At 39.7% G+C, this 144,179-nt stretch overlaps 1 protein-coding gene across 4 annotated transcripts; it reads left to right on the top strand.

Annotated features, from left to right (window-relative positions):
• The first annotated feature begins 25,825 nt into the window (after positions 1-25,825).
• Positions 25,826-131,034, top strand: LOC127661435 (DNA damage-binding protein 1). 4 transcript variants are annotated; one of them, XM_052152147.1, is made up of 27 exons: positions 25,826-25,995; positions 27,174-27,322; positions 27,427-27,543; positions 27,648-27,869; positions 27,961-28,075; positions 39,859-39,956; positions 40,043-40,201; positions 40,465-40,548; positions 40,638-40,754; positions 50,886-50,988; positions 52,107-52,182; positions 52,286-52,394; positions 53,568-53,746; positions 59,354-59,517; positions 81,665-81,772; positions 82,120-82,327; positions 83,124-83,219; positions 95,168-95,279; positions 99,833-99,956; positions 103,219-103,383; positions 105,389-105,483; positions 105,567-105,737; positions 105,813-105,922; positions 110,079-110,248; positions 110,341-110,443; positions 110,536-110,659; positions 129,850-131,034. In XM_052152147.1, exons 1-27 carry the CDS (start codon positions 25,935-25,937, stop codon positions 129,931-129,933), a joined length of 3,423 nt encoding a protein of 1,140 aa, XP_052008107.1. In that variant the 5' UTR covers positions 25,826-25,934; the 3' UTR covers positions 129,934-131,034. The 4 variants fall into 4 exon arrangements, with proteins under 4 accessions (XP_052008107.1, XP_052008104.1, XP_052008106.1 ...); XM_052152144.1 differs by lacking the exons at positions 110,536-110,659; positions 129,850-131,034 and having other exon boundaries at positions 110,341-110,516; XM_052152145.1 differs by lacking the exons at positions 25,826-25,995; positions 110,536-110,659; positions 129,850-131,034 and adding an exon at positions 26,063-26,259 and having other exon boundaries at positions 110,341-110,516.
• The last annotated feature ends 13,145 nt before the right edge of the window (positions 131,035-144,179 follow it).

The raw sequence follows: 144,179 nt of genomic DNA, 5'->3' as shown, positions 1-144,179 counted from the left end.
ACGAATCTTTTTTCGAGTCATTTCGTTCATTTCAGCAGAATATAATTAAATGTCATGTTAAATAGCCCAAAACATCAAGTAGTCTACTTACGAAAATGTTGATTCAATTTGAAATAAATAAATAAAAATAAACTATAGGGTAATGCAGCCAAAGCCAATTTATAAGAAACCGAAATGTTAATTTATTAATTGGGTCTTAAGTTTAAGCTATTGCAGTTAGTTCACCTCACCTCCTTTTTCTCCGCCTCTTGTGTCATCGGGTTCGAACTTCAAAACGTTAAAAATACTTAGTTGTCGATGTCGACTCGTCAGTGTCTGTGTGTGGGCCGTGTGGTGTGACACAGCAGCCAATGCACTCACTGACTGCATGCACATGCAGCATACCGGTCCGGATCCGGAAAGATAAATGATTAGTTAAAGTCTCGACTCTCGAGTCTTCGGGTTTGAGTTCGGCCGGGTCCGAGTCTTTCGTTCTTCCTGTCAGTCCCATAGAGACTATGCTGTCAGTACCGGAAAGAGAAATGATTAGTTCGTCTCTTCTCTATACGAACTAATCATTTCTCTTTCCGGTACTGACAGCATAGTCTCTATGGGACTGACAGGAAGAACGAAAGACTCGGACCCGGCCGAACCCGAAGACTCGCGAAAGATGAACTAATCATTTATGACTTCATGTACCTTATGCGATGTTGCGCGCATGCGCGGTCAACACAAAATGAACGAATCACTCTCTGAGACAACTCGGTAGTCCCGAGTCATATTAAAGATTCGTTCAAAATGAACGAATCGTTCATGAACGACACATCACTACTGCCTGCTGCCAGTCCAGTGATTGATTGTACTAAACTTCATAACGTGTCTGTTATGGGTGTATCCATTATTAGTTTTCAGTCACAACTGGCTGACGATTCAGGAATTATCAGAAGAGGTCAGTTTATTGTGCATACAACAAATTACATTGGAGGGTTGTATAATATTATTAATATTAAAGGGTAACTAAACACCTGCTCAGAGTCTGACTCCACCCACTAGAAATATTTGAAAATGCTGGAAAAGTGGGCAGACCCCGGCGGGGATAGAGGGAACGAACCGAGTGCGGGGCTGAGCGGGGGGGGGGGCACCTGAGACTCGTAGTGACGGATTAATTGACAGCTGCTGTCAGACTCTATGTTATTATTATTCCTCACACGGTCGCAAGACGACATGTACATGAATCTGGCGTGGTGAGTTGGAACCTGCTTATGGCGCTTACTCCGTGCCAAAATCATATGGCGCTTACTCCGTGCCAAAATCAAACATTCGACCGACCGACCGACCGATCGAACGTCTATCCGAACGTCTGATCGAACGTCTATCCGAACGTCTTGTACTTTTGAGCGTCTTACCGAGCGGGTTGACCCACGTGACGACCTGACGTGACATCAACGTCTTGAAAATAGCAGTTTCTTAACCATGCAAGTATCCAAGCTAATGTGTAAAGACTATAAATGGACATTAAAGGCAATACATAGAAATATTTTACCCCTAAAACAACACTAAAACATTTCTCCTGAATCCTGTGCATATGAGGCTATGTGTTTTACTTTCAAAGAGCAGAAATACTGTAGGCTAGCCTATATACAGTCATTCAATAGTCTTAATTTGACCAATATAATAATTTTAACTAGTTTTTATTGTTCATTTTATTACCCAATGTACAATGTTCTCACAGTCCATAAAAGAATGCACTCCCAAATTAATAAATGTAGCCTTTCATTTAAAAAGAAGGTTTTCATAAATATATATTATATTTATATATTTGGAAATACAGATAGACCTAGCCTATATAGAATATCCATTTATAGACACACACACACACACACACACGCACACACACATTTATATTTTAAACTGTTGTGACCTGTGAATCTACAGTTTAAAATATTTGCAGAACTTAAAAGAAAAGCTAAGTACAATTTATTGTAATAATATTGTTACTGAAAGTTTTATATAGCATAATTAAAATAATTTACTTTTCCAACAAATGTTACAAGTCCAGTACTGTCATGGTGCTCTTCGGTCACTTTTGACCAAACAATTTTCTGTTTTGAATTTTAAAATTCACAATTATACACAAATGAACTCGTAGGGCTATTACCACACAGCATAATTGAGTCAGAAGACTGAAATAAGAGGTGGAAATGAGATCAGATCCAGATGGATTAAGCTGTGATAAAATATTTGCTGTTTATTTTTTATTTATTGATTTTTTCTGTTATGTGTAACAAAATGCTTTCTCTGTATTCAGGTTTGACTGTAATAATAGCCTAATGCAAATATATATTTTTTATTGACTCTTGTGTGCATGATCTGAAAGCACTGTTTGATTTTGAGTACAGATAAAATGGTTTTGAGTCTTTTTTTTTCTTTTTTTTTTTTTGAAAGAAGAGTCAGATGTTCTCTGAATGTAGTTTGAAAATTTGGTTTTGTGTTTAAGGTTTTAAAAAATTAATGATGTTTCCAAGAAATGTGTTTTAGCAATTCAGGAAACCTGTAGGCTAATATATTAAAAACATTCATTCTATTTTTTATACATAGGCTATCACACAGATAACAAACTAATAAAAAGTTAATCTAATCAAGCATAATCTCAGTCTCATAAAATTACTAAATTATCATAATCTTTCACAAATAGACATCATAAATGTTAAAGTGGAAAGGTTTATTTAAAAAATTTGTATAACAGTTCTAATATTACATATAGACATAGTCAGCTGAATATACTTTACTTTGTAATTAAGGTTCGTTGATTTTCATGTCTGCCACATATAAACAATGAGCCAAAACGAAATTATTGATCATTTTCATAAAATCATATGTAACACGTTCCTACGTGTGCTGACGTGTTGTTAACGCGTTCCTATGGCGACCGGTCGGAAGTGCGAGTAACCGATCGTCATCCCAACGTGTTGTTTACGTGTGAAGACACGTTGTAACACGCTTGTGTTTTTCTTACCTTAGTTTAACTTCTTATGCTTCTATTGTGTCCTCTAACTAGTCCACATTTGATTAGTGCAATGGCTGATGGCTTAGAAAGTTATGTGCGGTGTAGGCTATTATTAAAGTTAAATATAGCAGAGGCTAAATATTATTGACAAATCTGGCATGCTTTAACGGCTATTTCGGAAAAGCACGATATTATACATAATTTTTATATATCTCCCATTAAATCGGAAGGTTTAGGAATAGATCTAATTTCGAATGTGTCTTATTTAATAGAAATACGCTCTACCATATTCAAATGCAGCGAAAACTGCAATCAGTATCCCATCTGCTTTGCCTAAATATAAAAATCATAGACAATGAATCATATAAAGTAGGCTACATAAAATATCCTGACCATTTATATCAGACAAATTGACATATCAAATGCAAAGCCGGCCTACATGTCTACTTTATGATACCCTTAAGAGTGTAATGTAACCCTGACTTAATTTCAGGAGTAATAATAAGAATTGTATATAGTTTAAATCAATTACAACTTATGGTTATATGATTGTTAACTGAAATATAATAAATAACAATAAATAAATGTGGAAGAGGAATAATTTGAATAAGATGTATAATAGAATTGACCAATGAGACTGAGAAATAGAAAAGACTGAGAAACTCCGCCCTGCTGAGTCTTTAAAAAAAAATCCAATGTAGGCTAGTTAGTGAGCGGAATAGGTGCAGATTCAACGAATTAACGCAGCAGGAGACAGACCTCCCCCGCATTGGTCCGCAACTGGAGTAATGGGCGTGCAAGAGGTCTTTACAATTGGTCTGCCTATATTCCACGCAAAGACGGGCCGTAAACTTAAACACCTTTGGCCTAAAGATTAAAAGGAAGAGATAAATTCAACGTAGACAAGTGTACTGTGTATTGATAATCTTATCAGACCATTTCTCTTCGTTAACTGTAAAATTGGCGAGAATAATATAAAAACATTTTTTTTGAAAGTAGCCTAGGCCTATTCTTTCTGCATGGCATTTTTTTCTTCTTATAGTTCAATAATCAAAATTGTTACGTTAGGATGGCTATTTGTGTCATGGTGCTAAAACAAGCCTGCTGAGACGCTCGTGTTGACATGCAAGTTAAATTTATTCTCTTAACTTCTCACTATTTACCATATCACCACAAATAGCGTAATCAAATAACCAATTTACAAATAAGCTATTATTTGAAGGATACAGATTTCTCTTAATATAACAGTTATTCAAAAATATTTTTTGTCTGCTTGCACATGATTGCATAGCAAAATATGTTAGAGCGGAGATATGTTTTACTTGTAATACAACTATGATTTACAATAGCATGTTTTTCTTTTTAGTAAAAGTGCATGTAAAAAATAACATCAATATTTTGCCTGATAAGGACAAATAGATATGGTTGATAATAAAACATTTACCAGAGAATTATAAAAATCGCAGATTAGTAACAACAGTTTGAACATGCGCTGCATGTCTGTCAAGAAAAATAAAATAGATTATATTTCATCTATAAAAAAAGTCGTTTCATTTCAATTGTTTCCAATAAAGAGCTGTAATCTCTATGGATGTGATATAAATGCATTTTTAAGTTACGTTTAAGGGTAAGGGCAGGGATTAGTATTAAAATAATGCTTTTGTATTTATGACATCAAGGCTACTTTATTTGTTCATAGACGGAAGTAATTTAAAATGTTATTTGTGTATTGTAGGCTAGCTAGCCTACTTTTCAGTAGCTATAATAGGCCTACAGAGAATGTCCGTAGACGGGCTTTGGCCTACAGCAAAACTACAGCTCATCCAAGGATATTTTACGGAGCTGTCAACACTGGAAACTCCGACGGCATGCAGTCAGTTGACTGAACACCCAATTTATAAATAAAATGTATGTTATTAATAAATTGTATACTATTATCAATGTACAAGACTACAAGTTTCAGTGCTTGTGTTTCCGCCCGTTTTATTCGTTGCACCCGCTCGGAAAATTGTATTATCTAATTTAGATGAATCAATATTCAGGAATTGGCCAGGTTTTTTTCCCCTCCAACGTGAATAAGAACCGTGAAAAAAATTGCTTATACAGAAACATAAATTAGGATTAAGATAATTATTATATATTATAATGATTATATAGCCTATTATATATATATTAGTCTCTAACATACTATTATTAGCACTCTTTCTAATGTCAAAATATGCAATCTTTCAGAAGTCTTTATAGGTCTACATTAACAAGGATTTGGGACGATTATAATGCCATGCTGCAAACCACTGTAATAATATGTTTACAAGATGAGAACAGGAGAGACAGTGAAAATTCATGTTAGAAACAGTGACCTCTCTCTCTCTGACAGAAGAAATGTATATATCAGAGTTCATCTATCAGAGTAGCCTATCCAAAACCATCAACAGCTTGTTATGTTACAGTAACTCAGCCCACGAGTCAGCGGAGGCAGCAAAGGCAATTTCAGAAGGAAGAAAATGAAATCATGAACAAAGTCTATTGAATAATCTTAACTGCGTCTTTCTCAATGTGTTACCAATGGTAACTTACCATGAAAAGTGAATGGGCAATTAATGACAACAAGGTCCCATATGGCATTGAAACCTTTTAAATTAAAATAATTTTTCTTGTATCTTTTAACTCTTACTTGTAAAACAATATATCAGACAATATATAATTAATCAGTTTGACAGAAAAAAAGCTTACCACTGTATGTATGTACAGTTACAATAGGTGAGTTTGGTGTTTGAAACATTAGAGTCATGAAATACAGAGAAAGTCATGATATACAGGTGGTATCTTTTTCAGTTCATCCCTCAGAAAGACTTAGAATAGGCCTAGCCTACAACACCTTTTTTTCAAAGGCTTATTCAGGGAAGTGCAGCAGAATGCAGGAAATGGTTGAGTATTTTAGGTAAAACATCTGTATTTAGTGCCTTTCATGTCCATTTATAGTCTTTACACAGTAGCTTGGATACTTGCATGGTTAAAAAACGGCTATTTTCAAGACGTTGACGTCACGTCAGGTCGTCACGTGGGTCAACCCGCTCGGTAAGACGCTCAAAAGTACAAGACGTTCGGATAGACGTTCGGATAGACGTTCGATCGGTCGGTCGGTCGGTCGAATGTTTGATTTTGGCACGGAGTAAGCGCCATACCTGCTTACGTCAGCCGTCACCGCTTACGTCACGAAGTACCGCAACAGCCAATAGGAAAATTCAACTGCAGTAGCCACCGTTCAACCTGAAGAGGGCAGCACTCAGACGTTTTTACACCATATACAGGTGAAACTCGAAAAATTAGAATATCGTGCAAAAGTTCATTAATTTCAGTAATTCAACTTAAAAGGTGAAACTAATATATTATATAGACTCATTACAAGCAAAGATATTTCAAGCCTTTATTTGATATCATTTTGATGATTATGGCTTACAGCTTATGAAAACCCCAAATTCAGAATCTCAGAAAATTAGAATATTACATGAAATCAATAAAAAAAAAAAGGATTTTAAATACAGAAATGTCGGCCCTCTGAAAAGTATAATCATGCATATGTACTCAGTACATGGTTTGGGCCCCTTTGCATTAATTACTGCCTCAATGTGGCGTGGCATGGATGCTATCAGCCTGTGGCACTGCTGAGGTGTTATGGAAGACCAAGATGCTTCAATAGCGGCCTTCAGCTCTTCTGCATTGTTTGGTCTCATGTCTCTCATCTTTCTCTTGGCAATGCCCCATAGATTCTCTATGGGGTTCAGATCAAGCGAGTTTGCTGGCCAATCAAGCACAGTAATACCATGGTCATTGAACCAGGTTTTGGTACTTTTGGCAGTGTGGGCAGGTGCCAAGTCCTGCTGGAAAATGAAGTCAGCATCTCCATAAAGCTTGTCTGCTGAAGGAAGCATGAAGTGCTCTAAAATGTCCCGGTAGACGGCTGCATTGACTCTGGACTTAATAAAGCACAGTGGACCAACACCAGCCGATGACATGGCTCCCCAAACCAACACAGACTGTGGAAACTTCACACTGGACTTCAAGCATCTTGGATTGTGTGCCTCTCCATTCTTCCTCCAGACTCTGGGACCTTGGTTTCCAAATGAGATGCAAAATTTGCTCTCATCAGAAAAGAGGACTTTGGACCACTGAGCAACAGACCAGTTCTTTTTTTCTTTAGCCCAGGTAAGACGTTTGACATTTGAAGCCCATGTCCAGGACCCATCTGTGTGTGGTGGCTCTTGATGCAGTAACTCCAGCCTCAGTCCACTCCTTGTGAAGCTCCCCCACACATTTGAATGGCCTTTTCCTGACAATCCTCTCCAGGCTACGGTCATCCCTGCTGCTTGTGCACCTTTTTCTTCCACACTTTTCCCTTCCACTTAACTTTCTATTAATGTGCTTTGATACAGCACTTTGAGAACATCCAACTTCTTTTGCAATTACCTTTTGAGGCTTTCCCTCCTTGTGGAGGGTGTCAATGATGGTTTTCTGCACAACTGTCAGGTCAGCAGTCTTCCCCATGATTGTGAATTCAACTGAACCAGACTGAGAGACCATTTAAAGGCTCAGGAACCCTTTGCAGGTGTTTAGCTGATTAGAGTGTGACACTTTGAGCCTACAATACTGAACCTTTTCACAATATTCTAAAATCTGAGATTCTGAATTTGGGGTTTTCATAAGCTGTAAGCCATAATCATCAAAATTATATCAAATAAAGGCTTGAAATATCTTACTTTGCTTGTAATGAGTCTATATAATATATTAGTTTCACCTTTTAAGTTGAATTACTGAAATTAATGAACTTTTGCACGATATTCTAATTTTTCGAGTTTCACCTGTATTGTAGAATTAAAACACTACACAAATGTCAAAAAAATTACTTGAATCAATGTCCAGTACTAATAAAGCCCCATGCTTACAGATCATTAACTAAAAAAGTTGGTTTAGGGTTTAGTTACCCTTTAATTGCCTGTTATAATAATAATGATAATAATTATTATTATTATTAATAGAACAATTCATTTGGATACTTTTAAGGCATAACAATAATTAAGTTATTATACGCGTAAAAATAAATACAAATAAAATTACAATCACATACATTTTAGATTCAGTTAGCATAGTATCCATTTTCTTACCCATTTGCACACACAACTGTTTGAAAGTTTATGATTTGTCTTTAAGACATATATGGCAGAAGTAGTAAGAGTAGTATGGGTTGTATGGCATTTCGACCTCAGCCATAATGTCGGTTTATATTTTATTATTACATTTTATCTGTAGTTTGTGTCAGTTTTATGTTAAATTATTTTAACTTATTTTTTTTAATAATGGAAGTCATCGTGCAGGACTGTTTGAGAGACAAGTGCTTGTTTAAAACATTTCAATTAGGAATAGGCTAAAATTAAGACACCTGGAATATTTCTTCATAATTTAAAAAGTGAATGCATTGTAGGCTACCTTGGGATGAGGCAAAAATTGCAACATCCACTCAATTATTGAAATCTGATCAATTATTTTAAAGTAATTTCTATATTCTCTAATTGCTATGTGATAATGAGAAAAGGAACTTCTATGAATTTTTGAGCTCAATATCTTTTCCATGTGTGGTGGAGGTGGATAGGTGGCGATACTCGACTGTGTGCCCACTGTAGTGCACTTGTAACGATGCGTGGAAATAAGGGAAAGGCAGAAGGGTGTGCGGATCCAAATGCGGCTTTATTATAATACAAAAAACAAACAAACACTGGAGCAAATAAAAAGTCCACGAGGGGAAAAGTAAACTCAGACACTAACTAACATAACGCTGAACATGAGTAGACAGAACATCCACGAAGGGCTGGAAAACCTGGAGTAAACACGAATGGAGAAGACACATAGGCATAGGCATAGGCATGAACATGAAACGGCAACGATCGACAACAGAGAGAGGAAACGACAGAGTTTAAGTAGACAGACACAGTGATAACAAAATAAGCGACGGGTGCGGACAATAACGCTGTGACAGCAGTGATGAGGAGTGAGGAAGAAGGGAAGTGTAGTTTTAACAGAGACAGTGAAACACAGGCGGACAACAAGGAAGACATGACATGGAGCGTGTTCGGTGAAACAGAAAACATGGGACGGATAACAAGGAAGAGTGACATGGAACGTGACTGGTGAGGGTGAAACAGAAAACAGTGTTTCACCCTCAGTGAAGACAACAGGAGATCGTAACATAGCCCCCCCTCAAAGGACCGGATTCCAGACGGTCCCAACAGACAAGAAACCAGCAAAAGGAGGACAGAGGAGAGAGGGGGCAGACCCAGGGGCAGACAAACAGACCATGGGGAACACAAAGGGTACAGGGACAGACCACAGGGGTACAAGGGGCATTGAGACAGACCACGGGGGTACCAAGGGCAGACAGGGAGACCGGGGAGGCACAACGGGCAATCAGGCAGTCCACGGAGGCACAAGGGACGGACAGGCAGTCCACGGGGGCAAAAAGGGAAATGAGACAGTCCACGGGGGCACAAAGGGCAGACAGGCAGACCAGGGAGGCCGAGAGGGCAGGTAAGCAGTCTCTGGGGGTGTGTGCAGGGAACCGGGTCAGGTGGCCTGGGGGGCATCCACCGGGCAGGGACAGGTTTAGGAGGCCTGGGAGATGGCCGCAGAGCAGGGGCCGGTTCAGGGGGCCTGGGAGGTGGCCACAGGACAGAGGCCAGTTTAGATGGCCCGGGAGCTGGCCACTTGGCAAGGGCCGGTTCAGGGGACCTGGGAGGTGGCCACAGGACAGGGACAGGTCGAGGAGGCGGAGCTGAGAGGGGCTCTGGAGACGAAGCTGTGGGAGGCTCAGGAGGCGGAGCCAAGGGAGGCGGAACTATGGAAAGCTCTGGAGGCTCAGGAGGCGGAGCCGAGGGAGGCAGAACCATGGAAAGCGGAGGCGGAGGCCTGGAAGGCTCTGGAGGTGGAGCCGAGGGAGGCTCAGGAGACGGAGCCGAGGGAGGCCCCGGAGGCCGGGCCGAGGAAGGCTCAGGAGGTGGAGCCGTGGAAGGCTCAGGAGGCGGAGCTGAGGAAGGTGGTGCCATAGGAGGCTTTAGGGGCGGAGACCTGGAAGACTCTGGAGGCGGAGCCGTAGGATGTTCTAGAGGCGGAGCCCTAGAAGGCTCTGGGGTCTCTGGGAGCAGAGCCATAGGAGGCTCTGGAGGCGGAGCCGAAGGGGGCTCGGGAGGCGGAGCCGTAGGATGTTCTAGAGGCGGAGCCCTAGAAGGCTCTGGGGTCTCTGAGAGCAGAGCCGTAGGAGGCTCGGGAGGCGGAGCCGTAGGAGGCCCTGGAGTCTCTGGGAGCAGAGCCGAAGGGGGCTCTGGAGGCGGAGCCGAAGGAGGCTCGGGGAGAAGAGCCGTAGGAGGCTCGGGAGGCGGAGCCGTGGAAGGCTCAGGAGGCGGAGCCGTGGAAGGCTCGGAAGGCTCTGGAAGCGGAGCCGTGGAAGGCTCGGAAGGCTCTGGAGGCGGAGCCGTAGGAGGCTCGGGGGGCGGAGTCCTGGAAGGCTCGAGAGGCAGAGCCCTGGGTGGCTCGAGAGGCTTGAGAGGCGGAGCCCTGGAAGACTCGAGTGACTTGAGGGGCGGAGCCCTGGGAGGCTCGAGAGGAGCCCTGGGAGGCTCGCAAGACTTCAGAGGCGGAGCCCTGGGAGGCTCGAGAGACTTCAGAGGCGGAGCCCTGGAAGGCTCGAGAGACTTCAGAGGCGGAGCCCTGGAAGGCTTGAGAGGCGGAGCCCTGGGAGGCTCGAGAGGCGGAGCCCTGGAAGGCTCGAGAGGCGGAGCCCTGGAAGGCTCGGGAGGCGGAGCCCTGGAAGGCTCGGGAGGCTCGAGAGGCAGAGCCCTGGAAGGCTCGGGAGGCTCGAGAGGCGGAGCCTTGGGAGGCTCGGGAGGCAGAGCCCTGGGAGCCTCAAGAGACTTGAAAGGCGGGGCCCTGGGAGGCTCGAGAGGAGGAGCCCTGGAAGACTCGAGAGGCGGAGCCCTGGCTCTGGAGAGGGTCATGGCTACTGGCGCTGGCTCTTGGACGGTCGAGGCTACTGGCGCTGGCTCTTGGACGGTCGAGGCTACAGGCGCTGGCTCAGGGACGGTCGAGGCTACAGGCGCTGGCTCAGGGACGGTCGAGGCTACAGGTGCTGGCTCAGAGACGGTCGAGGCTACAGGCGCTGGCTCAGGGATGGTCGAGGCTACAGGCGCTGGCTCAGGGATGGTCGAGTCTACAGGCTCAGGCTCGTTGACCGTGGCTGACGTGGGCGCAGGCTCGCTCACCGTGGCTGACGTGGGCGCAGGCTCGCTCACCGTGGCTGACGTGGGCGCAGGCTCGCTCACAGTGACAGGCGTGGGCGCAGGCTTGCTCACCGTGACAGGCGTGGGCCGGGAGACGGAAGCCCGTCTTCTCTTCCTCCTCCGGGCAGACGAAGTGGACCATGCAGGCTCATTGACGTCGACAGGCATGGGGGTTGGCTCGCTGACTGGTGGGGCAGGCGTGATGGGAAGAGCCATGGGCGAGAGGAGTCTGGGAAGTCGGTAGCCCACGCTAGGTCCAGGAAGTCTCTAATGTGGTCCTCCACCGTGGACCACATGGAAGACCACATGGCAGACCACATGGAAACGTGACATGAACGTGACTAGAGAAAAAGAGAACACAGTGAAGACAACAGGAGATCGTAACAGCACTAGTCTGTGCCCAGCAGTCAGAGAGTGGTTGTGCCAGGGTTGTGCCGTTGTTGTGCCATGTGTGTGTGTGTGTGTGTGTACAGTAGTGTACGGTGCAGTGTGTCCCCCAGATTCTTTTTTGTAAATACAATTTCCAAGGATCAGCTCATAACTGGCGAAAACAACGAGTTTGGGTCTTCGAAGGAAAGCATGTTTATCAACTGGATATCGGAAACGTGGAGAGCTAACAAGAATGGGAAAATCAAATGAAATAAAGAAAGCAGTGGTGGGTAAGCACAGCTGTGTTGTGAATGGACCAGAGTGGGGGGAACCTAATAGTGATGATAGTATGGAACTAAGTCAAGGAAGCGGAAGAATGAGGGAGAAAAGAGAGAATACGTTTGGAGGAATTAGGGCAAAGAAAACGAGACATAGTGGAAGTTATGAAAGAGGAGGGGAAGAAAGTGATCAAGAAAGTTTGGAATTAAAAATAATATTGAGATTTGGTGAGGAGAACAATGAGTCCAGTGAAATTGACAACTGTTTTGCAAAATCTGATTGGGGATATAAATATGGCAAAGGTTTTGAGAGATGGAAATCTACTGATTGGGGACACCGAGCATGTAGGACGTGTCTCCCTTTTGCTCCGCGAGTTTGTGTTTATTTTAACTTTTTAACACAGTTTCTTTTCACTAATTTGGCCGGTGTACATTTGTGACAAGTACTTTGTCAGTTTTGGTGTGTTTCGGGGGAATTTCAATCGACAATGTCGGCTGCACGTGGAAACTCGGCTCGCACAGGCCGTGCTAAGGCTTCTCCCTCGACTGAGCCCGCATCTCCGCCGAAGGTGGTCACGGACCCCGAGTGTGTGCCTAATTTGGATCACCTCTGGGCTATGTTAGACTGGTTGAAAGGGGACATTTGCGGAAAAATAGACTCGCTGTATTGCGAGCTTCGAGCAGACATTTCTTCGGTAAGAGAGGAGCTTAGACACGCAATTGAACCGATGCAACAAAAACTTAGCTCTCATGATCAAGCTATCACAGAATTGCAGCGCGCGTGCACTGACCATAGTGACCTGCTAACTTCACTGGATTCAACAGTTTCCATGCTGAAAGCCGAGGTTAAACTGCTGGCCGACAAATGTGAGGACTTGGAGAGTAGAGCGAGGAGGAACAACATACGGCTGGTAGGTGTGCCGGAGGGGGCCGAAGGTGTGCGCCCAACCGAATTTATTGCCCAGCTGCTGATGGACTCCCTCGGTCTGGGGGAGTTGCCCCTACTCGATCGTGCGCATCGCACTCTCCGATCCAAGCCCAGTGATGGTAAACCACCCTGACCCTTTGTGATTCGTGTGCACTTTTTTCATGTGAGGAATGACATTTTACGCCGGGCTAGCGAGGCTCCTCTTCTCCATCAAGGCAAGAAACTGTTTCTCTTTCCTGACTACACTTCGTCAGTTGCGAAGAAACGCGCTGCATTCACAGATGTTAAACGTCTGTTACATTCATGTTCTGGAGTGAAGTTTGGATTGAGGTTTCCCGCGACTCTAAAGATCACTCTTCCCGGTGGATTTACACACACCTTTGAGGACCCAGCCACTGCAATGGACTTTGTCAAGGTGAACTTAAAGTCTGGTGTCTCTTCTGGAGCTACAGTTTGAAAGCGGCTGGCAGTTTGTTTGGTAAACTGGGGGGTAATTTAACCCGGTTTCTGATGTTAAGCTGCCCTGTTTTAAGTTCGTGTCACTTGGACTTGAGTCACTTTTCATATTTTGCTACTGTGTGTGTTTATATATTTATTTTATGCTTTATCACAAACTCGCATGAGCAGTACTGGTTTGTGCTGTTAACGGAGCGTGTTAGGATGTTTTTGGTAGTTTGTGGGATTTGCACGCGTCTTATTTGGGAAGACGCTTCAGCTCGTGGGGTGGTGGGTGGGTGTGTAAGGAGTTCTCCCTTTTTCTCTCATTGTTTTGTTTTGTGTTTTGTTTAGTCAGGTCACCCATGTTTTAATTTATTTCTGTGACTGTTATACATTCCATGCTGCAGTGTACACTAATACTTGACTGGCATGCAGCAGTCTAGGATGCCTCGACAATCAGGGACATGACTTAAATTTGTTAGCTGGAATTGTAATGGTCTAAATCAGCCTATTAAACGTAGCAAAGTTCTTCACCATCTTCAACAATTAGGAGCCCATATTGTTTTCCTTCAAGAAACTCACTTAAAATCTTCCAGCCATATCAGATTAAAGGGGAGGTGGGTCAGTCAAGTTTTCCATTCTAGTTTTAATTGTAAATCTAGGGGTGTTGCAATTTTGATTCACAAATCGGTTCCTTTTGTGTGCTCTAATGTAATAGCTGACCCCAACGGAAGGTTTGTGTTTGTAACGGGTCAGCTATATAGTAATTCTGTGATTCTGGCTAATGTGTATGGTCCAAACTGGGATGATGACAATTTTTTCCATCAATTGTTCGCCAAATTACCTGACATGTCCACACATCTACTTATTATGGGGGTGACTTCAACTGTTGGCTTAATCCAGTATTATATCGGTCTTCTACTAGACCAGGAGTGCCCTCAAAGTCTTCTAAGACCATTTTATCCTTTATGGATGAGTTCTCGGTCTCTGATCCATGGCGTTTTCTTAATCCGTCTGGTAAAATGTATTCTTTTTTTTCTCATGTACATCACTCCTTTTCTCGTATTGATTATTTTCTCCTGGATAACTGCTTTCTCCATTCTGTTCAATCTTGCTCTTATGATACTATTCTAATATCAGATCATGCCCCGACCACACTGGAGTTATTCATACAGGAGCGCGAACGTACGTGCCCCCCCTGGCGTCTCAATACGCGCCTGCTATCTAATGAGGATTTTGTTAAGTTTGTTTCTAATCAAATTGACTTTTTTCTTACTACCAACAGTACTCCAGGGATCTCAGCCTCCCTTCTTTGGGAGACTTTGAAAGCATACATTAGAGGTGAAATTATTTCATACAGCAGCTATGAGACTAAACAAAGGAAAAAAAAATTAAAGGAATTGAGGTTACGAATCTCCCAGCTTGATAATATCTATGCTTCCTCCCCATCCCCTAACATATATAAGGATCGTCTCTCTCTTCAGGCTGAGTTTGATGTTCTTTCTACTAAAGAGGTTGAGGAGCTCTTATTTAAGACTAAATATTGTTATTATGAATCTGGGGATAAAGCGACCAAACTTTTGGCCCATCAGCTTCGACAGGCTTCCTCCTCTCAGCAGATTTCACAAATTAATACTCCTTCTGGCGTCACTACCGATCCTAAAAAAAATCATGATCAGTTTAAATGGTTTTACTCTTCTTTATATACTTCTGAGGTTGGGTCTGATCTGTCTGCCCTGGATAGTTTTTTTTGACTCACTGGAGTTGGTTAAGGTAGATACTGATATTGCTGAGCAGTTAGAGGGGCCAATCACCATAGATGACCTTAAACGGGCAACATTTTCTATGCAGTCTGGAAAATGTCCAGGCCCGGATGGTTTTCCGACGGAGTTTTACAAGACCTTTTTTGACAAATTAGCACCAGTTTTGATAGAAATGTTCAATGAATCTCTTACTCTTTCTAAATTACCTCAGACTCTAAATCAGGCCTCCATATCATTACTTTTAAAAAAGAATAAGGACCCTCTGTCCTGCTCAAGTTATCGTCCAATTAGTCTTTTATCTGTAGATGTAAAACTTCTGTCCAAATTATTAGCTATGCGACTGGAATCTGTTTTGGCTTTAATAATCTCTCCTGATCAGACAGGTTTTGTCCAGAACAGACATGGGTTCTTTAATCTCAGATGACTACTCAATGTTGTCTATAATCCTTCTACGTCAATGGGGCCGGAAGCCGTAATCTCATTAGACGCAGAGAAGGCTTTTGACAGAGTGGAGTGGAACTACCTTTTCTACACTTTGGAGAAATTTGGTTTTGGCCAGGATTTCATTTCTTGGATTAAGTTGCTATATTCATCCCCTGTGGCTTCAGTCAGATCTAATGACACCCATTCAGAGTATTTCCCTTTGCACCGCTCCACTCGTCAGGGCTGTCCTCTGAGTCCTCTTTTATTTGCTGTTGCTATTGAACCTCTGGCTATTGCGCTTCGTTTAGAGCCACGCATCACTGGAATTACAAGATATGGTCTTGAACAGAAGGTCTCCCTCTATGCCGATGATTTATTAATATATGTGTCCAATCTGTGTCCAAGGGAGACGAGCTGGCGCGCTGATTAAACTCCGTCAGCGCGGCGTTCGAACAGCACTGCCGAGCATTCATCTCGCAAATCTCCGCTCTCTTCCCAACAAAACGGACGAACTACATCTCCTCACACATACTAATAAGGACTTTTCAATCTCTGCTGCACTGTGCTTCACTGAAACCTGGCTGAGTGAAGCCATTCCGGACAGCGCATTACATCTGCCGGAAGCAAAGGTCAAGGAAGGCTCCAGGACCAGATGGCATCTCACCAGCTTGCCTTCATTCCTGTGCTAACCAACTGGCCCCCATCTTCACTCAGATCTTCAATAGATCACTGGAGCAGTGTGAAGTCCCATGCCGCTTCAAACGCTCCGTTATTATCCCCATCCCTAAGAAACCTAAAATCACAGGACTTAATGACTACAGACCTGTCGCCCTGACATCTGTGGTCATGAAGTCATTTGAGAGACTGGTGTTGGCCCACCTGAAGGACATCACTGGACCCTTTCTGGACCCCCTTCAATTTGCTTATCGAGCAAACAGGTCTGCGGATGATGCAGTCAACATGGGTTTGCATCATATCCTGCAACATCTGGACAGACCGAGGACATACGTAAGGATCCTTTTTGTGGACTTCAGCTCGGCTTTCAACACAATCATACCAGATATACTCCGAACTAAGTTAAACCAACTCCCTGTTCCCACCTCTACCTGTCAGTGGATTACCAGCTTTCTGACGGACAGGCAGCAGCTTGTGAGGCAGGGAAAATTCACTTCCACCACCTGTACCATCAGCACTGGTGCCCCCCAGGGATGTGTGCTCTCCCCACTACTCTTCTCCCTGTACACCAATGACTGCACCACCAAGGACCCCTCTGTCAGGCTCCTGAAGTTTGCAGATGACACCACTGTCATCGGCCTCATCCGAGATGATGATGAGTCTGCATATAGAAAGGAGGTTGAACGGCTGGCTTTCTGGTGCAGTCAAAACAACCTGGAGCTGAACACGCTCAAAACAGTGGAGATGATTGTGGACTTTAGGAGGAACACCCCAACATTGTCCCCCCTCACCATTCTAAACAGCACTGTGGTAGCAGTGGAGTCATTCAGGTTCCTGGGCACTACCATCTCACAGGACCTGAAGTGGGAGATACACATCGACTCCATTGTGAAAAAGGCCCAGCAGAGGTTGTACTTCCTTCGCCAGCTGAGGAAGTTTAACCTGCCACCAGTGCTGCTGAAACAGTTCTACTCAGCAGTCATTGAGTCTGTCCTCTGCACTTCAATAACTGTCTGGTTTGGTGCAGCTACGAAATCAGACATCAGAAGACTACAAAGGACAGCTCGGTCTGCTGAGAGGATTATTGGTTGCCCCCTGCCCCCCCTTCAAGAACTATACACTTCCAGAGTGAGGAAAAAGGCTGGCAAAATCACTCTGGACACCACTCACCCAGCCCACTACCTTTTTGAACTGTTGCCTTCTGGCCGGCGCTTCAGAGCTCTGAACACCAGAACCGTCAGACACAGGAACAGTTTTTTCCCTCAGGCCATCCATCTAATGAACAATTAAATTGCCCCATTGAGCAATAATTATGTGCAATACACAGTTTAATTTTATGCATTGCTCTGTACATAATATACAGTTTTTTGTACTTTTATATAACAGATTGTATTAGATTTGCACTACGTGTGTGTATGTGGGTATGTATGAAGGTGAGTGTATGCACGTATATGTATAATTATTTATTTTGTGTTCTTTTTTGTTTTTAATTACCTATGTCTTGCTGCTGTTTTTGGTATTGTTTGTATTGTTGTAGACTGGAAGCTCCCGTCACCAAGACAAATTCCTTGTATGTGTAAGCATACTTGGCAATAAAGCTGATTCTGATTCTGATTCTGATCTCTCTATATCAGTTCCAGCTGCTCTTGACATCCTTAGTTCATTTGGTCAGATTTCAGGCTATAAACTAAATTTGGTCAAGAGTGAGCTGTTTCCTTTAAATCAAGGTGCCCATAATGCTGCTCCGGGTTTCCCATTCAAAATTGTTCCATTTGGCTTTAAATACCTTGGTATCCGGATTTGTGACCGATTTGAAGATTTGTTTGATTATAATTTTGCCCCTTGTTAGATCAGATACGGATGGACTTTCAACGGTGGTCACTGTTGCCTCTTTCCCTTGTGGCCAGGGTCAATTCGGTTAAGATGAATATCCTTCCCAAATTGTCTTATCTCTTCCAGTGTATACCCATCTTTCTCCCTCAGTCTTTTTTTCACAAATTAGACAAATCAATCACTGAGTTTATCTGTAACAGGAAGGTCCCTCGTTTGCGAAAGGAGCTGTTGCAGAGACCTAAGACCCTTGGGGGCTTGGCCCTTCCTAACTTGAGGTTTTATTACTGGGCTTCCATCCTTAGAGTAATTCAGCTTTGGATTTCTCTAGAGGGGGCACCAGTTTCTCCTACATGGCTGAGTATGGAGATGTTTTCTGTTAAACCTGCTTTGTTGACTGCTCTCATTCACGCTCCTCTTAGCTTTTCTCCCTCCCTTTTTTGCAATAATATCTTAGTTAAATCCACTTTTAAAATTTGGAAGCAATTTCGATGCTATTTTGGTCTACAGACCTTCTCTTTCCTAGCACCTTTATCAGCTAACCCTGTTTTTCACCCTTCCTTAATTGATGGGGCTTTTTCTTTGTGGTCTGACTACGGCATCAAGGCATTTAGGGACTTGTATATTGCTGGTACATTTGCATCCTTCCAGCAGTTTTTTAGATATCTTCAAATTCGAAGTTTCATTCGCAATCTTAGACCTAACTTCCCAAATCTCCCAGAGGCCTCTCTAATTGACTCCTTTTTAACCCCATTGCCTACCATTAAGGGCGCTATTTTATGTTTATACAATCTTATCTATTCTTTGCAGCTTACCCCGCAGCATAAAATTAAAATCCAATGGGAGGAGGATCTAGGGGAGGGGATCTCGGAGGAGCTGTGGGATGCCATTTTGCGTCAGGTTCACTCCTCTTCAATTTGGGCTAGACATGGTCTGACCCAGTGCAAAATTCTACATCGTACCCATCTCACTCGAGTTAGGCTTTCCAAAATCTATAATGATGTCGATCCCATGTGCATTAGATGTCGTCAGGCTCCAGCTACCCATGCCCATATGTTTTGGTCTTGCCCTTCACTACATAATTTTTGGACGCAGATATTTAATTCTATTTCTGTTTGTACGGGTGTTCATTTTGATCCAACAGCATGTACCGCTTTGTTTGGGGTTTTACCTCCTACTTTGCAGCTTCCTAAATATAAAGCTGACTTTGTAGCCTTTATCTCCTTATTGGCTAGACGTTTGATTTTATTGAGGTGGAAGTCTCCTGCGCCGCCTTCTCACTCGTCTTGGATCAGGGACATCCTTCAGTTCGTGAAGTTGGAGAAAGTTAGGTGCTCGATACATGGTTCTCTTGCAAAGTTTAATAAACTTGGGGTCCATTCTTTGCACATGTTGAGGGATTGATTTTTACGGCTATTCCAGAGTAGCCACGCTGATTGTCTTCTAATTGTGAGTTCTTTCTTGTGTGAATTTGTAGCATGCTGGGATGTTTTTTGAACATATTGGGCTTTTATTTAGCAGTGGGTGACCATTTTGTTTTTTTTGGTTTTTGTTTTTTGTGTTTTTGTTTGGTTCTGTTTATTTTTTATTATTATTTTTTTTGTATTTTTTTTTCCTTTCTTGTTAGTTGTACTTGACACTGCTTTGACTCCCGAATTGTTACCTCTTGATTTTGTTATGTCACTGAAAAAATCAATAAACAAATGTTTAAAAAAAAAAAGGAAATCTACTGATTGTTTGTAGAAATGAAGAACAGAGGAAGAGCAGAATAAAAGAAATAGGGCGATTCAAGTCGTGTTGAAAGGGAAAATAAGGAGTATGCCAGATGTGGAGAAGATCATGAATATGGTCAATGCAATCATGAACAGCCAAAATGTTGTAACTGTGGAGGGAATCACAGTGTGGCTTATGGGGGTGTGAAGTGATGAAAATGGAAATACAACAGATAAGAACTCAGAATAAGATCACATACGCAGAAGCTGTGAAGATGGTGAATCAGAGAGAAGGGAGAAATTAAAGTAACAGAGTGGGAGAACATATCACAAAAGATACAGAACAGGCAAATAAGGAAAAAGTATTGGTTGACCTTAAGAAACTAGTTATTTTCATAGCAGGGGTAGTTAATGCCACAATGGAGATTAAATCCAAGACTGAAAGAATACAAATAATTGTAAAAGCAGCAGTGCATCATCTAAATATCAGTGGGCTGACATGGGAGGAAGTAAGAAATGATCTCAGTGTTCAGGCAAGCCAGGAACAAACATGGAATAGTAATAATGGTCTTCTTGTTGCAATGGAACGCTAGACATTTGTTGGCTAATGGACAAGATTTTAAAAAGTATATAGAAGAGTCATCTAGTAAACCTGATGTTATTTGTGTACAGGAGACATGGTTAAGACCAAATTTAGATTTTAGAATAGTTGGATATGATTGTGTAGATATAGGAGGGAAGGAGTAGGGGGTGGATGTGTAACATTTATTAGAGAAGATGTTGCATTTAGAGAGAAAGGAATAGGAAATTAGCAAGAATTTATAATCATAGAGATCTGGACAAAGAAAGGAGAGCTCATGATTATTAATTACTATAATCCTTGTAAGAAATTAGATCTGAGTAGTTTAACGCAAATCGAAGGAATGGATGGAAATAGAGTGATATGTGGGGATTTTACTGCACATAGCACATTATGGGGAGGAGTAAAAATAGATGTAAATGGAGAGGTGATTGAAGAACTGTTAAAAGGAAAAGGGCATGGTTTGTTTAAATGATGGGAGAGGGACGAGACTAGATACAGGGAATATGTCAGTATTGGATTTAACTTTGGTGTCGAATAATTTAGCTGGGAAATGTGAATGGGAGTGATCATTATCCAGTGTTTTGTAGAATATTACTACAGGGAAATAAACAACAAGGAAAAACAATGAGGAAATGGATATTTGAAAGAGTTTAGTTTTATTTGTGAGAGAGAAATAGACAAAATAGATTTAAATGAAGATATTGAGGAGATTGATAAAAAATGTAAAACAGTAAACTGAGCTGCAAATGAGTCAATTCCTAAAAGTAATGGAAAAATTAAGAGAAAGGTGGTCCCTTGATGGACAGACAAATGTTGCAGAGTAGTTAAAGAAAGAAATCTCTAAGAATATTAACTCATAAGTTTCCAAACTTAAATATAAGCAAATGCAAGCAAAGATTAGGAAAATTATACGTAATGCAAAAAGACAAAGCTGGCAGACATTTTGCAATAAAATTGGTAGATCAACACCTGTGGGAGAGGTATGGGACATGATTAAATGTGAGAGGAATCAGAAGAAAATGGAATTATCCTGTTCTGAAGGTGGGGGAAAAGGCAGCAGTATCTGATGAAGAAAAGGCAGAAATGATAGCAAAGGCACTCATTGAAATCCATAGCTCAAATAACCTAAATGAGGGGGGAAAGAGAGGAAAGGAATTAACAAAATCAACTTATCCTGGAAGGCTTGAGAGACGGAATGAAATGAACAACTCAATGGATTCTCGGTTTACTATAGAAGAAATGAAGAGAACAATAGCAATAGCTGGAATAACATCTCCTGGGAAGGATGAAATCTGCTACATAAGGTTAAAACTTTTGGGTGTTTTGGCATCTATAAAGCAACTAGGCTTTTATAATAAAATTTGGAACAAAGGAAAGTTACCAAAAAGAAAGCAAGCAGTGATTATTCCTATTAGGAAACCAGGAAAGGACCACCCATCAAATCCAAAGAATTATAGACCAATAGCATCAACTTCTCATATAGAAAAGATAATGGAAAGAATAATTACAGAAAGAATAGCATTTTATTTGGAAAGTAGAGGAATTCTATCACCTCCGAGTGGTTTCAGGAGAGGAACTATGGACCCTATTATAATGTCTGGAAACAGATATTAAGAAAGCTCAAGCTAATAAAGAATCAATGATTGCGGTTTTCTTCGATGTCGAAAAGCATATGGTTTGGAAAGGATTAATGATCAAAATTGATATGAATAGCAGGTAGACTTTATAATTGGATTAAATACTTGATACTTTTATTTGATAGATTTATTCAAGACAGAGTCGGGGAAAGCCTTATCTGGAAGCTATATGGTGGAAAATGGTACCCCTCAGGGCAGCATCATTAGTACAATACTCTTTTACATTATGATAAATGTATTTTCTCAAGTCCAAGGAGACATTGGGCGATCATTGTTTGCTGATGGAGCATTGTGGATAAGGGGAAGGAATATAAATCATATTACAGGAATACAAGAGGCAATTGAGTTGGTAGAAAAATGGTCATATGCATGGGGATTCAGGTTTTCACTAGAGAAAACCAAAACATTAATGTTCACTAGGAAAAGAGGCATTGATACACAGATGTATGGACAAAATATTGGAGTTAAAGTTTAAGTTTCTGGGTGTGTGGTTTGATGCAAAATAAACATGGAAATGAACATTCATAAGTGAGGCAAATCAGGCAGAGAATGAGGATCTAAGTGCAGCAGCTTATTTAATAAAGAAAACTCAGAAAAGAAAAACATGGGAAGCCTGGCACAGAGCATACCAAAACATGCAATAACTAACAAAGCAAACAAGAAAACTAAGGGCTTAAATACACAAGGAACAAACAAGGGAATGAGGAACACCTGGGGAAACAATCAGAGAATGAGAACTAATCAGGGGAAAACCAATCATAAAATGAAACTACAAAAGGACTACAAAAACCAAACAAGAACTAAACTTCAACATAACAGCACAAAAACAAAAAGACAGTGAACATGACAGAGCCCCCACTTTGAGCGGATTCCAAAAGCAAAAAACAAAACAAATTGTCCAAGGGGGCACAAGGGGCAAACAGGCAGTCCAAGGGGGCACAAGGGGCAAACTGAGCGGTCCACAGGACGGGGACTGGGTCAGGGGGCCTGGGAGGCGGCCACAGGACGGGGACTGGGTCAGGGGGCCTGGGAGGAGGCCACAGGGCGGGGACCGGGTCAGGGGGCCTGGGAGGAGGCCACAGGGCGGGGACCGGGTCAGGGGGCCTGGGAGGAGGCCACAGGGCGGGGACCGGGTCAGGGGGCCTGGGAGGAGGCCACAGGGCGGGGACCGGGTCAGGGGGCCCGGGAGGAGGCCACAGGGCGGGGTCAGGGGTCCCGGGAGGAGGCCACAGGACACGAACTGGGCCAGGAGGCCTGGGAGGTGGCCACAGGACAGGAACTGGGCCAGGAGGCCTGGGAGGCTTGGGAGGCGGAGCCGTGGAAGGCGGAGCCGTGGAAGGCGGAGCCGTGGGAAGCGGAGCCGTGGAAGGCGGAGCCGTGGGAAGCGGAGCCGTGGAAGGCAGTGCTGTGGAAGGTGGAGCCCTGGGAGGCCCGGGAGACAGAGCCATGGAAGGTGGAGCTGTGGATGGCTCAGGGGGCGGAGCCATGGAAGGTAGATTCATGGAAGTCTGTGTGGGCAGAGTGGTGGAAGACCCGGGAGACGGAGCCATGGAAGGCAGAGCTGTGGAAAGCTCAGGGGCAGAGCCCTGGAAGGCGGAGCCCTGGGAGGATCGGGGCTACAGGCGCAGGCTCGCTGACCATGGCAGGCGCGGGCTCTAGCTCGCTGACTGTGGCAGGTGGAGACTGGGGAGCAGAAGCCTTTCCCCCCCTCCTCCTCCTGGCAGACGAAGCTACAACGCTGGCTCTGGGATGGACGAGACTTCCAGCTCGTTGGCCGTGTCAGGCGTGGGCATTGGCTTGTTGGCCGTGGCAGGCATGGGGGGGACGAGCCATGGAAGTCTGGGGGGTGACCACAGTGGGAGGAGATGTTAAACCCTCCTCTACACCCACAGTGAACGGCAAGCCGCTAACTCGTAGAGTCTCCTCCACGAACTCGAGCGTCCAGAGAGGATCCGTCGGAGGCAACAGCTCCTTTAGTGAACTACTGAGACCTGCTCTGAAGAAAACCACCAATGAAAATTCTGGGTAGTCCACTAAATTTGCCAGCTCTAAAATTTCACGAACGTGATCCTCAACTGGACGGTCCTCTTGCCTGAGGAGGAGAATTCTGATGGCTGCTAGATCCATAATGGTGGTTAGTTCTTCTGTGACGAAGCAGGCAGAGAATGAGGATCTAAGTGCAGCAGCTTATTTAACAAACCAAGAAAACTCAGGAAAAAGAAAAACATGGGAAACCTGGCACAGAGCATACCAAAACATGCAAGAACTAACAAAGCAAACAAGAAAACTAAGGGCTTAAATACACAAAGGAACAAACAAGGGAATGAGGAACACCTGGGGAAACAATCAGGGAATGAGAACTAATCAGGGGAAAACCAATCATAAAATGAAACTACAAAGGACTACAAAAACCAAACAGGAAACGGGAACTAAACTAAATGTCAACATAAAAGCACAAAAACAAAAGACAACAGTGAACATGACAATAAGATTTTTTATGTGAGATTTTAAATGTGATGAGATGTTTAAGAGGATCAGAATGGGGAGCAAGTAGATCTGCAATGAAAAATATTTATATAGCTATGATTAGATCAGTGTTAGTCTATGGAAGTATTGCTTATGAATCAGCAGCAAAACTTTATTAAAGAAGCTGGATGTGATACAAGCGCAAACTTTGAGACTTTGTTGTGGTGCTTTTAAAACAACTCCTGTATCTGCTCTTCAGGTTGAAGTGGGTGAAATGCTGCTACAAATCAGATGCAAGCAGTTAATGATGAACTAATGGGTAAATTGGAATAGTGATGAAGAAGCTAGAGAAGTCAGAAAGGTTTCCTGCAGTATTCATGGATTTTTATATTTTAAAGTTAATGAAAGTGTATAAAGACTCTGGAAATATTGTATCAAATATCATGCATTTGTCAAAGTATATACGGATGAATCTAAATATCCTAATACTGGGAGAACAGGTTTTACTTTCAGTATTCCATCCTTAAAAAATTCTGTTAATAGGAGAACATCAGATCATTTGCCAGTATACACAGTAGAGATGATGGCAATTGAAACAGCATTACAGTGAATAGAAGAGACACAAATCAAAAAGGTTGCTCTTTGTTCAGATTCTTGTTCGACATTAAAGTCACTGCAATCATTCACATCTCACAGTAGACAGGATATAGTCAACGAGATATATGAAAATCTGTATAGATATGAACATCATGACAATATTTATGTGGATACAAGCTCATAGAGGGATAAAGGGCAATGAAGTGGTTGATGGGTTAGCAAAACAGGCTTTGGAAAATGAGGAGATCATGAATATCTCACTTAGTAAATATGAAACAGAATATGAGGGGCAACAAAAATGGGATACAGGAAACACAGGATGTCAACTTTATGAAATACAAAGAGAAGTAGGAGTAGCGAGGATAGCTAAAAGAAGCACCAAAGAGGAAAATATTTTAACAAGATTAAGATTTGGGTGAATAAAACTTTAAAATTAACAAATAAACATCCAACAGGATTGTGTGAGCACTGTGGAATAGAGGAGTCAGTAGAACATGTTATAAGTGTCTGCTAAAGGTATTCTAATGAATGAGAAACAATGAAAAGGGAATTAAGAAATGTGGGAGTGGAAGAAATAAAGCTTAAAAATATACTTATTCATGGATTAGAGAGTGTATTTCATTATCTCAGTTAATTAAGAGAATTTCAGTTTTTTTTTCTCACGAAATGGGGTAAAAGCTGGTCCACACTTCAACACAGTAGGTGGCGATAATACACCTTAATGTTGGTGCCACCCGCCATAAAACCAAAGCAGAAGAAGAAGAGAAGTGTGTCCCCCAGACCGCAGGCGGCGCTCATACATTGTGCAGCATTGTGAAGCTGTGCTGCTTATCTGAGTGCACTTCAGAGGATTCATGCAACATATCCGACCCTAAACACGATTTGAAAGATATTTCTGGCTGTTCGTGTTTAATAAAAGAACGCCATGTCATACAACTACGTGGTCACCGCGCAGAAGCCCACAGCAGTGAACGCCTGTATCACTGGTGAGTTAGTGCGCATGTGTTTATCTCCCGCGCGCGAGCTCTGCAGGCCACGACTCAACAACAACAACAACAACAACAACAACAACAACAAAACAACAACATCATCTGTGCGAATATTAATGTTTATAATATCATTATGACGAATTAAGTTATTTCTGATCATATCCGCATGATTTAACGATCTGCACAATTTAAAATGAATTTAAATAAAGCTGTCACTTTGCAGTGTCTCTGGTGTTGTAGTAAATATGACACAGACTTTAGGTAAATTGAACTTCTGCTAACGTGTTTTACTCCTGTTTGAGTTCATAGAAACACATAATTTTTTTTAAAGGAAACTAAGAATGTAGATGATAAACGCTCAAAAATCGCATGTAAACACCATGTGCTCTACACAAAGCCAGCTGCATTGGAATCCTGCATGTGTTTTTGGTTTGCATAAATAATTTACTTACTCAGTATCTATAATATTACAGTAATAATTGCTTGCTGAATATTGTGTCCGTAAGATTACCAGAGTTTCCATCGTTATGCTAAACCAGGAAATATTCGGGAATTGTGTTTTTCAAGCCTGGAAATGTCATTGGTAAAGTTAATAAAATCTTAAAAGTCATAGAAACTTCTTTAGTAAATATAGACTTTCTGAGTTACATTGTGCTTCTAAAATATTCTGTGATCTAAATCTAACTCTTGATTAGAGCTTGTTTGGACTAGAACTGGCTTGCAAGCCACAGTGGTATCCACATTTGTGAGCAATTCCTTCTTTTGAGTAATTTCTTAGCAGATATTTGTTCAAAATAGTACAGATCTGTCTGAATAGTTCAATAGCAAACATTCTGAATATAAATTTGTTTCGAAAATCGGTTTCCAGAAATCACAAATGACTGGAAAGTTCTTGAAAATTCACTGTTTATTTTTAAGTGAATGTTGCTAGTTTATTGATCTAGTCGTGAATGGGAGTATATGAGACACTGAAACATCCAATATGGTGAACGTAAAATAAAAAAAGAGCTAATCACCTTTTAAATATTGACATCATCTGTCAATCGACTTGAGAATGCACATTAGCTGGACCAGTCTGAAAAATAGCTTTTGTTATTTTAGCATGATCTGAACTAAAGAAGCACAATTTATGAATATGTGAGTATGTTGTATTTACAGTGACACTTCTTCTACAGGTCACTTCACATCTGCTGAAGATCTGAATCTGCTGATAGCTAAGAACACGCGTCTGGAAATCTATGTGGTCACCGCTGAAGGTCTGCGGCCGGTCAAAGAGGTTGGAATGTACGGCAAGATCGCAGTCATGGAACTCTTCAGACCTAAGGTAAGACACATTCATCTTAGACTCAAATGAAGAAATGACACATGGAAATATATCTGCAACATGAAGGTGCTATGATTAAAGTTGTTTGTTTGCTTTGTGTGAAGGGAGAGTGTAAAGATCTTCTGTTTATTCTGACCGCTAAATACAATGCCTGTATCCTGGAGTACAAACAGAACGGAGACAGCATCGACATCATCACTCGTGCTCATGGCAACGTGCAGGTACCACTACCACACCGAACACAACCTTAAATCATAATTTGCTCATATCTGTTAAGCTGTGTTTCATGAGAACTTTGATTACATTATCCCTGTGTTTTTAACAGGACCGGATCGGGCGTCCATCTGAGACAGGGATCATTGGTATTGTGGATCCGGAGTGTCGTATGATCGGCTTGCGTCTGTACGATGGGCTGTTTAAAGTCGTTCCACTGGACCGTGATAACCGTGAGCTGAAAGCATTCAACATTCGTCTGGAGGAGCTGCAGGTCATTGATGTTCAGTTCCTGTACGGCTGCCAGGCGCCCACTGTCTGCTTCATATATCAGGTACACCTTGCATTCACGCCGGACCGAATGTGTTAGAAACAGCCCGTGATGCATGCTCAAGTGTATTTTCATGTCGTCTGCTGTTGTGTAGGACCCTCAGGGTCGACATGTGAAGACGTATGAGGTGTCTCTGAGGGAGAAGGAGTTTAATAAAGGACCCTGGAAGCAGGAGAATGTGGAGGCTGAAGCTTCAATGGTTATTCCAGGTGACTAACAACTGTATCTGACCAGTTCATGAACAATATTTACATATTCACCATCTACTGTCCATGAGAACTGGGTTTTTAACTGGATGACATTGAGTTAAGGAATAGTTCACCCAAAAATGATAATTCTCACACTTATGCTGTCTCAAAATTGTATAACTTTCTTTCTTCCATTGATCACAAAGAAAGAAATTTTAATAGATGTAATGATGTGTTTATAATGTAAGTCAATGGGGTCCAAAACTTCCAAGCTTCACATTTCACGTTTACATTTATGCATTTGGCAGACGCTTTTATCCAAAGCGACTTACAGTGCAATTATTACAGGGACAATAACCCCCAGAACAACCTGGAGTTAAGTGCCTTGCTCAAGGACACAATGGTGGTGGCCATGGGGTTAGAACCTGTGACCTTCTGATTAACATCCCTGTGCTTTAGCCACTACACCACCACCAAATGACTCGAGTGGTTTATTTCATGTCTTCTGAAGCATGTAAAGTGCTCTGCACATTTGTTAAACGCGAGGAAGAGTAATTAAGCTTAAAATTATTATCACGCCAAGGAGACTGCAAATGTCAAGATTTAGAGTGAAAAAGGAGTTACATTTTGGTCCATTTCTCACCCAAAACCAATCGTATTGGTTCAGAAGACATGGATAAAACCACTCGAGTCATATGGATTACCTTTATGATGCCTTTTTGTGCTTTTTGGAGCTTGGAATTGTTGAACCCCATTGACATGCATTGTATGGATATAAACACATCGTACCACCATACTGTTAAACATAAGGTTAAAGCTTCTCACAGATCAGAAAGTTCTCCTGTAGAATACAAAATAAGTTGTGTGTCTTGTCAATTTTTTACTTGTAACTTCGTGAAACTAACTGAATATGAAAAATTGTTGCACACCATTACTTGAAGCAAATTATCCATATTAAAACAAGCCCCAGTGCACCGTGATGTGATGAGTAGATGGTAGGTAACCTTCACAGAGCAAGTCTTGACATCTGAGTGGCTGAAAGGAAGTCGGGCGACTGCTCCAGGATCCTAATGCCTGCTGCATGCAAACTCTGTCATTGCGACTTATATGCAGATGCGACTTAAAGTGGCAAGAAAAGTATGGTGAACGCTTTGGAATGAGATGATTTTCTGCATTAATTGTTCATAAAATGTGATCTAATCTTTATCAATTCATGAGTATAGACAAACACAATGTGCTTAAGCTAACAACACACAAACAATTATAATCTTTCAATATTCCGGTGAGCAGCGCAATGGAGTAGACGTGCCTGTCTCTCTTCCCCATTCAGTTTTGTTTATTTATATAACTACCCCACTGACTTTGTCCTGACACTCTACAAAAACTAATAAGATGGCTTTTGAATAACAGTATCCATTTAAAATGGCAACTAAAACAGCGAAAACATCTAAGTAGCAAACATGAGAGCCGAGGTGCCCGTTACGCCAAACGAAGTGAACATCGCGGCACTAACAGATCTGTTGGAAGAGCATAGAGCGGCTTTGGCGGCCGAGTTCAAGGCTGCAATTTCAACTCTATAAATAAAACTTGACTATGCAAGCCACAGTATCTGATCATGGACAACTACTTCCCTCACTTGAGTCCCCCGCGGAATCGCTTGGTGAGTGGGTGGAACGTCTAGAAACCTCCCTCGTTGCCTTAACAGAGAGCAACGCGAGGTTTAAAGCCAAGGCCGCGGATCTAGAGGCCCGAAGCAAATGTAACAACATAAGGATCATCTGCGTACCCGAGTCGATCGAGAGTCCATGACCAACGACATTCTTCATCGAGTTGCTTTTTGAAGTTTTCGGTAACCAAGTACTGTCCTCCCCCAGAGCTGGATCGGGCACACAGATCCCTCATTGCTAAAAGCAAGACAGGGGAGAGACAAAGAGCAGTTGTGGTCCCTTTTCATCTTTACCAATTAAAAGACACAGTCATTCGCGAGGCCCGTAAAAAACGAGGGGAACTACAGTTTCAAGGGAAACTAATCGCTATCTATGAAGATTATAGGCCCGAGGTAATGGAGCAGCAGACTCTGTTTCATCAAGTCATGGCCGATATGTACAAACAGGGATTCAAACCGGCTCTTTTGTATCTGGCTAGACTTCGTATATCGACAAGAGAATGGCGCAACAAGTGGTTCACATCGACAGAGGAGGGCAAGTGGTATTTGGATTCTCAGCACGCCGGTTCTTAACAACCTGATGTTGACTGACATTTGTTCCATTGGAATTATGAATCAAGAGACTTTATTTCAGCCAAGGAGGTCAAGCGGTAGTAGGATTCTCAGCGTGTTGTCTCTGAGCAACCCAATGTTGACTGACACCTGTGTTACTGGAGCTATGTAAGTTGGGAGCAACTTGATCGTCTTCTCATCATATGTGGGTTGCTATTTGACTAGTAAAGTTTGAGTTTTTGGTTTTGAGAACATAAAAACTAGCAAGACTGTAGTTATAGAATACAGATTACGTTTATTTATTCAGCAATGCATTTTCCTGCTGTTTAGTTTAGCAAATGTTATGTATGCACCCATTCTGTTTAAATGGTCCCTAGTGTCCATAAACTGCAATATAAGTTGTATAGTTGTTGTATACCATATTTGTGACTGAAAAGTTTCATTCGAGGTGCTGTTAAAAATAATTGTCACATAAGGAAATTAAAATATTATTTATATGATTTGCAGTAATAATTCTAATTCTGATATTCTCGTGGTTGGGGATTATAGTGTGTTGTAATAAGAGTAAAAAAGTGTCAGTCCAGTCTCTGAGTTTTGAGGAGTCTGATGGCTTGGGGGAAGAAGCCTGAATGCTTCGGTACCTTTTGCCAGACGGCAGGAAGGTGAAGAGTTTTTGTGTGGGGTCATCCACAATGCTGATTGCTTTGCAGATGCAGAGTTTTGTCTAAATGTCTTTGATGGAGGGAAGAGAGACCCCGATGATCTTCTCAGCTGTTCTCCCTATCCTCTGCAGGGCTTTGCGGTCCGAAGCGGTGCATGTCCCAAACCAGGCAGTGATGCAGCTGCTCAGGATGCTCTCAATAGTCCCTCTATAGAATGTAGTGAGGATTGGGGGTGGGAGATGTGCTTTTCTCAGCCTTCTAAGAAAGCAGAGATGCTGCTGGGCTTTCTTGGTAATAGAGCTGGTGTTGAGGGACCAGGTGAAGTTCTCCACCAGGTGATCACCTAGGAATTTGGTGCTCTTGACAATCTCCACAGAGGAGCCGTCGATATTCAGAGGAGAGTGGTTACTCTGTGTTCTCCTAAAGTCAACAACCATCTCTTTTGTTTTGTCGACATTCAGAGACAGGTTGTTGGCTCTACACCAGTCCGTTAGCCGCTGCACCTCCTCTCTGTATGCTGACTCGTCATTCTTGCTGATGAGACCCACCACGGTTGTGTCATTGGCGAACTTGATGTGGTTCAAGCTGTGAGTATTGAGTCCTTTTTATCTAGGTGGGTGAGGGCCAGATGGAGGGTGGTGGCGTTGGCGTCGTCTGTTGAACGGTTGAGGCGATACACGAACTGCAGTGGGTCTAGTGAGGGGGGGCAGCTGGGTCTTAATGTGCCTCATGACGAGCCTCTCGAAGCACTTCATGATGATGGATGTGAGTGCGATGGGATGGTAGTCGTTGAGGCAGGACACTGAAGACAACTTTGTCATGGGGACGGTGGTGGTGGCCTTGAAGCAAGTTGGAACGACGGCGCTGCTCAGAGAGGTCTGCACATCCTCTGAGAACTCTGCCAGGAATGTTGTCTGGTCCAGCAGCCTTCCGTGTGTTAACTCTACGTAGAGTTTTCCTCACATCGGCCGTGGTAAGACCACGACGACCACATAGTTCTGCGCCTCAAACCGAGTGTGGAAGTCGTTCAGCGCATCTGGAAGGGAGGCATCTTTGTCACAGGCAACTGATGTTGTCCTGTAGTTGGTGATGGCCTGGATGCCCTGCCACATGCGCTGTGTGTCGCCGCTGTCCTGGAAGTGACTGGATTCTCTGGGCGTGTGTGCGATTTGCAATCATCCACGGCTTCTGGTTGGAGCGTGTGGTGATGGCCTTGGAGAAAGTGACATCATCAATGCAATTGTTGATGTAGCTGATCACTGATGCTGTGTATTCCTCCAAGTTGGTAGAGTCGCATATGTTGCAGCCTCCCTGAACATGTGCCAGTCAGTGCACTCAAAACAGTCCTGAAGAACAGAGATGGCTCCTGCTGGCCAGGTTTTCACCTGCTTCTGAAGCGGTTTTGTGCACCTGACGAGCGGTTTAGCATAACAGAGATGTGGTTTGAGTAGCCGAGGTGGGGGTGGGGCCGGAATGCCCCTGGTATGTTGCCCTCTCGTTGCAAAGTCCACATACTGATGGAATTTAATGATAGCTCCACAAACGATTTGGCCAGGCCTGTGTCTACCACAGAAGTACAAGAGGCAATTAATTCACTTCAGAATGGCACTTTGTTCTAGCCCCAATTCTACAGAGAGTATATAATGAGGCCTTTCTTTCAGGCTGGCTCCCAACAACCATGTCTGCGGCATCCATTTCATTGTTGCTTAAGAAAGATAATGATCCACTACTTTGCAGTAGCTACAGGCCAATTTCATTGTTAAATGTGGACTTTAAAATTCTATCTAAGATTCTTGCCCTTCACCTTCAGCAAGTGTTGCCTGCTGTTATTTCTCCTGACCAGACAGGTTTTATGATTGGGAGACTCTTTTTATAATACCAGAAGACGTTTTAATACTATCCTTTCTACAAGCTCTGACACTGCCGAAGTTGTATTGCCCCTCGATGCTGAGAAGGCATTCGACAGGGTTGAGTGGGATTACTTGTTTTTTATTTGAAATAAATTTGGTTTCTGTTCCAATTTTATATCATGGATTTGATTATTATACTCCTCTCCTGTAGCATCTGTGCACACCAATGCAACACATTCTAGGGCCTTTCCACTTCATCGAGGCACATGCCATGTTTGCCCTCTTTTGCCTCTTTTATTTTCCTTTGCTATTGAGCCACTGGCCATTTGGTTGCAAAGTGAGGAAGTGTTTGAGGGCATTACCCAGTTTGAAACCTTATAAACTGTCCCTTTATGCAGACAACCTTTTTTTATATATATATAGCTAACCCCATTTCATCATTACCACCAATGCTCAAGATTTTTTTTAATGATCTGGCAAATTCTCTGGTTACAAATTGAATCTAGCGAATTGTTCCCTATCAATTTAACAGCTGAGAAACTCTCCCAACATCCTTTCCCTTTTAAATGGGCTCAGGAAGGATTCAGATATCTAGGCATATTCATCACTCAGGTGTATTCAAGTCAGTCACAGCTATCTTTAGAAAAACATTTAATTCTTTAATTGAGGATTATAAGACAGATATAGAGAGGTGGTCCTCTCTTGCAATATCGTTAATTGGCCATATTAACTTTGTTTAAATGACAATTTTTATATCTCTTTCATCATATACCCATTTTCATTAACAAGTCATTTTTTGTCACTCTAAATCGGACAACTAACTTTTTTTTTTTGGGGGGTGCACTGATAAGGCGAAGGGTTCTCAAAGTCCAAAGGGGGCCTCGCTTTACCAACTTTTCAACAGTATTACTGGGCCTGTAATATCAATACTTTTTTGTATTTGATCAACTCCCCAAGATCTCCTGAACATCCTGTTTGGGCCCGAATGGAATTGTCATCCTCAAAATTCTCCCTTCATTCGATGATTTGATCTCAGCTTCCCTAAAACGGTAAAAATATCTCGGACAGTTTAGTAGTGGCTAATACTCTTAAAATATGGGTTAAATTTAGGAAGCATTTTGGATTAATCAGACAATCATCTCTGGCTCCTATAGTGACCCATTTATCTCTTCTACCATCATGTTCTGATCCAGTTTTTCATGACTGGTCTTCTAGGGGTCTCCGTACCATTAAGGACCTTTACGACAATGAATATTGTTATCCTTTTCAGAATTGTTAGAAAAGGTTGAGCTTCCTAAAAGGCATATTGTTTGCTTTCAAATCAGACATTTTGTACAAAGTCAGTTTCCCCAGTTTCCTAATCTCCCTCCTGATTATAAAATGGACACGCTTCTCTCTCTTAGCTCAGACAGAAAAGGGCTAATCTCTGTAATTTATGAATTAATAGGTTAAGTAAGTCCTGGCCCCACTATTTTACTCAAAAATACTTGAGCTGGGGGTCACTATACTTGAAATGGAGTGGGATTATATAATTAATTTAGTACATTCTTCCTCTATATGTGCCTGGTACAGTTTGATGCAATGCAAGATTCTTCATATACTCTACACTACACCAATGCCAGACTAGCCAAAATATACCCAAACAGAAGCCATATTTGCAATAGGTGCAGACAATCTCCAGCCAATCACACTTGCATGTTCTGGTCCTGTCCAGGACTGACAGAGTTTTAGTCTAAAATATTTTAGACTTTTGAAAATCCTTTAATATATCAGCCACTCCAAACCCTTTTACAGCTCTGTTTAGAATTCCTTTTAAGCCTAATTTGCCTTCAAATATATGAGAGGTTGTTGCTTTCACCACACTATTTGCCAGGATGCTTATTCTCTTTAAGTGGAAACATACATCCCCTCCTTCATATGATAGATGGATAAAATTAATTCTCTTGTGTTTAAAGCTGGAAAAAAAAATCAGTTTTTCTCTAAAAGAGTGTTTTAAAAACCTTTCATAAAACATGGAAACCTTTGTTAAATTATATTGGTACAATTGATCTATCACTTGAAAATTCAGATGAGTAGGGCTCTACGCTAACTTTTTTTCCCAAGGAGTACATGCGCTCCTAAATGAAAAAATTTAGGAGCACAGTGAAAATTTAATACAGAGTTTATTAACAAACAATTTATTTCATACATATTTATACTGCGTGTACGAGTGTGTACATACATACCACCCAAATCACACATTGACCCATGCCTACTAGAATCAAAGGATATCAGTTGTCCAGCTGCTTTTGTATGTTGACCGTCTGGCATACTTAGAGGTCAGCCAGCGATCTCTCATTATGTCAGCAATTTGACCGATCATCTCCGTACATTGTCGTATGTGATTATGTAAACTCCATTTTTGTGGTGGAGTCTGATAAGCGGCCCAGATTTGACGAAAGGTTCTTCTTCTTTCACAATGAAGTATGCAATGTTTATCTTTATTTTCAGCTGCTTCCTCTTCTCCTCCTCAGACTGCAGCACTTGCCTTCTCAAGGCTGCTGACACAGAGCTTGATGGTTTCTCCTGTCTCATCCAGATCACTGGATATATGGCAAGCCATTTTAACTTTTATTAATTTCCAGGATATGAATTCTTGATATCAACAATTCAGTTTTCACTAGTTAAAATGATAATTATTGATATCAGGAATTCGATATCTACTAGTAACAATGGCAATTTTTGATATCAGAAATTACATTTCCACTAGTAACAATGCTAATTCATGATATCAACAATTACATTTTTACTAGTTAAAATGCTCATTCTAGATATCAAGAATTGTATTTCAACTAGTAAAAACTATAATTCTTTATATCTGTAATTGTATTTTCACTAGTGACATATCACCATAGGCTGCCATTCAAAATCAATTGTTCATATCAAGAATTGAATTCTTGTTGAAATTCCAATTTCACAAATCAGAAATGCAATTCGTACTAGTAAAAACCTTTATTTTTGATATCAAGAATTCAATTGTCACTAGTAAAAATGTCTATTCTAGATATCAACAATTTAATTGCTACTAGTAAAAATTTAAATTTTTGATATCTTAAAATGTATTTATGATATCGACATAATTTCAGATATCTAAAATGGCTTTCTTACTAGTAACAATCACATTCATGATATCAGAAATGAACATTGTCACTAGTGAAAATTGAATTATTGATATCAAAAATGAACATTGTTACTAGTAGCAATTCAATTGTTGATATCTAGAATGAGCATTTTAACTAGTAAAAATGTAATTGTTGATATCAAGAATTGGCATTGTTACTAGTGGAAATGTAATTTCTGATATCAAAAATTGCCATTGTTACTAGTAGATATCGAATTCCTGATATCAATAACTATCATTTTAACTAGTGAAAATTGAATTGTTGATATCAAGAATTCGTATCCTGGAAATTAATAAAAGTTAAAACGGCTTGCCATACTGGATATGCCGTCGTGAGATGTTATGTTTCGCTACACTATCTCTTTTCAGATTAGCAATGGGCATTCCGGCTCTTTTCATAATTGGTGTTAAAACAACAATTACATTATTAAATAAAATCATACTCTACCTTAACCACAATTTATTTAAAAATGCATTGATTTGTTATGAAAAATAATGATATTAAACATTTGCATTTAAAGTACAACTTATTATATATAAACAAAGTGCATATAAATTAAACATTTCAAATTAATACAATCTGAACAGCATAATAGACAGGGCCACCACTGGCCAAATTGATGCCCTATGCGTGATATGAGCGTGAAGCGATCGTCAGTGTTCCTCAACTGCTTTCGGGTCCTTGAATAACGTATAGCGAGCGAGTAAGGGCAGCCGGTGGACTTTCTGGTGCCATCCTAGGGTAAGATGGTGCCCCCCTAGGAAGTTGATGCCCTACGCAAACTGCGTAGTATGCATGTAGGTAGCAGCGGTACTGATTATAGAATAATGCACCATATCAACGAAAAATAAATAATTTGCAAAACTGCAGCATCCAACAAATTGAAATAAATGTAAAAAAGGATGCTATTTCACGTGTGCATTTTAAGTATAACTTTTTAACGTAGCCTATATAAACATGTGCATATGTATCTTTGGTTCATTGGTTGACACTGTGTGTCTGATTGACAGGAACAACAGGTGAGGCTTTTAGTCTGAGCAGACAGTCAGAACTAATGTGTGCGCTTGAGCATTTAGGCCTATATTATTATTATTTTTTATTTTTTTCATTATTTTTAAATCTTTTGATTATTCATATCTCAATTCTTTTAAATATTTGTATAAATAGATTCTGATATGCGAGCCGGCTCCCAACGTTCACCTACAAGTGCCGACTCGTACGCAAACGACCCATCACTATTTCAGATGCGGGTTTCCTGACACGAAGGACGAGTTGCCCACCTGTTTCTGCCCTCTACAATATTTGCAGAACATGATGTTGTTTTCGAACTCTAGCCATGGGAATATTTTGAGCCAATTTGCATTGAATCTATATGTTCTCCCTCCACCGGCTACAGTGGACGTTGAAGTGACAGCTGGGGTCACGGTAGCTTCACTAACGTTGTTCTCAGCATCCCTAACGTTAGCCGTCTCAGGTAAACCCTGTGAAAAGACTTCATTAGTTGAACCTTGCGAATCCCTCTCGCCAAATCCCTTTTTCTCCTCGTCTATTTTTCGCTTAAAATAAAATGCAATGTACTGATACTTTTTTCAATTGTTCACATTTCTCAAGACATGTGGGTCTTGTAATTTTTAAACAATTGTCTTTAAAGGGATTACGCGTTTGTAATCTTTAATCGCACACTGTGCTCGTAAATAATTTTTCCGGTTCACACACATCTATTTTTAGGGGCAAATGCGAGTGAAATACTCTCACTGTAGAGCCCTGATGAGGATTAATTTTTTTTACATTTTATTGTATTGTACATTTATTGTATCATTTAACTATTACACATATAAGTTATGTTATCGTTATTTGTACTTGTATATGTTGTGTGGTTGTCCTTGGGGGTGGGGGGAAAGCAGAGCTGTGGTTTATTTCATTTTTATATGTACAAGATATTTGCACAAAATGCCAATAAATATATTTTAGATAAAACACAAAAAAACCAATTATAATCTTTCATGTCTTAACAGAACGCATACCATTAAATATTCACAGTGCTGTGAAAAAGTAAGTGAACCCTTGGGTTTAATAAGTGGTCAATCTTCCTTTGGCAGCAGTAACCTCAACCAAGCATTTCCGGTAGCTGCGGATTAAACCTGCACAACTTTCGGAAGGGATTTTGGGCCATTTTTCCTTACAGAGCTGCTTCAGCTCAGCCATATTCTTAGGATGTCTGGTGTGAACGGCTTTCTTGAGGTCATTCTACAACATTTCTATTGGGTTAATGTTTGGCCACTCCAAAAGGTGGATTTTTTTATTTTTTTTAAAGGTATTCTGTAGTGGATTTACTTTGATGTTTAGAATAATTTTCCTGCTGCATCACTCAACTTCTACTGAGCTTCAGCTTTCACAGTGATGTCGTCTTGAGTTGTTAACTCATTACAGTGGTAAACAGCTGAAGCTTGTACTCATGTTGATGATGTAATCGGACCACAGTTCGGACCCAAATAATATACAATGTGAACACAGACCAGCGCAGGCTGCAGGAGAGGGAGGAAGTGAACTCTGGTTCGGTCCAAGCATTTGAGCCAAGTGCGAAAGCACTCTTAGTTTCTTCACTCCACAAAGCATTTTCCCAGTAGTGTGGTGGAGTGTTGAGGTGGTCTTTGGCAAAATTCAGGCATGTAGCAATGTTTTTGTTGGATAGCATCTTCAGGACACCATCCCTGTTTAATGATTTCCATGTAGTAGACTCATTAGCAGAGATATTAATCAGTTCCAATGATTCCTTCAAGTCTTAAGATGTCACTTTTTTACCTCCTTGAGCATTCTGCTGTGTGCCCTTTGAGTCATCTTGGCTGAGTGGCCACTTCTAGGGATAATAGCCACAGTACTAAATCATCTCCATTTATAGACCATTTGTCTAACTGTGGATTTATAAGTTCTTTTGAGATAAATTTGAACCCTTTCCAGCTTTACGCAAAGCAACAATTCTTGATTGTAGGTCTTCCGAAATCTTTTTTTTTGCAAGACGTGGTCCATGTCAGCAGATGCTGCTTGTGAATGGAGTGCTTTTTATGAGTCAAAGTAGCTTTAACACACATCTCCAATCTCGTTTCATTAATTAGATGCCAGGTTGGCCAACTCCTGACTCTAATTAGCTTTAGTTGATGTCATTAGCCTAGCAGTTCACATACTTTATCCAACCTACAAACTGAATGTTTGAATGATGCATTCAAAAGGAACAAGAACAATACAATATTTTTTTGTGTGTGTGTTATTAGTTAAAACAGATTATGTTGGTTCATTATTGTAACTTGGATTAAGATCAAACCCGATTTTAAGACAAATTTATACATAAATGCAGGTAAATCCAAAGGGTTCACATAATACTTTCACGCTATTTTGACCAGGTGCTACTTTATTTCCGATAAATATGGTACTCATTAGTAGGAACACTTCCAGCCAATCACTGCGCTGCCTCATGCATGAGATTGTTTTACAGCGCAGAATTCAAAATCACACCTGAGCTTGACAGTGGTTCCTGGCCCAGATACGAGAGTGGTCTTTTACACAACACCGTGGTGAGATCGGAATCACTCGTCAGAATGGACCACTGCACCGGAGCGAGCACGTTTGTTGGCCAGATATGATGTAGCTTAGAGCATCACATAAATTGCATCTTCTCCTCTCTCTTTTCCTTTACATTGTGTGAAATGTACTGGGATTTAGGCCTACAATACTACAATGTTATTTTAAAGTATTGCTCTTGATCATAAGCATGTTCTGAAGGGCATGTTTGCAAGTTTGCTATCTGTTATTGTCTCTGTGAAATCTCAAAATAAAATAGACCTCCTCAAATATTTTGATTTATTAACATTTGTTTCAAGTGATTTTTGACACTAATGTATTTATTTGTAAATTGTAGTCCCAGAGCCATTTGGTGGTGCTATAATCATTGGACAAGAGTCCATCACATATCATAATGGAGACAAATACTTGGCCATTGCACCGCCAACTATCAAGGTAAAAAAAGTTTGATTTATCTTTGCCTGTTCATTTAAAACTGTAATTTGTGTGCTAAATACATTTTTGTGTTGTGGTCATTCTAGCAAAGCACCATCGTGTGTCATAACCGCGTGGATCCCAACGGCTCACGCTATCTGCTGGGTGACATGGAGGGCCGACTCTTCATGCTTCTGTTGGAGAAAGAGGAGCTCATTGACGGAGCGGTGGTCCTCAAAGACCTGCGGGTGGAGCTGTTAGGAGAGGTGTTTATGTGTCCGAGCAACTCAAAGTAGTAACTTCTCAAATGGGTTGTTGCTTCCCTTTTGTACTGTTAATGATTTCTCACCCCTTTAGCTGAGAAAACAATTCTGTTTTTCGTAGTATCTGCAGCCGATTTAAATCTGGGACGACTAGAATTTAATAGAATAGTTTTGTGTTGGGCCCAGACTTTACACCACATCTGCTCTTGTCATGTTTTTCAAAAGACAACTCTTTGTCAACACGTATGTCTGTGTGTGTTTTATAGACATCCATTGCTGAGTGTCTCACATATCTGGACAATGGTGTGGTGTTTGTGGGTTCCAGGCTTGGAGATTCTCAACTAGTTAAGGTTAGTCCTCTTGCAGAATGATTATCATTGCATTTAACCTCTGATTATGTTTGTCAAAGACCAGAGTGATTGTGTGTGTGTTTGTGCAGCTGAATGTGGACAGCAATGATCATGGCTCATATGTGGTGGTCATGGAAGCCTTCACTAATCTGGGTCCAATCGTGGACATGTGTGTGGTTGACCTGGAGCGACAGGGACAAGGACAGGTGAGTTCTGTTTCACTGCAACATTTACATATATTCCTGATAGTATTGATAGTTTTTATGTAACGTCATGATGCATTCATAGAAAACTTGTGTTGTTGTTTTTTTAAAAAAAATGTTCACCATTTGTAGTTGTAAAACTGAAGACGATCAAGTCTTGGCAATAATGCTGGATGAAATATAATAAATACCACATGAAAAAGGTATTTTAACAATATGACCAAGACAAATGTACTACAAAGGCAAGTCATATGTTCATTATCAGTATTTATGACAGCTTTAGATGTATCTGCTGCTATATTGGATTGATCAGTCAAATCAGATAAGGTTGATCAGTCACAGAAGCTACAAAATATTTGTTAAGGTGAAAAATCTTACAAATAATGAGAGCCGGAGTCGCGTGGCACCATGTGAGGGACGGACGTGTGAATGGCGAGCTCTGTGCACTTTGCTAGTTTTAATACTTAATGTCATAACCAGTTAGATTCGATACACTCAGATTCTTAACTGTTCCAGGAAGACAATATGTCAAAGAATTCATAATCCTTGGGCTCTGTAGACATTAAAAGACACTCACGTGCTCAAGCTGCAACCCCTGAGCAAAAGGCTGAAAGATAGGGAATTAGCTGCTAATCCGCTAGCAACCAAAACAGACTTTGAGCACGTTTGGGAAAAGTTGGAAGAACTTGACAGTCGTAACTGGCGAAACAATGTCTGAATTGTTCCTGAGGTCGATGAAGGCCAAGATATGGTGATATTCCTAGACGGGCTCTTCAAGAGTCTGCTCAACATAACAGGCCATAAGCTGGAAATTGAGCGAGCTCACAGAGTTCTGGCTTAGAGATCCATGGAAGGAGTCAGGCCTCGATCAATTCTGGACAAATTCATGAGATCATCCGATAAAGATCTTGTGTTACTTGAGGAGTAAAGGAAGGCTTTCTTGGAAGAACCAAAGCATTTTCTTGTTCCCAGACTTTGCGAATTGGACAAGAGAGAAACGTGATCGATTCTAGATCTGCAAGAAACTCTTATATCAACTGCAGGTCACTTTTGCACTGATGTTCCCGGCCAAATTGAGAATAGATTCTAAGGATGGCTGCAAAATATTTACATGTCCCCAGTAAGTGATGTGCTTTATGAAGTCAATAGACTGAGTAAGTAATTTTGTGGTACTCTCTATGCGGCCGAGTGGGCCTGACTCACTGAACATTCACTTGATTGTCCCGGGGAAGCTGAGTGCCTTTTTTTGTTTGTTTTTGTGCTGGTTCCACCTATCGGCTGGAGTTTGTATTGTGTGATAACCATCCTTCGAGACAGTTTGTGGATGAATTTGCACATTCCTTGTGCTTATCCCTACTATTGGTTGGAGTTTGTTCTGTGGAATATTTCTTGCAATACATTGGAGTGATAAGAGCACTCATGCAACAGCCCAGTGGGCCTGACTGACTGAAAATTCACTTGACTGTCCGAGGAAACTGAGCTCCTCTTTTGTTCTTGTTCCGCCTAGCGCCTGGAGTTTGTTTTGTGGAGGAACACACCTTCGGGACAGTTATGTAGATGAATCTACACATTCTTTTAGCTTATGCCTCCTATTGGCTGGATTTTGTTTTATAGATTATTTTCTGTTGTGTAATTCTGTCTCCCAAAATTTGTATAGAAGCTCCGGACTTAAGCACTCCGATGGCAAAGTTGTCACGGGAGCTCTCGTAGGCGTACATGGACTGTTTGAGTTTAGAGGGATGGACGTGCGGGGTTTAGGTGCATGTTTTGTTGTATTTCTTTTTTTTGGGGGGGGGGGGGGGGTTTGATTGTTGCACTAATGTTGGAATGTGGTCGTTACTTTATTTTTGACACACAATCTATTGTTTTTAATATGTCAGATGTGAATGGGTTGGGGCACCCCATAAAAGGAAGGTTATTTCTCTTCTTAAGCATAAGAAATATGATTGTTTCTTCAAGGAATCCTTCCCATAGGAAGCTGAAAAATGTGGTATGATATGGGGTGGACATGTTTTCTTTAGTGCTTGCTTAAGAGCAGGGGAGTCAATGCATTGTAAGTAAGCCTCTACAATTTAAATGTCTCAAACAAATTAATGATAAATTAGGAAGAGTCAATATTGTTTTAGCAGAAATTCAGGGGCAAAGGTTGATTTTGGCTAATATTTACACACCTAACGCTAATGATCAGGGCTTTTTTATAGATCTTGAAGGGATGTTGCAAGCTGCTGGCACCCCTCATGATATAATATTGGGAGGAAACTTGAATCTTTTGATGGACTAAGACCTCGATCATAGTGAAGCAAAACTGTGTCCCTTAGAGCAACATTGACGCTTCACAGGATGTGTAAAAATTTTGGTCTTTCAGATATTTGAAGACTTTTGGACCCATCTGGTAGGGACATGATCTTTTTCATCAATCCATAAGATTTATTCTAAATATATATTTTTTAATACAATGCATCTGGAAAGTATTCACAGCGCTTCACTTTTTCCACATTTTTGTTATGTTACAGCCTTATTCCTGAATTGATTAAATTCATTATTTTCCTCAAAATTCTACAAACAATACCCCATAATGACAATGTGAAAGAAGTTTGTTTGAATTTTTGCAAATGTATTAAAAATAAAAAAATAAAAATTCACATATACATAAGTATTCACAGCCTTTGCCATGACACTCAAAATTGAGCTCAGGTGCATCCTGTTTCCACTGATCATCCTTGAGATGTTTCTATAACTTGATTGGAGTCCACCTGTGGTAAATTCAGTTGATTGGACATGATTTGGAAAGGCACACACCTGTCTATATAAGGTCCCACAGTTAACAGTGCATGTCAGCACAAACCAAGCCATGAAGTCCAAGCAATTGTCTGTAGACCTCCGAGACAGGATTGTGTCGAGGCACAGATCTGGGGAAGGGTACAGAAAAATGTCTGCAGCATTGAAGGTCACAATGAGCACAGTGGCCTCCATCCGACAATGGAAGAAGTTTGGAACCACAGGACTCTTCCTAGAGCCGGCCAAACTAAGCGATCGGGGGAGAAGGGCCTTAGTCAGGGAGGTGACCAAGAACCTGATGATCACTCTGACAGAGCTCCAGCATTTCTCTGTGGAGAGAGGTGAAACTTCCAGAAGAACAACCATCTCTGCAGCACTCCACCAATCAGGCCTATATGGTAGAGTGGCCAGACGGAAGCCTCTCCTCAGTAAAAGGCACATGACAGCCCGCCTGGAGTTTGCCAAAAGTCACCTGAAGGATTCTCAGACCATGAGAAACAAAATTCTCTGGTCTGATGAAACAGAGATTGAACTCTTTGGCCTGACTGGCAATAGTCATGTCTGGAGGAAAAGAGGCACCGCTCATCACCTGACCAATACCATCCCTACAGTGAAGCATGGTGGAGGCAGATGAGAGTGCTCTGGACCTCAGACTGGGGCGAAAGTTCATCTTCCAACAGGACAGCAACCTTAAGCACAGTCAAGATAACAAAGGAGTGGCTACAGGACAACTTTGTGAATGTCCTTGAGTGGCCCAGCCAGAGCCCAAACTTGAACCTGATTGAACATATCTGGAGAGATCTGAAAATGGCTGTGCACCGACGCTCCCATCCAACCTGATTGAGCTTGAGAGGTCCTGCAAAGAAGAATGGTAGAAACTGCCCAAAAATAGGTGTACCAAGCTTGTAGCCAAAGGTGCTTCAACAAAGTATTGAGCAAAGGCTGTGAATACTTAAGTGATTTTTTTTTTTCTTTTTTTTTTTCTTCTTCCATTTAAAAAATAAATAAAAATAATGTAATACATTTTCAAACAAACTTCTTTCACATTGTGAAAAAGTAAGCGCTGTGAATACTTTCTGGATGCACTGTATCTAAGTCCTTCTTTTCATCTGCTCTATTGGAAACATCTTGGTCTCAGATCACACCCTGGTGAGTTTAGAGGTGTACTCTGGGAGTGGTGATTTACTGGTTTTGGAAAAGGTCATGAGGCATCAGTGTATTACTCTCTGCTGATTCAGAGTCTGGGGAATGGAACTTTAACTTCTATCAAGAGATTATGGGAGAAAGATTTTAACTTGTTATGTGTGGGCTAGGATTCAAAAAATCTGTATCTAGAGATACAAGGGTGCACCTTATGCAATTCAAGATTTTTAATAGATTCTATTGGACCCCCTCTAGATTGTATAGGCTTGGTCTAAAAGACATACCTACCTGCTGGCGATGCAATTCGGAGGATTGAGACACTGCCCGTGTTTTTTGGTGGTGTGCTGAGATCCAGGAATTTTGGTTGAAGATTCAGAGTGTTTTGTGTGACATGTTGGGCACTCAGGTTTCGTTTTGCCCCAGACTCTGTGTTTTGGGCGATGGGGCAGTCATCGAAGTAAGAGATAAAGACATAAAAAATATGGTTCTGACCAGTGTGTGAGGAGGGTGGCAGCTTTTGAGGAGGTGTTGTGTAGAAGGCTGGGGATCTGGTATTCATTTGATGGGAAATGGGGCAGTTATTTTATGATTTTGGGGGACTCTCGGGGAGGGACTGTGGAGAGAGAGAGAGGTGTAGTTTAGATGTGTGTGTGTATATGTGTGTGTGTGTGTGTGTGTGTGTGTGTGTGTGGTGGTAAATACAAGTTTCCTATTTTTAGTCCTTGTTTTTGTCCACTGTGGGAGATGCTGATGCTATGATTCTGACGCGTGCAAATTACCATAAATAGATCCAGAGAGGCGTGTTGATGTTCCAAACAAATAACTGAAGTTTATTAAATCAAAAGTAAAGATGCATTGTAACATAAAACAAAACAAACAACTTTTAGGCCGCTTGCAGGTTTGTTGCACCATGCCACCCTAGCTCCATGTGCATAGTCAAAAGACTGTGTGCTCTTGCAACAGCGCCCCCCTTCCTGTCAGGGGTGGCCTATCCTTTATACAACTTTTCCCCTCTCACCTATAGAGGGCACACACTCCGATAAATAAACACAATTAATAATACCCAACAAACTGATATTTCAATTAACAAATTTATAAAAATTAAATAAGGTGGTAAGTTTGGCTCCTACAGTGTGTGTGTATATGTGTGTGTGTGTGTGTGTGTGTGTGTGTGTGTGTGTGTGTGTGTGTGTGTGTGTGTGTATAAATATGTATATGTGTGTGTGTGTGTATATATATTTATTAGGACTGTCAATCGATACATTTTTTTAATCGAATTAATTACATGGTGTCCCGATTAATTGCATATACAAATATTTGCTGAGAAAGACCCTCATATAAATATAATTCAATATATAATGATGAAATAATGATACATAGTTATCTTTAAATATATAAAAAAAAAAATGTTCACAGCAATCCATTTCACAAGAGAATTTGTCAATCAGTTCGGGATTTATTATGAGGGCTTGTTTAAGGACCGACAATTTACACCTACGTCAGACATGCTTGTGTAGCGTCTCGGGTGCGTCGCATCATAAACATACAATTTTTAGGACACTATCAAGTTAAATATAGTTTAATACTTAGAACACATCTTGAGATCTCTTTGTTCGGATTTGCGCTCCAAGTGTTTTGTACGCAAGAACGTAATGCATGTTTGTGTTCTTCTTTTGCTCTAGGGTGTTTTTCTTCACTGTGTAAACTGCACATTGCCACACAGCTGAAATTTCACTTACTGCCCTCTGGAGTAAACAGGTGGTACTACAAGCTTGCATTTCTCAGGAATCTTCCATATCAGTGCGGGCATTGCGATTAATTGGGTTATTAGCGTTATTTAGTCAAATGAATCGCACTGAATTAACGCGTTAAATCAACAGCCCTAATATAAATGCATGTATGTATGCATGCATGCATGTATGCAACCAACCGTCCAGCTGAGAACTCCCAGTAGGGCAAATCACACATACATTTATAAGGGAGGACTCCGCCTACTATAGTTGTTTTAACTAGCCTCAGCAACACTCAAACCAGAAGTCCAAACACAGAAATAATTGCAATAAAGTTTATATCAAATATACCACACACACACACACAAAAAAAACAATAAATACAAAAAAAAAAGAGGGTCAACACATAAAGACTGTTGCATGTATGTCTGTGTGTTTGTCAGGGTGAATAAATATATATAAAGAAAATTAGCTTATCTGTTCATTGTCCAAGAGATGGCTTTCCTTTTGGTGTTTTTTGAGCATGGGTGTAGGTGAAGATAGGGAGATATTAAACAAGGGATGAGCAAACAGTCATTTCACGTAGTTGCTCCCAACATACACGTGTTTTAAAGGAATTCAGCTTCAGTTTAGGGTACGTTGCAATAACTGTATCCTTGTAGCATTCAAACAACACTTTATTGGTTGATTCAATTTAAAAACCCATGACATTGGCATGAAGCATTAAGATCCCCACAATAAATAGTACAGCAAATGTAGTGGAAGTTGTCTCAATCCAGTAGAATAAGAAAGATCAACATTGTAAATAAGGGATGAACAAGAAGTCCTTCTAAAAGTAAACATACAGGCTAACATTAGCACCAAGTATAATCACATTGAAATGACCCAAATGAGACATAACCCACCAAATACAATGACAGAAGATGAACAAACTACTTGGATGCGCTTAAAACAACAGTTTCTCAACCCAGACTCTACACACAAGGTTAGCACAAGAGGAAGACATGCTTATCTCTAACCAAACATCTCTTACTCTACTTCTCTCTGTCTTTTATGGAGAGAAGTGGTTGTCTAGAGAGGGTACTACAGCTTGAATCCATAATAAAAAATTAAAAAAAACATTTCTCTGTGTGTGTATTTATGCAAGACCACGAGGATGTTCATTGGGGTCAGGGCGGGGGTTGTTGATTTGGGGAGGGGTAGTAGTGGGTGTTAAATGTTCATTCATTGTAAATATGTTTTTCTTTGTCATTTCTATGAATCAATAAAAAAAAGAATGAAAGCCAGTGCTAAACATGGTTTGATCAAAGTTGATCAGATCCTTGTATTTGGTGGCTAACAAAAGTATTCAGTAGGGCTTCTTGCACTTGTAGTAGTTAACTCGGTGTTATCTTTAACCCAGGGTAAACAAAATACTTGGTTACCTTGTTTCATGTGTCATAATGTTCATACTTGATCCTAAATTAAGAATTAATCCTGGGTATTCATGTTCTGTGGTTTTACACTGTACATCATACCTGCTAGTCACATGTCATGCTTTTGATTTGCGCAGGGCCGATTCGTTTTTATTTGGTGAGGAAGGTCTAGGGGTTGTTTGCACATCCATGTAGATGATTTGGTAAACTTTATCTTTATATGAACAAGCATTTTCACTTCTGTGATTAGAGCAGCACAAGCACAAAAGGACTCGGCCCATGCGTGTTTGACAGATGTGGTATATTTCTTAACAGGACTGCAAACAACTATTTTAAGACCTGTTCACACCTACTTTGTTTTTTCGGTGCGGTAGTTCTTTGAATGGTAACAATAGATTCCTATGGCATTATTCACAGCGGGTCTGACAAATTGTCTTCCGAGAATCCGGAGGTCAGAATTTTTGCGTTGAAAACTGACTGACCAATGAGCTTTTTGTCCTTTTTGCACAAACACCGGCATTGACATACAGCTGATACACACCCAGAAAATGATGTACTTAAAAATAAATTGTTGCAGTTCATGAACCCTTTTGTACTGCAAACCCGTTCTGTTTTTGAACGTCTGCTTATGGTTTTGACTAAATGTAGCCTACATTATTTAATATGCATATCACTGTCCCTGTATATTCTAATGGCATTAAAAATATGGTTCGACAATTTGTTTGCACTAAGTTCATAGTAAAATATCCCATAAAAAGGTTTGTTACATGCAGTGTTTTGGACAAATTAATTGCCACACTGCTATGTTTATTGCAAGGACAATATAACAAATTATTGTTATTTCACATGTGCATTTAAAGTATAATTTTTTTAATGTATATAAACAAAGTGCATATAAATGTAACAATTCAATACGAATACAATCTGAACATCATAATAAGTTGGCTCCGCCCTCCCTCACGCATCATTGGTTGACACTGCGTGTCTGATTGACAGGAACAACACGTGAGGCTGTTAGTCTGAGCAGACAGTCACAACGAATGTGTGCGCGCTTGAGCATTTAGGCCTATAGTTTATTTATTTTTTCATTCTTTGAATTAGTTAATTATATTCATTTAAATCTTTTGATTGTTCATATCTTAATTCTTTTAATATTTTTATTAATAGATCCGGCTCTTCTGATATTCGTGCAGCTTCCAGCGTTCACCTACAAGAGCCGACTCTTAGAGCCGACTCGTTCGCGAACGACCCATCACTAGTGACTGGACTTTTGCTGCTTGTCTGGGGCAGGGCATGCAGCCCTAGTGCTTGGACTCGGAGCAGGAGAGCTACTCCGGCTGCTACTCGCTGGAGAGCGAGTATTGCCATCTTCACCACTCTGGGAGCGTAAAAAAAACGTGGTTGACGTGACATATTTCTGTCCGCTGATGGTAGTTTGTGATTGGGAGTTGACTCCAAAAGAGTCGATTCCTCGATTCTGAATAGCCCCAGAGTCGGGGTCGACTCCAGCACAGGAATCGACTCTCTGTGTCGACTCTGTTACTGTGTCCGAAATCACTCACTTGTGTTTAATAATTCTATTTTTGCAGTAAAGTCGAGTAGATTTTATATTTTTTAAATTTTGAGTGTATTACTATTTGTTATATGTTGAATTCGTGTGACATCATATCACAACTGTTGCAGTGTCCGAAGAAATTTTGCATGCTCAAAGTCTAGAGTGACTTTTACACTGTGTCAGAGAGCTGTCGCAGAAATATACCCCCCCCAATATACTGACAGGCGAAACACTGGTGTGAACGTCACATGGAGCTGTGTGTGTTTTATGCCAGCGTTCATGTATGCTGAAAAGCATTCCTATGTTGTGTTTAAGTTGAACAGTCTTTCATTAAAGTCGTACGTGATGCGTTTACCCGGTTCCCGCTTCCTCCTTCGATAGAGAAGGCAGAGGTCTGCCACACGCATTTAGTAGGCTAATGTTATGTTTTTGCTTTCTGTCACACTCACAAATGCATCAAACACACTTTATTTTGTTTGTTTTAGAAAATGTCTGTTTTTAGTTGGTACGAGATGCTAGTGACACCTACTTACCTACCAGTATCCCTAACAAATGTGTGCTTGGACAAGGGAATGAAGAGAGAAGAAAAAGGGATGCAAAAGGCTCCAAGTGAATTTTTTATTATTATTTTTTTAAGTTGGTTAGTTGGAATCCATTGACCAAAACAACTATTGAAGGGAATCCACATTTAATCAATGATAAACCAAATCAGTCACATTTTTGAGGGCTTCCAAAATCCGTCATTAACAAGTGTGCAAACACTGCACAGGTTTTACCTGATGGTCCCAAGTCTTGCTACGCCCCCCTCCTCCAAGTATCAGTATGGAAGGAAGTGGATAGGAGAGACTATGTGCCAATCAACCGATGTTCTAACATCTTAAAGGCCAAAGTATACTTTTGTTTTCCATGTTCCAGATCGAGCACAAAGCGTGGTGCACATTTCGCCACCACCATTATCTGCGCTAACTGTCCGTGTGCAGCCCAGTTTTTCTTGACATGCGGACAGTCCTAACGTGTGCACATCATCAGCGCATGCGCCTGTCATTGACAAGTATACCCGATCCTTAACCTTGTGTAGTTTTTGTTCAATAACTTTCTAAATGTGGTGTTATATCATTATTTCAGGATGATAGAGCTCCTGTATGCCCTAAACCAATGCTACAGGGATTTCATGAACAACGGAATAAAGTACATTTACATTTATGCATTTGGCAGACGCTTTTATCCAAAGCGACTTACAGTGCAATTATTACAGGGACAATCCCCCCCGGAACAACCTGGAGTTAAGTGCCTTGCTCAAGGACACAGTGGTGGTGGCCGTGGGGTTCAAACCAGCGACCTTCTAATTAACAGCCCTGAGACTTTCCCCTGTTCTCAGTATACATGACTGACACCGATTACCCTCAAACAACTAGAGTCTTTTACTCTAAAAAACAAATTGAGCAATCCTCATTTGCACCTCCAGCAGGTATAGTTGTAGACAAACTGATGTTGTTATTTTATTTTCCTGCAGTTGGTAACATGCTCTGGAGCATTTAAGGAGGGATCTTTGAGGATTATCCGGAATGGCATTGGAATCCATGAGCACGCTAGCATTGACCTGCCCGGAATTAAAGGTCAGTTTACACATCTAGTGTTTTTCATCTTATGCTCATCACTACCTGCTTATATAGCTAGGATGCAGAATATATCAGTGACCATATAAGTATCAGACAATATTGATGCTGAGCCTGCAGTACTGTTTAAATGACTTATTTGCACACTAGTCTATTATTGTGTTAACACAGTGGCACGTAACAACTAGGAATTCACCTTTCCGATACTGATGTTTTTAAATAGATCTGGTATCAATCCACCGAGCGTGATCCAAATCCGATACTATGTGTTAGTTATGTTTGTTACGGTCAAGCTCCAAAAATGACATAAAAGAAACATATAAACACCATTAAAATAATTCATATGACTCGTGCATTTTATTCAAAGCCACTTGAAGATGTGCGATTAGCTCTGTGAATCACAAAAGTCTGTGTTTATTAAGTAAATGTATAGTATGCGCAGTGCCAGCGCGAATGGTGCTGCTCTGTTGACACAGTCTCATGCACTGGCTGGTGATGCACTCACGGCTATCGGTGGCATAGTATTTAGCCTTCACGTGGTGCCCAATATTTGAGCGCTACTCAAAAGAGCATTTCAGATGTAGATGCTCAATAGTTCAGTTCACTTATAATATGCATTTAGAATGGCACCGGAGCTACATTTCATCAGAATTTGAATAAGAAGCGAAGCAAACTACTATGAACTTGCCTACAAACAGACACACTTGCAGGACTTTCTGGAGAGTTTAGAATGTTCAAATAAAAGCGTGAGGGTTTAAAAAGTGCACGATTTAAATATATTACTGTTGTATTTCAAATTAAAATCCAATAATATTAATAACAATTTATTATTATTATTGTCATCATTAGTATTTGTTTACAATTTATAACAATATTTAAGTTGAATGTGTTCCAAAAAATAACTGTGGGAGTGAAAATTGGACTGATGTCTTACAACTAAATTGAACAAAAAAGAGATCTGAATCGGATCTTGGTTTCATAAAATTTTTATAATGTGAAAAAACATTTAATCTGTGAAATATTTATGCAACATAGTATTATTTTTGTGCTTTTAACCGTATTAATGTATTTTTTAAATTCTAGTATTTTAGTCCTTCATTTTAAATTGTGTTTGTCAGGTCTGTGGCCTCTTCGCTCTGAGTCGAGCAGAGACACTGATGACATGCTTGTTCTATCTTTTGTGGGTCAGACCAGGTGAGTAGTGTTTATACACACTTTACTATAGTCTAGAGCTGACATAACCTCATGAACATTACTGTACGTGTGTGTGTGTGTGTGTGTGTGTGTGTGTGTATAGAGTACTGATGTTGAACGGTGAGGAGGTGGAGGAGACAGAGCTGCCAGGGTTTGTGGATAACCAGCAGACTTTTTTCTGTGGAAATGTAGCACACCAGCAGCTTATACAGGTGAACCAACACACATCCACGTGTTTTTTCTGTCTTATTAATGGTTTTAGGGGATGGCTACTGTACACAGTCCAAATGTGTGAAGTTATAATACATTCATATTTATCCTAATTATGTAGTTGCATGTAATGTTTACATTGGATAAAGGTCTTGGCATCTAATGCATTCTACTCCATAACAGATATTGTTTTCCTTTCATCAGTGTTTCATCATTAATTATTTGTCATCTTTAGGAATATCCAAAAGCAGACATGGCCAGTTTATTTCCTAATACCAAACATCATTAGAACAGAAAATGTATTACACATTTTTACAAAATTAAACTTGCCGTAATGTTTGCCATAGTTTTTCCATTAACAGTGGTATTTGTAATACCATAACTACAGGTAAGTTAGACAACGGATGGCTCCTCATTACTGTGGTTTGGTCAGTGTAGCTGGTCGTTCTAAAAAAAAAAAACAAGCAAACTTGTAAACGTATTTGTTCTGAACACATTTAGAAATGAACTACAACTGCCACATTTGCAATAAGGTCTAGTAGAGCTGTTCTGCTTGTAGTCCAAAAACCCAGAAGAGAGTTGGCCATGGGTTCCCTCTGGATTTTCCTATGGGGTTTTTATAATTTTTGTGTGAAATAAGGACTGTGGAAAACATTACGATATGTGGATGTTTTGTTCTACAACTTAAATTGCACACAGTCATACCTTAGCCGTATTGAACTACATACTTTTCTTTTTAAACACATGGCAACTTTTGAGGCCCAACGTTTGAGGTATGACTTATTATTTGAGAGATTATTTAATATGAAACTAGAACATCTGTTATAGTTTACGTTGATAATTTTTAGTATAATTGATTGTGTAGTTTGAAAAGCCTGTTGACACATCAGTCCTGTTTAGCATTTCAGGGCTGTCGTCTGGCTGTTTGTGACATTTGACTTCTTCAATATAAAATTGTCCGAATTCAAACGGGTCGCAAAAGTTCTATGGTCTGCAGCACGATATTAAGGGAAGCCTGAGTCGCGCGTCTAATTGTAATAGTGCAGCATGGCAAAAATATTGATAAAAATCTAGCTCTCATGATTGTTTAACATTTTTTGTGTCTAATCAGTTGTTGTCTTGAATGAGAATGTGTTAGGTTAGCTTTATTGTTGTATGTTTTTGTGTGTGCCTAGATCACGTCAGTGTCAGTGCGGTTGGTGACTCAGGACAGTAAGTCTCTAGTGAGCGAGTGGAAGGAGCCGCAAGGCAGAAACATCAGCGTTGCATCCTGTAACAGCACACAGGTGGTGATCGCTGTTGGCAGAGTGCTGTATTACCTACAAATACTGACAGGAGAAATCAAACAGATGAGGTACACACACACTCACCAGCACACCTCTCATAATTTCCTGTCCTCTCTTGGCCTCTAAAAATGCCAGTGTTAGAAGATAAAAAAATGCAATAATTCACTAGTAAATGTACAATCATTGCATTGTTTGACAAATATTGTGATCACGGTTTGATCTGCAAAATTAACAATCACATTGAAACAGCTGCTCTGATGTGCCAAAGATTGTGTATAAACTAGAAAGTAGCGATGTCAAAAGTACCAATATTTCGGTGCCAAGTTGATACTAAAATAAAAAATTATGTAACGATACCAGTGTTTCTGCAGTAACGGTAGTACAGAGCACCTGCTTTTTTTTTTTTTTTTACTCCTTTTACACTGAAATGGACAATTAATTAAATTAAGATTGGGATTTGTCCTAGTGTGATTATTAAATCGCAAAAGGATTCGATTTAATCAAATAAATATACAGTCCACATGTGCAAAGTGAATGTGTAAAGCTGCTCATATGCTAAAAACATAAACATTTTATGAGCATCACGTGCTTTGCTTGTTGTAGTAGACATAAGAGAGTGCGCATATACTGCGAAACACACAGCGCATGCAGAGTATATATTTATATAATAAATCACAGCAGGGTTAGGGGATAGGATAATAACTGGTTCATTTAATTCTAAGAATTAGAGTTCTAAGAAGGACACAGTGCATTTGGAATTACATCACTTCCTGTTGCCCGAAGAAAGTAGTGTACTCTCTTTTTAGTAGAAAGTTTTCTCTGAAGGAAACTGCAGCATCACACATTTTTTTGTCTAATTACATGTTGTGGATGAAGCCTTCCCTGACATGCTGAAGACATTTTTAACAACTATTGTGTATATAATTACAACATATACATGCATGTCAATCCAAATACAGAGGTAAAACTTTAATTTCTCAGTTGTTTCCATGTCTTCACTGAATTACTTTTAGATATAATGTATTAATACAGATTTGATGCTGCTATGACTGAGAAGCAGATCTGTAATTAAAATAAAATGATCCATTCAGTTTTTGATTTTATTTTGGCCTTTGTGATAATGTTCGGTTTCATAAGGCTTATTACAGCTAAAGAGCCAAGAGTGTGTGTGCTCCCTTCTATTTTATCCCATTGTTGGTTATTAAATCAGTATAAAGTTGATTCAGGACTTTATTAGCTCCAGAAGAACATGGTCTCTGCATGCACTCTTTGTTGGTGCAACAATAAAAAATAAATAAACTGGCTTTCATAAGGTGATGTTTAATCTAAACTCCCTATCACAGTGAATGCATGCAGTAGAGATAGATTAGGGCTATCAGCCTAATTTATTTAAGATGGCAAGATATATTTGGAATTACAGAATAAATTTAATATTATGAATACATTTATTGAAAAGGCTACTGTATAGTATGCTTATTAATAATTTTCTGATAATTCCTCCCACATGGGAAAAAAATGGAATCACCTGTTTTAACTTATTTTGAGCTTATAATGTGCAGTATTTAGCACATAGTACTGACATTTTTAAGATAACATTATTAACCTTTCTTTTATTTCGTTCTAACTGGTTACCATTTTGAAAAAAGGAGGCTGTGGAACGCTGGAACCAAAAATACAATTTCTGCTCCAAATGAACTGAAATTAAAACCATTTAATTTTTAGTCCTTCGTTTTCATCAATATTTTCATGTGCTGATCTGTTGTGCAGCACTTTTGTTTGACAAAAATAAGACCTGTGTTGTGTTTTCGATTATGGTGTGAGGATCTTTACTGAAGTACTTAATTTGATAAAAAAAATAAAATGGTATGTTGAAAAGTAATTGTTAAATTTTCATTTGATTAAATTTTATGAATGCATTTGATTAGAAACCATTTTGATGATGAAATTGAATTAAACCAGAGACTATTTTGCAAATACGGGCCACTTTAGGCCACTATTAAAATTCTTGGAATGCCCAATGGTAATGGGATGTAGAAAGCAAGTCCCACCTTATAGATAAAAGAGCCAATCACCTTTTAGATACAGACATTGCCTGGCCTAACATGCCAAATAAATTTATATTTTTCATCTTTTCATTCTGTCACCTTTTTGCATGTATTTTTAACAGCTTTCCACTTTTAAATAATCTACAAACAATAGAGAAAATTAAAAGTTTATCCAGTCAGAATTTATTCCTTGATGCTTACAAGCAAACTATTTAACAAATCGCATGCCCCAAGCAGCACGTGAGTCTGAGCTCCACCCCATCAGGCCTTCAGAATTTCTTCAGAATCCCTCAACAGTGCATATGAATGGGCAATTTAAATCAGATTGTCAGATTAATCAGCCAATCAGATTGATTTATTTGTTCTTGGGGGTGTGATCTTTAGGATATGTCCAGGTCGAGGCCTTCTAGCTTGCCTTGAGTGACGCAATCACGCTTCAAGTGATGTACGTAATTCAAGAGTGAAAAGTGTAAGATCAAGCTGTCTGATGAGTCGACTGTCATCACTGCTGGTATTGCCATTGAGAAAGAGATCCATATGAATTTAAAAACACTAGATGTTCTGCATGATCGTGTGATTGATTAATAAGTTAAACATGAAAGGAGGGCTGATTTTCACTTCAAGTAAATTGATTAGTGCTTTTTACATTGTTATAGCAACATCAGGAGTTGTTGTTGCTATAAGCAGGCTCCTGGAGCATTCAGTGTCAGATCAAGTTTTGAAAAGTAGTGCTGCGTTCCATTCAACTTGGAAAGTCAAATTTTACAACTTCCTACTAGTAAAAGTGCAATGGAATGCATCTTGAAGTCAGAAGTACAACTTGTTGGCTCATTCAGAAATTCTCAACTCCAATTTCACAGAGATGAAGGGGCATGATGTCGCAAACATGTTGATACTCAGGGAGATATACAAAGTAAGCAATAAACATTCACTTTAATATCAGTAAATTAGTTTGTTTTCACATTACATGATATTAAAGGTTGTTTAAAAAACGCCTGCAGAAACAGGTGTATAAAACATGGTAAATTATAATTTGTTTTGATAATCGTTAACCTGTTTTGATAATCGTAAACCTGAAGCACAAATGCTAGCGCTGCTGCGTTGTTTATCAGTTTGGTTGCTAGGAGACATGTCTAATGAGAGTCAAACCCCTGCTAAGCTAACGGGAGCGTTACAGTTCAGAATATTCGGGAATGGAATGCATTTATGGTTGGTGATATCAAGTAGAAATATCCCACATCCAACTTGAATGGAACGCAGCATAACCGTGTACCCTGACGAAACAGAATTTATTGCAAGCAACATTTAAGTCGCAAACATTATTAGATATACTTTTCCAGGTATTTTAGACCTCTTTGGGTGATTCATATTGTCTGTTCAGGAGATGTTTATTTCACAAAACTGTGATGCTGCAGTTAAAATTAGGTTTGCTTGAGCATTAAGTGTCGTTTCAAGTTCTGGCTTTCGTGCTTGGACGTGTTTTTAAAATGTCAATTGGTATTACTACCAATTAGCAGCGGTATAAAGTATGATGCCCAAAGGCATAGGGTGTCTTCATTGTGAAACTGTTTTCTTAATGGCATGAATCACACTGAAGGCCTAGACTTTAAATGCACTACCCGCCACTGCTCGAGAATGTGCATGCGCATTAGCTATACAAGCCTGGATATTTTTTTTTTTTTTTTTATTGCAATCTGAGGTAAAGAAGCACAATTTATGATACCAGTGTTGTCAGAATTTACTGCTGATTTGAAATTTCTTCCTTGATTTGTAATCTTAACCAACCGTTTTGGAGATTTCTTTCCCCATTCAGTTTAAAGGAGCTGCACTTTCATAAGTAGAAATAGCCTCCTGGGAGCATTCCAAAGATGGCCGCCAGTAGACTGTCTTGCTAGAAAGACTTTGATTGAACTTTAATACATGGAATGTAAAACACATGGGAGGGGGCTGAATTTAGAAAGAAAAAAAAATCAAACGGATTATATATGGTCCTTTTTTATAAAAAAAAAAATAAAAAAACTTGAAGCAAAGTTTACTTAAGGCTCTATCCATTGGCGAAATCTGCCCGATTCTGTACAGTATTTCATGCGATGGATTTCAGGTAGTGAAGAATTTGTCCGCCCACACCACCTTTGCCCATGAAATTCAGCTGTGCATAGGTAAATGTGTCCACGCATTCAATTTAAAAACACCAATGAAACATGTAGGGGAAGTGACATAACACCTTCTAAATCTAAGTTGTACATGTTTTCTTATATAAATGTTAACAGCCTTAAAAAAAAGTGTTAAATCAAAGATGAATCTATCATTTCAACATTTTTGTTAAGTTTTGTGATAAACTGACAACATTAAGTTACTTTATTTAACTGCAAACGTACCATTTAGGCCACATGTGTTCTTATTTAAGCCCAGTATGCTTTTAAAAATGTAAAAGCTTCACATTTTACTAAATAAACTCCTCCGTTTTGAATATTTTTGTAAATTTAGACTTAAAACATCATAACCAGTTAATTAAACCTTTAAATTCTGAATCCGGCAGTCCTTATAATTTTGTTCTGTCTTTTCATTTTTTTCCCTGCAATGAAAACCGATTCAATATGTTGCATTGACAAGGAGTTCAGTTTAAAATGAGGTTCAATGGTTTATTTGCTCAGTGGGCTTATTAGGAACAGTAGTGGTCAGTTGAAAAGTAGAGTCAAGGTAAACATATAATTATTTTAATTTTATTTTTATTAATAAAAAACACTATATTTTACAACATAGAGCATGTTTGTTAGCCCACATGAAAACATATTTCTATATTATAATTACAGACAGAGCTCTAAATCTTGTTTGAGCTTAACAAGCTTCTTAAATATTTTCAATTATTCTGTTCATCAACTGTTTTTATTTCTTTATTTTCTATTATTACATCAATCTTTTGTGAGCATCGCTCAGGCAGTCCTGCAGTAACTCCAGAAACTCATGAAATCCATCTTTTCATTGCTGTTTAATACAAAGATAATACAAATCAAGGATAATTTGGTTTATTAATGTCTTTAAATTTTATTTATCATAACTCGCCTGGTTTGTTCAACTGACTCCAGAAAAATAGATTTTTTTTGAGGCCATTAAAAATAGTGAAGTTTTGGAGCAACTTCCAATATGGCCGCCGAACAGTGGTAGGACATATTGCCAAATAACTCAAGAATGAAACATTTGATTGGCTCCAAATAAAAAGTAATATTACAATTTGTGCATTTCTTCCATAACATTTAGTTTTCCTCTTGCTTTGTCTTTTTTCAAAATAAAACAGTATATGGGCTTACATGGTACGTGGCTTTAATTGGTTCACTTTCCTATTGTTTTAAAGTATTATGAAATTGATACATTTAACTTTGTTAAATAGGCTAAAGGTAGTGTGTTTAATATCAGATTTCATTTATTTTTGTGGTATTGGTACTGACTACTGAAATTTTGGTCTCGTCACAGCCCTAGTAGAAAGATATTCCTATTGTCTCCTAGAACAATTAAACTCAGTCCTCTTTTAGTTGACCCATAATGTACCACCCACAGGCTGTTTTCATAAATATGTTTGAAAGCAATGTTGTTATTTTTCAAATCTGTATTTGTATGTGTTGTCTCCTGCAGTTGTACAGAGATGGAGCATGAGGTGGCATGTCTGGACATTACTCCTCTGGGTGACTGCGCAGGCGAGTCTAGCATCTGTGCGGTTGGGCTCTGGACAGACATCTCAGCTCGTCTGCTCAAGTTACCCTGCTTCAGCACACTGCATAAAGAGATGCTGGGAGGAGGTGAGATTTCACATTTGTCACACCAGAGAATACATTCGGCAAACAATGCAGGCTGTTACAAAATTTCTGATTTTACATATGTAGTATAATGTAGTCTGCTTTATCCACCACGGGCATGTAACGCAAAGCTTTTTGAACAAACTCTGATTAATTAGATTGGTTTTAAGTTGACAAAAGTGAACTAATCCAACCCAGTATAAATTGTACCACAACACTCAATAAATTAAATTTTACTTTAATTTACTGTCACCCTCCTCTGTCAACTTAGAATTTGATCCTGAGTTTAGGATTAGTTCACAAGTTTGTGCACATAAATAGCCGAAACATTAAGGAGCCAAATGGCTGTTTGTAGCCAAATCAAATTTTCTCGATTTAGAATTTTGTTCAGAAACAAGATAGAAAGCAGAAGACAGCTGATAACCCATTAAACGAAGGTGTAATAAACAGAATATTTGAGAAGATAGGTTTGCATTCCCTTTGTCTCATCATTGTTCACACCCCTTTCATAAGTTTTATAAATATAAGAGATAAAACATTTGCTTTATTTAGTACTGCATTACAGATATTTACATATAGTAGTGCTGGGCGAAACAGCTAAAACATTTATCACGGTATAATGTTTCCTATTATTCGGTATCGATAATTATTGACAGATTTTAATAACCTCTTTTAAACAAAAAGATAAAGGTGTACCATTGGTACATACCGATACCGTTTTTTCGCCCAGCCCTAACATATAGTATGCATATAGTAATGTGTTGTCTTTTTGAGCATCAATGAATGTTTGCACCTTGTGTAATAGTTGTGTACAAGTCCCTCAATAAACCTTTTTCACACTCCGGGTTTTGGAAGATGGAAGTAAACGTTTGCAGGGTAAACTTCGACAGCGGTGAATGGGAGATTACAGCAAATCTTATTTTTCACTTACCCATTTGCTCCCTGACCAAAAGAAAAAATCCACTATTACATTTTGAATGACTTTCCAAAAGAAAAACAAATAGAATGGTGGAAAAAGACAAATTTACTGTCACCCTCTCAGCAGCTGTAATAGAAACATCCTTGCAGCTGTGGTAATTCATTTTTTAACACTAATTCCAGGGTAATATAACACAAAGTATAATGTTATAAATCAGGGTTCCCACACATCCTGGAAACCTGGAATTTTGCAATGCAGTTTTCCAGTCATGGAAAATTCGAAAAATACCTATATGTCCTGGAAAAATAATGATTTGTCCTGGAAAATATTAATACAATTTGACTGTGTTGCTAGCAAGGTTTCCATTACGAGCACAAAAAACATGGTAACAAACTAATTTGTATAGTTTATTCACTGCTGGTCTCACTCTCATGATTGATTACTGCAGTAGCCAATCGTGAGCTTGGCAATCGTGGTGCAACCAAAGCAGATGTCTTGGTTGGTTACAGCTACGACCAATCGCGTGCTTTGCTTCAGTGGCGCATTCAAAGTAAGAAGCAGCATTCGTGAAATTTCTTATTCTTAAAACAAACTGAATGGCCTGGTACTTGTACCGACCGACAGAATGAGAGGGGCATGTTTGTTTAATTCAGCATCAGCTCAGTATGTGTGTCTACTTTGTTCATCATGGAGAGAAAAGAGCGGAAGAGCTATTAATGTGTACAAGTGACCGATGTTTCTGCACATTGAAGGGGATGTCACATGACTTGTGTCAGTGCTGCCGAATATATTTTAGTCTATGAAGTGACGCGTCAGCACAACCTCGGCTCCAACTTTACACCAAAGTGTTTTTCACACACGTTTTGCCTCAAATGTCTTTGAGAGTACAAAGCTACAAGCTTACAAAGCTACATTTAAATATTTTAAAATGGTTGAAACTTATGAAGAGATGTTGAACGTCTCATAATTTCCCTCTTCGTCCTTCCGACGTACCATCACCTTTGAAATCAATGCCTTCGCAGCATAAACTCTTGTCAGTGTTTAGGCACCCTACTGTGGAGGACAAAGCGCTGCTTGATGCTGGTTTTTAGTGGAACTTTAACGCCTCAAATCATATGAAATGCACTTTAAAATGACGAAGGGACATCATTGAAATTCAAAATTATTGTTATTATGCTATTATTGTTGTCTTTTCTGATAAAAGTCATGTTCAGCAGTTTAAATACTGTCGGAAAATGCTACAGTACATCTTCTTTGTTTTTATAATGCTTAAACATTCTACTGAAGTCAGTAGATTTGACATGCAAATTTTAATAATATAGAAGGTAAAGACGTTATTGATATTATTATTATTATTATTATTATTAGATTTATTGTTTTCTTTTTGGATAAAGTCATGCTCTGCCATTCAGAAACTGAGTGGAGATTATATAGATCTGCTTTGTTCTTGGCAGATTTTAGTCGTGAACCTTTAAAAAAAATCAATGACGCATCTCCAGAAGGGGTCACTAAACTAATCAATTACACTATGTAACACAATTTTTGTTCCTGTGTAGGGTTTTATTTCCTAATTGCTTATGCCTCAAAAGTATAGAAAATGGCTATTATTCCCCACAAAATTAGCTTTTGTGACCAGTATTGTGATATTTTGAAATTTACCTATTTCCAATGAGAAAATAGGAAAAAAATATTTTTGTGAAAGTCTTTTTGTTCACATAAAGTCAGAAAAAACTACATATCAAAATAAACATGTATTTATACTAAAGTAATACAAAAATGACTACAGAAGATTTAAGTGAGTAGTTTTTCGATATTTATGATTATACTGTAAATCACTTTCACGAAACCCCCAAATGTAGTCTCCCCTCGTGTTCTCATTATACTGTCCTTGGTAGCAGTGTTCAAAGTCCAGTATATGCTGGTGGAAGCACTTGCTTCTCCTGAGTCACTCATACATGAAAACACCTCATTGTGATCATCATGTGTATGCTTGTATGTGTGAGATTGCAGAGATGGAGAGCACAGTATATATTTTATTAAATTACTGCTTTACAGGGATTAATCATTACATTATGCCATGGAGCATGCTGCTTATCAGGAGGTGAGAAACTGTCAAAAACACACAAACTGCTAAATAAAGCTTGATTTAAATGAACACGTGTTTTTGCTTACATATTACACTTGTTGGGTGCATAAAATGTCCTGGAAAATTGTGGCTTGAAAAGAGTGGGAACCCTGTAAATTTACACTCAGTATTAAAAAAAATTATCATATATTGCTAAATAAGGCAGAAATGCATCTTCACACTTTGTGAAAAATGTCTATTGTCCTAAGTGTCAAAAGCTTGATTATATATACACAGGGTTCCTGTGGATCCTTAAAAGGCATTGAATTCATTAATCTAAAAATAAGGCCTAAATTGGTATTAAATGTCCAAAAGTAAAAATGCTAAGGCATGGGAATTGTTTCCGAATCATTTTTTTCCTGACATTGCAATTTTAAATCTCAAAATAATTGGTAACATCTATTTTAAATGTTTTGTATAATTTGCCAAATGCCTCTCACATTAACGTTGTGCAGATCAGGATAGCGGAACCAACAACACTCATATTTTGTTTGCGGCTGAGATACTCAGAGCAGATGCGCTGTCTGCTAGCTAGAGACGACATGGGGATGTGCAGAAAACTGGCTATTCAACCACGATTTCACAGCATGTCTGAAACCAGGCAATGTGTACGAGGCACAGGGTATTTTGTGCAGGAAGTGTTTCAAATGGCACAATGGGAATCAAGGCTGTGGAATCCCACATGCAGAGTGAGAAAACAAAGCTGCCAACAAACGGCAGGTATTTCCCAGTTCTGTTCTACCCTCGTCTCCTCCACGCCTCTACCCCATATATGATACCAGCAAAAGGGTAAGCAGCAACAGATCTCCAGATAACATGCGGGTGTATGCCTACACTGTAAGTTGAGGTACTGTGGCGTCTGAACACAGTGAAAAAACACCAATCATACAAGTCAAATGAGGGAGTGGAGACTTATTCCGACACATTTAAGTGACGTTATTATTGGCTATTTAGTTTTTAATTTTGTATTTTGCCATTAAAGCTCATAACGAATACAAGAATTATAGTTCTCATCCAATTGTGTCTTTTTACTGATGATTCATGATTGTGTCACGTTCCCGTTGTCTGCCCTGTGTTCTGTGTCACTAGTCTATTGTCTAAACTACACTTCCCAGGATCCCCGGCCCTAATCACTGCCAGCCCTGTGTCATTGTGCTCACCTGATTGTAGTTTGTCTTCATCATGTCTCCAGTGTATTTAAACCCTGTTTGTTCTCCATTCCCCTGTCGATCGTTGAATGATGTTTGATGATGTCTCCGTGCTATTCCTGGTCTGTGTTCCCTACCCGAGTTCTTTGTTCATGTTATTTTCCCCATTGAGGGATTTCCTTTGTTTGTTTGTTTGTCCGTTTAATAAAAGTTAACTGCATTTGGATCCGCACCTTCTCGTCTGCCTTTCACTCCTGCATTCGTAACAGAACGATCGACCAACAAAATGGATCCAGCGGTTCTAAAGGCGAGCTGTCAGCTGCTCAGCCTAATGCAGGGAAACCGTCCGGTGGAAGACTACACCCGCGATTTTCTCGCGATTGCGGGTGCCACCAACTTCCCTGACTCCTCCCTGGTGTTTTTTTTCCGTGGCAACCTGAACAGTGCGCTCAAGGAGCGGTTGCCATCGGCAACGTGCGGCTGGACGCTCCGCGCGTTCGTGGAGGAGACCCTACTGGCCTGCGGTTCCCCTTTAACCGTGGACATCGTCGAGGAGAACCCCGTAGCTCCTCCCACAATGGTAACCCTCCATTCGCCCGTGGTTCGTCCTTTCACGCCTGCCAACGAGCCAAACTTGCTGCCAGCTTCGTCCGCCCGGAGGAGGAGGAGAAGAAAGGCTTCTGCTCCCCAGTTCACGCCTTCTACGGTCTGCGAGCCATAGCCCACGCTTTTCACTATGAGCGAGCCAGAGCCCACGCATGCCACGGTGAGCGAGCCTGAGCCATTGACCGTCCCCGAGCCAGCGTCTGTAGCCTCCGATGCCAGTGAGCAAGCGCCTGTAGCCTCCGATGTCAGTGAGCCAGCGCCTGTCGCCTCCGATGTCAGTGAGCCAGCGCCTGTTGCCTCCGATGTCAGTGAGCCAGCACCTGTCGCCTCCGATGTCAGTGAGCCAGTGCCTGTAGCCTCGACCGTCCCTGAGCCAGTGCCTGTAGACTCGACCGTCCCTGAGCCAGCGCCTGAAGCCATGACCGTCCAAGAGCCAGCGCCTGAAGCCATGACCGTCCAAGAGCCAGTGCCAGTAGCCATGACCGTCCAAGAGCCAGTGCCAGTAGCCATGACCGTCCAAGAGCCAGTGCCAGTAGCCATGACCGTCCAAGAGCCAGTGCCTGTAGCCTCGACCGTCCCTGAGCCAGCACCTGAAGCCTCGACCGTCCAAGGGCCAGCGCCAGTAGCCGTGACCGTCCAAGAGCCAGCGCCGGCAGCCATGACAGTCCAAGAGCCAGTGCCGGCAGCCATGACAGTCCAAGAGCCAGTGCCAGTAGCCATGACCGTCCAAGAGCCAGTGCCAGTAGCCATGACCGTCCAAGAGCCAGCACCCCCCGAGCTTTCCAGAGCTCCGCCTTCCGAGCTTTCCAGAGCTCCGCCTCCCGAGCTTTCCAGAGCTCCGCCTCCCAGGCTTTCCAGAGCTCCGCCTTCCGAGCTTTCCAGAGCTCCGCCTTCCGAGCTTTCCAGAGCTCCGCCTCCCGAGCTTTCCAGAGCTCCGCCTCCCAGGCTTTCCAGAGCTCCGCCTTCCGAGCTTTCCAGAGCTCCGCCTTCCGAGCTTTCCAGAGCTCCGCCTTCCGAGCTTTCCAGAGCTCCGCCTCCCGAGCTTTCCAGAGCTCCGCCCTCTGAGCTTTCCAGAGCTCCGCCTCCCGAGCTTTCCAGAGCCCCTTCCCCCGAGCCTCCCAGGGTTCCACCTCCCAAGTCTCTCGAGCCTCCCCGGGCTCCACCCCTCAAGTCTCTCAAGTCTTCCAGGGCTCCGCCCCTCGAGCCTCCTACGGCTCTGCCTTCAGAGCCTCCTGAGCCTCTTACGGCTCCGCCTCCAGAGCCTTCTGAGCCTTCCACGGCTCCGCCTCCCGAGCCTCCTAGGGCTCTTCTCCCCGAGCCTCCTACGGCTCCGCCTCCAGAGCCTCCTATGGCTCTGCTCCCAGAGACTCCAGAACCTTCTAGAGCTCCGCCTCCCGAGCTTTCTAGAGCTCCGCCTCCCAAGCTTTCTAGAGCTCCGCCTCCCGAGCTTCCTACGGCTCCGTCTCCCGAGCCTCCTACAGCTCTGCCTCCAGAGACTCCCGAGCCTCCCTCGGCTCCGCCTCCTAGGCCTTCCTCGGCTCCGCCTCCTACGGCTCTACTCCCCGAGCCTCCTATGGCTCTGCTCCCAGAGACTCCAGAACCTTCTAGAGCTCCGCCTCCCGAGCCTCCTACGGCTCCGCCTCTAAAGGCCCCTACGTCGCCACCTTCCTCGGCTCCACCTCCTGAGCCTCCCTCGGCTTCACCTCCAGAGCCTTCCAGGCCTCCGCCTCTGGAGCCTCCTACGGCGCCACCTCCATCGGCCCCACCGCCAGAGCCTTCCAGGCCTCCGCCACTAGAGCCTCCTACGGCGCCACCTCCTGAGCCTCCAGAGCCTCCCTCAGCTCCGCCTCCGGAGCTTCCAGAGCCTCCCTCAGCTCCGCCTCCTGAGCTTCCAGAGCCTCCCTCAGCTCCGCCTCCTGAGCTTCCAGAGCCTCCCTCAGCTCTGCCTCCTGAGCTTCCAGAGCCTCCTTCAGCTCCGCCTCCTGAGCTTCCAGAGCCTCCCTCAGCTCCGCCTCTAGAGCCTCCTACGGCGCCACCTCCCTAGGCTCTACCTCTAGAGCCTCCTACGGCGCCATCTCCCTCGGCTCCACCTCTAGAGCCTCCTACGGCGCCACCTCCCTCGGGTCCATCTCTAGAGCCTCCTACGGCGCCACCTCCATCGGCTCCGCTTCCAGAGCCTTCCAGGCCTCCGCCTCTAGAGCCTCCTACGGCGCCACCTCCATCGGCTCCACCTCCTGAGCCTTCCAGGGCTCCGCCTCTAGAGCCTCCTACGGCGCCACCTCCCTCGGCTCCGCCTCCGGAGCCTCCCAGGCCTCCTGAACCTGTCCTTACCCTGTGGCCAGCTCCCAGGCCTCCTGAACCTGTCCTTGATCTGTGGCCAGCTCCCAGGCCTCCTGAACCTGTCCCTGCCCCTTGGACTGCCTGCCTACCCTCTGTGCCTCCCTGGACTGCCTGTCTGCCCCTGTGCCTCCTTGGACTGCCTGTCTGCCCTTTGTGCCCCTTGGTCTGTCGGTTTGCCCTCTGTGCTCCCTTGGTCTGTCTGTTTGCCCCTTGTGCTCCCCGGGTCTGTCTGTTTGCCCCCCTCCCCTTGGATGATTTTTTGTTTTTTGGAGTATTCCCTTTTTTTTTCTTTTTTTTTTCTTAGGAGCGTCTGGAAGCCGCTCCTTTGAGGGGGGGCTATGTCACGTTCCCGTTGTCTGCCCTGTGTTCTGTGTCACTAGTCTATTGTCTAAACTACACTTCCCAGGATCCCCGGCCCTAATCACTGCCAGCCCTGTGTCATTGTGCTCACCTGATTGTAGTTTGTCTTCATCATGTCTCCAGTGTATTTAAACCCTGTTTGTTCTCCATTCCCCTGTCGATCGTTGAATGATGTTTGATGATGTCTCCGTGCTATTCCTGGTCTGTGTTCCCTACCCGAGTTCTTTGTTCATGTTATTTTCCCCATTGAGGGATTTCCTTTGTTTGTTTGTTTGTCCGTTTAATAAAAGTTAACTGCATTTGGATCCGCACCTTCTCGTCTGCCTTTCACTCCTGCATTCGTAACAGATTGTTGATTTATGTTATTGTTTTCCACTCTAGAAAGTGTTTTAAAAAAGAATCAACATTTGAAGTTGATCATCTAACTTTTTCACAAAAGCAAAAAAAGTAATGTTACAATAAACATTTGGGCAAAATTGTCCCTAACCCAAAATATTTGATGTTTTTTCTTCAATTTTGGCTATTTTAAAGTTTGTCTTCAATTTCATTCCATGTGGCATTAAAAAGTCTTAAATCTAACTTGCCTTAAGCTGTAGGAACCCTGTTTATATACAGTTGAAGTCAGAAGTTTACATACACCTTAGCCAAATACATTTAAACTTTTTAACGTTAATTTAAAGTTTATCACAATTCCTGATATTTAATTATAGAAAACATTCCCTGTCTCAGGTCAGTTAAGATCACTACTTTATTTAAATGTCAGAATAATAGAGAGAATTATTTCTTTCAGCTTTTATTTCTTCATCACATTCACAGTGGGTCAGAAATGTACATACATTTAGTTAGTATTTGAAAGCATTGCCTTTAAATTGGGTCAAACATTTTGGGTAGCCTTCCACAAGCTTCTCACAATTAAGTTGCTGGAATTTTGGATCATTCCTCAAGACAGAACTGGTGTAACTGTGTCAGGTTTGTAGGCCTCCATGGTCGCACATGCTTTTTCAGTTCTGCCCACATATCGGATTGAGGTCAGGACTTTGTGATGGCCACTCCAGTAACATAACTTTATTGTCTTTAAGCCATTTTGCCACAACTTTGGAGGGATGCATGGGGTTGTCCATTTGGAAGACCCATTTGCGACCAAGCTTTTAACCTGGTTGATTCTTGAGATGTTGCTTCAATATATCCAAAAAAGTTTCCTTCATGATTCCATCTATTTTGTGAAGTGCACCAGTCCCTCTTGCAGCAAAGCACCCCCACATCATGATGCTGCCACCCCCATGCGTCACGGTTGTGAAGGTGTTCTTCTGCTTGCAAGCTTCACCCGTTTTCCTCCAAACATAACGGTGGTCATTATGGCCAAACAGTTAAATTTTTGTTTCATTAAACAAGAGGACATGTCCCCATTTGCACTTGCAAACTGTATCCTGGCTTTTTTTATTGCAGTTTTGGAGCAGTGGCTTCTTCCTTGCTGAGCAGCGTTTCATTTTATGTTGATATAGTACTCATATGACTGTGGATATAGGTACTTGTCTATCTGTTTCCTCCAGCATCTTCACAAGGTCCTTTTCTGTTGTTCTGGGATTGATTACCAATTTTCACCTATCAGAGACTTGACATCATTTTCTGGAATTTTCCAAGCTGCTTAAAAGCACAGTTAACAGTGTATGTAAACGTCTGACCCACTGGAATTGTGATCTATTCAATTAAAAGTGAAACAATCTGTCTGTAAACAATTGTTCGAAATAATAATGCACAAAGTAGTTGTCCTAAATGACAAAACTATAGTTTGCTAATCTTAAATATGTGGCGTTAAATGAGTTTTAATGACTTCAATCTAAGTGTTTGTTAACTTTTGACTTTGTGTGTGTGTGTGTGTGTGTGTGCGCCATATATTGTATGATATTTGGTACTGATGAATTTAGTTAAATTGCCCGCATTCTCACATCATTATATGTAAGGAAATTTATGGTTTTGAAATATGTGAGCTATGAACTAAATTAAACTGTCCTTATTCTGCAATATTATGTAATAGAATCCTTTATTTTGGTCACACATTATACACACAGTTCTTTGCATATATACAGTGAAATGTATTAGTTTTCACATATCCCAGCTAAGCTGGGGTCAGAGTGCAGGGTCAGCCATGATACAGCGCCCCTGGAGCAGATCGGGTTAAGGGCCTTGCTCAAGGGCCCAACAGTGGCATCTTGGTGGTGCTGGGGCTTGAACCCCCGACCTTCTGGTCAATAACCCTGAGCCTCAACCACTGAGCCACCACTGCTGAAATATATAATGGAATTAGTCCTGTTCAACAACCATTATAAATTATATAAATGACAAATAACGAGATTATTTGTCTGAATAAAATTCTCCACCATTAAAATTGTAATACAATGTCTCGTTGTGTCCGCTCACCATTTCTACTCCCAAGGAATTAGCTTTAATAAGGGAATTATGAGTAACTCACTTATTGGAGAAATATTATTCATTGAAAATAATCACACATATTTAGGTACAGGATTTAAGCTAAATCTTTTAGGAACAGGGATGAGATTATATATCAAAATATACCACAGTCAAATCATCTTTGAATACAGACAAACTTTATTGCTATTCTAAACTTAAATCTAATCTAACACATATATATGCATGAGGCAGGTTGGTGAGAAGAGTGACAGAATGTGAAATAAATGATCAATAGAGTGAAAATTTACTTTATGGAGTCTGTTGACAATGCCTGAAGAACCATTTTCCCTTCTTTGAGTCGATTTGCTAACAGATTACCCAAAGTATTTAACTAATACACCAGCACTTTGAGCACAATATTGGAGATGTACTTGCATGTCGTGGTGTTTCCTTGCATTCTATTTGTTGCTTGGTTCTTGGCTCTTGGTCGAAAGTTTGTTCCGTTTATGTTTTGGACCTCTGTAAGATTAAATAGTTATTGTCTGTATGAATGATGAGGTTGGCTTTGATGCGAGGCCTTCTCATGGACCGTAGAGATTGAGAGGCTTCCTCGGGACTTCGAGTCCCGAGCTTCCTTGGATCTCACATGGCATGGATCTGGTTCCGAAGAGATCCAGAGAAGACCACGAGGGAAGAGCCAGAGCAGAGAGTGCAGAAGTGAAGAGACGAGAGATGACGAGCAAGAGGAAAGTGTTCTTTGGCCACATCCCCAAAAGTGTCCTGGGCCAATCAGAAGTGACTTTTCTGAGTCACATGGTCGACTGGTGCTGTCCATTCCGACAGTTGATTTTATGGTTTCTGATTCTTACAAATATCTCGCTCAAAAATAGTGCATATTTAAACATGAACTTTTATATCTTGAGAATGGTACAAGAGACAAGATATTCGTTGTCATCAGCTTCCTCCATGTAACCAAGCTTGCATACCAAATTTTACATTCTTTCACTATTCTTACACAATATATACGCAAATATTATACGTGTAGGTGACAAAACATGAAAATCCCTGGTTACAAATCATACTGGTTAATTCCTTGGTTATACAACATGGATAAAACATTTTAAAGAGGTACATCAGGCTATGATCATTAATTTGGAACTCCAAGAGTGTGTGTTCTGTCTTTTATTGCTTTGACCTTTGAAATTAGGGCCTCTTTGCACAGAAGTTTTCAAGTCATATGGGATCTAGATCTCTTTGTTAGTTTTATTGGCCAGATGTGAGACTCACTGGCACCGAAGTCTTTCAATTTATGACGTTGAATTCCAGGATTAAGATTGGGTTTTTCCTAGATTAAAATAATATGGCTGCAATTCTTCTGCATGTATAATACTTCAATATGTATATATGTGTGTATATGTATAATGTAAATTGTTTTAAATATTGCCTTAGTCTTTCTTTACTGTTACTGGATGGCCCAGACACAGAGACTACATTCTCTCACACTGGGTTTGTTGTTGCATGTGGTGCAGCGAGCTCGTCAGAAACAGAATGGGTGAAAAGTAGTATGAGACACACTGGTGCGCACTCTAAAGATTTATTCAATAACTCACGCTGATTTTGACGAACCCGACTTTCGCCAATGGTGACTACATTTTAAATGATTGTCCCAATAAATTATTTTTAGTCGCAGTCTGGAGCCCTGCAATAGCCTTGGACCTCGAGTCACAACACCAAAAGTTATCTGCCAGTAACTCAGCAGAGTTTCCCAAAAACCTGCCCTTAATATGCTGCTGCGGTGCTCAAACCCTGCCTATTTCACAAGCAAGAGGGAAGCTGAAGTATCATGTTATCTAGAATATCGAGTTTATATGAAATGTAAACCGCGAGATAAGTTAGCGTTGACAACTCCACCAACTGTAACTGCCATAGTGTCCCGAGTGTTCTCTCCACTAACAGCTGGATGATGTCCCAGCACACAGTCTATGAAAGTTCACCGAACCATGGAAACTATTTTCTTTGGGCACTGCTTTGTCCACTCTACATTTTAACTGAGTTGTACTGTGCATGCATTTTGCGCTGGATACTGAACCTGGGAACTTCAACGAAACTTTGACATTGAACCTACCTCAATACCCGGTTGGCCTTGTTTGGCGCAAGACCGTTGGCCCAGAGGAGGCACGATGCAGCCCCGGAATTGACAGTGGGAACGCAACTGGCCCTGGCACATACTAGTATGTCCTCATTTGGTCCAATAGTGGAAACATGGCTAATGAGTGACAATTGTGAGAGACAACAAGGAATTCAGATGTCCAAGTATGTAAAAAAGACATCAATGGATATTTGCACTTATCAGCACTCATCGGACATTCTGAAGGTAAAAGCTGAGACACCGATTTTGTTTGAATTTGAATTTACTAAGGATGAATAATTTACAATCAATATGCAGTATTTCATGAATACTTTAAAGTAGGGCAGAAAGTTAATGCATGTGATAAGTTTAGGGCTGTACAGTTAATCAAAATAAAATCCAAATTGCTATATGGCCCAGTGTAATTGATTAAATCCCAAAAAGGCTGCAATTTCATAATACAAATACATATAGTCTGGATTAACATGGTTCATCACTGTGTTTTCAACCGTTTTAGTGGCTCACAAAAAGTGAACAATTCACACAAACGCCATCTATCTAGGGAGTGTTCTGAGTTGGTTTGAAAGTGGTGCATTTTTCTTATGTGCATTGAGAATGCAAAGTGCTTGAAATCACTATTTTCATGTAATTCAAGGCATTCTTGTAATAACTTGATACTGGGCCAAAGAGGAGAAGGAGGGGACATTCCCTCAGATTGTAAATGAGGAACATGTTTGAAAAATGAAAAAACAAATTCAGTTTACCATAAAAAAGGCTTGAGGTTTTAACAGGAACAGTTCCGTGTGAATAAAGAAATGACAACAGAAATATTCCTGTATTACTACAATAAAATTAACATTCAATAATAATCATTCAGTATTATTATACAGTAATGTAATATTAAAGTTTTCTTATGAAATCTGTTCAAAGTTATTACAGACATCACCACATGATGTTTAACATTTCATTATTTAAATTTGGAGTGAATATAGTTGTTAATTCATAGGCTATGTATGGATCCATACAGTCAGGTCCATAAATATTAGGACATCGACACAATTCTAATCTTTTTGGCTCTAGACACCACCACAATGGATTTGAAATGAAACGAACAAGATGTGCTTTAACTGCAGACTTTCAGCTTTAATTTGATGGTATTTACATCCAAATCAGGTGAACTGTGTAGGAATTACAACAGTTTGTATATGTGCCTCCCACTTTTTAAGGGACCAAAAGTAATGGGACAGATTAACAATCATAAATCAAACTTTCACTTTTTAATACTTTGTTGCAAATCCTTTGCAGTCAATTACAGCCTGAAGTCTGGAACGAATATACATCACCAGACACTGGGTTTCATCCCTGGTGATGCTCTGCCAGGCCTCTACTGCAACTGTCTTCAGTTCCTGCTTGTTCTTGGGGCATTTTCCCTTCAGTTTTGTCTTCAGCAAGTGAAATGCATGCTCACTCGGATTCAGGTCAGGTGATTGACTTGGCCATTGCATAACATTCCACTTCTTTCCCTTAAAAAACTCTTTGGTTGCTTTCGCAGTATGTTTCGGGTCATTGTCCATCTGTACTGTGAAGCGCCGTCCAATGAGTTCTGAAGCATTTGGCTGAATATGAGCAGATAATATTGCCCGAAACACTTCAGAATTCATCCTGCTGCTTTTGTCAGCAGTCACATCATCAATAAATACAAGACAACCAGTTCCATTGGCAGCCATACATGCCCACGCCATGACACTACCACCACCATGCTTCACTGATGAGGTGGTATGCTTTGGATTATGAGCAGTTCCTTTCCTTCTCCATACTCTTCTCTTCCCATCACTCTGGTACAAGTTGATCTTTGTCTCATCTGTCCATAGGATGTTGTTCCAGAACTGTGAAGGCTTTTTTTAGATGTTGTTTGGCAAACTCTAATCTGGCCTTCCTGTTTTTGAGGCTCACCAATGGTTTACATCTTGTGGTGAACCCTCTGTATTCACTCTGGTGAAGTCTTCTCATGATTGTTGACTTTGACACACATACACCTACCTCCTGGAGAGTGTTCTTGATCTGGCAACTGTTGTGAAGGTTGTTTTCTTCACCAGGGAAAGAATTCTTCGGTCATCCACCACAGTTGTTTTCCGTGGTCTTCCGGGTCTTTTGGTGTTGCTGAGCTCACCGGTGCGTTCTTTCTTTTTAAGAATGTTCCAAACAGTTGATTTGGCCACACCTAATGTTTTTGCTATCTCTCTGATGGGTTTGTTTTGATTTTTCAGCCTAATGATGGCTTGCTTCACTGATAGTGACAGCTCTTTGGATCTCATATTGAGAGTTGACAGCAACAGATTCCAAATGCAAATAGCACACTTGAAATGAACTCTGGACCTTTTATCTGCTCCTTCTAAATGGGATAATGAGGGAACAACACACACCTGGCCAATGGAACAGCTGAGCAGCCAATTGTCCCATTACTTTTGGTCCCTTAAAAAGTGTAAGCACATATACAAACTGTTGTAATTCCTACACCGTTCACCTGATTTGGATGTAAATACCCTCAAATTAAAGCTGAAAGTCTGCAGTTAAAGCACATCTTGTTCGTTTCATTTCAAATCCATTGTGGTGGTGTATAGATTCAAAAAGATTAGAGTTGTGTCAATGTCCCAATATTTATGGACCTGACTGTATGGATATGTACTAACCTTATATCAAAGTCAATGACATAAATATGAATCAAGTTGCTCTCCAAATTTGCTCAAATAGAGTTTGGATTGGGAAGTTTTTCATGAATTAGTTTGAACTGTTTGTTTTAATGATTCTCAATTCAACGACTTATGTGCGTCATTAAAATTGCTTATGGAAATCTCCATGTGGAATTTCAATATTAAAATGTTTTGGTAAAACTATACAGTAAATATTGCTGTTTGTCTCTGTTTTGTACTATGTTGGAGTATAGTGTGGAAAACGTGCCTTTTATTATTTATGAACTACTTTTTTACTTTTGAAACTCCATTTTACATATTGCAGTTTCTCAATAACGACATTCCTTAATGCATTTTAACAGGGCACATATTTCAATTGTTTTCCCTCAGTGCTCATGTTTATAAATAATTTAATTAAAACTGTCACTTTCTTTAGACACATTTCTATATTCTGTCCTTTTTTAATTAATTAGTCCATTTGAAGTTTGTCTTTGAAGTGCTGTTTCTAAGTTCAGACTTAAGGCTTATTCCATGTCAAATCTACCAAATTTCTGAAACTTCCCTGTCTGAAATGTTTTGATTTTATTAATAATTTTTCTGTATTAAATATTAAGATATTAAATCTGAAGTATGTAACTTTTTCCAGTTTTAAAATACTTTCTTCTGTCCCAGCTTAATATGCAGATACAACTATATATATGTAAGCCATGCATAGGATAATTTTCCATACAATTTTAAACACTCTGTCTCTATGAAAATTCTGTTTGTTTGGAGCAGCTCTCTTAGACCCGCCCCAACAATATTACTCAACCAGTGGCGTGAGTGGGGGGTGGGACTATCTCTTTGTTTGATCAATGGCAGATGAGAGGTTATTCGTTTGAAAATTATAATTTTGGAATTCCATTCTGTTGCACAGACATAACATATTTCAGCTTTAAATACCATGGATAAATATTTAGTAATCCATTATTTTTTAGATCCTTTATATCCATTATATCTCGCTTTTTGAAAGTTTTACACTTCAGTTTGTGCAATACCTAAATCATTATTTTTGGTTTGTCAGCATCTGAAAAGCACTAGAATGCATCAATAAGGCTCTGAAAACTCCAAAAGTGCTGAAACTCAAATGCATTTGTACTGTATTTTAGTATTATGCTTTTTTTCTGACCTAAAAGTGTTTGTGTGTCAGAAACTGTAAATGGGAGAGATCCCATACTTTGTGGGATGCCCCAAAAACTGTGTCCTAACCAGACGTGATGAGCCACAAGGCATTCTATCTTTGACTTGGTTTCTCTATCTGCTGCGTTGCGCCTGACAGTCCCGTCTACAAATTAACTTTCATGGGTCTAAAATCCTCGCAACTAGCTGATTTTGGCAAAGGGTGTCACACTAGCCGACTGTTGTTCTTGAGGTCTCAGTCTCTTTCAGTCAGAGCTGTCACACACACACACACACACATACACTCCCTCTGATTTTCTCTCTGCTTCCTGGCCATGTGCAGATTGCCGAAATAACAGCATAAAGTAACTTTGCTACATGTATGTGTGTGTGATTTGTATATTTATCCCTTTTGGTGCTTGCCGTAGAAATGCCATATACTGACTGCTTCAGTGGAAAAATAATTCCGTTCAATCAACAGAATGTTCTGTGCTTTTTTTTGTGTAATATATCATGATTTTAGTGAATGAATATCGCGTTGTCGTGTCGCATTTAGTGTGGACAGACAGATTGCCTGTTGCTGAAATCTTATCACATCATGTCTGGTTAGGACACCGTCTAAGTCCTCCCCACTACTAGTCCCTCTGCGTACATGCATCCATCTGACTTTTAAGTAAAATAGCCAGTCTCTTTTTATATACAGACATCGCCTGTCAGCAAGGGCGAGTCTAGCCCTTTTTTAGGGGTGCTTCAGCACACCTAAAAAGGAGCTCAGCACCCCTAAATCTTGGAGTAAGAAATGTTGTTATTCTAAAATTTTTGTTCGTCTTTGACAAGGTTAAATAATGTCCAAAACATACTCCGTAGTTTGTGGTTTAAAATGTATGTGTTAAGGATGAAAATGAAAACACCCCCGCTTAGCAAATGGTGTCATCCTCTTCTCTTCTTCTACTTCTCCTCTGTACCTGCACCGCTCAGCACGACCGTCATTCAGCGCGAAACACACGCAGAGTGAGAACCCGTTATGTAGTGTTGTGAATCAACTAAGTTGCTCCAAAGCTGTGTCTCACACTTCTTTCCTTTTACCTAGAGTTGTTCCGATTCCGAAACCATATCGGTGAGTACTGGAGTCAGTATCCTGAATCACCAGGGTACACCTATAATAAGTGTTTATTTTCGGACTATTTTAGTCCAGCGGGTCGCCGCCGCTGTGGAGTAGCACAGCACCTGGGTGACTCGTCCATAGTCATAAACGGAGAGAAGTAGCACCGGTTACAATGTTCTTCCGCAAGACGCATGCAGTTCTGTTTATTAACTGCTACAGCGTGAAACAAAAACAGCAGCGCGACAAATCAACTGCGTACCTGTGTAGTGCGTACGTGTGTCTCTGTTGGTAAAGTTTATCGTTGATGTGATACTCATTTTAACAATCGGGAGTCATGTAAACATGACATCACGTGCGTCTTTTCTGGTCAGTCGTCATGGAAACATGAAGCCCTGGCGTTTGGACCAGAGTAAAACAAACATAAAACTGTATACCACCAGTATGTGTGAAAACACTCACTGTGGCTTTTTAAATTGAATTGTTATTCATTCCTAGATTTATATCTGTTATTATTCAGTTGTGGCTGACTATCAAACTAGACAATAAATGAAAGTTTAATGTTTTTCTTTTGCTGTATTTATTCATTCCTCAAACACAGAGGATTTAACCTGAACCAGGCTTAACTCCTGAACTCCTAGCATTACTCTCTCTCTCTCTCTCTCTCTCTCTCTCTCTCTCTTTCTCTGTGTGGCCTGCCCAGTGAGCAATGGACATACGACAGTTCTTTAAAAGAAAAAAGACAGATTCAGGTGAGAGACTAGGGACAGTCCATAATGACCTCTGTCTTATTTTATTTATTTTTTTGTTCTTCTGAAAAGTGTTAAGCTAAAGTAACAGATAATGCAAACCAGCTATCTGTTGTTGTATCAAATTACTTATCTAGGCAATCCTCTGCTTTTATTTATTTATTTTTATTTCAAACCTACAATGGAGAATACAGCTTCTCTTGTGAAAGGAATTTGTGATTTAAAAAAGTTTCTAAGCCCAATAATAATAATAATAAAGACATTTAAAATGGCATGCCTCTGTGTGCCTTTTGATCACATCCTTAGAATCTGTAAATGGTCTCCATAACATTTTTGTGACATGACAAACTGACCTCAACTCTCCTGCCTACAATATATTTGTGTATGATTGTCAGTGCCAAGGGAAAGAGAGGAAGATGGAGAAGGAGAAAGGGAAAGAGAGGGAGATGGAGAAGGAGAAAGGGAAAGAGAGGGAGATGGAGAAGGAGAAAGGGAAAGGGAGAGCATGCAGGAAGAACCAGGTGAGGAAACAACAACAATAAATTGACATATAGTGAATAGTGGCAAGCAAAACAGTAACTACTCATACTAACTTATTGGCATTAAGTAGCCTATATTACATTTACTTTTTGTAACATTATTTTACACCACATTTTTTCATAATAAAGGAGGAGGAAAACAACAGGGAGAGTCCATAAGGGATGAGAGGGAATTGACTAGTGAAAGAAATGAAGAGACAGAGGGAGTGCAACATAGAGACCACCAAGCCAAAGCAGCAGAGACAGAAGAGAGCTGTTCAGACTTAGGGGATAAAGACACTGGTCCTAAACAGTTAAAGCTGTCTCAATACCCTCATACTCAGTTTGGCACACAAAAAAAGAGCCTTTCAAGAACCATTTTTTGTAAATAATTTATAGAAGATGAATTACATTTTGATGTCCAAGTACCTGTTACTTTGTTCAATGACAATAAAGTTGAATCTAATCTAACCAATCTGATGACTGTTGATACAAAAGGAGGCACATGGAGTTAACGGTCAGGAAAAACAGCTGAGTGAAGAAGGTTTTGTGTTTGTTACAGGGGGCTGTCTGTGTGAACTCTCACAATTAAGCTGGTGCTCTGAAAAGGTCAAAAAAAAAAAAAAAAGAAAAGAAACAAATCTGGATTTTGGAGTTAGTTGAACCAATGTTAAAATGATAAAGTTATTTTTCAATAGACATATTTTTTGTTTTTGTGTGAAAGAGGGTGGGAGGTGGCAGTGGGGCTCATTGGGTGCTCAGCACCCCTAAAGCTCAGACCCTAGAATCGCCCCTGCCTGTCAGTCAACTCGAACGTGCATTTTTGTTTAGTGTGGTCTGAGATAAAGAAACACAATTTATGGTTGCATTGTTGTCAGATTTTACTGCTGATTTGAAATATGTTCTTTGATCTTAATCTTGACCAACCGTTTTGGAGATTTCTGTGTTTTTTTATTCAAGTGGATAGGAGCTGTACTTTCATGCCGCTTGTATCCATAGAAAATAACTGCCTGCGGGTGTTCTAAAGATGGACGCAGTGTGGACTGACTTGCCTTGAAAGGTACTTTGGATGCTTCTCAATCATCTCCCTCGTTCAGTGGTCAGGGCACAGTCTCAATCTCAAAATTGTTACAGTGCACTGAAACGTTGCTCAATAAAAATTCCCATAATGCACCGTAAAAACCAAGGAGCATCGTTGCTCACTATGTTCCCTTACCGGAAGCATCAGCATGTCTTTTGTCTACAAAGTCAAAGCCTTATTTCCTCTTTTAAAGAGATGTTGTTTTTAATGTCTTTCATCCATAATGACCACGAAATGGAAACAGTCTTTAAATAGGGGTCGACCGATATTGTTCTTTCAGGTCCGATAACGATTATTTGTAATCGAGGAGACTGATAACCGATATTTTGGGCCGATATACATTTGCAGTAAAAATGAAAATTTTAGTGTCAAATTTTACACTAAAACAAACTGCAACACAAAACATCCTTTAAATGCCTGAATTTGTTTAGTGAAATACTGCAAAACAGAACATTTCAATATTATCTTTTTAAAAATACTGGAAAACTATATATCATAATTTTTTCAGTCAAGTGAAAAAGGGCATCAGGATTTTATTCACAATGGAGGAGAAAGTTTTAACTCTAGCAAAGTTGATGTTACGTTTGCTAAACCTCCTAACGTTGATTAGCTAGCTACCACTATTAATCAGTTATAACATGTAAAATCACCAATTCATACGGGCGAGTACTCCGTTAAATCAGTCCTTATCTCTAGCCACCCTGCATAATGCCTCCATTGCAGTAAATGATAGATAGTTCATTGAGTTTATGCAGTAATATTCTACAAACAAAATCCATGACAGTTTCATTTCTACAGTGATGTTGTTGATTATTAACAGCTGTGTATTAATTCGCAAGCTATTATTGGTGTCACATATGATTGTTTCATAAGTATCCCAATGCTCAGTGGATGAAGACCCTTGCAAGTGCCCGAATTCTTTTTACTTTCTACTGATTCAAGACAAAGGGAGCTGATTGAGACACACCACATGGCTTAAATCAAAATAATTATAATTCCTTCAGTGCCCCCAAATGAAATGCTGGAAAATTTGCCCCATATTATGAGCAATATTCTTTCACCTTTTTGTAGATATACGCATTTCACAAACTGAAGAGCCACATGTTTCGCTTTGACTAAATAATAGGTTATTTTTGGACTTAAAAATCTAGATTTTTACATTACTGTTTGTATGTGCATAAATTAAGGTCACATTTCTCATTGATACTTTAGACTTTTTTTTATTATGCTATATGACCTACATTTGTTTTTGACCTTTTGAAAATTTCTAAATCTGTATGATCACAGGTGGGGATCTACCAAATGCAATAACTGGGGAAGAACCTTACAATTAAATTGCACTTGACCCAACCCACTTGTGCCTACACTTGGCTTGCACGAAAATATAAAAACTTAATGGTCATGCCCACTGAATTTGCGCACATGACGAATAGGGCTGTACAATTAATGGAAATAAAATCGAAACCTCGATATGACCTTGTGCGATTATTAAACTGGAAGGGCTGCGAATTCATTAAATAAATATTCTGCTAAACGCTTTTTCCTGTGTGAAGGGTTTTTTTATTATTATCTGCGGTAGTAGCATCTCAGTCTCCGCAAGGCACAGGTATCATAATAATAACGCAGAATACAAGATGGGGTATAATTCAAACAACTTCAATAATTGATTGCTGAGCAAACAGCATTAACAGTAACACATGTAGAGTAGAGAAACTTCTCTTCCTCCATTCTCCTGTCATTTGTTTACCTCACGAGAGAGCGTGTCGCCCTTATTACACTCCCCGTGGATACAAGTAAAAGTGGAACTAATATTACCAACATCCAACAAAATAAAAAGGAAAGAACATACATATAATAAATCTATATTAAATATTTAGTTACTATACTATAATGCATTACTGAATTAAATATAATAAAATAATTAATAAAAATAATTAAATTAAATGGTGACAAACTAACCAAAATGTTCACTTTAAATGTAATTACACCAATGTGTTATCAGTTCAACTTCAGTTTGACATTAAACCTCATTCTTTAGGACTATCTTATATATAGTAAAGAATAATTTGTATAAGCCAACTAGTTTTTAAGGCCTAGAATAAAGAGTAACGTTTATATTTTAAAGTTATATTTTGTGTTTATTGTATTATTCAATCGACCAACATTATTTTTGATAGCAAAAACTAGGCAACAACTATGGTTTTAACAACAGGGACATTTAGTTAAGTGACATTGAGCAGAAAGCTTGCATATAACCAGTTTTGACAGAGCTGCTGATAAAAAGTGAAATGATCAGCATCGATTGATGAGATGAAATGAAAATTGGAGATCGGTATCGGATCTGTTTCAAAAACGAATGTTGATGATTAGTGAGACCCTATCACAAAATGGACAAAAATGGGTACATGGTGGATGGTAACATTTGAATATGAAGAAGAATTTGTTTCACTGTTTATATATTTATTTCTTTGTGGTTGAACTGAAACAAGGTCTCAGTTTGGTTCTTTTTAAGAGGGCTCAAGTGTGAAACCCCCAGCTGCCTTTTTGTAGGAGAACATGTGGAAAGCATTACATCATAATCGCAGTTCAAATCACAATATTTTTCAAAATAATCGCAATATGACTTTTTGTCCAAATCGTGCAGCCCGAATGATGAATCACATAGCGCTACGCATAATGCATCGTGCTTTTAAAAGAGGACCCATAATATTAAACCCTTGTGCTCTAATCCACAGATGTCAAACTCAGTGCCCCATTTCATTAAATTAGTTTTTTTGTTTGTTTTTTGTTACGTTTTGTGATGTCTGTGTTTTGTAGAGATCATTCCTCGTTCAATCCTCATGATGACTTTTGAGGGCACTCATTATCTGCTGTGTGCTCTGGGAGACGGTGCACTCTTCTATTTCGGACTGGAAATTCAAACAGGTTAAAAAAACACACACACCAACACCCAACCACTATAAAAATCAACTTCGTTTCTCTAAACACTTTTGTGAAGAACCTTTATGAAATCAAAATGTACTTTCTTCATACACGTTGGTCTTACTGTAAACGATTCAACAGTGCACGTTATTCTTTTATGTGCAGTATCTATCCATAATTGTTGAAAAGATTCATTGATTCAAACTGTTCTTGTTTCTCATTCAGTGAATGTTGCCAGAATTGTTGCATTTAGAGTTTGTTACCACATTGTAGTTTGTTTTCAGGACAGGGGACACAGTGTAATAATGCAGAAGCTTTTGCAGATCTGAGAGTGTGATTTTTCTGTGCAGGAGTTTTAAGTGAACGTAAGAAGGTAACTCTTGGCACTCAGCCGACAGTTCTGCGCACGTTTCGCTCGCTCTCCACATCAAACGTGTTCGCTTGTTCAGACCGACCCACCGTCATCTACTCCAGCAACCACAAACTGGTGTTCTCTAATGTCAATCTTAAAGAGGTGAACTACATGTGCCCGCTAAACTCTAAGGGATACCCTGACAGGTAGAACAACTGAAACTCACACCAAGAGTGACATTTTTTTTTGCGCATTGCGTTTATATGGGCCTGTTCAAACAAGCATTTTTTTGTTCTCACATTTGTTTGCCCCCCCCCCCCCCTGCATTAAAAATTCATATTTAAAAAAAAAAAAAAAAAGAATCTTAAAGAGGTGAACTACATGTGCCCGCTAAACTCTAAGGGATACCCTGACAGGTAGAACAACTGAAACTCACACCAAGAGTGACATTTTTTTTTAGCATTGTGTTTATATGGGCCTGTTCAAACAAGCATTTTTTTGTTCTCACATTTGTTTGCCCCCTGCATTAAAAATTCATATTTAAAAAAAAAAAAAAAGAATCTTAAAGAGGTGAACTACATGTGCCCGCTAAACTCTAAGGGATACCCTGACAGGTAGAACAACTGAAACTCACACCAAGAGTGACATTTTTTTTATGCATTGCGTTTATATGGGCCTGTTCAAACAAGCATTTTTTGTTCTCACATTTGTTTGCTCCCAGCATTAAAAATTCATATTTAAAAAAAAAACAAAATGAATGTTGAAAGCTGTTTCCACCCCCCAAAAAAATTCTTCTTAACAGCACAACAAGCATAGGAAAATAAACTCCTGCTGATACACCAGATGTCACACAAATGACTGGGTGCACCTCTTAAAGTGTCATTTACATGCTCATTGTGATGATTGGCTTTATTTTGCATTAATTTGTGAAAAGGACAGGTTTACAATAAATTTGTTTATGTCTGGAATCATAAGTGTAATTTTTTTGTCCTGGTATTTCAGTTTAGCTCTGGCTAATAACAGCACTCTGACCATCGGCACCATTGATGAGATCCAGAAACTCCACATCAGAACTGTACCACTCTACGAGTCACCCAAGTGAGTGAGTGAGTGAGTGAGTGAGTGGGGGGTGGCGGCGGCGGCTATAGAGGGTTTGGCTAGAATATATACTAGGGATGGATGTGATGTATTGATTCATGTAAATGGACATTTTGTCAGATTAAATTAATCAGAGCTTGTTTTTGAAAAACAGAGCTTGTTTTTGTTGTGTAACTCCAGCCAGGTTTCTTAAGTAACCAAATTAGCCTGGTTGCTTGGAAGGGTAGATTCACATGGGGTGAATCCTCGTGGTCACTATAATGTGGTTCGTTCTGGGCAGGGTTTCCGTTGTCCGGTAATTACCGGACATTGACCGGTAAAAAAATTAAATGTCCGACAAAATTAAATCTCTCCGGTCAAATTGTCCGATTAAAATTGCCTAATAATCCCGTCCCCCTAACACAATCTGAATTTGAGAATAAGCCTAAAATGTATAAAGCAAAAATACACCGATCTCTTGCTATGTTATAAAGGAACAGGCTCTATCGTTTGAAAGTTATGAAACAACATCGCATGCTGCATTTCAAATAAAGCGCACGCCTAAAACGGCTGCAATATAGACCTAAACGACTAACGATTGAGTGAGACGTTTCAAATATGGCCAGGCCCAGGCAGACTAGCTTTAAAAGCTTTTTTCAGAGGCCAGACGATGGTGAATCAGGAACATCTCATTATAGATAGATCAGTGCTTCTAATCCGCACATTCGTGCAGTTTTTTTTCTCTATCATCAAAACTGAATAGCCTATGTTCATCAGTGCATGGTTACAGTCACGTTTGTGTGCATTTTATTTTGTGATTTCACCGGAATTAATAGAGAGTCTCCGCAAAGGCGATAGATTGAAACGCGCGTCCTAGTGAAGATTGCGCAACTCGCGCAGCGCGTCGTCCATGCAACTGATAGCAGCGGACACGAGCGCTTAGCTTGATTTCAAAAACAACAGATTTTAGTGCTAGATCTCTTATTTAATAACGGACTAAATGAATGATCTACTAGTTAACTGGAGAGGTTTTATTTATTTGTATTAGGTACATCCGTGCCTCAATGTTTCAAAAAGTGAATGTGTGTGAAACCACAGTAAAAAACAATTGCCGTTGATTGACGCCAATCGGACGTTCATGTATTTTTTTTCGTCTATTTGAAAGTTAAGCTAATAATAATATGTTGCATTCTATACGGCCTGATTATGTCATTTTTTAAATAACATAGACTGCCTCCAGTTTTCCTCATCTTGACTAATTAAGAGGCGATATATTTGACCGGCATATCATCAAAATGTCCGTAAAACGAAGTGACCGGCACCATTTTTTTCTAGCGGAAACTCTGGTTCTGGGTGGGGTGAGTTGTGCTTGAATGCCGCGGAGAATAATGTGAAGCCTCCACATGCGCTATGTCTCCGCGGTAACGTGCTCAACAAGCCACGTGATAAGATGCGCGGGTTGATTGTCTCCGCCACCCAGATTGTCCTAGTCACTACGCCACCATGAATACTTAGAGTGCATTGGGAATTTGGCATTCCAAATTGGGGAGAAAAAGGGGAGAAAAAAAATAAAAAATAGAAAAAAAACATAATTGACCCCTTAATTGAGTCCACTTTTACCATAGTTAACACATTTTGATATGCGGAATCTCTTTATCCTGATGTAAAAATGGCATTAGCTATAAAACACAGCATCACGGAATTGGACACAATTTGGATGAAAGTAAATATTTGAATGCATAATTAATCAAATTAAAATCACGATATGTTCTAGTGTGATTATTAAACCACAGAAGGCTGAGATTTAATAAAATAAATATATAATTTGCGTATGATGCATGCTTCAAAATAGGCATTCCTCTTATAGGCTATTCATTATAGTGGTCGATAGATAAGGGTTTTTACAGTGGCCTGTTGTTAAACCAGTGCAATGCATGTTAGTAAAAATATAAGTATTAGTATTACATTAGTGTTTATAACAGCAGAAAACTAGAAAATTTGTTTTCTGTGGTGTGTTTTAGAAATGGCTATCATTTATCTTAAACATGAATATTAGTATCACAGATTTTTGGGGTTTTATAATCCCAGCCACGCAGTGAACTGCTTATCTGGATTTGAGAAACTAAACTACCATCAAAACCACTCTGAAAGGCCAAAATAAAAGCTTGATTTAAATGAGGGGGAAAAGACAACAATACAGTATAATACTACTGTATGGTAATCTAATGGTGCTGTAAGCGATTTTTTTTCATAGAAAGGTATGCAAACAAATGTCCTACTCCCTGTAAGATATTAATGAAGTGTCTGAGATACCTCACCTGTCTCTGTGACAGCTCTAGATCCTGTAAACGGCTAACATAAATGTGTCAGCGGGCCCCTGACTCTGACAATTTCTGCCTGTCAGTCATTTTTCTCAGTGTTGTAGTTGCAGCAAATTATTGAGGCATAATGCATTTTTATACCATGTTGCTCATAACAGTTGTCAGTTGAGGGCCCTATTTTGCTGCTGTTGTTTTTGACAGCTGTTTCTGCTCTTGATGCTCTTAATAAAGCTCATATGATATCTTTGGAGTACAGCGTTTTGGGGAAAGTGGGCGTGGCTAATCCAAAGGCTCAGCTTTTGGAAATTCTAGAATGGCTAAAATCGCTTACAGCACCTTTAATGTTTACTGTGATTAAATACTAATAATTAATTTAAGCAATATCTCACATCTGTTATGTTCTGTTGTTTAGCACTTCATTTGACAAAAATAATGCAGTGTTGTTGAAAAATTATACTTTAACCGTTTTGATAATAAAATGTTAAACTGTTCAAATATGGAATTTGGGAAAAAAATAACCATTCAGTAGCCACAATATACAGTGTATCATGACCTCTTGTGTGTTTTTTTCTGAAATGTCCTGGAATATTGTGCTGTGAAAAGAGTGGGAACCCTGAGTCAGTGATGCTGTTCAGTCCTGCCAAAGTGTGTCAGATCACGGTGGTCTGGAGCATCCTTCACTATATATCGGTAAGAATTGTCCCGCAAGACCGTAATTGCGTGTACAGAGTGTGTTAAGCGGATTCTATCGGCGCGGGTTGCACGCCTGAAATTGAAACAGCCTGTCACAGCCTTGGTGGTGTTCCCTAAGGAGGCTTTGCGAGGCAATGTACGCTGTCCCAGAGCACAGTGCGGGTGCATTGATAAGCTCCTTAAAGTCTATTGCTTGCATAATGTGCATACAATTCTAAAGCAAAGCTGCTTAAGTACTGCAAAAAACCCTAAGGATCCTCCCAATGTTTCTGTTCAACTCTTTGGACCGAACGTCCCAGAACTGCTAGAAAGGAAGGTGAAATTGTCACAGGCTTCTCGTCAGCTGAGACAGGTGCAGCGTAATCCTACGTTTAGGTTACCGACCGCTCAAGTTCGCCATCGCTATGCAGTGCCTGAACAACACTCCTGTCAACCCCCTAACCAGCAGTCATATGCCTCACATAGATCTCATGTTATCAAGGATGCTAGGGGCTTTCGGCCATCTCATTGACAGTCGGCGGGGAATCACAACAGTTTTCTGCCCCGGTGTCCCTGCAGTATGGGGTGCTGCTGCAGTTGATATGTCAGTGATTCCACTGAGTTTACTCCCTCAGACCACTCCAGATGTGGAACAACAGCTTACGTTTGAGTCCCATCAGACATCGCCATCATCTGATTGTAATCTCTCACCACTGTGTTTGCACATTAAGGCGGTGGACTCTTGGTGGCTAGGGTACCTCTTGGTGTAATTCCCTCTTGTTGCGAGGTGGTCACGACTGACGCTTCCCTTACAGGGTGGGGAGCAACATGGAACCAGAGGGGCATCTGTGGCCGATGGACACCTGCTTAGACCACAGACAATATAAATCTGTTGGAGCTGTGTGCGGTTTACCTGGCCCTGTAGTATTTCATAACAATCCTAGAGGGGTGTTGTGTGTTAGTCCAGTCCGACAACACCTCAACAGTGTTCCACCTGAACGTCAAGGCTGCACAAAGTCCAGCAAGTCCCTACAACTCACTCACTTGCCTCATTGAGAGTGGTTCATCTTCTGGGGTCAACCACGTAGCAGATGCACTTACCAGGGGCCGGATACACCCAAGAGAGTGGAGGTTCCATCCAGAGGTAGTGCTGGGAATTAGGCAGAGGTGGATCTTTTTGCATCAGAGGCGACCACTCATTGTTGCTTGTGGTTTGCAAAGACAGCCCCTTGGGTCAGGATGCACTGTCTAATGAATGGCAGAACTCTCTGGTTTATGCATTTCCTCTTATTCCACTGTTGTGCTAAACATTGCAGAGGGTCTTTCTGTTTCCCTCTGCTGTGGAAGCTTTTAGAAGGCAGTCCATGTCAACTTCCCCTCAGGAGGGATCTTCTCTCCCAGCTGTACATCTGACACCCAGACCCAACACGCCTGCAGATTTGGGTTTGGCCTCTGGGTCCAGTCCTTTTCTTGAGGATTATGAGCCTGCATCATTAACACTATTTATAGTACTAAGGCTAATTCCTCAAGGCAGCTCGTTAGAACCTTTTTTCCACATGGTGCAGGGAAACTGATCCTGCAATATATGTGCCTGGAGATTTAAGCTACCTTCATCATCTTTTGGATAAAGGCTAGGCAGCCTCCACACTGAAAGTATATGTGGCTGCCATTTCTGCCCATCATGTCCTAGTTTACGGTTCTTCTCTCAGATTTCATAGGCTTGTATACAGTTTTATGAAGGGTGCAAGATGCTTAAGACCAGCCCAGAATCCCTGGGGTACTGTAAAGGATTTACCTCTCATGCTTTCATTGCTCGTCCCCATTTGAGCCTCTGCAGAATGCTGAGCTTAAATGTTTTTTTCCATAAAACATTTTTTCTGTTGGCTATAGTGTCCTCTAAATGAGTGATTTAGCTGCATGTTTTGTCTATGTTGGTTGCTGGAGGTCTCTGGGGTCGTGCTTCTGCCCAATCTGTTTTTTTTTCCCCAGAGTCATCCTACAACAATTTATTAATCAGTCCATAGTCCTGGCTTCTTTTCTATCCTCAGTATGTGGATGCAACCACCTGGCAGTCTGATCAGCTCTTTATCTGTTATGGTGGTGTGAGGAGAGGTGCGCTCATCTAAAAGCAGAGGTAATCACATTGGGTTGTAGAGGTAATATTTTGGACTACAAGAAGGCCCAGAAACCGTTGCCTGATGGTTTGTCCAGCCATTCCACCAGGGCTACTTCCTCTTCATGGGCAGCCTTCAAAGGAGTCTCCCTGGCTGACAGCTGCGCTGCCGCTACCTGGGCTTCTCCATGTACCTTTGCGTGGTTCTACATGGTGATTGTCACCACTCCTCATTCCATGAGCTCTGCAGTTCTTCAGGAGTGGACTTGAGTAAATGGTCTGCACCTTTTTTAACTTTAGAAGTTACCAAAGTGCTTTACACTCTGTCCCATTCACATTCACACTAATACACCAATGGCGGCAGAGCTGCCATGCAAGGCGCTAACCTGCCATTGGGAGCAACCTGGGGTTCAGTGTCTTGCCCAAGGACACTTCGGGATGTGGAGTCATGTCTATGACTTTCATCTTTTTTTCTACTCATGAGTTTGCATCCCTGATTCAAGTGGTGGAATTTAGGTAATTTTCAGGATGCTAAATCTGGTGTAAGTTCATGGTGCAGAATTCAAGGATGACATCCGGGAATGTAAGGAAGAGCAAATGAGCAAGAACTCAATCCAACTCTCTCTTGGAAAATCGCAAAGTGAAAGAACAAAATAATTTTAAACAATGTCTGTGAAAACACAGATATATACATATTTTTAGGTTATATATATAGGGCTACTTTTTATAATGTTTCACAAATGTGTTGTATACAGTTTACATACACCTTAGCCAACTACATTTAAACTCGCGAGTTCGAATTCAGGGCGTGCTGATAGACTCCAGCCAGTTCTCCTAAGCAACCAAATATTGGCCCGGTTGCTAGGGAAAGTAGAGTCACACGGGGTAACCTCCTTGTGGTCACTATAATGTGGTTCTTGCTTTCGGTGGGGTTGCATGGTGAGTTGTGCGTGGATGCCGAGGAGAATGGCGTGAAGCCGCCGCGTGCTATGTCTCCGCGGTAATGCCCTCAACAAGCCACGTGATGAGAAGCGCGGATTGCCTCTTTCAGATGCAGAGGCAACTGAGATTCGTCCTCCTCTTGAGGCGAGTCACTATGACACCAAGAGGATTTAGAGTGCAGTTGGGGATTGGGCATTCAAAATTTTTATTCCTGCAAATTATTCTTGACAAGAAAAATAGTAGAGAGAATTATTTATTTCAGCTTTTATTTCTTTCATCACATTCCCAGTGGGCCAGAAGTTAACATACACTTTGTTAATATTTGGTAGCATTGCCTTTAAATTGTTTGTACTTGGGTCAAAACATTTTGGATAGAAAGCTTCTATCCACAAGCTTCTCACAATAAGTTGCTGGAATTTTGCCCCATTCCTCCAGACAGAACTGGTGTAACTAAGTCAGGTTTGTAAGTCTCCTTGCTCACACACGCTTTTTCATTCCTGCCCACAAATGTTCTATCGGATCGAGGTCAGGGATTTGTGATGCCTCTCCTATAACCAAGCCTCACCCTTTTTCCTCCAAACATAACAATGGGTCATTATGGCCAAACAGTTAGATTTTTGTTTCATCAGACCAGAGGACCAGAGGTTTGTGCACTTACAAACATAGTCTGTCTTTTTTATGGCAGTTTTGCAGTAGTGGCTTCTTCCTTGCTGAGCAGCCTTTCAGGTTATGTCGATATAGGACTCGTTTTACTGTGAATATAGATACGTGTCTACCCGTTTCCTCCAGCATTTTCACAAGGTCCTTTGCTGTTGTTCTGGGGTGGATTTGCACTATTCCCACCAAACTATGTTCATCTCTAGGTGACAGAATGTGTCTCCTTCCTGAGCGGTATGATGACTGCATGGTCCCATGGTGTTTGTACTTGCGTACTGTTGTTTAGACAGATGAAAGTGATGCCTTCAGTCTTTTGGAAATTGCTCCCAAATATGAACCAGACTTGTGGAGGTCCACGATTTTTTTTTCTGAGGTCTTGGCTGATTTCTTTTGAATTTCCAATGTATCAATGAAAATACATCCACAGGTAACCTCCAATTCAGTACACCTCCAATCAGAAACTAATTGTCTAAAGGCTTGACATCATTTTCTGGAATTTTCAAAGCTGCTTTTCAGTTGCTTAAAAGCACATTAATGGCTAAAGTCTGATAACACTGTATTCAACACAAATTGGGCTACAATAATATGTGAGCAACATGTGTGTACATGTTTGTATTTTTGAGAAAATAACATTTATGCATGGTTTCTGAATAAACAAAATTTTTAATGCATTGAAATAAGGCCATATAACTCATACTTAACATTTGTCCACCAGCCTAATGATGCGAAAACCATCCTGATCACTCATTCATACAAAACAATATAGTAATTTAACTTTTGTAACCAGATACAAAAGTGTAGCCAATCGCAGACATATCCGATGAGCGCGTGAACACAATGGCCAATCAGAGGTGTTTACGATTCCGCTCAACAGCGATCAAAGCGTCACATTTTTTTAAATTTCAGTACCGACTTGGTACCGAAGTCAGTACTTTTGACAACACTAGACTATACATTTTCTTTACATAAAAACTTTACTTAATTTTAAGTTAACCGTTTAAAAGAAGTCTCTTCTGCTCACCAAGGCTGCATTTATTTGATCCAAAATACAGTAAAAACAGTGATATTTTGAACTATTTTTAAAAAATTTTAAAAGAACAGTTTTCTATATGAATATATTGTAAAATGCATTTGTGATCAAAGCTGAATTTTCAGCATCATTACTGCAGTCTTCAGTGTCACATGTTCCTTCAGAAATCATTATAAGATGGTGATTTTCTAATATTGGCATATTTAAAGTGCATTTTACTCATTTAACCTGAACACATATTTTCAAGCATAAGCTTTGTTGATGATAATGAGTCAGCATAAACACTAGTTAAAATATAATCTAAACATTCATGTTATTTTAATATCATATTACATATCATATTTATATCATACAGCATACAATTTAAATACCTGCTTTAGCCGAAACAGCATTTAAATGTAACTAAAACTTGCTTATTAGGTCATATTTCAAATTTCAATACACTGAATCCTGGCTGGTAAGTCTGGAAACAGTCCCACTGGTAAAATATGTACATGTTTATATAAAATAGCATGTCAACTAATGAAAACCAAATGACTTACTAGTCCGAAATTGTATCCTCGGCTGGATCAAGTCTCTCTTCAAAATACAAACCTTCATCGGAGTCCAGCTCTTCTTCTGAGGAAAATGTTAACTCTTTGTCACTATCCAGGAGTTTTTTCACTTGTGTATTGTGCTGTCTTCCAAACGCGCAGAAAAATGAATGACTTTGTTTTTAAGGCACAGTAGGGGGCGTATACCATTTCATTTGATCACCTCAGCACATTAGTGTGAATGAATGGCACGCTCTGCTGGTGGGTGTGATCACATTAAAGATAATTTGCTGAAACAGTAAAAACTGTACACCGCCTTGTTTCATACATATTACATTGCAGGAGAATATTTGTTTTAAATTTGAATTTATTTTATTTAAAAGTAAACATTTTAAGCTTTCTTTAGACATATGTTTCTTGTTTGTGTGATAAGTATTCGCGGAGTTTCAGTTCATTTTTGTGACGCGTTTCAGATATATGCTCGCGAACCCAGAGACTACTTACAGCTCACCCTTTTATTTTCTTTATTTTACAAAGGCACAAGGTTTTGTTGTTATTGTGAGTGTACACAAATATAAGTAGACCCTTTATAGGCTCTAATGATGTCTTACACTTATCTGTATGCCCCAAAATAATGGATAATTTTATGTTTTTTCCGCTGTAATGACGAATAAATCCAGCAGGACACGCCGGTGCGTCCGTCGACCCCAGAGGGTTAAAGGCACAGTTAACTTAATGTAAACTTCTGCTCCACTGGAATTGTGATAGTCAATTAAATATGAAACAATCTGTCTGTAAACAATTGTTGGAAAAATTCTCATGTCATGCACAATGTAGATGTCCTAAATGACTTTCCAAAACTATACTTTGCTTATATTAAATCTGTGGAGTGGTTAAAATTGAGTTTTAATGACTTCATATTTGATCCTTCGAATTTCTAACACCAGCAGGAACTAACAGCACGTTTCATCAATCTTATTTTGTTCATGAATGGGCCAAGGAATTTACCATTGGAAAAGAAAAATCAGACTTACTCATTTGCAAGTCTGTAACAAAAACATTACATTTTAGCAGTCGAACAGTATTAAATAATATATATAAACTAAAAGATATTAGCAGCGGTATTAAATTATTCAATTTTTTATTTTTAGTTACTCAGTTTGTGTTTTGTTGAAAATATCCTTTGAAATTTGTACATTTCATCATGTCATATTCATTCGGTTTAGTTTGTTTTATGCAGACTAAAATGGCATATCATTTGTCAACAAAAATAATATCTTTAAATGATAATGTGCAAATTGAAAAAATAGCATGTGCAAAGTGTGACAGACCAAACTTTTATCAAATATTTAGAAAAAAATATTTTAACATTCTTGATTTAAATATGTAGTAAACATAAAATATAGGCTACTTACAAAATACTGTACAATTGTCCTTGTTGTAAAAACCTCCGCTCCTGAAGTAATGGCAAATAATGAATGTACAGTGCATCCGGAAAGTATTCACAGTACTTCACTTTTTACACATTTTGTTGCAGCCTTATTCCAAAATGGATTAAATTCATTATTTTCCTCAAAATTCTACAAACTATACCCCATAATGACAACGTGAAAGAAGTTTGTTTGAAATATTTGCAAATTTATTAAAAATAAAAAACTATGAAAACCTGCTCCAGAGCACTCTGGACCTCAGACTGGGGCGAAGGTTCATCTTCCGACAGGACAACGACCCTAAGCACACAGCCAAGATAACAATGGAGTGGCTATGGTACAACTCTGTGAATGGCCTTGAGTGGCCCAGCCAGAGCCCAGACTTGAACCCAGTTGAACATCTCTGGAGAGATCTGAAAATGGCTGTGCACCGATGCTCCCCATCCAACCTGATGGAGCTTGAGAGTTCCTGCAAAGAAGAATGGGAGAAACTGCCCAAAAATAGGTGTGCCAAGCTTGTAGCATCATAAACAAAAAGACTTGAGGCAGTAATTGGTGCCAATAGGTGCTTCAACAAAGGATTGGGCTGTGAATACCTATGTACATGTGATTGTTTTCATTTTTTATTTTTAATAAATTTGCAAAGAATTCAAACAAACTTCTTTCACGTTGTCATTATGGGGTATTGTTTGTAGAATTTTGAGGAAAATAATGAATTTAATCAATTTTGGAATAAGGCTGTAACATAACAAAATGTGGAAAAGTGAAGCGCTGTGAATACTTTCCGGATGCACTGTAGAAGTATACTGTATACTGAATGTATACTGAAGTAGAAGATAATCTTGAGAAGTTAGACTACTGTATTCCTTTGTAACTTTTCATGCTTCATACTGTTATTAATTGCATGTAGCATGTTATTTGAACGGCATATTCACAATACAAGTTAGGCACATTATTAATAGCGCGTAACTTTCACCTGTTAATCCGCTTAATTTTCTGTTCAGATTTAAATTGTAATACAACGTTTATTTTGTGGATATTGTGATTAATCTCATGTATAAATAGGATGCATTTCAATGAGGTTAAATTAACTCGTTTTAAAGCTGTTAATTTTGCCGGTGTTCAGCGCGTTCATCTCAAGCGGGGAAATCCCCAACATACTGGATTATTAGATTTGATGAACCATATCTAATATTCTTCTATAAACAGATTTTTATCTAGATGTTTATTCTTCTGTTTATATCTTGCACTGTTAATATTTTGCAGTATAATTCTTTCATCAACAGTATGCTTTAAGCATTTAATTATCATCATGATGATGCTTTTCATTAAATTTTTGTTATCATTGTTTAGAACAATCTGCTGCTAAGCTAGCAATACAGACTGGTTAATGTACACAATAGAGGTTCAAAATGCCAATTGTATGTTTGCGGTTCACTTTATTGATATTCAACATTTACAAAAATGTACAAGAGTAAGTGAAATAGAATTTTATCAAACCAAGACATGCAACAGTAAAGGCAGTTGCTCTGTTAGTCATCAACCCTGTATTATTTCACTTATGTACTTTAACAACAAAAAGATATCTCCCTGATTCATAATTACCTTTGATCAAATGGTGATCACACAATTTGAGGTGGAGAACTAAATTTTTTATGCAGTGTAACCATAAAGTCTATATTCCTATTCGTTTCTTCATCCCCCCCCCCTCCAAAAAAAGCAATGTGCCATAATTTTTTCTGGACTGGTTGTGACAACCATATGAATGATACCAATTGTAAAGTACAGAATGAATCCTGTGTTACTCTTGCCATGCACTGAACTGCAGACTGTTTTGCCAACCAGTGGTAGCAGTGCTTATAATCGATTACATCCATTCTAGTTTCCTCTCCCTTGCATTCCCGGATATCATCCTTGAATTTTGCACCCTTAATTACCCAACCTGAATATTGAGACCTGAATTGCCCAACATGTAATACATCACTTGAATAATAAAACCTGAATTCAAAATCCAAATGTCTAGGAGGTGAATTCACATTGCAAGAATTTTTATTATCAAAATCAAATTAAAAATAAAAATAAAAATCTGTATTTTTTCAAGATCATCAAGATTCATGAATTCTGAGGTTTTTTTCAAATTCAAGCTCTGGTAAGAATTATGACGCCATAAAAATGTTATTTTTAAAAGTTCATTGACTACTGTCACCTGTTTATAAATTAATATTTTGTTGTGTGTCACTCTCATTTGTTATTGTATTGTGTGTTTCTCAGACGTATTTGTTATCAGGAGGTTTCTCAGTGTTTTGGAGTGTTGTCCAGTAGAGTGGAAATGCAGGATGCCAGTGGAAGTACAGCAGCGGTGCATCCAAGTGCCAGTACACAGGTGTGTCCGTGTGTGTGTGTCCGTGTGTGTGTGTAGATGGCACAGAAAGCTCTAGTTCACTGATTCCCAACCAGGTTTATGCGTTCCCCAGGGGGTAAGTGAGCAGGTTCAGGGCGGTACATGAAAACAATTGGATTGGATGTTTTTTATAATTAGTCATAATCTTTATTTGAACTATTTTTAAATCCCAAGATCAATCTTTTAATAAACAATGTAATGCGTTCAAAGATGCAATCCATTTGTCATAGATAATGTCTTTTAATATCCTTTCTGTTCTTTTACAGTCAGTTATTGATAAAAAAATAAAAGGTAAAATAAATATTTCCCAATGTACAGTTAGAAGATCCTGTGTAATTAACAGCAGTAGTCTGCGCTAACTGCACATTTCACAGCTCATTTGGCCTGGTTTTTGATTTTGTTGTTGTTAATAAATGTCATAAATGATATTTATATATAAATGATATTTTTATATTTATAAATATATATATATACATATATATGTGTGTGTGTTAATTATCCTTTGGTACACATCTATGGTTTTGTGTCGATGTAGGGGGCTACTCTGGACTTACTGATGGTGCTGTGGGTATACTTGTGGCAAAAAAGTTTGGGATGCACTGCTCTATTCCAACAACTTACCTGTTCATTAATTAAATCAAATAGAATAGTTTTTTGGCTTTGATATTTGTAGACAGCATGGTAAAACCCCTCTGAGAGTAGTTGAGTTTTTAAACTCATCCCCTTTCAGAGGGGATTTTTGAGCAAATCAGCAAACTTGTCTTCGTTGCTGCAGCTTGTATAGAAAATGCTGGTTACATATGTAACTTATATGACTGAGTGGAAGTCCACCAGAGGCAGTAATGAAAGCACTAGTGGAAAACTCTTGTGCTTTGACTGAGAATGGAATTAGAAAATTGTCACCCCATGAAGCATAACTTGTCTTTAGCTATATAAAACCCTAAACATGTCAGCTTGATCAGTAGATAGATAATTCTCGTGAATTCCAAGTAACCAGAGACTCTGGCATTTTTCCACTCAGTCACAGAACCACAGTTACACATGTAACCAGTGTTTTATTTCCTTTCGTTCCATACTCCCAAAGGTAGTACTGAAAATACTAGTGGAAGATGAATACCTACGCAGTCACAAGGAATCATCTTGCGCTGCATCAGTGCAGCTAGAGAGCTTCGCAGGGGACACGGCTGGCAGGGGAGTCACATTCAGTCTGTAGAAACGAGAAAAAGTGCAGGCTGAAGCCCATGGTGTTGCTGCACAAATTTCAGATGATACACCTCTGATGTTGCGAGAGCATGCATAGAGTGACTGTGAAATAGATGAGGGGACAGGATGCCCTGAAGACTTGATTCATGAGAAATTACCTGCATCACCCAGTGTGCTAGTCTCTGCTTGGAGAGCCAATCCCTTTGCGTGCATCACTAAAGCAAACTTTCTTTGTGACCAGAAAGTAATTGGAAAAGAATCCCCCGGGTTGAACTTGGGGGTTGAAAAGGTCCTCCTTTGCGCAGCAATACCTGAACTTTGTGTGCAAGGGCATCTCTCTGGCGTGGATAATGAACTACTGTGGGTCTCACACCAGTGTGTACAGGAGGTCAATGGTGAAACTGTATACGATAGCCTCTTGAGAGGATAGTCAGCAGCCACTGGTTTGTTGTTATTGATCTCCAATGAGCCAGCTGACTATCCATGAAACAGCCCACAGTCGACCTTACCACATCATCACTCCTGTCTGCAGAGATGGGGGGGGGGTGATGATGGGGGGCCTTGGTGTCACATGTGAGACTGATGCCCTGTAGTAAGGTGCGACCACGTCTGGCTGGAGGAGATGGAGGTTGGGTGCTCCGACAGCGAAACTGATGAGGAGGCTTAAATTTAGGTTTTGCACCAACATTCTAATAGCAAACAACAGGGGTCACTGTAGGTGCACTGGTGTCTGAAGCTGTCCCTACATGATGGGAACGAGTTTCTTAAACTGAAACACACCAATCCAGAGCTTCCTGTGCTGCCGATCTGAAGATTCGACCAGGTATTAGGGGCAACTGTCTCTAGCTTTTCCTACAGACCTCTGGAAAAGGGTATTGGGCCAACCAAACCTGGTGCCATGCTTGCACTAGAGTGCCCTAAGCTGTGCTGCAGTGGTTGGCAATGACACCCATCACCTGCAACGCAAGTTCAGTTAGATCCATCAATGCGCCAAAGAATTAGAAACATGACCAAGACATGCTTTAGAGCTCGGGACAGCAGTTCATCTGTGCATCTGCTTTCGACGTTGAGGCAGTGCACGTTCTCATGGAGTGCCTCATCAGGAGACACGATGAGCGCCGCAACACTGGGTTCTACAGGTGCAGTGCTGCCAAGACCCACTGCCTCCGGGTCCTGCATCACAGTCAGTGTGCGAGTCAGTTGATCATGACGTGTGGCCTTTGAACTCTGTAATGCAGACACCAATACAGATGTAAAATCACAGCACTGAGGCATCTTAGAGGAGGCACTTTGTGCTTGATGCAGAAAAACATTCTCAGAGCCCACTGCTGGTTGTGGGTGGGGTCCAGATTAATATGGGCGCAAATCGCTTTCAATGTTCCCTCCCAGGACGTTACCACTGATGATGACTCACCCGATTTATCAGACACATTATCATTGTCAGAGTGGTGTGACTGGGCCACAGGCAGACTTGTACCAATCACTGAGGTTGCAACCGGATTTGCGGCAAAAAGTGAGTCAGAGGCGGCCACTGCATTGGGGCTATGTTATCAGATATCGACAATGTCTTACAAAGATGCCGATTGCGACACTCCTTGACAGATGATGGTCGACAATATTGGGAAATGGCAAAACCATGGATCTGGGAAGTCGCCAGTTATATTAAACTGCAGGCCAGGGTGTGAAAATAGAGCCCACCAAATGTGACTGCTGAATCCAGTTCGCAAGCTTCTCATCTAAATGTATTTCATGCGCGAGTAATTTTGCTCATCTACCCGCAACAGGCGGGTGACGTGTATGACGTCACAGAGTGACGCATGAGAAGGGAGGCTCATGCTACTTTCGGCAATCCACCCACAACTTGCCACGTTCCCCATTGAGAGCGAGAACCCCTAATCACGACCACGAGGAGGTTACCCCATGTGACTCTACCCTCCCTAGCAACCGGGCCAATTTGGTTGCTTAGGAGAGCTGTCTGGAGTCACTCAGCATGCCCAGGATTCTAACTCATGACTCCAGGGATGGTAGTCAGTGTCAATATTCACTGAGCTACCTGAGCTAATGATCATGTCTGTCTTGTGGAACAAGCGTTTTCACTCTTTTGTATGTATAATGTCGTCTATGAAAATGCGGCAAATTATCTCCGATCATCATAGGAGGCGCTGTGGGTTTAGTTAGCTTTAGTTTCACCTGGTTAGCATTGTGAACGCAACTCTACAGGTTCAGTAATATATATTTGTATTAAAGAAACAAAGACGAAAGTGATTACATCATAAATTAATACAAATTGAACCAAAACAAACACAAATTTGATAACACATTTGGCAGCATTATTTTGGGAACACAAGGGAATTTATTAGGCTTATTTATTATGATTGTTTTTAGTTCTTGATCGGAGACTATTAGTAATTTAGACATAGGGATGCTTGAAGAAGGTAGTAAATCCTCTGCAGAGGATTCCAGACCTGCCAGTCACGCTCGATGCAGAGCAAGAGGCTTTATGGAGCACTCTGAGCATGGGTCAGACATGGCCTCTAAGATAGTTCACTCCATGACAAGCAGGGCACTGATTATGTCCATCCATGATGTCCATTAGGGCATGTAGAGCATCTAGATGTATCCATACTGACGTCTATACTCACCTAAATGCAATCCAATGAGTTTAAATCCAGCTCTCGTTAACGACACTCGTGTAAGTTTCATGTCCAGTGAGAAACAAACGATGATCCTGAACTCATTAAACCTAAGTAACCAGGGCTTCAGAGTGCATGTGTTTACAAAGGTATACAACCTTACATGGCTCTTCCCGATCGCAAGCAGCAAATCCCGGAGAAAACTGCTTGTAATCCAATGCATAAACACGGTGACGAAACATTTTACAGATGTCAGCTGAAGCACTCTTCAAAACAAACTGCCCAAGATATCGTCACAATCGATTTCGTCAAACAAAAAGGAAGAAGAGATCAAGCTGATGTGTTTAGGGGGTTTTATAGCTAAAGACACATAATGCCTCACGTGGTGACAAATTTATAGTTCGATTCTTGGTCAAAGAGCAAGAATCTTCCACTAGTGCTCTCAGTACTGCCTCATTGGGTGTGATTGGGTGTGAAGGGAAATTCGCTTTTTCACGTTGCATTCGGTGTAAGGGCTTTAAACTTGCCTAATTAAACGGCTTCTTTAAGACTTAGTAGTCAACAAGACATTCAGGCAACCCACAGACTAGTCGATTATGATAACTAGATTTGCACATCCCTAGTGTGGACACATTAAAACTTTTTAAATTAAACCTTATATACTTTGACTATACTTGAATTACTTGAATATACTTTCAGGCGTTGTCCAGCAGCATGAGCTCCAGTAAACTGTTCCCCAGCAGCACTTCACCTCATGAAACGTCATTTGGAGAGGAGGTGGAGGTGCACAGTCTGCTTGTGGTGGATCAGCACACATTTGAGGGTGTGTTCACACTTTATAACACATACATGTTATAGCTTCTGTCTGTACGTGAATGTGTGTTTTAAAGGGCCATTCAGTAGTTCTTTAGCTAGCATTAGCATTGCTCTTCTTCGTGTACTTTAAGTACCACTTCAACAGTGGTGTTAGACACTGTAGTGCTGTCTTTCGACATGGATAAGCATGATCATCTCTGCTGCCCCTGCCAGAGGTATGTCAGGATTCAAGTGAACAGACTTATACAGTTAAGGACAAATTATTATTGTCCCTCGTATCAATAATCTTTGAAGACTGTCCGTGCTTCACGTTATTTCTAAAGACCGTTATTACCTTAAGAGAACTGCTTAGTGTAAAATAAACCTCAGTTATCTAGCGATACAGAATGTTATGGTAAAGGAAATATTAGAGTTGTTTTTGATGATCAAATTTAGCATGTCCATGAATATTGTCAAGTCATTTCAAATCATTTTTATTTGTATATCGCCTTTCACAACACACATCGTTTCAAAGCAGTTTTACAGAAGATAAGGCATTAACCAAAAAATAAAACTGTAATATCTATAATGTCTATGAGTCATCATTGAATAATTAGATCAAATAAGATTGTGAATTGTGTTTAAAAATAAGTAATTAAATCATAATTGTAATTAGAACCCCAGTGAGCAAGCCGAAGGCGACTGTGGTAAAAGAACACAAAACTCTATAAGATGTTGGTTAATGGGAGAAAAATAACCTTGGGAGAAACCAGACTCATTGTGGGGGCCAGTTCCCCTCTGGCTAACAGCATGAATATAATGCCAATATTACTTATGTATAGTGCAAGTCATGGCTTAAAATGAATAAACTAAGTGTTAAGGGACAGTGTTTAAACAGATTTTGTATGAACTGTAAGATTAATGACTAATGTCTTAGAAGTCCATCCTGTATTAACTACAGAAGTTCATAATTGGCTGATGAAGGCTTTTGTTGACAAATGATAGTCTATGTATTCCATTTCAAGTGTGTAGTCCATCAATAGACTGAGGTGATGCAGGCAGAGATCAGTGAGGTGCATCGCAGTTCAACCTGGCCGGTAATTTCGGTGAGGTTCGATGTGGTCCGTTTTAAGTTCAAGGTTCAGACAATGTCATATGAATTATCCCATATCTAATGGTTGGAGTAGGCATCTGTTCATCCTCTGAAGTCCATCATAATAGACTGAATTGATGTTTGGCTAGCATCGGCTGCATTTAGCCATCACACTGCGACACGTAGCAGTGGAGTCCAACACGAAGCAGGAATGGAGCTGATCCAGCAGATTCTGGTGACCTCAGGATAGGAGTCCCGAAGTTGAGACAGGGAAAAAAATAAAATATTATTAGCATGGAGGCCATTCAGTTTGTTGCAGAGTTAAAGATCATGATCAATGTTTCTGGTTCCAGCAGACCTAACTAAAGCAACCTAATTGTGGGTTGAAGGATAAATTAGGTGTATGCCTGGCTAAATAGATGAGTCTTTAGTCTAGACTTAAACTGAGGGAATGTGTCTGCATCTTGAACAGTGTTATGGAGACTATTCCATACTAGTCTTTAGGAGCCAAATATGAAAAGGATCTACCTCCTTTTGTGGATTTTGATATTCTAGGAATTATTAACAGGCCAGAATTTTGCAATCGTAATGAACGTGATGGAATATAGCATGGTAGAAGGTCACTTAAGTACTGCGGAGCTAGACCATTCAAAGCTTTGTATGTAGTTAACCAAATTTTTAGATTAATACAAAATTTAACAGGTAGCCAATGTAACGATGATAAAATGGGGCTAATATAATCATATTTATTGGTTCTTGTTAGCACTCTGGCTGCTGCATTTTGAACCAATTGAAGTTTTTTTTTATTGATATTGCTCGACATCCTCCCAGTAATGCATTACAATAATCTAGTCTTGAGGTCATGAACACATTAATTAGTTTTTCGGCATTAGCAACAGAGAGCATGTGTTGTAATTTAGCAATATTTCTTAGGTGGAAGAATGCTGTTCAACAAACATTGGTAATTTGATTTTCAAAGGACAGATTGATATCAAATATAACACCTAAGTTCTTCGCTGTTGAAGATGATGTTAACAGTACATCCATCGAGAGTCAAATTATATTTTAGCGGCTTATTTTTAGAGGTTTTCAGGCCAATAATTAGTACCTCTGTTTTGTCGGAATTGAGTAGAAGAAAATTTCTGGCCATCCAATGTATTATTTCATTGATGCACTCTGCTAATTTGGAGAATTGTGAAATCTCATCAGGTTTTGAAGAAATATAAATTTGTGTATCATCGGCATAGCAGTGGAAACTTATTCCACGATTCCTGATAATATCTCCCAGGGGACGAATATACAAGGAGAAAAGCAGAGGCCTGATCCCTGTGGCACTCCATACTTTTGTTTGGTTTGACAAATCCTCGTTTACATATACTGTGTTTGAAGAACCCTTTTTTTTTTTCTCCCCCAAGCAAACCAACGTCATGGTTTACTCAAACTCCACAACAATCGCTGTGCCAAGCTAATAAACAAATTAGATGTTTGCCATTTCATAGAGGTGGAGATAGAGGCCCCCCTTACTCTAGCTGTGATAAAGAAAAGAAAATTACACATTGCTTTCAGTTTACGTTAGTAAACACAGCGGAAAACTGTCTATTACTAACATACATTGACTACACATGTAATTATAAAAAGTTCGAGGGAAACTTGTATGAGTTTTTGGTAAATTCCACTGATACTATTTTAGAGAGAGGTCTAAACAATTAATAATGTCTTACCTGTCCAACAAAAGAGAAGCAACATCGGTATCACTACTGCATTTAGATTTTTCTCCATCGTCAAATCTTACCACCTTTTGTATGCCGTACCAATGTTTACTCTAGTTTTTTGTCTTCTTGGTTCAGACTTTTTTTTGCTTTTTTGGCGGTACAACTACTCTTTGCATCACCAAGCGTATCTACATAGGCGGCAGCCAATGAGCACTAGGATTCTCTTTTTCGACATTTAGTGAAACAGCAGGTCATGTGATTTCAACATGGCGAAACACATTGAAGGGGGGGACCCACACCATGAGTAATAAAAACACTTTTCATAGAAAACTATAAAGAGTACAGACTTCATCTCATCCGTGTACACAATACAGACCACTCTTCACAAAAACGCAATTAATTTGTTAATGTATAAAACTTTTCAAATTAGCCCTAAATTACTGAATGCACCTTTAAATGGAAAGAATTCTTTCTTCCCGCTGTAGTGTTGCATGGCCATCAGTTCCTGCAGAATGAGTATGCACTGAGTATGGTGTCCTGTAAGCTGGGCAGAGATCCTGCCGTGTACTTTATCGTCGGCACGGCCATGGTGTATCCAGAAGAGGCAGAGCCTAAACAGGGACGCATCATTGTCTTTCACTATACAGATGGTAAGAGCGCATTACAGTCCTTTTTTCTTTTTTTTAAATCTAGCTTAAAACAAGTTTATTCAAGTTGGTTTCATACAGTGTTATAATACCATTTTTGTATGCCTTATTTAACAAAAGTATTGATTTAACGACAAGTCGAACTACAAACTGTAATATGAGCATTGACAAAATTAACATTTAATTTATGCTGAATATATGTCAGTGTCCAAATCTTCATCGTTATTGTTTATGGGTTAAAAGTATTTTTTGGAGCATTTTACCATTTGACATCTAACCTTGCCATATCATTTAAAAAGGTCAGATTTTCTAATATTTATGTGGGACAACCTCTGTGGTGTCATTTCCTGTGTTGTGGTTTTACTCAGGGATGTTTTTTTGAGACATAGTACAAGTACTGGAGGAGCTTTAAAAGGGACGTGTGGTGCAGCCTGCATCATGCCACTGTCTCCACACATTCACAAGTGCTCACATTTGCAGCGCGTTGCTTATGCAAAATATATACACTGATCAACCACTGACAGGTGAAGTGAATAACATAGATTATCTCATTACAGTGGCAACTGTCAAGGGGTGGGATATATTAGGCAGCAAGTGAACAGTCAGTTCTTGAATTTCATGTGTTCTAAGCAGGAAAAATGGGCCAGCTTAAGGACCTGAGTGACTTTGACCCAGTCGTCTAGCACTCACAATTTGACCCATGTCAGAGCATCTCCAAAAACGGCAGGTCTTGTAGGTTGTTCCTGTTATGCAGTGTTAGTAACTACCAAAAGTGGTCCAAGGAAGGATGACCACTGAGCCGGCAACAGGGTCATGTGATGGCTCATTGATGCTTGTGGGGAGCGAAGGCTCACCCGAATGGTCCGATCCCCAAATTGCTGAAAAACTTAATGCTGACCATGATTGAGAGCACGCTCTCTCCCAGCCAAAATATCTGCTAATTTGGAGAATTGTGAAATCTCATCAGGTTTTGAAGAAATATAAAGTTGTGTATCGTCGGCATAGCAGTGGAATCTCATTCCACGATTCCTGATAATATCTCCCAGGGGAAGCATATACAAGGAGAAAGCAGAGGCCCTAAAACTGATCACTGTGGCACTCCATATTTTACTTTTGTTTGGTTTGACATCTTCCTCCTTTATATATATGGCTATATGCTTAGGCTATATATGACCTAAGGCTAATGCAACTCCACAACCCATGCTAATGCAACTCCACAAATGCCAACATAATTTGATTGTGCATGGATCACAGTGAATATCTTGAGCCTCTACATGTGGAGTCTCCGCGGTGTCATGCACAACGAGCCACGTGATAAGATGCACGGATTGACGGTCTCAGAAGCAGAGGCAACTGAGGCTTGTCCTCCGCCACCCGGATTGAGGTGAGTAACTGCGTGCGCTACCATGAGGACCCACTAAGTAGTGGGAATTGGGCATTCCAAATTGGGATTTAGATTATTAGAATTTAGAAAAAGATTATTAGAATTTCAGAGCACCACCTCAAAACTTCTTAATTGAAGCCTGAACAAAGAAATATAAAAATTATTTATAATACAGAGAAATTGAATACATGTTTACCATAGAAGGGGTGTATTCAAATCGTCTGTATGAAATGTATTTTTTGAAAAAAAAAAAATAGACAATAAATGAGCAACATGTCATAGACTCTTATATACTCTACCCCTTGATTTTTGTTTTTAATTAATTACTATTTGAATTATTGTATTTTTATTGTGTTGATTTCATATGCAGTATCTCACAAAAGTGAGTACACCCCTCACATTTTGTAAATATTTGATTATATCTTTTCATGTGACAACACTGAAGAAATGACACTTTGCTACAATGTAAAGTAGTGAGTGTACAGCTTGTACAACAGTGTAAATTAGCTGTCCCCTCAAAATAACTGAACAAACAGCCATTCATGTCTAAACCTCTGGCAACAAAACTGAGTACACCCCTAAGTGAAAAAGTTGGATGTTTCATGTTGTTTTCTGTATTTTCAGGTAAACTGCAGACAGTTGCAGAGAAGGAAGTGAAAGGAGCTGTTTATTCGATGGTGGAGTTTAATAGCAAACTGCTGGCCAGCATCAACAGCACTGTGAGTCCACTGACGCTCATGTAATGGTTTAATCAAACGTATGTTCTGTACACTAGCAGTGGTCTGTGTGTGTGTGTGTGCAGGTGCGTCTGTACGAGTGGACAGCAGAGAAAGAGCTGCGCACAGAGTGTAATCACTATAACAATATCATGGCCCTGTATCTGAAGACTAAAGGTGATTTCATACTGGTGGGAGATCTGATGCGCTCTGTGCTGCTGCTGGCCTACAAACCCATGGAGGGCAGCTTTGAAGAGGTGAACAGCCCTGCCATTTTTACAACATTTCATTCATCATTTCATGTTGTAATTATGCTTTTGTAATTTCTTCAGATCGCTCGTGATTTCAATCCTAACTGGATGAGTGCTGTAGAAATCCTGGATGATGATAACTTTCTGGGAGCAGAGAATGCTTTCAACCTGTTCGTCTGCCAAAAAGACGGGTAATGACTGTGGCCGCAACAGCAAAAAATTTCAGACAACAAATGTGATTGATTTGTTGGGTAAATGTGCTGTGTACAGTGTTAACCTAGTTTGTTGTCAAACATTTTATTGATTTTGTTAACGAAGAAGAGACAAAAAAGGTGCATCACGACAATTATGAGAAAACATTGCAAGATATTAAAATGCACTAACACTTTTTTATATTAATACATTTTTAGTAATTATTTTCAAGAAAGAAATATCTTCGAAGAATTGAGTGAAATAATCAAGTCATAATATATGTTGTGTATTTCCCACTTAAACACACCTGTTCAATGAACTTTACTTTAGTAACCTATAAAAGTAGCTGATACTTAACTATATTCATTATACACTATTGTATCTGAGAGCTAACATTTTCACAACAGTTTTCTAATGTTAATTGTTATATTGCCAAAATTATATGCTATTTTTAGAGTAAGATTTGGAGTCTCTTTGTTAAAGTCTCTTTGTTAAAAGACTTGAAAAATAAACTTAAAATTAACACTGCAGTGATGTTGTTTTACTAAAAATCACAGTTGAAGAAAAGAATAGATTGCTGCAGCAAGTGACAAGCCTTATTCGGACGGCATTATTTTACATGGGGATGTGAGGTAATTCCTGCATTTACAGGGGGTAGTTGGTGATTTTATTGCCATCCGAATGCTAAATGTTGTTTTTTTTCTCCCAACACCTGTGAGAAAATTCACGGCCAGATTACCTACAGTTTTTTTTTTGACAAACACCATTTTATGTAGTAATTTAATTACCATCCGAATCCACATTTGAGTTTATAATCCATAAGTCATTTTTGAAATATTTTCTTACATGTCTACCTGTTTATTTGTTTAAACTAGTTCCAGAAAAGTGGCCTGTCAAAGACATGTCTGTCATTTTGATAGACAAAACATAAGAAAACCATTTTAACTATAGGATCTAAATTTTATTTTAACTATCTTTACTGTCTGTGATTCAGTATCTGTGATCCGGCTTCTCTCTCCCGGCATGCGCTTATAAGAGAGAGAGAGAACACGCGACTGAGGCGATGCGGGTGAGAAACGAAGCATGTGTACCCCCATTGACATTTATTTGGCTTGCATTGTCAAACAGTCTTTTCCCTACAGTTTCAAGATTAGTTTAATTGCTCTTCGCAAGAATTTTGTCTTGTACCGTATGTGAAAATGTACACTGTAAATATCCGCAGTGCTTTGCAGCGCAGTTCCCTCATACATACATGCATACATACAGAACTTTTCTTGCAAAATACGATACGTAGCTACACATGGCTTCTCCTAATATCCCTTGCTATGGAAAGCCCCACCCCGCAAATTGACGGGATTGGTTCCTTATTTTTGTGACGTTTGAAACCCTGGCATTCTGAATCCTTGTTTTTGATACTGTCTTTGGTAAACTGCAGTTCCAAGGCGAAAATGCTCAGCCATGTCATTGACTGCTGTTTTCACTCATGGTATGACTTCTGGCTTATAAAAACACTATATGGACATGTGAACAAGGTTAAAAACTAGATTTTCACTGGAGGAGGTCTTTAAAATTTGACACATTTAAATTTTTCTGGAAATCATCTGATTATTTTCCACTTTTGACTTCAAAACAAACAGGCCTGTGTCTGTAATTTTATTCAAAACAATATTTGGTCAAATTTAAGTTTGAAATAAAATCTTTATTTTATGGATTTAATTTATTATTGCAAATAACAATATTAGTTGCCTTAAATCACATTAAACATTAATGTGTGCAACCGTCAACACTTTCAACTGAATTGTTTTTCTTAAATCTTGTCATTTAAACTTTTTGGCTTTTCATATCTGGGCTTCTTGTTTAAACATTTTCTTTTACACAAGATTTTTTTGTGTGTTTTATAGTAATTTACTTTGCAAAATGTGGAATAACATAATAAAATCAGGCTTTTAGTTGGTCATTTGATTCATCGAAGAAATAATTGGCAGATTATCTAAACGTTTATAATACAGAATGAACCGATGGATGATAACCAGCCTCACCATTTCTTTTTCTCTAAATAATTCCTATCTATTAATTCTGAGAGATGTTCAGAATATTGTTGATTAAAGAGCACACGTAATGACCCGGTTTCCACCTGGTATTAAAATGTGTCTCGGCATATCCAATCACATATCCAGTCAGGTGAGTCACATTGCTGTTTACACATGGTTGCTTAAATGCGTCGCCTGTGACCACTTGTGTTCGGATTTGGAGGGAAGGGTCTCTATTTAGTGATGACATCAATCACTCTGTCAATGTGTTTCTGCATGATAATAAAGCACAACAAAGTAAGAAAAGACAAAAGTGCAGGAAAAAACAGTTTCTCCCAGGTGCATTTGAAATCTAAGCACAAATGCAACATATCAAGTTTTAAGTTAAAATAAGTAATCTGACTACATTTTCTTGAAATAAAGACTTCATTTTAGACCTACACTACCGTTTAAAAGAAGTCTCTTCTGCTCACCAAGACTGCATTTATTTGATCCAAAATACAGTAAAAACAGTGATATTTTTACAATTTAAAAGAACAGTTTTCTATTTGAATATATTGTAAAATGCAATTTGTGATCAAAGCTGAATCATTACTGCAGTCTTCAGTGTCACATGATCCTTCAGAAATCATAATATGCTGATTTTCTAATATGGGCATATTTAAAGTGCATTTTACTAATTTAACCTGAACAGATATTTGCAAGCACAAGGTTTGTTGATGATAATGAGGCAGAATAAACGCTAGTTAACATATAATCTAAACAATAAAAAATATTATTTTTATATAATATTTATATCATACAGCATACAATATAAATACCTGCTTTAGCTGAAACAGCATTTAAATGTTACAAAAACTTGCTTATTAGGACATATTTCAAATGTCAATACTCTGAATCCTGGCTGGCAAGTCTGTAAACAGTCCCACTAGTAAAATATGTACATGTTTATATAAAATAGCATGTCAGCTAATGAAAACTAAATGACTTACTCGTCCGAAATTGTATCCTCAGCTGGATCGAGTCTCTCTTCAAAATACAAACGTTCATTGGAGTCCAGCTCTTCTTCTGAGGAAAATGTTAACTCTTCCTTATTATCCAGGAGTTTCGTTAGTTGCGCAGTAAAGTTAATTCATTGTTTACATCAAACCTCATGTCGGGGGCATTTCCCATTTGCATTGATCGCCTCGGAACATTAGCGTATGAATGGCGCGCTCTGCTGGTGGGTGTGATCACATTATCTATAATTAGATGAACCGGTAAAAACTGTACATTGCTTTGTTTCATACAGATTACATTGCAGGATAATATTTGTTTTAAATTTGAATTGTTTTATTTAAAAGTAGAAATCTTAAGCTCGCTTTAGACATATGTTTCATGTTTGTGTGATAAGTATTCGTGGAGTTTCAGTTCATTTTTGTGACGTGTTTCCGAAATATGCTCGTGTACACAGAGACAGCTGAAAGCTCACCCTTTTTATTTTCTTTATTTTACAAAGGCACAAGGTTTTGTTGTTATTGTGAGTGTACACAAATAAAAGTAGACCCTTTATAGTTTCTAATGATGTCACACTTATCTGTATGCCCCAAAATGACGGAGATTTTAAGTTGTTTCCGCTGTAATGACGAAAATATCCTGTAGGATGCGACGGCGCGTCCATCGACCCCAGAGGGTTAAAGGAGCTTCAGGTGTTCGTACTTCTCATCTGTGTTGATATCAGACACACTAAAGTAGATCCATGTAGCTCATATGATTGTGTATGTATCTGCTTTATAAACATTTCCAATCGGACAGTTATTTCCTTTTAACGGCAAAGTTTAAATTCTTGTTTTAGCACAGCGGTTGATTGACAGGAGAGGGGTGGCACTTCACTTCTGATAGGATGCATACAGGACGGATTAGCGTTTACACCTCAAATGTGATGTGCTCACATGTGTTTTTAACCAAATGTAGTTTCTGTGATCCGATCACAAAACATTTTAGACCCCGTTTAGACCAGTATTTATGGCTGACAACATGTGATCGGATCACCCAAAATGCATCTTAATACCAGGTGGAAACGGGGCCAATGAATGCGGTAGAGTGCAGTATAGATAATAAAGTAAACTTTTCTCTCTTCCTGCAGGGCGGCAACTACTGATGAGGAGCGGCAGCACCTGCAGGAGGTGGGCTTGTTTCATCTCGGCGAGTTTGTCAACGTGTTTTCACACGGTTCTCTAGTTCTGCAGAACCTTGGGGAGAGCTCCACACCGACCCAGGGTTCAGTGCTATTCGGCACAGTCAACGGAATGATTGGTGAATTTGTTTTACTTTTAAATACACACGGCACCTGTTCTAAAATCTAGCGGCGAGTGCAGTAACACTACATTTTGATGTTCACTTTTCAGGTTTGGTGACGTCACTGTCCGAGGGCTGGTACAGTTTAATGATGGATCTTCAGAACAGACTCAATAAAGTTATCAAAAGTGTCGGCAAGATCGAGCACAGCTTATATCCTTCAACAAACAGTGAGTGTGTTTATATGGTGAATGAAGTCTCTTCTGCATAAATCATATGCGTGTAGTCCTTGACTCTAACGCCACCTGGAGGTCATTCCACACGGAGCGCAAGACCGAGCAGGCCACAGGATTCATAGATGGAGATCTGATCGAGAGTTTCCTGGATCTGGGTCGTGCTAAGATGCAGGAGGTGGTGAGCACACTGCAGGTCAGCATGCTAAAATTCACACACATCGCTGCAGCATGTTTAGAAAATAGGGCTATATTAAGTGGGTAAGGGAATATAAAAGCACTTTTCCACTGCACGTTACGGTTCGCCTCGACTCCGGTTGAGCATGTGAGTGAGAAGATGCGCGTGAAGTGCAACGGCCTGTGATGTGCTCTTCGTGGAGCAGGAGATACGGGTCTGGCTGTGGAGTGAGACCCCAACTCTGCCAGTTCTTCAGCAAGGGTCTCTCTGAAAGCCTTCTGGTTCATAGGGACCCCTCCTTTACATGGGGCTCCTCTCTTGATGAGGTGCTGTCCTGCTGCTCCACTTTATGTGGCGGCTTGCTGAGTGGGGGAGAAGTATCCGGCTCCCAATCGCTATCTGATTCATCAGATAATTGCCTATAGTGAGAATAAATAAATGTCATTTACAAAGCTAGACACAACTTTTCCATCTTCTCTGTATTCTATCTATCTATCTATCTATCTATCTATCTATCTATATCTATATCTATATCTATCTATCTATCTATATATATATATATATATATATTTATTTATTTATTTATTTTTCTTCGAGTGTGTAAATATGTATTATTTTTTGTATATTTACTATAAATACTGTATACTTTGCCAATGTACTATGGAACAAATAGATGGGCCTGCACCTCCCCCATGAATTCAGCATTGCAACAAATAACATATATTCTTATTTTCAACTTATATTTATTGATTTTATATATATATATATATATATATATATATATATAGATGTTTTTGTATATTTACTGTAAATATTATATATATATATATATATATATATATATATATATATATAATATTTACAGTAAATATACAAAAACATCTATATAGCATGTCAATAGATCTGAAACAAACAATGAACTAAAACCTCACACACGCACAAATACAAAAAACTCCCACAAACAGTTCAAATACTCACTGAGGAAACACACGACAAAGGGTAATTACAAAATGTGTATTCATTATTCAAACTAAAGCTTATTTATGCGGAATATACAGTAATATATGTTATAAAACACAAGAAAACACTTACTTGTCCAGAGCAATATCTCATCTCTCCATAATAATTTCCTCTGCCTCTGAATCATCCGTATTGTTTTCAGAAATGTCATCTCCAAACTCATAGTTTTCACAATGAATGCCTTCATATATCACATCCTGGGGCGAAAATCCTGTTTTTCGCGTCCGTTTCGCCATATTTAAATCTCCAAATGTGTAAACAGTTCCAAAACAACACTCTTCAGCTTTTAGGCACAGACGCACAAAACACTCCGTAATGGCAAGACAACTTTGCGCACACACATTACAGAACCGTGCTCTAATCTTCCCACTAAAGCCGCATATCACTGTTTTCAGAATTTCATTGGCTATACGATGCGCCAGTCATTCACACTCTTGGATGTAATTGGTTTGATCAGGAAACAAAGGAAAGGGGGGGAGGCCCTTACATTCGACACAGACTGTGGTTGGCTATTGAAGGCTTTGGACAGGACATGGAAGCTCCTATTGGGTCAAATGAGGTGTCAGTCGAAAGGTCAGAGTGCAGCATCCATTTTGATACTGGATATAGGAAATGTTTACATCTGAACTGTAGTTATTACCGATAATATGTGAAAGATTAGGTACAGCTGCCAGGTGCTTTGAAATGATGCAACAAGAGTCTGTGGATATTTATTGATGTAATAATGTGATTTGGACTAAACATTTTACTTGATTTGATTGTTTGGACATTTGACAATGAAACGACACCGTTTTTGTCGGGAAGTTATGGATCAGTGGACTACTATGAGGCTTCATAGGTGAGTTGCCTACATTTTGTTATTGTTTGTTTATATGTTGGTGGTCTGACAAATATATAGATTGTACCTGCTGTTGTGATTGTATCTTAAAATGGTTTATATCAATAGAAAATCAAGAAATATAGCTTTCCAAATATATGTGGCATGTGTACCAATGTACACACAGCAGTTTTGTGCATCGCATACTTTTATTTTGTACATTTAAAGGCCCGACGGCGGGCTGTCTCAGTCGATAATGTTAAAGACAAATAAAAGTCTGTTCGCTATTGGAATAGGAACCAACTCTTCTATCAGAGCCATAAGGTCTTCATTTTCCCTGATTTCAACTCCAGTGTTGCTAAAAAGGGTGGCATTACAGCTGTGAGAAACAGCCTGCGTGATAAGAACGTGCGGTTCTCACTTAGATTCCCCGCTCGCCTGCTGATTGACCTCTGCGATGAGAAGCTTAATTTTGACTGCCCCAAAGAAGCACAGCGATGGTTTAACGAACGGTATTCAACATCCTAGGTATCCTGTAGAGATAATTATGCAAAGGACACAATTTTATAAGAAATTGTACTCTGATGTACTCGGAAATAACTATTAACCGAGGGTGTTTAGGCAAATATATGCTTTCATGTCACCTGAAATGAATGTTCTCTATGTTACTCCATATGTTCGGGAGTGACTTCATTCGACATAGATGTGAATGGAAATGGTTATAAGCATCGCATGTTACAGAGTTTTGGTGTTCTGCCTCCATTGTTTTGAAATGGAGATTAGAAATTGAGTTTTTTTTTTTTTTTCCACAATTTATTAAAGTTATCTGATAATATTCAAGCTTTAGATGTCCAATATGCTCATTATCCGACTCCTGAGCTACATAAACAAAGCCTTAATTTGCAAGCAGAATTCAATCAGTTATCCACAGGTGAGGCAGAGAGACTTTTTTTACACATGCGTGGCAATTATTATGAATATGGGAATAAGGTCGATCGACTCCTGGCCCACCAGCTGCGCAGCAGAGCGCCTTCGCGTTTTATTACTCAAATTGTGCAGCCAGGTGGTGCGCTAACCTCAGATCCTGTGGAGATGAATTTTACTCCTAAAAACATTTACTCTTATTTTTTTACGCGTATTAACGTCCCTAAGGTTGATTCTCTTTTAGCATCTGAACTTCATAGATCCATTACCTTAGAGGAGATTATTAAGTCAATTAATTTGTTGCAATCTAAGCCTGGCCCAGACAGGCAGCCTTCCGAATTTTATAAGAAATATCATGCTAAATTGTCACCACTTCTTTTGCCTGTATTTGAGGGATCTTTAGAGCTAGGTATGTTGCTCCAACATTGAGACAAGCATCTATAACTATTGCTTAAAGATGGGAAGGACCAAACATTATGTAACTCATACAGACCTATTAGCCTCCTCAATGTTGATGTTAAGATTTTAGCCAAACTTTTGGCCTCTCGTTAAGAGGCAATACTTCCTAGTATTATCTCAGAGGAATAAACCTGGATTTATAAAAGGACGCTTTTAATTTTCTAATATCCGTACACTTTTTAATATTTTATAATCGAGACAAAACAGTTGCTCCTCTGAGGTGATAATTTCATTAGATGCCGAAAAGGCATTTGATAAGACATAATGGGTTTATCTTTTTAGGGTACTGGGCGAGTTTGGTTTTGGGGAGGAATTGATTTCATGGGTACATATAATATATGCTGACCCTCAAGCTTCAGTTTATACTAACAATGTTAAATCTGAATATTTTACTTTATCACGGGGTATGCACCAGGGATGCCCCCTATCCCCATTACTTTTTGCCATTGCTATTGAGCCCCTTTCAATAATGCTTAGAACACTTCATGTATTTCAGGGTGTAATCCTCAGGGGAATTGAACATAAATTAGCCTTATACACTGACAACGTATTACTCTACGTTACTGATACAATTGCATCTATTCCTGAGATAATACATCTATTAGATGATTTGGGGAAATGTTCCGGGTATAAACTGAACTTACAGAAGAGTGAATGTTTACCCATAAATCAAGCTGGCCAAAAACTAAAACAGAATGACATACCTTTCCACTTGGAGAGTTCTAAATTCAAGTATCTTGGTGTTAATGTTTCCCTTTCTTATTCTGCCTCAAAGGCAGCAAATTTTACACCTTTAGTTTAATACATGAAGTAAGCTTTTTAAGATGGGCAGCTCTTCCATTATCTCCATTAGGTAGGATAAACGCTGTAAAAATGAACATTTTCCCAAAATGTTTACCTTTACCTCTTTCAAGCTATTCCTTTGTTTCTACCCAAGTCTTTCTTCAAGAACATAGACCAATGAATCTCCTCTTTTATATGGACAGGAAAACCTAGAGTTTCCAAAAGTTTGCTCCAGAAAAGTCGACTAAGTGGAGGGCTTTCCTTGCCCAACATTATGTATTATTATTGGGTGGCAAATATTCAGAAATTGGTGTTCTGTGTACAGGCTCCTCTTTGCCATGGTGCCATTTAGAAGCTAAGTGTTGTATTTCAACATCTCTCCCTGCTATGGTGTCCTCTTCTCTCCCCTTGTCCCTTTCACATTACACAAATAACCCAATAGTATGCTCTTCTCCCAAAGTATTCTTCCAATTTCGGCATCATTTTAAATTTACCTTGGCATCAACCATGGCTCCTATACGTAATAATCATCTCTTTCCTCCCTTTTCAGATTCCGTATTCTCTTTCTGGGAAAAGGTCTGAAATGCTTTGAAGATCTTTTCATTAATAATGTGTTCAAGTTTTTCTGAATTATCCTCATCGTTTAATCTGCTTCCCTCTCACCTATTTTGTTACTTTCAAATTAGGCACTGTGCCTCCTCTCTGTTCTCTGGGTTTCCCTTTCTGCCTACAAAGTCTACATGGGAAGAGGCATTTAAACTGAATCCTCAAATGGGTGGGATTATCTCAAATATATATGCAGTTATAATTCTCACAGCATTAAAACAATCAGGTCTTGGGAAGAGGAACTTGACTTAAAGTTTGAGGATGACTACTGGATTAGAGTATTGGACACTTTGTGTGCTAGACTTAGATTTATACAATTTAAAACGATTTACAGAGCTCATCTCTCGAAGACAAAACTTTCTAAAATATATCCCAATGTTTCAGATTTGTGTGATAAATGTAAACTTTCACCATGTAACCTTAGCCATAGGTACTTTGTCCCAAATTGCAAAACTTTTGGAATTCTTTTTTTTTTTACAATAGTTTCTGACGTCCTAGGGGTTAAGATAGTTGTTATTAGGGATGTACCGATTGGGAAATTCTGGGCCGATACCGATGTTTAACATAACAACTTGGCCGATGCCGATGTTTTTTCTTTTTATTATTTATTCCTTCTTTTGTGCCACGGAAACATACAAGTCTTTCGGCTCTTGATCACACTATCCTAGAATGAGCACAAATTCAATCAGACCAATTTATGAAACAAAAACAACCTTTAATGTCACTTTCTGGTTGACATTAGTTATAACAAGTTATTTTCTGAAAAATAACATTCAAAAACCTTTGACTGCTAACTAATCAATGAAGAGATTGTTTCAGTACATTGCCCAACAAAATTATTTGAGTGGTTTTAGCCTGATAAACAAAAACTTACTCAATGAGATTATTTTCATGGCCCAATAAAAAATATTTTTCTGATAAATAAAAAAAAATACATCAAGTGTAAATGCAAAAACAAGTGAAATAAATAAATTATGTTATTAAAATAAATACAAACATAAATAGGGCTATCTTTCACCTAGTGTATTTTTCATACAGAATAAAACATTACAGTGTTTCAGAACTCACAGGCTGGAACATGGGGCATCTTATAAAACAAAAACAGTACCTCCACTTCTGATCATTAATGACATAAGTCACCTGCTGTATCTCTGGCCTACTTCTTAATAAGATGCATGTTTTTCTTTACAAAGATAAGCATATCTGCCTTGTCACAGCAAAGCTTATTTCGCTTTTCATCCAAGACATGAGACACAGAGCTGAATAACCGCTCACTCTCGGTGCTGGTGCATGGCGCACTAAGGTATTTGCGTGCCATTTGTGCGAGTTCTGGAAAACGCAGGTGGTTATTTCTCCAAAAGTAGAGTGTGCTCTCACCTCTGGGAATAGTGGTCTCTGCCAGGAAAATACCCAGTTGTTGGGATACAGAGGTACTTGTCCTCTCTGGTCCATTTTCTTCCAGAATCTCCTCAAACACATCATGCAGGGAGGGCCCTGCTCTGTCGGATCGTTGCCTCTTGCGCTCTGTGTGATGTGCGCGCTCTCCATCGCGCGTCCCATACACCTGCTCGGCAGCGTGTAGCGTGGCTCCATAAACTTCATCAGACTCCGAAAACCCACGTCCTCCACTACAGAGAAAGGCTGGTCATCTAAAGCGATGAACTCCATCACCTTGTTTGTTATTTGTTTCGCTTTGGCGCTGTCTGGAGGCAGCTGTTTGGCTTTCTCAAACGCCGTGTCAATTGAAGTCTCAGTCTTACCGGGGGTTTGCGCTTTCTTGGCGGCTTCATTTTTCCGTTTTTGGTCAGCTTGCAGGTAATCGCCGTACACCGCCTCGTGCCTGCTTCTCAAATGTCCAATGAGATTTCTTGTGTTCAATGACTTTCTAACAGCCCCCCCTCTTGAAATTTCAATGGAACACGTATTGCAAACTGCAAAACGCTGATATTTCTCTGAAACTAAAATATTGCCACACGACCGCCATCTTCTTTGTTTAATCTAAGTTACTGAGGAGAGGGCGCCCGTCTCGGTATCTCCCCCCGCCCAAATAAAAAGAGGGAAAAAAAGTTTCTCCTGAGCACAGCGTTCATGACACATATAATCATTGGCGAATGTCATTTTTATTTCCCGATGGCCGATGGCAGTTAACGAGGCAAATATCGCCCGTTACCGATGTTCAGCCGATGCATCGGTGCATCCCTAGTTGTTATCCCTTTGATTGCAGTCTTTGGAGTTTAATCTCTGTCTCAGCCTTTAAGCCGTAGACAGGCTGATGTCGTGGCTTTTGCATCTCTTCTCACTAGGTGCAGATGTGTGTGTGTGTGTGTGTGTGTGTGTGTACATGTATGCAAGTCCTGTTGTTCTGATTGGGGATTGTTCTGTTGGGGTTGGGTAGGGTTGTATATGGTGGGTGGGGTGGTATAAAATGTAAAAATGTAATTTGCAGCAACAAAAATTCTATGACGAAAAAGAGGCTGATGGCAGCAAGACATACCGTTAAAAACTGGAGAGTACACATCACTGTGTTAGTTCAACGACGCACAAGGGTAAGCTAACCTGCCATCTAGCTTATAGATTCTCTCTGACCAATCAGTTATCTGCAGGGTTTAGAAATCATATTTAGTATCTGCTCTGCTCGCTCGGAACCTCGACCAAGGTGGTACTAAAAAAAGGACCAGGTACTATCCACGGTGGAAAACTCTAGCCTTACCATGCTGTGGAAAGGCCCATAAGTCACTTTTATGGCAGTTGTTCTAATTTGTTTTATAAACTAGTTATATTTAAACAACCACGCTTATGGGGACCATGGTTTTACGAGTGAATACCATGATCTTACATAATACCATCTCGATACTATGCAAGAACTGCTGTGAATTTTCATAAGGGCAAGAACAAAGCAGAATATTACAAAAGAGCTTTAAAACCTGGACCTCCATGAAATACGGACGAAGTTATGAACTTTTCTTCTCTGTAAATATTAGCTGAATAACTGTTCGAGGAAACTGGGCGCCACTTTTGTTTCTTTTTGTGCTGGTTACGCCTAGCGGCTGGAGTTTGTTTTGCTTTTCTTTGGACTTGTGGATAAATCTGCAAGTTTTTGGTGCTTATGCCTCCTGTGGCCTGGAGTTTGTTTTTTGGAACACCTCTTGCAGGGCATTGGAATAATTGGGTCTTTTGTTGCACTCATTTATCGGTCGAATGGTTCGGCATACTGAAGATTCGTTTGACTGTCCAAGGAAATTGAACTGGTTCCGCTAGTGGCTGGAGCTTGTTCTGTGGAGGAACCGTTATGTGGATGAATCTACAGGTTTATTGTGTTTATTCCGCTTAATGACGAGAGATTGTTTTATAGATTATTTTCTGTTATGTAATTCTGTTTCACAAAATCTATATAGAAACATTGGACTTGGGTATTCCGATTGCAGTTGACTCTAGAGATGTACCAATCCGATATCTGGATCAGTATCAGTTCCGATACTAACGTTTTTAGATGGATTGGGTATCGGTCCGACGAGCCCTATCAAAATCGATACTGTGCGTTAGTCATGTTCATTGCTGTCAAGCTCCAAAAATGACAAAAGAAAAAGTTAATATATAATATGCACATGCAGCACCAGCGCGTTATTGAATAGCTCTGTTTACACACACACTCACGGCTATTTTTAGCCTTCACGCATTACGCAACATTTGAGCGCTACTCACGAACAACATCTCAGATATAGATGCTCAATAGTTCGGTTCACTTATAATATGCATTTAGAATGGTGTCTGAGGTGCATTTTACCAGAATTTGAATAAGAAGATAATTAAACTACTGTGAACTTGCTTACAAACAGACTCGGAGTTCAGAATGTCAAAATAAAAGCTAGAGGGATTTAAAGTTAAATGTGCATGATTGAAAATTATTACTGTTGTTTTTAAAATAGCAGGAAGGGTGTTTCTTAATTGTAAGAAATATGATATAGTATTTCTTCAAGAAATGCATCTTTCCCCTTAATTTAGGAAGATATGGATGGGGTGGACATGTTTTCTTTAGTGCTGGCTCAAGAGTAGGGGAGTCATTACACATTACAAGTAAACATCTATAATTCAAATGTCCCAAACAGATAAAATATAAATTAGGAACAGTCATCATTGTTTTAGTAGAAATTCAGGGGTAAAGGTTGATTTTGGCTAATATTTACACAACTAACGCTGATGACCTGAGGTTTTTTATAGATCTTGAAGGGATGTTGCAAGCCGCTGGCACCCCTCATGATATAATTTTGGGAGGAGACTTCAATCTTTTGATGCACTCAGTCCTTAATCGTACTGAAGCAAAAATATGTAAGCCCCTAGAGTAACATTGATGAATCACAGGATGTGTAAAAGTCTTGGCCTTACTGATATTTGGAGACTCTTCAACCCATCTGGTAGAAACTATACATTGTATACATACATACATATACATTTATACATCTGTCCATAAGATTTATTCTAGAATAGATCTTTTCTTGATATCAAAGTCCTCATTTCATCTGCTGTTGATTGCTCAATTGGAAACATCTTAGTCTCAGATGTTGCGCTACAGAATTTTTTTTGATCTTGCGCTACAGAATTGGCTCCACTTTTGTTAGAAGTTTATACGGAATCATTAAAGAATGGAACGCTTCCGCCAACCATGACACAAGCCCCGGATCAGTTTGATCCTTAAAAAGGACAAAGAGTGCACTCTTTGTCCTTTTTAAGGATCAAACTGATCCGGGGCTTGTGTCATGGTTGGCGGAAGCTTTCCATTCTTTAATGATTCTGAAATGGATGGTAAATCCATTTTCGCTGGTCCAGCTAGATGTAAAAATATTGTCACAAATTCTAGCTAACCGATTAAGCAAAGTTATGACAACACTTATACATATAGATCAGGTAGGGTTTATTCGGGGCCTCAGCTCTTTTGATAGCATTAGGTATTTGGATTGTTACTTTATAGACACCTGGTGGCGGCGGTACAAACAAATGGATACATTTCAGATTATTTTACTCTGGATAGGGGCACCTGGCAGGGTTGACCTCTTTCCCCATTATTGTTCTGTCTTGCCCTGGAACCATTAGCAGCCTTAATAAGAAGGGAAGATGATTTTCCAGGGGTAGCGGCGGGGAGATATGGTGCATAAGCTTTTACTTTATGCAGATGATGTGTTATTATTAGTCTCTGACCCGATTAGATCTATGCCTTGCCTCCATAGAATTATTCATTCCTTTTCTAAGTTCTCTGGATAAAAAGTAAATTGGTCTAAATCCAAAGCTTTGTCTCTGACTGCGTACTACCAGTAACAGCTTTCCAGCTGGGCGCCTTCCTGTGGCCTAAACAGGGCATTAAGTATTTGGCCGTTTTATTCCCAGCAAATTTGTCTGATTTAGTAAGAGTTAATTTTGGCCCCTTAAGGAAGGTTAATGTTATTAAAATGAATTGTATTCCAAAATTCAACTACCTGCTACAATCTCTTCCTATAGATGTCCCCCTCTCTTATTTCAAGCAATTTGATAGCATAGTGAAGTCCTTCATTTGGAGTGGTAAGCGTCCTAGATTACATTTTAATAAGTTACATAGGCCGATTGACAAAGGTGGGATAGGCCTGCCTAATATTTTGTTTTATTATGCATTCGGTCTCAGACATTTGGCCCAATGGACACTTCCACCTGAAAGAGCCCCTCCCAGGTTTTATATTGAACAGCCTTTCTATCAAACTAACCGGAGAAGTTACACCCCATTATCTCTTATTTGCAATCGATATGGACAAAAGTGTCCAGATTGTTTAATTTGGACATTTAACTGTTGCCTTAAGCATATGGCTGAACCCTAAATGATGTGTATATATATATATAAAGTCCCCTTTCTGCTGGTCAGAGTGGATTGTGAGGGGGGTTACTACACTCTCCTACACCTGTATGAGAGTGGAATATTGAGATCTTTTGAGAATTTGGGTCATCATTTTGGGATTCCCAGATCTCAGTTTTATAGGTATTTACAGCTGCACCACCTGCATTGTTTTTGGGAGTAACACACACCCCTAGTGGCAGATACTCTGGGAGAGATGATTTCTGCTTTTGGAAAAGGTCATTAGGCATGACCGTGTATTACTCCCTGCTAATTCAGAGTTTGGGGGATGGAGCTTTAATTTCTATTAAGAGATTATGGGTGAAAGATTTAAACTTGGTATTGGATGGAGTGTGGTCTAGGATTCTAAAAAATGTCAAGTCTGCATCTAGAGATACTAGGGTTCACCTTATGCAATTTAAGATTATATATAGATTTTATTGGACCTCTATAGATTATATAGGCTTGGTTTTAAAGACACACCCACCTGCTGACAATGCCAATCAAAAGTTGGAGACACAACCCATGTCTTTTGGGGGTGTGTTAAGATCCAAGATTTTTGGTTGATGTTTCTTAGTTATTTGTGTAACGTTTTGGGAACTCAAATTTTACTTTGCTCCAGAATTTGTATTTTGGGTGAAGGGGCGGTCATAAATTTGGGGGACAAATATATACAATAAATTGGGTACAGTATTATGATTGGTAGACAAATTATTTTAAGGGGTTGGAAGTTGGTGGTGGCAGGTAGAAGGCTGGGGTTTGGGGACTTGTTTATCAGAAAATGGGGTAGGTATTTCACAGTTTTGGTGGACTCTCGGGGAAGGAATGGGGAGAGAGAAGTTTAGTTTAATTATACATGTTTATGATATATTTAATTAAATGTTTTTATTTATAAAAGTGTGTGCGTGCATGCATTATTTAATGTGACCAATGGGGGGTGTTAGTTGTGGGTTGGGTTGGTGTTTGGGGAGGTTAAATGTTGATTCTGTGTGTATGTTTTTTTTTTTTCTTTGAATCAATAAAAATTTTTAATTACAAATTTCAAGGCCATTGTGACTTATGACTAACTCATTTTGATGGAGCATGTCACATTTTTATGTTCATAAATGTGATTAGTCTGGTTGCTCAAAAATAGTAATCCACTACGAATAACTTTTCTGATATTGTAAACATATTACTTCACTTAAATGTTAAGTTATTAGTAATGTGATAACTTTTCCCATCCACGTTACATTCTAAAGCAATTTTTTTTTGCAAAACATTAAAAATAATATCTATATATGAAATAATTTCCTCCTCGTTCATTGTATATGTTCCTTTAGCGGTCACTGAAACACAGTTGTACACATGAACATGTTTTAAATATATTCTACCTAATATTATTTTAGAAATAAGTGTAACCAATGTAATGTACTTAAAAGTAAATCATTTAATTGAAAGTCAGTAACTGTAATCTGATTACAAGAATTTAAATTGTAATGTGTTATACTACTTTTTGACAAAAAAGTAATCAGTTACTTGATTACATTCAGCACTGGTTAATTAATTGATGTTTGATGCCACCTGCAAGGTTAACTGAAAAAAAAACATTTATCAACAAAGTCATTTAAGCTGAAGTGTGTATTTTCTGTATGACCAACTCCACAGAACAAAATTGCAAAAATAAATGTTTTCAAAACAGCTTTCTGAGTATGCCCTTCGCCTGCAGTAGATCAAACAGTTAGCAAGTCCCGCCCTTAAACTCATGCCATTGGTTGAGTAATGTTGATGGGGTGGATCTAAGCAGGTCACTAAAAATATACACAGTGCCACAAAGACGATGCTTACATTTTTCAATGAAATGAATCTATGAATGGCTTACTGATAATTGTATCTGCATATAAAGCAGGGATTGAAGAAAGTATTTTAACTCTAAAAAAAAGTTACATATTTCAGCTTTAATGTATAAAATATTCTGTAGTAATTCTCTGCTTGTGCAGTGCATATGTATGTTGTATTGTGACAATAACAGTTACATACAGTGCATCCGGAAAGTATTCACAGCACTTCACTTTTTCCATATTTTGTATGTAACAGCCTTATTCCGAAATTGACTAAATTCATTATTTTCCTCAAAATACCCCATAATGACAACATGAAAGAAGTTTGTTTGAAATCTTTGCAAATGTATAAATAAAAATAAATAAAAAGTCACATGTACATAAGTATTCACAGTCTTTGCTCAATACTTGGTTGAATACTTGGTTGAAGCACCTTTAGCACCAATTACTGCCTCAAGTCTTTTTGAGTGTGATGCTAAAAGCTTGGCACACCTATTTTTGGGCAGATTCTCCCATTCTTCTTTGCAGGACCTCTCAAGCTCCATCAGTTTGGAAGGGAAGCATCGGTGCACAGCCATTTTCAGATCTCCCCAGAGATGTTCAGTCGGGTTTAAGTCTGGGCTCTGGTCTGGGCCACTCAAGGACATTCACAGAGTTGTCCCGTAGCCACTCCTTTGTTATCTCGGCTGTGTGCTTGGGGTCGTTGTCCTGTTGGAAGATGAACCTTCGCCCCAGTATCAGATCCAGAGCGCCCTTTAGCAGGTTTTCATCAAGGATGTCTCTGTACATTGCTGCATTCATCTTTCCCTCGATCCTGACTAGTCTCCCAGTTCCTGCCACTGAAACACATCCCCACAGCATGATGCTTCCACCACCATGCTTCACTTTAGGGATGGTATTGGTCAGGTGATGAGCGGTGCCTGGTTTCCTCCAGACATGACGCTTGCCATTCAGGCCAAAGAGTTAAGTCTTTGTTTCATCAGACCAGAGAATTTTGTTTCTCATGGTCTGAGAGTCCTTCAGGTGCCTTTTGGCAAACTCCAGGCAGGCTATCATGTTCCTTTTACTGAGGAGTGGCTTCTGTTTTGCCACTCTACCATACAGGCCTGATTGGTGGAGTGCTGCAGAGATGGTTGTTCTTCTGGAAGGTTCTCCTCTCTCCACAGAGAAACGCTGGAGCTCTGTCAGAGTGACCATCGGGTTCTTGGTCACCTCACTGACTAAGGCCCTTCTCCACCGATCGCTCAGTTTGGATTGCTCAGCTCTAGGAAGAGTCCTGTTGGTTCCAAACTTCCATTTGCAGATGATGTGCTCATTGGGACCTTCAATGTTGCAGACATTTTTCTGTACCCTTCCCCAGATTTGTGCCTCGACACAATCCTGTCTCAACTCAACTCAAGTCAATTTTATTTATAAAGCACTTTCAAAAACCACACTGGGTACCAAAGTGCTGTACATGGAGTAATAAAAAATAAATAAAATCACATTAATACAGCTTAAGAATGCAAAAAAACATTTAAAACCTATAAAACAAGAATAAGATAAAATCTACCTAGTACAAATTATAATGCAATTAATTAAAAGCTAGGGAAAATAAATATGTTTTTAAGGCACCCTGGAAAGAGAATAGAGACGGAGATGATTTTATGACCAATGGAAGCTCATTCCAAATTCTAGGGGCTACCACCGCAAAAGCTCTATCACCTTTAGTTTTTAGGCGAGATCGAGGAACTGACAGACACAGCTGATCACTAGAGCGGAGAGACCTTGAAGGTTGATTCAAACTTATTAAGGCAGAGATGTACTCAGGTGCAAGACCATGAAGAGCCTTAAACACATACATCAACACTTTGTACTTGATTCTGTATTGGATCGGTAACCAATGTAGTGAAATCAAAACTGGGGTGACATGGTCTCTTTTCCTGGTTCCAGTTAAAAGCCTAGCAGCTGAATTTTGGACCAGCTGCAGGCAGAGAGAGAGGCCTGACTCACACCCAGATACAAAGCATTACAATAGTCCAATCGAGAGGACACAAAGGCATGCACAACCTTCTCCAAATCATCAAAAGAAAGGATGGGCTTCAACCTTGCCATAGTTCTAAGATGGAAAAAACTATTTTTAACCACAGCATTTATTTGTCGATCAAACCTGAGCTCAGAGTCGAATATAACACCCAGGTTTTTTACATAGGGAAGTTTTTTCCCTGGAAGCAGTGACAAATTTCTTTCTAAATTTAAGTCACATCCCCTTTGACCAAAAACAATAAACTCTTACTTATCCTCATTTAATTGAAGAAAGTTGTTTGCCAGCCAACACTTCACATCGGCCATGCATTTATGCAGAGACTCAAAAGAGTGGTGATTCCCATGTTTAATAGGAAAGTAAATTTGAGAGTCATCAGCATACAGATGATAGTGTATGCCATGCCTTTCAAAGATCTTTTCTAACGGAAGCATGTAGAGGGAGAATAAAACGGGTCCCAAAATGGAGCCCTGAGGAACCCCACATGTTAAAGGAACAACTGATGAATAACAGTTCTCTAAACAGACTGAAATCGTTCTACCCTTGAGATATGAGGAGACCCAATCCAAGGCTAACCCCTGAATACCAACCTGGTCTCTTAGGCGATTGATAAGTATGTCATGATCAACCGTGATCGAAGCGGCACTAAGATCCAGCAGCAGAAGACCAACAGGACTACCAGAATCCACACCTAATAAAATATAATTTAAAACTCTCAACAGCGCTGACTCTGTGCTATGACCAGCTCTGAAGCCTGACTGAAATTGATCGAGCAAATTATTGATGGCTAAAAATCATTTAATTGTGCAAGCACCGTCTTCTCTAATATTTTTGACATAAAGGATAATTTTGATATAGGTCTAAAGCTGTTCATATCAGATGAATCAAGGTTTGCTTTCTTAAGAAGAGGCTGAATAACAGCATGCTTAAAGCAGTTGGGAACAATACCAGTGGTCAGGCTACTGTTAATAATCGATAACACACTTGGACCAATTGATTCCACCACCTCTTTAAACAAAGTGGATGGAATAACATCACACATAGAACCAGTAGGCTTCATATGTGCAATTATATGTTTGAGTTGAGACAGGGACACAGGTACAAAACAGGTCAATAGATTTTGCGGAACAGGATAGGTAACAGGATCATTACTAGTGGGTAAAATCTGTGAGCGTATACCAGAAATTTTAACAGTAAAAAATTTTAAAAACTGCTCACATGTGTCCACCGAAGGGGAGATGGGAGTAAGGGCAACTGGATGAAGAAATGATGTAATAGTAGAAAAGAGAACCTGAGCATTATGACAGTTCTTTGAAATGATATTAGAAAAATAGCTTGATCTGGCTAATTTAACTGCTCTTTGAAATTTAGTCAAACAGTCTCTCAAAATTTCATAGGACACTTGTAGTTTATCTTTAAGCCACTTTCGGCTCAGCCTTCCTGCACTCCTGCTTAAGAGCACGGGTATTACTCTTCAACCAGGGCTGAGCCTTGACTTTTTCTTCCTAATTTTTAATGGAGCCACAGTGTTTAAGATGCCAGAACATGACAAGTTGAACTGGGAGACCAAATCCTCAGGCCCCATATCAGAAAAAGGAGACTCCAGCAGTGATTTCAGTGGAGAAACATTAAAAGCAGCTGAAAAACTACTAGCAGTAGAGGGAGTGATAAAACGAGATGTGACAGCAACAGGGCCATCATTAACTTGATCACTGCATGAAAAATGTGGGTTAAAAATAACAGTCTTGTGGTCTGAGAACACAGTGTCAGCAATTTGCACATTGCTGATAGAAAACCCAGAGATAAAACCAGATCAAGGGTATGACCACATATATGTGTAGGGCCAGCAACACTCTGAAATAAACCAAAAGAATCTAATAAATTAACAAACTCTTTGACCAGTGGTCTCGAAGGACAACACACGTGAATATTAAAATCCCCCAAAATTAAAATGTTATCTGAGCAAGGAATAATAGCAGATAAAAAATCTGAGAACTCATTTATAAAATCTTTGTTATATGACGGTGGTCTGTAGATGAGGGCACATAACACAGATTTAAATGAATTCAGCATAATAAGCTGAGCTTCAAATTAGGGAAGTCCCGATACCACTTTTTCCACTTCCGATCCGATTCCGATAACGGAAATCTCAGTATTGGCCGATATCGATCCCGATCCGATACCAGTGTTGTTTTTTTGAATAATCAGTTTATAATATCTTTACATTATTGTGTGGAAATAATTGGGTGTACTCTTTAATATGTAAAGAAACACAAACCTTTAACTTCACATTATTTCAATATAAATGTATAGCTTATTAAGAAACACTTTATTATTAACTAGCATAGCCTACTGGATACTGGCACTCCCTGAGTTCTGATTACACCTGCATATCATTAGTGGCTAATCAATGACTGCATAAATACCCCGCTTTCTCACCCGCGCACACGCACACACACTCTCACTCTCTCTCTCTTTCTCTCTCACTTTCAATTTCACACTCTGTGCCTGTTCTCATCGATAGTACAAAGTTCTGGAGTCTCAGAAATACTATGTCAAATGTGTCTTCATTATTGCCTGCAAGTATCATAAAATTGTTGTAAGTTATCTCTTTCATTGTGTCTATACACTGTCTGGATATTACTTACCTGCTGTTTGCCACTCTGCTTAACTGGATTTACTCACTGGTTTACATCACTGTTTCAATCCTCTGCTCAATAAACCCTGCTACTGCGTTCATATCTCTGCCTCCGTGAGTCTCTCCGTGACAGCTTTAACTTTTGAACCCTCACCCTTTTTATTCACAGTTTAATTCGCATCTTATTTAAATTCTGGTTAAATGCACCTCCAGTGCCGTTCTAAGTCCATATTATAAGTGAACCGAACTGCTGAGCATCTACATCTGAGATGTTCGTTTGTAGCGCTCAAATATTGTGCACGTGTGAAGGCTATAAATAGCCGCGCGCGTGTTTGTGTGTGTGTGTAAACCGAAGCACCATTCACTAACGGGCTGAAGCTGCGCGTGCATTTATATGTTTACTTATTAAACACAGCCTATTGCAATTCACAGAGCTATCGCGTGTCTTCAAGAGGCTTTGAATAAAATGCACGAGTCATATTAACCGCTTTAATGGTGTTTTAACAGTTCTTTTATGTCATTTTTTAAGCTTGACAGTAACGAACATGACTAACACAGAGTATCGGATTTGGGTCGGGCTCGTCAGACCGATACCCGATCCGTCTAAAAACGTCAGTATCGAAGCCGATACCGATCTAGGTATCGGATCGGGACATCACTACTTCAAATGTAAAAAACGCCTCGGTGGACAGAAGCCTGCATTTGAACTTGTTTTTAAAAATAACTGCAAGGCCCCCACCCCTACCGACTGCCCTAGGTGAGCTAAAATAACTACAGTCGGGAGGTAAAAGTTCTGAAATAGGAGCCATGTCGCCGTTGCTGAGCCAAGTCTCCGTAACAAATAAAAAATCCAATTTCTGAGAGAGAAAAAGATCGTTCAGTATAAAAGACTTGTTAGAGAGATATCTTGCATTGATCAAAGCCATTGTCACAGAGATAGAGTCAGACGAAAGATGAGAAGTCACATATGTATTTCCCGACCTACCGCTACCCAGGGTACGTAGGTTGTTTAGGTTAGCACCGCGGCCTTCATGCCGCCACCTCGAAACCTCGGTCCGCGATGGTCGCCACCCTGATCCAGATGAAGTTGGATATACAGGCACCAAATATGAACCCCTCAGAGTCGGCAGCACTTCAACACCATCCCGCACTGAGGCCACAGATGAGAAGAAAGTAATCCTTTGCGACTTCTTCGACCTCACTAATCATCCAGCCCGCTTTCGACACCTCCTTCGCCGTTTCCTCCACAAGCACATACACCCAGGCAGGTGGCAGACTTGCGTCAGCGTGACCGGCGCAGCATGAGAAGGGAACCACCAGTTGACACTGGGATCGCGTATCAAACAGTCAGTTACCTCCGTTCGTAAATTTAAAAGAGCCAAGCGATCATAGACCAGAACACAGCAAACCGTGCGAGAAATAAAGCCAATGATAAAGATAAAAAATAGCGTTAACATAGATAAGTCACGTTGGCCATGACTGCAAGCCGGTAAACAACCTGGCGCCATCATGTCCCTGTCACAAAGGCTACAGGCTACTCTCTGAGGTCTACAGACAATTCCTTGGACTTCATGGCTTGGTTTGTGCTCTGACATGCACTGTTAACTGTGGGACATTAAATAGACAGGTGTGTGCCTTTCCAAATCATGTCCAATCAACTGAATTTACCACAGGTGGACTCCAATCAAGTTGTATAAACAGCTCAAGGATGATTAGTGGAAACAGGATGCACTTAAGTTCAATTTTGAGTGTCATGGCAAAGGCTGTGAATACTTATGTACATGTGATTCTTTTTTTATTTTTAATACATTTGCAAAGATTTCAAACAAACTACTTTCACGTTGTCATTATGGGGTATTGTTTGTAGAATTTTGAGGAAAATAATTAATTTAATCAATTTTGGAATAAGGCTGTAACATAACAAAATGTGGAAAAAGTGAAGCGTTTTCTGGATGCACTGTATAACAATCTGTAAAAAGAAAAACTCTGACTGTGTCCCTGAACCCCTTTTCACTTGCAACATTATCATAAACAACATTAACTTAGAGTCCTAGTCTAAATTCATAGTGACAATGACCCACCAGATGCTTGTCTCGTGAATGTAGTGAATTCATAAATTCACTTGTCTTATATCCAGGCAGTAATGTAAATTCAGGTTTTGTATGTCACAGATGTTTTTGGGGACTCACAGTGCTGTTAGTTTTGTTTGATCATAAGCAGTCCATTGTCATGTAAACGTGTTTTTGAATGTTTGTCTGTTTCAGATTGATGATGGCAGTGGAATGAAACGGGAAGCTACGGTGGACGAGGTTATTAAGATCGTGGAAGAGCTCACGCGAATCCACTAACCAATCAGAGTGTGCACACTTCACTCCTGCACAATGAATTGTGTTCTGTCACCGCTCTCACACACATTCAATGTGTCTGTCATTTGATGAGTATAATTATGATTTTAGGGATAAATGTCCCTGTCTGCTGGATGGAGGTTATATCACTGTTCAATACTGAATCTCAATAGTTTTAGTAAAGCCTTTGTCATTGTGGTTTTTTTTTATGTGTGTTTTAATAAAGTTTTCTTCAATACTTTCGATCTGTTGCTTTTAATGAAGCGAGTATGATGTATTAAATGCATTGAGTTCAGTGGATTACTGGCTGAATTCAATCATTGCTTACCATAATATTAAATTAGAAATATTAGGCCTATTGCAGGAATGTGTTTTTTCCCCCCAGATTAATCTGGATTTGTAGAGTTTGATCTAAAAATGTGAATCATGTAAATCGACTGCAAATAGATCCCCTCCCGTTTTTTTTTTTTTTTTAGACCACCACCTACAATTGTCTTTGGCATTCTCAAAGTGCTTTTCAACCAAACAAGTTCCAGTTTAACTCCTACTTCATTTGACATTACAAACTGTCATTGTACCTTCCCATTTATTTTAGTGAATCCAGAAAAATAAACCGATCACAATGCAATTGGCCGATCACATGCCTGCATATGTCTAGAGGCTGCTTCCATGAATGCAAGCTTTATTGTAACAATATCCAAATGATTACCAATCATCACTGGCCCACTCAAACGGAGATGTGAAATCTAGACTAATGATGAATCTATTTGTTTTAGTTGGACTGTCCAATTACGTCCATTCTAAATGTATGTTGTTAGATATTTCTCATGATTTATCATACGGTATTATTGACATTAATCAAAACAAAGCATTACAACACACATTCTCTAAGACAGCACAAAGTGATGACCATTTGCCCAATGCTGAAAAGACTAGAGGGAACATGCTGGCTACATCTGAATTGTGATCTGATTACATTTCTGACTACAATTTAACCCATATAATATGTAATCAAATGGATTCATTTTTAAAGTAATCTAATCTGATTTCTTTTGGATTACTTCTGTCCTTGTTTTTATTTGTTTGATGTCACATGCATTTGAGTAGGATAAACTTGCACCATTTTGATAATGTTGCTTCAATGCATTAAAAACTTCATTAATATGAGAATTTATGTTTTTTTTGTGTGTGTTTTACTCACACAAAAAATTCATTTTTGAGTGAAATAAATAAGACGCTAAAAATGTTTACTCTGAAAATGTTAGCAATACAAATACGTCATCCATCCAGGTAACAGAACAGACTCCGTATATCAATGTCACACGCAAGAACGCATTCATGTAGATTTCTGAAGCCGAGTACAAAAGTAATTTGTGAAACTAAAACTTAAATGCCAAACCAAATGCATTAGTGCAGTAATGTGTGAATAACTGCTCCATCTTCAGTGTAATTATGGCTGATGGCTAGTGTCAGGTATTTTAAAAAGTATTTATAAAGAAAAGTAATTAAAAAGAATTATATGGATTAATAAGTTATGAACAATTATACTTTGCCTAATGAACATGTAATCAGATTACAGTTACTTTTATGTATTACAATATGAGTATTTGTAATCCATATTACATGTAAGTGGTGGCTCAGTGGTTGAGGCTCAGGGTTACTGACCAGAAGGTCAGGGCTTCAAGCCCCAGCACCACCAAGATGCCACTGTTGAGCCCTTGAGCAAGGCCCTTAACTCCAGGTTGCTCCGGGGGGGATTGTCCCTGTAATAAGTGCACTGTAAGTCGCTTTGGACAAAAGCGTCTGCCAAAATGCATAAATGTAATCCATTAGTTCCCAGCACTGGTGATGATTAGGTGGTACTTGAATGTTCTGGTTTGATCAAAGGTACTGAATGGTCTTTGAAAAGAACTGCTATCATCATTGTTGGGATATCTTCAACAGAGTTTTCATCAAGTTTTTACATTTAGGAGATAAGTGTTGCAACTATAGGTAATCAACGTTAGCAAAGGATTACATGTAATCAGATTATAAAAATTAAGTACACTTTAAATTGTGATCAGATCAGATTAGTTACTTGGATGCCATGATTACATTTTGTATAACATTACCAATCAGGCATGTGTAACAACAGTTAGTGTGTAATTAACTGATTATGCTCCTCAATTTTAAAAGAGTGGTCTGAGACAGAACCTGAAATAATTAGGCAGCACTACATACATTGAAGACAGTGCAGGTCTTTTCCTCATTTAACCACATACAGGAAAAACAGAATAACTTTATATTAGGTGATTTTAACTACTATGTACTTAAGCTTTTTATACAATGTGCTTATTATGTACATACATATAGTTGCATTGTACTTACATTTTAAGTACCTACATTTAATTGCATCTTTATTCAAGTGAAATCATATTTATTTGTATAGTGCTTTTCACAAAACAAATAATTTCAAAGCAGCTTTAAAGGAAATCATGCATTAACAAAAAATGAAACATTAATATCTATAGAGCCTTATAGTGATCATTGTGTAGTTTGATTCAATTTGATTGTAAATTGTGTATAAAATTATAATTTTTTTATATAGAACCCCTGTGATCAAGCCGAAGGCGACAAGGAACACAAAACTACATAAAATGTTTAATGGAGAAAAATAACCTTGGGAGAAACCAGGCTCGCTGTGGGGGCCAGTTCCACTCTGGCTAAACAATATGAATATAATGCCAATATTAGTTATTTGTGTGCAGTGCAAGTCTTGGTTTAAAATTTGTAAATTAATTAAGTGTTAAGGTCCAGAGTTTATATATATATATATATTTTTTTAATGAATTTAAGATTAATGACTAATGAAGTCCATCCTGGATTAACTGCAGAATTTCACATAGATCCATTGTTCTTTGTTAATTGGCCGAAGAAGGCTTTTGTTGGCAATTAAATGATTGTCTACGTATTCCATTTCAAGAGTGTAGTCCATCAACAGACAAAGGTGATACAGGCAAAGATCAATGAGGTGTATCGCAGTTCAACCGGCAGGTCATTTCGGTGAGGTTTGGTGGGGTCCATCCTAAGACCAATGTTCAGGCAGTGGCATATGAAGTATCTCATGAAGATGTCTTACAGTTTGAGATGGCATTAGTTCATCCTCTGAAGTCAAAAGACTGAAGTGATGTCTGGCTAGCACCAGCTGTAGTTTGTCATCATCACTCAGCGACACATAGCAGTGGAGTCCGACACCAAGCAGGAACGGAGCTGAATCTGGCCGGCTCTGGTAACCTCAGGATATGAATAATTGAGACATGACATCTACGCTAATATTATTCTATTTGTTTCCATTACATTTTATGCAGAGTTATAGATCATGATAGATGTTTCTGGTTCCGGCAGACCTAACTAAAGCAGCCTAATTGTGAGTTGATGGATAAATGAGGTGTATGCCTGTATAAATATATGAGTCTTTAGTCTAGACTTAAACTGAGTGAGTGTGTCTGCATCCCGAACAGTGTTAGGGAGACTATTCCATTGTTTAGGAGCCAAATATGAAAAGGATCTTCCTCCTTTTGTGGATTTTGATATTCTTGGAATTATTAACAAACCAGAATTTTGTGATCTCAATGAACGTGATGTTTATAGTGTGTCAGAAGGTCACTTAAGTACAATGGAGCTATACGATTCAAAGCTTTGTATGTAGTTAACGGAATTTTTTAAATAATATGAAATTTAACAGGTAGCCAATGTAACGATGATAAAATGGGGCTAATATTATCATATTTCTTGGTTATAGTCTGCACTCTGGCAGCTGTATTTTGAACCAATTGAAGTTTATTTATTGAACTTGCTGGACATCCTCCAAGTAATGCATTACAATAATCTAGTCTTGAGGTCATGAACGCATAATTGAGTTTTTCGGCATTAGCAACAGAGAGCATGTGTCATAACTTAGCAATATTTCTGAGGTGGAAGAATGCTGTTCTATAAACATGAGTCATTTAATTATTTAAAGGAGAGATTGGTATCAAATGCAACAACTAAGTTCGTCGCTGTAGAAGACGATGTATCAGTACATTCATCAAGAGTAAAAAATAAGCCATTAATATATAATTTGAGTGTTTTTTGGTCCAATAATTAGTACCTCTGATTGGATGGCCAGAAATGTCCTTCTTAATTACGACAAAACGTTGATTTAATTGATACACTGCTAATTTGGAGAATTGTGAATTTTCATTGGGTTTAGAAGAAATATAAACTTGGGTATCGTCTGCATAACAGTGGAAATGTATTCCATGATTCCTGATAATATCTCACAGGGGAAGCATGTATAAGGAGAAAAGCAGAGGCCCTAAATCTGATCCCTGTGGCACTCCATACTTAACTTTTGTTTGAATTGAAAATTTGTTGTTTACACATACAAAGTGGTAGTGGTCTGATAAATAGGACCTAAACCATGCTAATGCAAGTTCACTAATGCCAACATAATTCTCAAGACTATTCAAGAGAATGCCATGATCTATCGTGTCGAATGCAGCACTAAGATCTAAAAGCACTAGAAGAGAAATGCAGCCATTATCAGATGATAAGGGCAAGTCATTTGTAACTCTGAAAAGTGCAGTCTCTGAACAATTTCAGACAGGATTTAATACATATATACATATATACCATTTCAAGCGGTTTGATAACTGCCAATTTCCTCCTGGGGAAAACTAATATTGCTGCTAGAAGAGGTATTAAGGAGGCCAGCAGGGGGTGCTCACCCTGTGGTCTGTGTGGGTCCTAATGCCCCAGTATAGGGATGGAAATTCACTCAAATTCCCCCCTTTGGCCCTTATCTATCATGGCCTCCTAATAATCCTAATACACCCATCCCTGAATTGGCTACATCACTCGACTCTCCTCTCCATAAATAGCTGGTGTGTACTGGTGCACTATGGCTGCTTGTTGCATCATCTAGGTGGATGCTGCACACTGGTGGTGGTTGAGGAGATTTCCCCTAAGCTATGTAAAGCAGACAGCGCCTAGAAAAGTGCTATATAAATGTAAGGAATTATTAATTATTACTATTGTGCTGCGACTGAATATATGGTTCAGTCGATGCTTTATTCCTAACCAATTTAGACACAGTACTGAATAAACACCTAGGATTGTTCTGGTTATTGTCTATGAGTTTGCTAAAATATGCTGACCTGGCAACTTTTAGTGCCCGTCTGTAGCTACAGACGCTAGCTATCCTTCCATGCACTGCGAAATACTTCAAATTTTGTATTCTCCATTTTCTTGGTGTCTTGAGCTGCTGTCTTGAGAGCATTGTACCATGGTGCAGGCCGTTTTTCTTGAATTTTCTTTAATTGAAGTGGGGCGACACTATCAAGAGTGCTAGAAAAGATTGATTATTACATCAAGTTCTTTTTGGCTTACTGAGTATGTGAGACAATTCTGGAAGATTATTAGTGAAGATATTTTTAGTGTTCGAAAGAATAGTTCTACCTGAATGATAGTGTGGTGTAGATTGAGTGATATTAGCTGATTGCAGCAAACAAGAGATGAGGTAATGATCTGAGATACCATCGCTCTGCAGTAGAATTTCTATAGTATCAACATCAACTCCATATGACAAATTAAGTTTAGAGTATAATTATGGCAATGAGTAGGTTCTGTCACATTTTGTCTGACTCCAAGAGAGATGAAAATATCGATAAATGCTAATCCCAATGTGTCATTTTGATTATCTATGTGAATGTTGAAGTTACCAACAATTAAAGCTCTATCAACAGTAACTACTACTGTAGATCAGATAGAAAATTAGCAAATTCACCAATGAAACAAGAGTATGGCCCATGTGATCTATACACTGTAGCAAGGGCAAAAGATGACAGATAATTTGTATTTATATTTGAAGGTGTCACATTAAGCATTATTAGTTCAAAAGACTTAAACTTATATCCTGTCCTCTGAGTAACACCAAAAACTTCACTGTAAATTGTAGCAACACCTCCTCCTCGACTCTTCAGGCAAGGCTTGTGTTTATAACAATAACCTGGGGGAGTAGGTTCATTTAAACAAATATATTAATCCAGTTTAAGACAGGTTTCAGCCAAACAGAAGCGCATCCAAACTATGATCTGTAATAATTTCATTTACAATTAGTGTTTTGGTAGAAAGAGATCTAATGTTTAGTAGCCCTGTTTGATGTGATGTTTATCTTCAGTTTTGTTTTTTCAAGTTTGACCTTAATCTAATTTTTTCTAAATGATTTAGTGAGAGTTTTGTGTTTGTTAGTTCTGGGAACAGACACAGTCTCTATATGATATCTAGGTTATATAGTATCTATGTGTTGTAGTTTATGTGACCTGTGTGACGTCTCAAGGCAGCTAGCAGACATTCATATTAACCAGTTTGTCTGCTTCCATATATGTATTGTTCCATAGGTACACATATCTAAAGCACCGCCAGTTTGCATATTATATTTTCAGACTTTTTGTTTTTCATCTCCCCAAAATTTGTCACTACCGAAACAGAAATACACTATATTAAAATGTGTCATATTTATCTATTAAGAAAAAGATTTTCACATTAAAATGACCATTTAAAAACATTTAAAACTTAATTTTATAAGATTCATCAAATTCTAAATTCTAATTTATATTTGCATGTCTCATTGATCAAGTTTAAGTTAAGGCTATAAAGGTATGTTTAAATTTAGTTAAAGCTTTATCCACAGTTGTCCTGAGTAACCACTGCACCATGTTGATTCTAATTGTCACTTTATGGTTTTCTGGTTCCGGTCTCCATAAGAAACACTGTTAAAACTACCAATATGAGCGTTCCAGATGGAGAACTATGGAGGAAAATCAATGCTAGTTGTGGAATAATTAATGCTTCTCAACAACTTCACTGGTGATGTAATGTGGAATAATGAAGGCCTCTTTTAAACTTCTTTTGTTGGGGGTAGCTGCAGCTGTTTCCTGTTCTAAAGATGTTCTAAGGAATGTGTTTTTCCTCTCTAATCTCACGTTTCACACATAGCTTCAAACATGTATGTCACCCCCATATAAGGTAAAGAACTATTTCATTGGTGAGGGTCCAGTGGAATGTGGTTTTCTGGACCATATAACAGAATGCTGAAACAATAAACGTTGAAGAGAGATTTTGATACCATTGAGTGTCTGTGTCACTTCTTTCTTCCCTCAGCTGAGCCGTATCGAGATGGGGATTGCAGATCAACAAAATAAATTAAATATATTGGATGACAAAATTATCTAACACTAGTAATCCGCGTTAGTCACACTCGCGATATATTAAAGCCACTCGAGGAAAAAAGAATGCGCGCATTTCAAACCCTTTTTTAAACCCTAGCGCGCATTATTGACACTCGCGCACAGTAGCTTATTGCTGCATGAGGAAATGGGAAGAACCTGTACGCTTGTATTTAACCCTCGCATGCACGAAATCTCCCGCATGCAATACAAGCTCTCGCGTGCCAAGACACATCTGCCAAGGGAGCAAAATCATTCTTCAAACTTTGCTGACTCGAACACCTTTTATCAGTCATGGGGCTGGCTCTTGCCGTTTTTATTTTTTTATTTTTTTTATTTCAAAGAACCATAACAAACTCACCTGTTCTTCATGAGAGACAGGTTTAATCTAGGGACCCTTTGCATGTGAGTCATTGTTAATTTATTTGTTGCTAATTCTTAATATAAAACAGGGCTGATTTAATGTTATATAATGTATGTAAGTACTGTGATTCTTTGCCAGACACTTAAAAAACAGGCTGTTGACAAGCTAATCGTTGCATTCCTGTGATGTTTCTATAGAACTTTAAGAACTGCTATTTATTTATATATATTAAACACTCTGACTTTTGTCATTGCAATTCTAAGACACTATATAATTAACTGAAAGGATGTGAGCCCAGGAATATAAATTATTGCCTTAGTATCAGGAGTTTGCAGTGTGTCTGCGTCTACATTGGTGACATTAAACCACTGATTTAAAAGTTGCTATAAGGTGACTCTTTAATTTGTACAATGTATGTCACTTTAGATAGCAAATTAAATTAGTGTACATAAATAAGCATGCAATATAAACATTTTAGCGAAAGCATTTTTGTTATCAGCCTAGATATTGCCGTCTTATAAATATGAGTGGTTGACTGTGTTTTATTATGCTTTCCTTGTACAAGTATTTCTACCTACACGTCACCCACAGCTATGCTTGTAGGCCTAACTTGTGCCTAAATTGTAATTATTAGCTGTAGTTTACTTCACCAGGGGCATATTAGCCTTCTTCACAGGATACTTTTCAGAGATAACACTTTTATGTTTAAATGTTTTTATTTGGTATTTCAGCAGAAGATCATTTGAACCTACACCTTTTATATACAAACAAATAAAAATGACATCCTAACAAATATGCATGAACAAAAAAATTATAATAATAATTCAACCCCACCCAAAAACTCAACCCAAAGGTGCTATCCAGTGGTAAAAGCATGTCATGAAGTCATAGTAAACATTAATCACTAGCTTGCAGAAAAGAAATAAAAGGTGACCACATTTTTTCAAATAACAAAATCTTGTTTTTTAGAGCACACCTAATTCTTTCTAAATGTAGTGTACCAGTCAACTCTGTCAGCCATAGTTTAATCGTTGGAACTTCCTTTTCTTCCAAAACAAAAGAATACATTTTTTAGCAGAAATTAAACCATATGAAACAAAATGTTGTTGTACCAGTGTAAATCTCAAAAACTCTTCAGAGACTCCAAATATAATTAATATAGGATCTGGTTCAAATCGTATGTCCAATGTATCTGAAAAAACCCGGAAAATCTTATTCCAGAAACTTTGTAATTTTGGACACATTACATAGCAATGAGACAGGCTGGCATCTAAAATTTGACATTTGTCACATAATGGAGATACTTCTGGGAATATTTTGTTCAGTTTAAACTTGGAATAATGAAGCCTATGAAGCACTTTAAACTGAATAAGACAATGCCTTGCATTAATGGAACATCTGTGGACAAGTTCAAGACTGCTTTCCCACATTTTACTAGGAATTTCTACTGCTAGTTCCTCTTCCCAGGCAGATTTAATTTTCTCCATCGAAGGACTTTTCACCTGTTCTAAAGCCTTGAACAGAAAGGATATGCTATTACCATCTCTATGACGTCTTTCCAAGAATGCATCCAGATACATAGGTGTGGCAGTGACATAGTTAGGGATGTAAGACTTCACAAAGTCTCTAATTTGAAGATACCTAAAGAAATTATTTGAGGGAATATTAAATTTCTTACACAGTTGTTGAAAGGACGCAAATTTTCCACTGTCTAACATCGAAGGGCAAAAGGAGGGGTTAGCTGAGATAGAGAGCAAAAACGACATCTGGATGAATTTAAAATGCGTCTTTAACTGTTTCCAAATATGAATAGAATTATGAATAACAGAGTTGTGATTATAAAGTGAACTAGCTATACCTGTGGGTGATAGAAGTATTGCATTAATGGAATAAGGGAGGCATTCCTCCTGTTCCAGCATTAGCTAGCTCTCCTCTATCATAGTAGAATCTATCCATGAGGTCAGAACCCTCAGATTTGCCGCCCAGTAGTAATAAAGAAAATTAGGTAGGGCGAGCCCACCCTGTATTTTGGGTTTACATAGGTGCTGCTTAGAAATCCTATGGGCTTTATAGTCCCAGACAAAAGGAACCAGAATAGAGTCCAATTTTTTGAAAAAAGATTTGGGCAGAAATACGGGAATGTTCTGCACCATGTACAGAAATTGTGGTAGAAATATCATCTTAATTGCATTTACCCTGCCCAGAAGAGAAATAGGAAGCGTTCTCCAGAACTTGATCATGGATTTAAGTTTAAACAACAGGGGTTGAAAATTAGCCTTAACTAAATTGGAAAACTTTTGTGTCACCTCTATTCCTAGATACGTGAATTGTTCTGAAGCAACCTTAAAAGGGCAAATGATGAAGCCAAGAATAATCCCTGATAGTGACTGGCATCAACACACTTTTGTCCCAATTAATTTTATATCCTGCAAATGTACCATATAAATTAATCAAATTAAGGATATTTGGAATGCTGCTATTGGGCTCAGATATAAATAAAATTATATCATCTGCATATAACGCTAATTTATTATCAGTATTTCTGGTTTTATAGCCTTTAATACCAGAATGGACTCTAATGGCCTCAGCTAAAGGCTCAATCGCTAATGCAAACAAAAGTGGCGACAGCGAGCAACCTTGTCTTGTACCTGTCACGATCCCTTGTTGTCTGTCCCGTGTTTTCTGTTTTACTGATCACGTTCCATGTCACGTTTTCCTTGTTGTCCGCCCCGTGTTTCACTTGTCTATTGTCATGCACTACATTTCCCAGAGTTCCCTGCCTTTATCACTGCCCATGCACTTCATTGTTCTCACCTGTATGTCATTTAGTCATTAGTGTGTCTGTATATATAACCCTGTTTGTTCTCCATTCCCTTGTCTATCGTTGATGTTTGTGGACGCCTGTATCCGTGGTCTTTGTATGTTTATCCTTCTTGTTAACTCCTCGTATGTTTTTCCGTGTTTTGGGTTTATTTCCCCATTGCGGGTATTTTCTTTGTTTTGGTTCTGTCTGTTTAAGTTTTCTCCAAATTAATAAAGTTACACTGCGTTTAGATCCTGTCTCCACGTCTGCCTTCATCTGCAATCGTAACAGTACCTCTATGTAAATTAAACCGAGAGGATATTGTGTGATTTGTGAGAATTCTTGCACACGGACTAGAATACAACAATTTAATCCTTGAAATGAAATTTTCTCCCAGATTAAACTTCTTCAATACCGCAAATAGGTAAGGCCATTCAATTTGATCGAATGCCTTCTCCGCATCCAATGATAGAATGGCTAAATGTTGCGCCCGGCCTCTGGAAGAGTACATTATGTTGAAGAGACGCCTAAGATTAGAGGAAGACTTACGTTTTGGTATGAAACCAGTTTGATATGGGTGCACCAAGTTTGTAATTACTGTGTTTAATCTATGTGCCAAAGTTTTTGCCAGAATTTTTTTATCTGTATTTAGTAGTGAGATCGGCCTATAAGAACCCAGTTCTTCTGGGTTCCTTCCTTTTTTTGGGACAACAATAATAATTGCCTCATCTAGAGAGGGCAGCAGGGACTGATCTATAAATGCCTGTTTGTAAACCCTATATAAATAAGGTGAAAGTAGTTCGTTATAGGCTTTATAGAATTCATTACAAAATCAGGAGTTTTCCATCCTTTTAGAGATTTTATAGTATCTGATATTTCTTTAATAGTAATTTCTGCACCTAACTCGTCAACTTTTTCTTGATTTAATGAGGGAAGATTCTGTTGGTCTAGAAACTGAGCCATAACTGTTGGATCTATACTTCCTTTAGATGAGTATAGTGCCTCATAAAATGTCTGTAACCTACTATTTATATCCCTAGAGGAAGTGAGAATTTCTCCTGTGTCTGACCTAATTTTGTATATGGTACGTTCAGATATTATTTTACAGAGATAACACTTTTTTTTAATAATTGCTGTCATAGACGTTTTGATATACACTCACCTAAAGGATTATTAGGAACACCATACTAATACTGTGTTTGACCCCCTTTCGCCTTCAGAACTGCCTTAATTCTACGTGGCATTGATTCAACAAGGTGCTGAAAGCATTCTTTAGAAATGTTGGCCCATATTGATAGGATAGCATCTTGCAGTTGATGGAGATTTGTGGGATGCACATCCAGGGCACGAAGCTCCCGTTCCACCACATCCCAAAGATGCTCTATTGGGTTGAGATCTGGTGACTGTGGGGGCCATTTTAGTACAGTGAACTCATTGTCATGTTCAAGAAACCAATTTGAAATGATTCGAGCTTTGTGACATGGTGCATTATCCTGCTGGAAGTAGCCATCAGAGGATGGGTACATGGTGGCCATAAAGGGATGGACATGGTCAGAAACAATGCTCAGGTAGGCCGTGGCATTTAAACGATGCCCAATTGGCACTAAGGGGCCTAAAGTGTGCCAAGAAAACATCCCCACACCATTACACCACCACCACCAGCCTGCACAGTGGTAACAAGGCATGATGGATCCATGTTCTCATTCTGTTTACACCAAATTCTGACTCTACCATCTGAATGTCTCAACAGAAATCGAGACTCATCAGACCAGGCAACATTTTTCCAGTCTTCAACTGTCCAATTTTGGTGAGCTCTTGCAAATTGTAGCCTCTTTTTCCTATTTGTAGTGGAGATGAGTGGTATCTGGTGGGGTCTTCTGCTGTTGTAGCCCATCCGCCTCAAGGTTGTGCGTGTTGTGGCTTCACAAATGCTTTGCTGCATACCTCGGTTGTAACGAGTGGTTATTTCAGGTAAAGTTGCTCTTCTATCAGCTTGAATCAGTCGGCCCATTCTGTCACGGTTCATGAATTCGCTGTTTTCTTCATGTCTCGTGTTATTGTTGTTCTGTGTGTGTGAGCGTGTGTGAATGGGCGTTACCGCTTGTTACATTGTTCAGCGTACCAGATAATCATTCCCTGCACCAGCTGCTGCCAATTCGCTCCCCTATATGAACTCATCACACTCTCCTCTCTTTGTCAGATCGTTGTTTGGTGCTCTCAGTTTTGTTCTTCGTTTTCCTGTCTGCAGTCCTGTTCTGGTTTAATTCCTGTTCGGTGTCTTCGTGGTTTCGTCTCGTCTGGATGTTTACCTGTACCGGATTCACTACCAACACTCTGTACCAGCACGCTGGCCATCTAGCCACTGCGTCACCAGCCCACCCGTACTCCAGAACTGTTGTGTTTTCTTTTTCACTCTAATAAAGAGTTACTTGCATCTTTGCTTCCGTCTAGTGATTGTGACAGAACGATCTGACCCAGCGATGGAAGCAGCAAGCGGAACCTCTTCGTCCTTGGAGGAGTTCATCAAGATCAGTATTGCACGGATGGATTCCCAGCAGAGGTACATGAATGAGTCGGGTCGGGCTATTCAAGCTCTTGTGACGCAGGTGTCCGAGCTCACCCAGCAATTCCAACTGATGCGAGCTCCCACTGCGCTACCCACACCGCCCGCTCCCCCCGTACCACCAGAGAACGTCTCCCAGTCAGAGCCCCGCCTACCTGTTCCCGAGTCCTACAACGGTGAGCCGAACTTTTGCAGAGCATTCCTAACACGCTGTTTGATGCACTTTTCTCTGCAGCCCAGGACTTTTTCTAACGAACGAAGCAAGGTTGCATTTGTGCTCACGCTACTGACTGGGAGGGCAGCGCTATGGGGAACGGCGGTGTGGGAGAACCAAGATCCATGCTGTACCTCGTTCCAAACACTCGCCGCCGAGATGAAGATAGTTTTTGACCGTGCGGTCGCAGGAAGAGAAGCGGCACGGGTTCTCGCGGACCTCAAGCAGGACGAAAGATCTGTATCAGATTACTCTATTGAGTTCCGGACTTTAGCGGCAGAATGTCAATGGAACGAGGAGGCGCAGTGGGATATGTTCCTGCATGGGCTGGCTGACCGCGTCCAGAGAGAGATTTATGCGCTGGACTTACCTACTACCCTCAATGGTTTGATCGAATTGGCCCTCCGTGTGGACTCTCGACTCTCCCGAGTCGAACATCGGAAGTTACCTGCTCGGGTGTCTGGAGCAGTGGAGACTCTGCGAACCAGCAGTGGGGATGCGGTCAGCCCTGTCTACAATCACGAGCCCATGCAGGTCGGGCGAGCTCGGCTTTCCCGTGAGGAGAAGGAGAGGCGGAGATCTCAGGGCCTTTGCCTTTACTGTGGCACAGCGGGACATTTTGCTTTTAACTACCCGGTAAAAGGGCAAGCCCGGCAGTAAATCTGAGGCTATTGTCGGGTGGGATCTCCGCTGAGAAGACCTCATCTACATCTATGCTCCTTCCGGTAAGACTAAGATGGTCAGCCCACACTCACGACTGTCGAGCACTACTGGACTCCGGGGCTGAAGGTAACTTCATGGACTACACATTCGCACTCAAGATTCAGGTTCCCCTTCTGCCTCTCACCCGTACCATCACAGTCCACGCTCTCAACGGCCAAGCGCTTCCCACCATTTCATTCACCACTGGACCCATCACACTCAGTGTATCTGGCAACCACACTGAGACCATTTCCTTCTACATTCTGGACTCCCCCTTGCACCCATTGTTTTAGGACACCCCTGGCTTATTCAACACAACCCCAAGATAGACTGGCAGCAGAAATTAGTATCAGAGT

The sequence above is a fragment of the Xyrauchen texanus genome, chromosome 21 (assembly GCF_025860055.1).
Source record: "Xyrauchen texanus isolate HMW12.3.18 chromosome 21, RBS_HiC_50CHRs, whole genome shotgun sequence".
Classification (NCBI taxonomy): Eukaryota; Metazoa; Chordata; class Actinopteri; order Cypriniformes; family Catostomidae; genus Xyrauchen; species Xyrauchen texanus.
The sequence above is the reverse complement of the archived record's forward strand: the minus strand, read 5'-3'. Positions and strand labels throughout refer to the sequence as shown.

Excerpts from the sequence above, each read along its gene's own strand:
- LOC127661435 (XM_052152147.1), top strand. The coding sequence starts at position 25,935 with ATGTCATACAACTACGTGGTCACCGCGCAGAAGCCCACAGCAGTGAAC. Across the intron at positions 53,747-59,353 it reads GGAGAAATCAAACAGATGAG|TTGTACAGAGATGGAGCATG; the intron begins GTACACACACAC and ends TGTCTCCTGCAG. Across the intron at positions 110,660-129,849 it reads AGGTGGTGAGCACACTGCAG|ATTGATGATGGCAGTGGAAT; the intron begins GTCAGCATGCTA and ends TGTCTGTTTCAG.